Source organism: Toxotes jaculatrix, chromosome 6, assembly GCF_017976425.1.
Source record: "Toxotes jaculatrix isolate fToxJac2 chromosome 6, fToxJac2.pri, whole genome shotgun sequence".
Taxonomy (NCBI): Eukaryota; Metazoa; Chordata; class Actinopteri; family Toxotidae; genus Toxotes; species Toxotes jaculatrix.
Genome location: NC_054399.1, coordinates 21,033,468 through 21,177,646, shown reverse-complemented (window position 1 = coordinate 21,177,646; position 144,179 = coordinate 21,033,468). Strand labels below are relative to the sequence as shown.

Here is a 144,179-nt window from a genome sequence, read left to right as displayed (position 1 = left end):
GTAGTGTTGAATGTGCTTCGGCAGGCGATATTTGACTGGCAGGATTGTAGTTTTTTTTTTTTTAAACTACATGCTTTGTGTGGCTTTGTATGTGTGCACAGTGACTGGGGAGTGCCAAGGTGATTCCATGCCCTCGATCAGGTGTTATTTCATTTTCAGTTATTCATGCTTGTACCTGTAGCAGTGATTTAACAAGTAATGTTATGGCAACAGTTGTCAGTTTTCGCAAAAAACAAAGAAAGTCCACAATACATTTCTGAGTTATATTACTGAGTAAGAATGAACCCACACAACAGAGTTGCAGGCTGAACATGAAACAATGATCTGTAAACTCACTATGAAGGTCTGAAATGCCAAGGGTAACAATTCCCTGTGGGTTCATCACTATGACAGCTCCTTCCGTCATTGTCACATTATTTTCACATTGTCATCTGATATATTGTCATTAGAAAAATATTTTTCATACCCACTTTAAGCGTAGCATTAGCTTACTCTACAGTTTCAAAAGTAACTACAAGTTTTGATAGTAAATCTGCCTTATTGTATACAGCATCACACAATAATGGCCCTCTGAGAGAACACTAGAGAACACTAAGAGGATTGCTGGGTTTAGCAAACAGTCAATTTGATGCTGAACAATTCCCACTTGTTTGGAAAACCACCAGAGAGATGTGAAAAAAACAGGTTTAATTAAACATGAAGCTTATATGCACCAGTCATTTCCATCTCACGCTGCTTATTTCCTGCCATTAAACCCCTGAAACGCAGAGAACATTGTGGTACCATGTGACCAACTTGGCCGGCTCTGCTCTTAAGACAGAGTTTAATGAGAATGACCTTTGAGGCTAGCAAACAGAACCCGTCCACAGCATATAAATAGTTATGAACTCTGACCTAAAAATTCAGGATGCCATCAAAGCTTGTCAGCACTTTCCACCGGGTCTATGACTCACCCGTCTTCAGGAAACCCTCTATTCGTTTTGACGCAATGACAACACATGCTATGAGGCTGAGTACATAGAGTCGGTGAAGTCGGACTCCCAGGAGGTTTGTGGTGGCGTTTAGTGTTTGCTGCAGTGGCAGATCAATGCAGCACGACTCCCAACTACAGCACACTAGCAGAGATGTTGATGTCAGGAGCTGTTTTTTTCTGTCTTGTTTGAGGTTACAGTGAACTACTTACTAAAAGGGAATATCGCACACTTTGAAACTGAGTCAACATTAATACATCTCTTGCATAATCGAGTTGCAGAAGCGGGTCTCACAAGTTCCCGTGTGTGTCAGTTTGCACATTCAGTGATGAGGATCACAACCTCTGGACCACTCTGCCTGCAGGCCCCTCATTGCATGTTCAGACGTCAGTGTGTGTGTGTGTGTGTGTGTGTGTGTGTGTGTGTGTGTGTGTGCAGTGCTTTCTAAAACATTTTTTTTAAGTTGTTTATGGTCGTAGAAAACTCCTCCAGAAAGATTTCATACTGAAGTCAAAACAACAAACCATACACAAACACACTCTCCCAGGAATGTTGAGATTCATGATGCTGTTACATGTACCATTTCTTGCTTACCATTTCCAGGATATTTTAACAGTTGCTCTAAAAGAAAAAAAAACTGGCAAAATTATTGAAATTAATGGGAACCTATGCATGCTTATATACTCAATAGGAAGCAATTATGAGCCACCAATACTGCATCTACTGCATCCCTACAAAAGTAGGGACTGGGGCATTTTTTCCACAGTTTGGGCCTCTTCGTTCCAATTATGACTATTACTATTAGGACAATAGTGTTTCTCCAGCTTTGCCCTCTGTACAAAGATCAGTGCCTGACCTCTCTGTTGATAGAGATTATTTTGCAAACCTGCACTTTTTCCACACCTGCTAAGTTCAGTATAAGAACCAACCTGTTGACCAACCGGTAAATTGTCTCTAAATCAACTCTGGACCTGACCTGTCCCGTGCCCCATAACGTTTAAACACAGGCTCTACTGTCACTCACTTTAAAACCAATGTTGTGTTTAAGCAGAACGTGAATGATGGTTCATTTGAGGTTAATCTGCTGTTCTGCATGATGTACTGTCCCACTCAGATGGCACTGACATTCAGCATTGTCACTGTAGCTTTATGATTGTGTTAAAGCTTCCTTCCCACCTATCACTACAGCAAATGTCCAAGCTTTTGTAATGAGATGCTCAGTAATCACATTAGTGCAATATGTCCACATACTTATAGCTGAATCCATGTTGTTTGTTAGATGATGTAGGTAAAACAACAAAGTATGGTTGGGTTTTCAACATATAGAGAAAGTCATAAGTAAGTGTATATACTGCACAATAACAAAGCCATGCACAGTGCAAAACTGTGTAGGTGTAGACAGACTTGCTGACCCTAAGAATCCTCTGTCTTTATGACTCAGGGCACAACAACATGATTCCCTTACATTTCTTCACTGCACACAGTGTGTAATTGAACTGGACAGCTTAGTGAGGAACGGACCTCTAGAGACCTAGCAGCAGTAATCAGGAGGTGTCTGGTTCAGATCCCATGTGGAGTAGGGCAGAGTGGCCCAAAGTGAGAGCTATTATCTGACCTCTCTTCCACAGATGATTCTGAAAACGATGGCTGAAGGGTGAAGCTATCGTTGTGGGTAAATGCACCATCTTCCCCTAGTAAAATAATGGATTTTCTCTCGGTGGTAGTGCCAATGTTATTCACTGCTATTTGTCTTCGAGAGGTGTCAAACAAGACAACAAGCAGCCATGTGGTTTCATGTTCTCCAAGACAAGTGGAACACATGGAGCCGGTACTTAAAGAACACTGGAGAATGTTTGATAGAAGATGGCAAGCTGGAGTGTGATGTGATGACACATCTCTCATCTATCACTTTCTCTCGCTCCCTCTTTCTTTTGTGTTTTTGTCCTCAATGTTTTCCCTCCCTGTCTCTTTTTCTGTCCAAGTCCTTTCTTTCATTCTTGTCTCATGGACAACATGTTTCAAAGCCTGCCAATAGATGGTGGATGGGAAAGGGGGATGTTGGTCAGATTGCCCCTAACATGCTGCTAAAGGTGGGTGCAGAGACTCACTGGCAAATCAGTTTCACACCGGCTCTTACTTCCAGGAAATATAACATAACTAAGATTACATTATTTCAACAGAACTGCTTTTAATTTCAGCCTACATAATAGAAATAAATAAATTTTAAAAATTTTAAAAAAAGGTTTTGTGAGCCATTACCAGCCGGTATAGACATCTGAACTAGTGTTACATACAAGACAGAACAAAAGTTGTAGATACTAAAAGTAAAGTAAAGATGCTTTAAAAAAATTATGCCATGAGCTTTTATTTATCTGTTAACTTTGGGCTTGCTGTCCTGCTCCAGAATAAATTTGAGACCAGTCAAATGTGCCTCTGGCTGCATAAGAATTTCACCGTCTAAATCACCTAGAAGTTTTACACAATATTGCATGCAACTAAAATTTTATGAATTCTTTAATAATCTATCTTGTCTCGATGGTGTTTATCCATCCATCCAATTTAGCCCAACCCATACATGACCTGGAAAAATTATATACTAACCCAGACAAGTTTATGAGAGAGCAACCTTTAAGCCTAAACAGGATAAGGCCATGTATATATTTAAAGAACTGTTCACATAAAAATACATGGAATTTAAAGAGTCAATATGGCAACTCCTTTCCAGCCATGCTAATATTGCAGAGGCGATATTTACTTTATAGTGTGAAAATGTAATTTACCACAGTCACAGTGTCACAACAGGAGCAATATTTGACCGGAGACAGCTGCATTTTCTGTCTGCTTAGCATTCTCTTTGATAGATGAAGAGGAGGGGAAAGTATTAACTGCAGAGACCTCAAGTTGTGACTCGCATAATGACATAAGCACATCTGACAAATAGACGTATGCAGCTGGTTTATTGAGATTCATAAAGCATACATATCTTCTCAGTTTAAACTTTTGTAAAGTCTGGGTGGAGGTGAGTGAAGTGTTTTTGTGTATCAGTGTGTGTCTGTGAATAGAGTTCAGCTCCACTTACAAGGTCCTGGTGTCCTTATATCTTTATGGAAAGGCTGCTCGAACTTATTTCCAGGCCTCATAGAGGAAAGTGTAGTGGATTTTGTGCAATCTCATGGCAAATTTGCATCAGTGAAATATAATGTAGCAGCAAATTCCATGGTACTAAACTGTAGACGGTAAGCATGTTAACACACTCTGTTTGTTGAGTGTTGATGGTTGCCAAAGTTGGTGATACTGATGGTGGGGGAGATTTGATAATTAAACTATTTATACATTTAACTATATATACACAAGGTCTTCCACAAATCAGGATTCAATACAAAAACAAAAAAAACTCACAACATTCTTTCACAAAAAGTAAGACAAAGCTTGAGCAGGGTTCATACTAGATACTAATTCATTATACTGTTTTAGCAGTTAGTACACTGGATAGAATGAAGACATGTCAGTCAAATTGCAAATCTGCATATCTACTGCCAATTAAACTTTACAAAGAGACATCCAAATAAATGTTTTTCCTTACACTGAATCCTTCCTAGGTTCCTTTGGAGCGGTTTCACCACCACCACAGGCAATATTTTAATTTTTGCAGCTGTGAGCAGCCCTTCCATTTCCTTTGTGCATAGTATTATAAGGTAATTGGCAGCATACTCATAAATTAACGGTATTGAGAATGCATGATAGGCATGATGTCTCTTCCAAGTATTTTTTTTTCATGTTTCACATGAACCAATTGTTTCTGTATTTGTGTAGTGTAGATTATGCTAAAGAATCAAACCATTTGTGAGAAAGGTTTTAGTAGACAATGGTCTAACTTAAAAAGTTTGATTGCAGTCGTGGGGATGACTCTAGAGGTCATACTCCTGAAAACTGTGCCAAACGGTCGGCATATGTATTCTGTTTTTATCTCTAAGTTGTTACCATATCTCTATGGGGTTCCTTGTACTTGGAGAGGCTCCATCATTGTCCCTGTGCCAAAAAGCAATGCTCCAAAGTCACTCAGTGACTACAGGCCTGTAACACTTACCTCTCGTCATGAAATGATGCAAGATTATGAAGGATGCACTTCGGAGAACAGTGCAGGCAAATTTGGACCTGCTCCAATTTGCTTACAGGTCAGACAGGGGTGTTGACGATGCAACAGGCACCCTATAAAGACATGATTCTGGCACACCTAGAGGGTGCAAAGACTTTTGTGCAACTAGTCTTTATTGATTCCTCCTCAGCTTTTAATTTTGTCCAGTCCCACACTTTTAGCAGAAAGGTTAGAGAACTTCCACAACATTGATCCTGGCCTGATATGTTGGCTGATAGATTTCTTAACTGGAAGGTTGCAGTATGTGAAGGTTAATTGTATCTTATCAGATGTTTTTTTTTCCTCCACCAATTCGCTCCAGGGATGCGTCCTCTCTCCTCTTTTACTTGTGTTGTACACTAATGAATGCCAAAACCAATATGTGTGGCACCATATCTTAAGTGTGTGGATGATCACTGAGATCATGTCTCACCTGAGCAGTGATGACCCTGAACATGGCTGTAGCGGCAGGGATCACAGACTGGTGCAAGTTGTCCTTCCTGGAGATCAGTGTGTTTTAAACTAAAGAGATCATGGTCACCTCTCTGGCACTGATAAATCATCAGGCTGTTGAGTTTGTGCAGTAGTTTAAATATCTTGGTATTTGATAACAAACTGACCTTCAGGCTACAGGTGGATGCTGGATGCAGAAAAGACCATCAGAGCATGTACTCATATTGTGAGCTTCGAAGTTTTAATGTTGACATGTGCCTCATATTCTCCTCTGTCTGCTGGTACAGGTCACTTATAGAAACAGATTAGTTTCCTCAAAGTGTGCAACAAAATTGTAGGCACTACCTTGAACGACTTAACTGATCTGTACAAGGTATGGACTCTGAAGAAGGCCCCAGCCAGTCTTGGCTGATCCTAGCCACACCCTGTGCATCAAGTTCAAGTTGCTTCCATCTGGCCACAGATAGTATGTACAAATATCCAGGACAAATAGACTTAAGAACTCATCTGTCCAGCTGCCATTGGCCTTTTAAATAACTCAGTGTGAATGTTGCGTTTATTGTTGTGTTCCATTTTTTTATCGTTTGTCTGTTGGTTGTGTGGTTACTGCTGACTATACAGCATATTACTACTTGAGGATAATAAACATATCATTGATCCTCGATCTTTCAGATACCTGCTCACTACAGTGATGAGCCAGCCAGCAGTTCAGTGAAGTAAGCCTGCTGTACATCTCATCATTAGCCCGCATGGGTACGGGACCAGAGACAATTCATCAATGCCGACTCGTCTTTCTGGCAAAGTCAAACATCTTGACTGGGCCTTCTTTTGTCATCTCAGACTGCTTCATCTTCATATTATTGGTGCCAACATAGATAACAATGTTGATAACAAAAAACCAAACAAACATACTGGTGTGCACCTTGGTTCCCAGTTTCTCCCAAAGTGACACCATAAGATAAGCCTCTTTGCTGATGGACTCTGTTTAACCCTGTTGCTGGAGGCTATCAGAACTACCAACTGGGCTGGCGAGGGTTGCTTGCACTTGTAAGCCTTTCCTCTCTGGCAAACATGCACAAACTCTGCATTATCTTCAAAAGTAGAACAACTAGAAAGTATAAAATAAGTCTCAAATGATATGAATTTAACACACAAGAATAGAGGTCAAAAGGAAAAAAGAGATTAAACCAAAACAAGTAGGAGAAGACAATGTGCGTCACAGGATCCAGCTTCCGGTTATCTGGTAAATGGGTTATATGACTATTCCCCCTCATGACACGTAAACTGATCATTGTGTGTGAAATTGGTGGCATGCCCCTTTAACTGTGAAATTAAATTTCTGAGCTAAGGTGCCTCAGGTTGTGCATAAAGAATGGACTGTTCGCTATTCTGAGGTCTGTCAGTCTGAGCCAGGTGTTATTAAGTACAGTCATTCTGAAACAAGGACTGTGATTAGTGTCCAAGCTGCCAAGGAGTAATTCTGCTCCTGAGGGTTCATTTGCTCCTTAACACCCACTGTCATTAAACACCAGTGCCCAGTAAAGTGATTATTCAGCGATAAAGTTTTAATTGTGCCATTGTCTGTGAAGAAGTTGGTGGGTGGATAATTAGCAGTCCTGGGAAGAGCACAGAGGGACTGGGCGGCAAATGGCGAAGTGTCTCTAAGACAAGTGTCACAGAAGAAGAAGAAGAGAAACTTAAATTGAAGTTGGCAGCAGATTTTCTTAAATCGCCCTGGTGAAATAATAATGAAGGTTTATTTTGAACAGATATCTCTCTTGCTTGTACTCATGAACGCTGTTTTCTTTGCTTGTGTGTGTGTGTTCTCTACCTTTTGAACATTTAGGTTTTTTTGACCTTGAGGTTGAGAACATTTGTTTGTTTTTTTTGAAAATAGTTTAGCTGTTCCTCACTTCAGTTTTATATGTTAAATTTGGTCAGAAGAATGCATTAGTCAGGAAAGTGCTCACAATTCTAGAGGTACAAACATGATTGTTTGCATGTGTCATCACATTGTGGGGATGAATAGTGGCCCCCAAACGGGTTTTATTAGAAGGTTAAGACTAGAATGGGATGAGGAGCTGGACTGCAGCATGTTTTCTGTGATCTTTTAAAGACCTATGATCCTTTAGGTTTCAGTCCCTGTTGATTTGGCAATGCCTGTGGTTACTGTGGTAACAAAGTGTGGTACTGTACAAAACAGTATCTGTTTAACAAACTCACATTTTTTCAATACAGAGAATTCACACTTAATAATCACACTTTCCATGACACCACAAGCAATTGCACACAGCACAGTATTGTCCTAGTTATGTTTCAAAGAATATATTAACACTGTGTGCCAATACTGACAGAGGGTTTTGTAGGTAATCAGCAAAAGTTGGGCACCTGTAAGAATTGTTTGCATCAGCTTTAAAGGCTTCATTTACTTTCATTGCTGCAGAAAAGCTGTATATCAAGCAATTTATTAGCCCCCGAGAGAGACTTGTTGTTGTTTTTTCATTTTGTGTAACCTCGGGCAGTTTACTGCTTACCTTTGTACCATTCAAGGTTATTCGGTGGACTTTAACTGATTAAATTACAATTAAAACTGGAAAAGAGTGTGTGTGTGTGTGTGTGTGTGTGTGTGTGTGTGTGTGTGTGTGTGTGTGTGTGTGTGTGTGTGTGTGTTTTGAGCTCAGCCCACTGTATATTTCTTACACTGCTTTCAGTCACGCTTTGGATTACCATGATGCCTGTGTGTTATCTTATGACGGCACACTGTTAAACATGCTGTAGAAATAGTGCAGTAACATGGTGGGATAATCAATATTGTTCACTGCAGCAACCTGGATGCTGATGATCTTGAAATGAATGAATGAAATGAATGAAAATATTGGTTCATACCTGCATCTATTGACTACCTCAGAGAGAGAGAGAGAGGGGGAGAGATGGGTAATTTTAGAGACCAAAGACAGACTAGCACATGTGCTGAATATTCAAAGAGAAAAATGTATATATTTAGGTCAAGTGATCAGGTTAGGTACATTCTGTACATGTTTTTCAAACCCCATCTGCAGCTTCTGTGAACCCTTGTTGGCGTACAAACAGGAAGTTTGGCTAAAGAAGAGACTTGTACTGTGCAAAAATACACACAATGTTTTCTGTTCAGCTATGGATCTCAGGTCTCTGTAAATATTTATATCTTTATATTTTCCCTATATAATTTCTAAGTTAACCAGAACACAAAATAGCATTAGTTCAACAATAAAACATCACATATTCATAACTAAATACTATTATTCTTCCTGATTTTCAGTTTTGCACTTTCTGCAGCAAGGGAATTTAATGTACCATCACAGCATCCTAAAACATCTAGTAACAGTTGGCTCTACAGCCACTACAACCTTACATCAAAATATACCAAGGGAATAACTTTCCCACACCATCCCTGATTCTCTGCATTTACACTACACAGATGTACAATACGCACATTGTGCTTGATTATCTGCAAAAATACACACATAACAGCACACTCTTATCTATTTAACCTGAAGTGGCAAAAGTTGGCAACACTTTTGCAACTTTATAAGGTGAAGACACAAGTACTGAAATAAACAAAGTATGAATTCTCACGTTAGATCATTAGACTCTTTGTATCTGCACATACGGTACACCTTGGTGTTACAATGAAACTAAAATAAAAGTAAGAAATGAAAAGAAAATGTGTAGGTGAGTGCCTCCATTTTATGAGGTCACTGTCCTCACAAACTGAAACAATTAAGATAAAAGATTGTGTATCCTACTGTTCACAATACTATTAACTGTTTTAATTCAAGTTTATCATGATTTATATGTATACAAAAGCAGTCTAGATAAGTTGGTTTGTGCGATGGTTAAATTTGTTAAACGAGATCAGTGGTGCTGGTGATAAATGATGGATATAGAATATGACACATTATGTATTGTAAGATCCTGACCAGCACGTAAATACAGCTGGACAAACTGCATGCATCACCAGTTAAAGATTTCAGGTCAAGCTCCCTGGCCAGTTTCATCTGTTTTTAACCACTTTGACTCACTACCAGTGTATTCACATGTAAAAGAAAAGGCTATCACAACCCAGTTTCTATCTGAATTTTTCAGTGGCATCTATTTATATCTCTCTCACTCTATAAAATGATAAATGACAGCATGGTAATCTGTTCTGGTTCTGCACTTTTCTGAGTGTATCCCGTGTCTTGTTGGCTTTGGCTTGCTGTCCTCTTGGCTTTCCACACTTCTGGATTCTTGAATTATAGCCATTGTTAAACGGCTGTTGAGTTTTTGACAAATTTCAGCTGTTTAGTACATTTTTAAACTTTTCCAGAAATCTGACAGAGATTTTTTTTTTTTTTTTGTGCTAATGATGCAACAAATAATCAATGGTCTGGCTGTCTGTCACTTTTTCTGTCAACAGAAAGACAGTTAATTACCACTGTGCAGTGTTTTCCACATTGTTTTTTGTTCATAGGAACATGGCACATGGTTCCAATGACATTGCACAGACATTCAGAAGACATGGCTTTCTAATTGTATTTGTTCTAATTTTATGTTAGGTAGGCTATGTTCTTCAGACTTTGGCAATAAACTTGTCAGTGTGTGTCACAGTTCTGGTAACAGTGAAATGCACACACTGACTTTGCAGCTTTGGACAAAAACATGAACAAGATTAAAGTTTGCCACAGGCAGTGGAACTGGAGCAAACAAATCCAAAGGGGCTGAATCTGGAAGGAAGGTAATCAGAAACTAAAACGGACACTGGCAACCGTTAATCAGACAGGGTTATCGAAAAGGTGACCACCAAACACACACAAGCAAGACAGCAGCATGGTAAAGTATAGCAAAAAAAAAACGGCTCAACACTGGCCTCTATATGCAACCTGGGGCTAATTGTGAACGAGGAGCAGCTGGGGAGGCAGGTGATTAGCTCAGGTGAACTGAAGAGGGAAAAAAAAAAAAAAAACAGGTGAGAAGCACAGACAATTCCACAAAATAAACATATTCAGTAGGAAGGAAAAAGAGGCAAAGTAAAGAGGGAGCATATGTATGTGTCACTGTGATAATGTTAAATGGAAAATTTGGACTTTGGTCCAGTTCTAAGTCACCCCTAAACCCAAAGCACTGAACCTTAACAGACTTTAATTGACAACACCTGCGTGGTCACCACCTGGGTTCATGAAATCGTGTTACATGGATTTCCTCCAATATTTTCATCTTCCAAACATAAATGCCTTAAAATACATATTGCATGAGCCCAAACCTCAGTGTGGTCCTTTAGTAAATAAGGACAAACACAATTTGACTGTTGAGCATCTAAAAATGATTTAAAATGATCTAAAAAGCAAATGCTTAGTACTTGATTTCAGTTTATTTGAGCTGTGTTTCTAATCATCAGTGCATCTTTCGTCTTAGATTTTCAAATTGCTAAAACAGTCAGTTGAGGAAATTGACTTGAAATCTTGATAATCAGTTGTTTAAGTCATTTTTTCAAGCAAAACTAAAATTAACGATGTCAAGATGTTAGTTTGGGCTGTGAGACATTATGATGGGCCCAATTTTCTGTTTTTAGTGAACTAATTTATAGATGAACCCATAAATACTGTGGTCAAACTTTGTGTTTGCATTGCACCTTAATATGATATATTGAAAATATTATTAAATTCTAACTCACTCCAATGCCCAGCAGAAGGATAAACCACCACTACTCCTTTATCTGAATACTAATTCTGTTTATCTTTTCATGTGAAGAAAGAGTGGACTGTTCTTCTTAACCCCAGGACTCAGAGGATATAAATAAATTGTAACAGCTACTCTGATCAGATTCCCTTTGAACTCAGGTCTATTTGGTGAAACCGAGGATCATACTTCACTTAGACTGAAGACAAAAAGGGGGTGTTTTACTCATTTTAGTTGTTTTGGGTGAACTGTTGAGCACTCAGTCATGAAGGCTGCAATCACACATGCATCGGAATTAAAAAGCAGAAATATGGTTTATGTCAGTCCAATGTACTTGATTACTTAATATGTCCCTGGATTTACTTTTTACTTGCGCCATTTACCAGGATTTTTTCTCTGTTTGCATAATCCCAGGTCGACAAGTTATAGTGTGGTGAGATCTCACCTCCTGTGAGCCATCTTGACACCCTCATTATCTTGCACTGTGTGATTGCACTCCACACATACTTTACTCTCCTGCGTTCCTCTGCTCTCTTTTTCTGTGTCTCTTATTTTTAAAGGGCTGGAACTAGTTCCTGCTCTGGCACTGGGACAGACATGCGGCCTTGGCATCCCTCTCACTGAAAGATTAGGCTTATGTGAAATCAACTTAGAAATAATTCATTGAGCTCTCGGCTGGGGTTTGGCATATTGGCAGTGTAAACACAATTTTTCTTTTTGGATATAAGAGGTTTTTACGGTATGCTAAATAGCTGGAAAATGGTTTGATAAACTACTTTACTTTCATGACCCTTGCTAAGGTTAGATCGCTGATCCTTCGGGTTTTGGCTCAAACCCACGGGACTTTTTCACACATCAAAAGGTGGACCAGAAAAAAATGTTAAAATTAAGACCACAAGCCTTATTAAGATACAACAGATATTCCTCATAATACAAGGATTTATCTGTTTATTGTGTTTTTCTGTAAATTGGTCTATTGAAGCTGTCTTACAGGAACTCCTGACATTCAATGTTCCCTAGGAGCTCTCAAAATGACCGGAAACACAGCCAGAGGTAAAAGGATTGATCATTTTGTAGCCTGTCTGGCGTAATTTGATGTAATGACATCTCAGTCTTGTACCACTGAGTTGCTACTGTGCTCTACAATTAATGCTCATGTTTTTTTTTCAAATATCATTCATCTTAAAAGGAAATAACAAACACTTGTCTTTAAGATTTTGATGGACTTCCTGGTCTCCATGAATTAACAAGATCAAGACTGTGCAAGCCATGCTAGCAGCTCTGTGAGGCTGCAGTTACACACTGGTGATTTGAGTTAAGTGCATCAACATGCTCATATTAACATTCCAAATTCATTCATTTATTCATTTTCTACCGCTTAATCCTGTGTCAGGGTCGCGGGGGAGCTGGAGCCTATCCCAGCAGACTATGGGCGAGAGGCGGGGTACACCCTGGACTGGTCGCCAGTCAGTCGCAGGGCTAACATTCCAAATTTTAGAAGCTAATACTTTCCATGTTCACCATGGAAAACTCAGGCAAACACTACAATCATTGCGATTCACTGGGGACCATGAATGTCTGTGCCAAATTGTGTCCCATTCAGTGAAGTAGATATTAACATGTTTCACTGGATAAACGAAAATTTCTTTCTCCTGGTGGCACTGGAGGAAAAGTCAGGGGATCGCCAAAATTTCCCTGTCATTCTGTGGAGAACATGAATGTTGGGAACACACGTTATGGCAACCCATCTGATATTTGTCAGGAAATTTGACTCCAAAACTAAAATGTCAATCTCATCGGAAAATTGATTGTAAACTGATGATCTCATAGTGCCATTAGATGACCTGAGTTACTAACTGTTATTTCCAGAAGCCATGTTTCTAAAATTTCTGTTCTATATCCAGCAATTCATTCTCATGTTACTGAGATATTTTAGTCTAGACCAAAGTGGTGGCCTGACTGACACTGCCATCCATAGAGCCACATTGTTAGCATGGCGAAAAACGACAGAATGTGTAATACGTCCTACACCATTAAAGTTTGCTTGCACTCAATGCATAAAAAAACATACAGTGACATGCACAGAAAACCGGTATGTTCGGTATGTGGCACATGTTCACCACTGATACATTTTTTTCATTATTGCTGCGAATGAGAATGTTTCATCTCTGCCTTTATTCCCAAAAGTGATGAAGTAATCAGTTGTTTAAGAACAGAACCTGAGCCAATATATACACTGCAGTGTGCTCCATTTGAATATGCAATGGCATCAACACGAACATGTTCAGGCACACTGATGTATACTGCAGATATTATCCTGAAGGTTTCTGTTCTTAATCTCTCTGACTGCTAATTTCAGTTCTATCAACATGACTCCACACCTGCTATGTTCCCTAGAGAAATTAACAGTGATTGATCTCCTGTATCTTTTTTCTTTTTCTTGTTTTATTTATTTGTTTATTTGTTTATTTATTTATTTAGTTAGTTAGTTAGTTAGTTATTTAGTTAGTTATTTAGTTAGTTCTCAATTTTCCACAAACTAATGATCAAGATGCATTTTCCCTCCAGTTTCCTCTCCAGGGTGAAAGGAAACAACCTAATACAGTTTCATTTGGAAAATTAATTTTCAGACAGACAAGTCTGGCTTGCCTCTTGACATGGCGGGGCTTGGGGGGTTGATAACTCGTAATTGACCTTGTTGTAGCAGCACACTTCCTGGTAAGGGGTAAATGCAAGTGGGCTGTGGTGCCGCCATGTAGCGCATACAGTTCAATAGAGGCATTTTAATGAAAGAGCTCGCTGGCATTTGCAAAGGATTTGGTGCTTTTAAATTAGACGTTTGTTGCTGCCACAGGCCCTTTTGGTAGAAAATACACTCTAGTAAAACATGCACTTATCTTTGAAAATAACATCATTTACAAATCCATCTCTGACCTTTCAGAAATGTTATTTTATCAGTCTCTTGATAATCCTACAGTGTGGCCAAAAGGACCTCCAAAAGGATCTCCAGGAACTGGAGATAATACCCATTCCTGATTGATATGGCGATATGATTGATATGAAGTAGGCTAATCCTGGCTTGAAATTACCAGCAGTTCTGGGTTCTCATACATAATGCATTATGCAAATGATCGTGATATAAATATCTTAATCATGTATGTCCTAAATAATGTGTGACTGCTGGCTTCAAAGCAGCTACCTTTTGATTGCATACAAGATGTCCCTGTCCCTGCACCTGTTTGGATATTTTATGATTTTAGCACTTAGTCTTCATGTTTCTTTAATGAGTTGAGTAATTTTGATGACCTGGATACATGAGGTGAATTCTGAACTTAGTATTGATTCTTTTTCATAATTTCTGTTGTTTTTGTGTTTCTTACTGTACTTATGATATTTTGTGGTTTTATTTGTAACTTTTGTTTCAAAGTGCCAAAACCGAAATGAATCCACAAATTAAATAGCAAGTGGTAGAAGAAGTACTCATCATAATCATCATAATCATCATTTGCTTAAGTGAAATTACCAACATAACACTGTAAAAATACTCCATTACAAGTAAAAGGTTTTTAGTTTAAGTGAGAGTACTGAATACTGTCAGCAACTTGTGGAGATGTAGAGTGAAAGGTACAATATTTCCCTCTGAAGTAAAGTAACTCAAAAGTACAGCACTGGAGCAAATGTACTTACTGTCCTATGTTCCTAACTTTAAATGAGCTGCTGTAATGGTTATGTTTTACCCATCACATGGACCTCACTGTGTGGGCTTTTTGGATGAATCTGCATAACAAATGCTTTATCTTCAGCAGGAATGACCTTGTTGAGTTTCGGCATTGATCAGCACATTGACTCATCCACTCTGATAACTCTGAAACCCATTTATCATGGGCAAGATTTTAGCTTGCTGCGGCTACAATTACTGACAGAAAATCAATCTATTCTAATCAGTTAATATACCGACGGGTCACGGCAGGAATATGTGAACATGTACAGTACAAGCCAAAGCTCTGATTAGAAAAGATGGAAATGTTCAGTAATGGGAAAGGGGCAAAAAAATGAGTGGAGACAGGTCAAATCAGAAAGACGTGATTCGGTACAACCCAGCACTAATTCTCTATCATACATCATTCTTATTCTCAGTTGATGAGTTGAAGAAATGTTGAATAAATGTTGTAAAATTCATATGCACCGCTTGGGTCTCCCAGGAAACCTCTTGCTGCCTTTCCTCTGCCTGGAAAACAGGACAAAATTTGAATTTTTCCTTTTTGCCTTTTCAAATACTCAGGAGAGCAGAGTGGAAGTGCAGCAGTGGAGCACAGTTGCCCACAGTGCACACACACGGTACAAAGCAGGACTTGCATACAATGGCTACATCTGTATGTGAGGGATTTGTTTTGATTTGCATACAGTGATGCAGTCTCAGCCTGTGTCTGAGCCCAGGACACACACTCACAATCACACGGCAAATGTTGGCATAGGGCTTGACTTGTTGCAAACAGAGAATTTCCCACAAGGCTTGTACATTTATGTAGTATAATGAAGCAATCCCTTAATGGAGAAACCGGGTGTTTGCAGGTAGGATTATGTGTGTGTGTGGTGTGTTTAAGATAAACAGGAGAAGCAGGGGAGGTTTTTTTTTTTTTTTAATTTGTCCGTCTTGCGGATGTATCAGGTTTTAGCTGGATTAAGTAGTCTCTTAATTACATGGTCTGCTTGTTGCCAGTGTTTATCATATCCTCATTAGCCTTTTGTTGGGGGGGGAATAAATAGCAAGCGGCAGAGTTGCGCTTAGCATCTCAGAACAAAGCCTATGTAACAACGTGTCATTTGCAATCACAGCTTACAGCACTCAGGGAGACAAAGTCAATACCTCCTAATGGACACAGGAAATCTGTAACCCGTCCTGTTGTCTGGGCCGGAATGCTTATTCGGTCCATTTGTGACGGCGCTATTTATTTATTCACTCAAGCTCATCAACAGGAGTATGATTGAAGGTTTACAGTTTAACCAAGCTTCAGTTTTAAATTGATGCAGAGGTCTTGATGAGCAGTGTAGTTGTCTTTGCACAGTCAGTGCTCACTCACAGTGATGGTGTGTAATATTTGACTGTGTTTATTAGCACAGAGAATATCCTTTTTAAAGGATTAGTTCATCCCCATCACAAAAACCACATTTTTGTCACTCACTGCTGGGGATGTTGAGTCATGCAGACAGTTTTGGTTTTTGTGCTCCGTGGTTTTGAGATATCCACCTCTAACAATTGTGCTGCAACCCCAATGCAATGGAAGAGAATGGGGTTTTCTCTGTGGTGCTCAAAGCCTTTGAAAAACCGTTGCAGAGGGTGTTCACATATACAATGTCTCAGTTATTCTGGGTAAACCACAGAGCTCATTGTGAACAGCTCTTATTGGGGCTTTTTTTTCTGAAATGAAGTTGTTAGAATTTTAAAACATTACAGAGACTGACATCTCAAATACTCTAAGCTGCAAATAAAACCAAACCTCTCTGCACTGCTAGAGATCATAAGAAAATATGTACATCCAGTCATTTGAAACTTGGGTAAAGTATTGTGTTGTTCGAAAGATCTATCTGGTTGATCAAGAATTAATCTGAGAATTTGTTTTAAAAATTTTAAAACACCTGAAATGATCTGGTCGATTTCCCTCCTCAAATTGTACCTCATACATGAAAGTCTGAAAACAAGTTGAACAAAGTTGAAAACATTAACATCATACAGTGTAAGAGGCTGAGTTTCCAGAAGCAGAGGAGCTGAGCTGCAATTCTGACAGTGTTTTTGCAGAAGAAAGGTTTTGTAAAGAGCTGTGGAAACTTGCCCAGACTATATTCCAATGTGACAAGTAAAGATTAGATTAAAGGGTATGAAGGCATTGTTTGTCTACAAATACGTGTAACTTAATTTCCTATTTATACCAATAGATTTGGTTACTTCTCTACTGACATAATCAATGTGGTCTCTCCAGCTCCAGCATTGTTCTCAGGAGAGATCACTGATGAGCCTTTACAGTATGTCTCCTTTTCCACTGAGTGTCACAAGAGAAGTAGTAGCTTCACAATAAAAGCCATGCAAGCGTGGAAGTGTAATGTTTGCAAACAGTGAGTTTGCTTAATGCTGCCTGCTTGTTTTGTCACAATATTTATGACGTTAACTCAAATATGATGAAAATAAAGGTTTTTGAGTTCAGCACTTTTTTGTTTCTGGCTAAAATGACACACCAAGAATCCCATTTTACAATCTGTAAGAAAAGAAATATATATATGGGTTGTTTTTGAGCTATTTGAACAAATGATTAATGCTGTTGTTTTCCGGGTCAGGACAGTCTCTACTGTCATGTCATGTTTTTGCCCTCTATAATACACCCACACAACTTGAAAGGTGTATTTTGAAGTCAACAAAAACAGGAGGACTAGCAATACTTAGCAAAACCAATACAATTTGAATCATTATTTCTGTCCCTTGTGTGAAGTGACCTGCTGTTGCTCAAAAGGTCAAAAAGTGAAGGAGAATATTCCTTTAATTGGTTTATTCAGGGCTGCAGGGAAACTCAATCTCATGGTACCAAGGGTTCATGTAAACAGCTTAACCTCAGTGAGACCTCAATCAGAGTGTGACTAGCAGCCTGTGTGTCCCTCTGACATGTAAACACAATGGTGGTGATCAGCCTTCACCCTAAAGCCAACCTAAATTTCACCATTTATCTTGTGTTCTGTGATTTATGAATAACAGAGGTGGAAATTTACTGAAGCCAAGTGCGGTGGAGATGTGATCATCCACCCTGAACACATCACGCTGCTCTCCAGTAGTGTAATAATGGATGGTAGATGGCTGCCATTACGACCTTCCCTCTGCACGGCGGAGCACTGTGAGCCACATGAAATCAAATTACCGCTCAAGAGGAGGTTCACTTTCCTCACCCGACATGTGCCCCATCTCTCTCTCTCTCCCTCTCTCTCTCTCTCTCTCTCTCTCTCTTCTTCCTTTTGGCCTGATTTCTCTGGCTCTTCATCTACCACCAGGGGTGAGTTTTGAAACTTCTGAATGGGTCTTTACACATTTTTACTCATTTTACACTTGTAAAATGAGTAAAAATGTGTTAAGACTCAAGTTTAAAGCCCTGCTGCTATTTCTAGAATTGCTATTTCTAGCAACTTAACAACTTACCTCCAGACTGTGGTCATGTTACATATGTGGACATGTTGTGTTTCCCTGTAGTCATTTTATCTCCATCTGTGGTTGATTTGTATTCCTTGTAGATAGCATCTCTTTGTGGCTGTATGATTGACTTTCCAACACAGAATGTTGCCAGTCACTTCATGCAGCGGTTCAGTCGGGGGCCCTGGGCTTGTAGTCGCTAGGTCTGTTTGGTAATCCATCCATGATGCTAATAAGAACTACCTGTCCCTTTCTGGCTCTGATAGGAGGACACCCGCAGGGGTGGAGGTCAATCAAATTCCACAGGGGGCCTGTGTTACTTCAGGCCGCCCCTCTGGCCACGTCCCTGTCTCCTGTCTCCCCTTTCATCTTTTTTGTTCTTTCTTCATTGCTGTCTGTCTCAGTGTTCTATATAAGGGGACAAAATGGAGGAGCAAATAGAAAGTGCAGCGATCCTTTGAGATCTCATAAATTCAATATATTCATACTGCCTAGACTCCCTAAAAGTGCTTGGGAGTGCATTCAGTGAGTCCATAAGTCACAACATTGTCAGAGACACGATGGTGATGCATGAGGGCACCGGTGCTCAGTTCATTCCAGAGCAGGTACTCTCCGTCAAATAAGCGCAACCTTAATTCCTTCCGCAGGCCTAATGTGTTTTTAATGCAGCCTTGTGACTTATGTTGCTGTCAGTCGGTCGGCCTCATAGGGATGCCAGGATGCTAGTGGGCGGCGGACAGGGACCAGGAGAAGGTGGCAAAGATTAATCACAGCAGCAGAAGCATTACACATTTGATCAAATCCGTATTGACTGAGACCACTGAGAGGGCTGCACTGTGGAAGTCAAAAAAACAAAACAAAAAAAAAACAGGATACCCGGGTTGTCTCAGCTGCAGGATAGATGAGCTCGGTTTGTTCAAACGTGCAGTTGATGAAACAATATGTACTGACCTCAGAGACAATTTATGTCATCGATACCATGCAGAGGCAGGTAAATTTTTCATGACGGTGAGCTTCAGTACCAACATTATTAATTGTTTGTGTGTTTACAAGCTTTGGAGACTTATTGCAGAATCAGCACAAAGCAATACATCATGAGGAATGTGTCATATCATGATCAGCAGGCACTTTATTTAAAACCAGAGGGAATTTACAATGTGGGGTTCTGCCCTCTAAAATGTCCCCAGGGAAATGCACAGGACAACAATGTTACTGCCACAGTTCCACACAGTCTACATTTACATGTTGTGCCATTTTTTTTAAAAATTTGTTTATTTTCATTCAGATAACAGTGATAGTTATCACAGGAAAACACTAGTTTTTCTGATAGTTTGTCCCACTAGTGGACAAAAAGAGGAACAGCATGTAAAGAGGGACTTATGCTGTGCAGCAGGGTACCGTTTTTACCTTTTTATTTTTTGACACATTGTAGGTGTGCACAGGGGAAGTGGGCATTGTCTTTCTCTTTTTATTCTGATACTCTTTTTTAAGTTGACACACTGATATGTTTTCTAAAGGTGCACTGTGGAGGGTGATCACCTGAAGAGACTTAAGCAAAAATCTGTGTATAACCAGACTGAGGGCCGTTAATTAATATGACATTATTTCCACTGTTCGAAGGCTACATAAAACTGGTGAACCACTTACCTCTCCTCTTCAACATACATGGTCAACTATGCGAAATTTGCTATTCTTTTCTGTAGTTTTGTCCTCTGGCCCTGATAATCCCCCACATCCTTGGCTAATCAGCAGGAAGAGAACAGGATAGCGGTGTGCTCGGGGTTGAGTTTTAAAAATGCATGTTCCTCCCCTGCACACACACTCTGCAGCCCACAGGGGCACTGGACTTTCTCCCTCTTGTGGAGCGAGAGCACCACAGGCAGATAAAAACATGCATCACTACCGCTTGCATGAGCGTGCGGTAGATCGGTGCTGAAGGTGAGCAGAGATAAACAGAGAAGAGGCCGAGGCCATGGAGGTGTGAGGATGTGCATGTCTGTGTAGAAATGAGGGTTTGTTCAGGGTGGGAGGTCGTCTGCCAGCTAATTGTGTTTTTCTGGCCTAGTGCCTGCCAATAAATTAGCCCTGTGATGTCTCCCTGGTTGGCCAGGCTGCCACTGAAAGGTCACAGGTGCTCTGGGAGAACCGACTTACTGTACTGCATTCTGTATGAGATGTTAAAAAGTATGATTTCATGTCCTTTTTTTTTTTTGCCAGCAGGTTTCCATATATTGTGCTTACATCTAAGTACAGTCACAGCAGCATCATGGGATTCAACAACTCAGCATATTCAAGCAAATGTTGGTCAGTGCTGTTAGCACTCTAGCACCTTTGGATTTGTTTTTTTTTTTTTGTTGTTGATTAGTTCATAGATTTAAGTAAAGTTTTATAATAAAGAACTAAATTCCGTACTAAAACATATTACTGAAACGCTGTATTTCTTATAAACGTAGTGCTTCCAGTGTGTGGGAATTCAACTTTTATTTCATTTTCCTCTGCATCCATTTAATAACTGTTTTTGTTTGGAATTTTGCACAGACTAGCAAAGGCCCGGTGGAAGAAAACTGCTAGTGAGCAAACATGGAAGTAAATAATGCAGGATTAACATTTTTTAAATCTGCTTTAAAAAAAAAAAAAAAAAAAAAAAAAAAAAAAGTATATTAATAAGTATACATTTTCTGGGGCTTCAGTCAGTGTATTACTACATTATATTTTGCTTACAGAAATACTTCATGAAAGAGATGAATGCAGGTCATCAACAAGAGAGAAAGAGAGATGGGATCACAGAAGAAAAACAAAAGAATTTAATTAAGTGTATACTGCACATCATTTGGGGAGAAGGCACACACTGCTCTCACTGGTATCTTCTGTGTCTGAACTATGACAATAAAGTTCATCCCCACCCACAAATTCTTCTGACAGCTGTCACTATCTCTGTGTATCTGTTGAAATTTTCTGGAAATACTGCTCCCGAGGCAACACTGGAGGGAAGCGAGCGTTAACTGAAACTCTTGTTAAAGTCTCAGAGTCCTGGCTGATGGATGCCCCTCTATATTTATCTCTGTTTGTTATTGATTCGATCACATGCCACAGTCAGGATGAGTGACAGCTGCTGGGATGATTGAAGTTCATCTAGCTGAATTTAAAGGTCAGTGCTTTACATGCAGCATCCCAGCTTGATGAACAGCGGTTAACATGCTGAGCGGAAATTAAATATTAATCTTTAACTTAGTCTCCTGTGCTGTATGTTCACTATCTCACTGCTTTTCTTTTTCATATATTCTCCTTTTTATCCTTTTTATGATTTATTTTCATTTTATTTTTCGTAATGGTTTCTGTGTGCAAGTGTGCGTGTTCATGCTCATTTCCGAGCATTTACCTGTGTGACATTCATTTGTTTTTGCTCATGTGTGGCCTATTTTGCGACAACCCCACCACCACCCCTCCCAGTGTTGTTGTTTTGTTGTTACACCATTTCTCTGAGCTGATGTAGTACTCCAGGGCTAAGCTGTGGACAAATCGCTGCATTATTTATCTCATTAGTGATAAATATATCCCGTCGCACTGCTACGTTTGCAGGTAACAACACTGATAATGGCACCTCGGCATTGTTAAGTCTTTGCTTTTCAATCCTTTTCTTCTCCTGGCCTCATTGCTGTGGCTAGAGCCATTTCTGTGAACAACAGGCACACAGTTTTATCTCCAGGCCATTTGGATTTTCACTCATTTTTTCTAAACCTCATTTCATCTGAATGGTGCTATCTTTAGCTGCAGGCTACAGGCTGTGACTGCCTTCCAGAGTGGCTCCACGGCAGCTACATGTACGCTGAATAACAATCATGTGTTGCTTTGATTGGACTGTTCATTACTGCCTGACGTCACGCCTGCCGCTGACTGTCCATCAGTATGATGCAGGTGGACAAAATTATTATATTGGGATCTAAACAGCCTGTTCCATCTGCTGTATCGATTTTTTTCTTCTATTGATTTCTCTCTCTCTTATGTGCCCAGGGCGAGTAAGTAAGATGCTCTGACTGGCTACACGGTCTCGGTCTGTGTTTGAGTTAGATTAAGGCATCTGGGTCAAAGCTAAGCAGGCACATTGTTGTGTAGTCAAATGCAGGTAACTCTAATGTATGTATAACTCTAGTATTTGGGATCCTGGAGACTTTGGATTCTCTTCATCGGCTCTTCAACAACTGAACTTGAACTCATGACAGGTTTCAGAAGTCATGTTGAGATCTCAGAGACTGTAAAACATGAATCACGTTTCCTTCCAAATGTAGCACAAATTTTCACCAAATTTTGAGAAAGTGTATGCATGTTTCTATCCATGTGTGAATATTAAAATATAAAATACTGTGGATTTTATTATATATAATCTTATTTATCTGCTCTCCATCTGTGATTTGTGTTTGTAGGGCCTCCTGGGTTTTCCACAGATGAATTTGTTCATTGTGTGATTTAAACTGAACTCAGGTCTCACACCTATACCTGAACTCCATCTGCGGATCCAATAAGGAGCTGCCGCTGGTCACTGTGTGGCCTGTGACCCATGACATCGCCAGGTCAAGAAAACCATAGCACATCTTTGTCTCCCTCTCTTCTCTGCAGCCTGAGCTACCGCTCACTCACCTCAGAGGAGACTGCTGCATTGACCCCTTTCCTCAACAGCAGCAATGCTGAAAAAGTTTAACTTTGCACCTGCAGCTATGACACAAAGACTACCAGCTGATTTTACAACAACCTTAGCAACAGGAGCCACGGAACAGAGTTATCGTCTCACGGCTAACTGTAAGAACAACAAAGGAGGGACCGGTGACCTCCTCAGTGACACAGAAGCAGCACAGCAAGACCTGCCTGTAACCCACCAGGAAGCGGTGCAAGCCTGCAGCTTGCTGGACTTAACAGAGCAACACACCAGAACGCATCTCTCTCCCTCCATGGACTTGGTAAAATTAACCTTGCATAGCGTAAGATGGCACGGCTAAGCACAGGACTGTTTACTTTTGTCAGTGTATAAGTGTTGATTTGGTTTGATTTGGTTTTGGATGTAACCAAGTAATGAAGTGGCCTTGAACATAGACCACAGTAAAATATAGATGTGACAAACAGAGCATCACATTCATCCTCCACTGGTGTTTGCAGGCGAGAAAATTCTACAAGCTTATGTCCTTGAAGGCCATAATATCGTTATGGTCAGGCACTCTCCAGACTGGCCAAAGTATTTCATGCACACTAATGTAGTTTAGTTGGAAATGAAATATGTGTAGCTTCACTCTGTACTGCTTCACAGTCTCTCTCTCTCACTCACTCACTGCTTTTCTTCTTTCTTTCTTGTCTTCTTTCCAGCTCAATCTTACACATTGTGCTTGCTACTTTATCTCTGCCCCCCCCCCCCCCCCCCCTGCTCTAACTCCATGTCTCAGTTTCCAAAGGCTAATGCACTGAAGCAGATAATTATACACATCCCCACCCCACTTCAAACTGGCTCCTCAAACAACATCCCTCTCCTCCATGTGTGCACAGTGAACCTGCACTGATGCAGGAGTAGAAAAGACAAAATCACACATTCGCCGTACAGCGATAAATGAGGACACATATGTGGCAAACAAGCTGTCGTTGTGACATTGCTGCAGGCATTTCACCCCATTACCAAAATAGAGCCATGTTTTTTAGTGTTTTCGCTCAACCACCTTGTAGGATGCAAAGAGAGTTAAAAGCTTAAAACATTATTTGAACTCAGGGCACTGCAATGACAGGTTGTAGAGTTGCTGATATCTGAGGAAGTTATCAGAACGACATCATTTCCTCTGACAGAGGCAGACCTAATGGTCATATGTTAATGGGTAACAACACAGACGAGTGTGCTGAAGAGTGAAGGTCAGAGAGGTAAAACAAAGTTAAGAAAAAAGCTTTTTCCATATTCACAGCCATATTCAGAGAGTTTTCTTCCAATCCTGACAGAGTGCCCTTAAATAGAAAATCTAAATGCCATACTTCATCATGTCTCCTGCTTATGTTTACTGAAGTATAAAACGATGACACGGTCCGTCTTTTCTCATTTCCTCCTGGTTTACCCAATTTATTATTTGCCAAACTTAGACCTTAGTCCTGTGTCCAATTAATCTTTTGTGGAATATTTCAACTAAATCTATTATTTGAAAAGTTGACCTTTTTTCCAAGAGTGTTCATGAGTGTGTGCCCTTTGTGCGACCAGAGTGAATGCGTGTCCAAAATTAATGTGACATAGTGCTACAGGTACTATCATGCATGTGCATGCGTGTACATGTCAGATTAATTTTGTAAGCCTTATAGTCTGGTAAAAATGAGTCACAGGTGTGTGTAGAGCCAGAGGACAATTTTCTCATACAATGACAAATAAACAAGAGTTTTTTCTGATGTTTTAACTTGCACTATATAGCTAAGAGTATGTAGACATGTGTACTTTTCATCTGAGGCTGTTTGTTTGGTTTACTGCACTATACAATCATATTTTACTCTGCGATTCTACTCCAATGGGTACTTCAGTTGTTAATGAGTAATTTAAAAGATTGTGGAGAAGAAAACTGTATCTACAATATCCACACTTTGGGAGGAAAATAACCACACACATACCATTGGTGGTGTTCAGCTGTAACACCTGAACACCAACACCTGCTGCTACTGAGAGAGAAAACTAGTTGGAGAGTGAGCAGAGGTCAAAATAATTAGCTAAAAATGCTGCCGAGAAATGGCTGAAAACATCCAGTTTCCACCACTCACAGTGGCACAAATACAAACTTGTCCAAACTTACTGAAGACAAGAAAAAATAGGCAAACTTAACAGTGGTTCATTTTGCATTTCTCTATATAGGTGCACAGCTAAGGTGTCCACATACTTTTGGTCATGTAGAGCATGATATTAAATTTGTGCTTATTTGTATGTGCCTGTGAATTCGCACGCTTCCGCAAACGTGTCTTCGTGCTGCCTGGATCGCCACAGGTAAAGAGAGACATGGATCGGCACATCGTTCAGGAAAAGCAGCCCGGCCATCTGTGCAAGGTGACTTCTAAGAGGTGTGTGTGAGTAGTCATAGATATTATCACTAGATACCATCTCAGACTTTACTGCTCCACAGCAGCCGCTGAATAGCACCTTGCATGCATGCTCACAACCTAAGGAGTAAAGATTACTGGACTGGTTTAGAGGTGTGTGACTCACAGTGTTGTGATTCTTGCAATCCAGCTGGAGGAGGGCAGATGAAGAGCTGATTAAAGAGGACATATGCAGGATGGAGAAGAGGGGAGGGAGAGGTTTGAGTTTGGATCAATAATCCATGTTTGCAATTATCATAACCAATACTAAGAGTCTATGAGTCACTGAGGAGCCCCCTTTGTTTCCTCCTTCTATAGAAACAGCAAACAAAAACACCCCCTCTTGTTGTTTTAATGTGATCGTCGCAAACATTTTAACAAATAAACGTCTAGTTCTATGGCTGCTTTACATAACAAAAGAGTGATTCAACCCACAGTTCGTGACAGCTTTTACATTTGCCGTTGCAAAGCTCCTTTGTGCAGGAGTGGTGTTGCTTCAGCATCAAGAGCAAGTTTGTTGGAATAAACAGAAGAAAGACTCGGTAGTTAGCGTGCAATCAAAGACAAAATAGATAAATGAGAGAGCGCCACCCACGACTGTCAGTTGAGCTCCGGGAAATGCGGAGTGAAAACTATAAATGGCAAAGAGCCGAACAAAAACATTTTAAGGTTCTTTCAGACAGTGAGGGCTTATCACTGTGGCGTCACTGTTTTCAGTGTAAATCTTCCTGCTTTTTTAGCTGCCACTCTCTGGACTGGACTTTCTCACTAATCCCACAGTTGTTTACAAGCTGTTCAGATCAGCTAGTTATTTTAGCTTAGCGGTTAGCAATGACTTCACTCTTCCTCCCTTTGCCTGCTGTCTCTTGCTTAGTGTCATGTGTTTAGCTGTTCCTCTGCCTCCTTTAAAGCTAATGGTACATGTAATGAATATAGTTTATTTGCCATGATGGAGGCGAGGCTCAGTGAATTGGAAGCACAGCTCTGCACCATGGAAAGTTGTTTGCTGCTGTAGTTAATCAACCCCCAGTAGCAAGTGTGAGCCCACCCAGCGTAGCTCTTGCTCTCTCCCTGATGGAGCCCAAACAGCCTGGAAAGCCAGGGCAGCTTGTTGAGAGTGAAGGAAGCATAGCCCACCACCAACCAGTTCATGTTTCAGACAGGTTCTCCCCAGTCAGCAGCATGTCCTCTGAGAAACCGAATCTGATCATTGGCAGCTCTATTTTGAGAAACACGAAGTTAGCAACACTGCCAAAGTGGTCAGCATAGAATCCAATTTAAAACTTCTAACTGGCTAAGGATAAGGGTAAATATAGTAAAAATGTTGAGTCTGTATAGACGATGGTGGACTCCATAGATTTCTCTTCTTGGAGTTTTTACCAAGTTTATTCCTTAGTACAGATAAAGGAACTCCCACATAAAACAAACTTCAAGGACCGCCTTGCATAGCCTTGCATAGCCCAAAGCATAGCCCACCACCAACCAGTTCATGTTTCAGACAGGTTCTCCCCAGTCAGCAGCATGTCCTCTGAGAAACCGAATCTGATCATTGGCAGCTCTATTTTGAGAAACACGAAGTTAGCGACACTGCCAAAGTGGGCAGCATAGAATCCAATTTAAAACTTCTAACTGGCTAAGGATAAGGATAAGGGTAAATATAGTAAAAATGTTGAGTCTGTATAGACGATGGTGGACTCCATAGTTTTCTCTTCTTGGAGTTTTTACCAAGTTTATTCCTTAGTACAGATAAAGGAACTCCCACATAAAACAAACTTCAAGGACTGCCTTGTTTCACCAACATAACGTAGCTAAAATGACAGGCACATCCTGATGAGTGTGCAATTTCCCCATTGTGGGACTATTAAAGGTTTATCTTATCTTATCTAATCCATGCATGTGTTACTTATAGACAGAACTATTGCAATTCGTTATCATCACATGTGTTTCCTGTCAGGAACGTGGGAGAAGTGAAGAGGACACAGGCGCAGAGTCAGAGTATATGGAATCAAAAACGGTTTAATCAGCCCAGGTTCGTTACACGGTGAAACAGTCCAAGAGAGCAGAGGTACCACAGGGAAAAGGCTAGCTCGAAATCCAGAAATCCAGGCAGGGGTCATACACAAACACTCAGAACACACTTGAACTCGAAATGGTAAGGAACGCTGGAAAGCTTGGTCGAAACACACAAGACAATCTGGCGACGAGTGCAGGGGAGACGGGGACTAAATACATCAGGGGGAGGTGCGACAATTACAAACAGCTGAAACACATTAAGGGAGGAAGGGTAATCAGGAGGTGGGAGGAGCACACGGGGAGAGGGAAGTCGAGACACCTGAAACGAGAGGGAAAACAGTGAACAACCGGAAACTAAAGCATTGTCAAAATAAAACAGGAAACACTAAATAAGCAAAACAAAATAAGACCGCCCTGACTCCCAGGGCGAAACCTGACATTTCCCAACATGTTGAACTACTCTTTTAATTACTTTTACGTATCATAAACCAAAACGTGCTTCACTTAATTCTTAACTTTTAGCTTCTGTTAAATCCAAGTTGTAAAATGTAAAAACTTGTGTCTAGTAGTGTTTGTTTGTGTGTTGGTGTTCATAATGATGTGTTACTGTGTTAAAACTATTTGTGCCACCATTAAATAATGAAGTAAATAAGTTGGCAAGTAGGCAACTTGTCTCCAAATGCATAAATATGTAGGTAAGGAAAACAAATTAATGAGTAGGTTCCTTGCTCCCTTACCTGCCCAGACAAACTGTTGCTCCATTTTAGTACACTCAGTGTTACCCTGTACCTTGTTATTTCCGAAATACACTTTTTTTTGTTTCAGTACAGCATAGTCCACAATTACAACAAAAAGTCGATTTATGATATTAAGTCCCTCAGCTCAGTCAGCTACAGTAGCTAGACGTGTAGAAAATGAAAGTAATGTCAAGTAATCTTACTTGACATGAAGAGAGTTCATCAATTCAAGCCATCACACTTTGACAGAGGGAAAGATTGTCATGCAGTGGAGAATGCAAATGTTGTGTACTACCACACAAATCTTCCCATAATTAGCTCTTTAAATAATGGCACTCAGGGACATGGTGCATATTGGTATTCTGCCTGTATTTTCAGCTGTGGTGGGTCATATTGCAGCGATTACCAAACCGGGGCAGGGTGGCACTAAACACCACATGTGCTCCGGTGGGTGGGAGTCCATCTGTGTGTGTGTGTGTCTGTGTTGTGTGTTCAAGGTGAGAAGAAGGAAGTAGACATAATGTGTGTATTGAGTTACTAGGGTGATGGCTTTTATTTGAAATGGAAATTGCACTGCACACTGTGTACACTTTATTATTTTACATCCTATTGTATGTCTCTGAGAGCTGATGCAAATAATTCCACTCTTATTTTTTAGGATAGTTAGAATTCATTTTAGTCTGCAGGAGCCTGTTTTTGGTCGTGTTATTGATGGAGCTGCTTGGTATCGCCCCCCCTCCCGCTCTCAGTTATATAAGTGTATAGCTTATTTATTATTTAGTTTTAGTCAAAGTGAATAGTAATTAGCCATGACCCTGTTTGATGCTGCAACTGGGGCCTGTTAAATTGATGCTCTGGAATATCTCTGGGACCAAAACGCACTCGGTTCAAACCTGCTCATTTATTCATGTCAAGCTCATCAGCAGTGCACTTACATAAAACTTTGCCTCTCTTTTTCTTCAGTGTTTGTTTGCATGTTCGAACGTGAAAGTAAGATCTGATGCTGGTGATGGTGGGAAAGAAGAGATAAAGATTGTGAGATACTATCAGAATTATCCTCAGTAGAAGATTACAAGCTGTAATTTTTTCATTCACACAAGATCATTAACAATGCCTTGAGGTCTATCAGATACTGTTAAATAACCCAGAACTGAAAATTAGGCTGATATGATACTGTAGAACGCTATTTACAGAATGACACAAGCCTGTAAATAGCTTCAAATTATGTCTCTCATTATTCTTCCATAACACATTACTTTCATTAGCAACTACAAAAGTCTAATAGGATGTTGAAAGTGTTGTTAAAGGAGAAACAGAACAACATTAAATATAATCCTTCCTTTGATGTAAAATCTTCAAGAAGATTCTCAAGAGCCAGTCCTGATGGGGGGTGATCTCATGTATGGTTTTTGCATTGCTTGAGGTATATATTTGTCATAGTTTAATTATTTGCCGTAAAACACGCACATGAGGGTAGCGAAGGTTATGAAAAAGGCAATCAACTATGCCAAATGAATATACTCCAGCAACTGTGCTCCAGGGAATAATACATATTTATTCAAAATTATTCATGTTTATGAGCCACTAAGATTCTCATGACTTCCAGAGTGGAAGAAGACACACACTATGCATTTTAATGTTCCATTGTGGATACAAAATCTCAGAGTTCAAGTATTAGCTGCCTGTCAGTGTTTAAATATTGGCAAAACTATTCAGACCGCAGGGGACTTGCTTAGAGACAGAGCACTTTCTAAGGACTGGCATTAATGAGATACTTTTAACAAACTCTGCACAGCCCGAATACAACATACAATAATGACCTGGAGATTGTTATAAAAACTGCAAACCGACCAGGTCACAGGTGGGTTTATTTAAAATCACTAATTCCCCATGCATGCACAGGCATGTTCAAATGTGTGGCTATTCCAGTTGTGCCCACCACCTCACTTACAACCATATCACCAGAAAAGGATATTGACATTGGATGATTCTTCAGAATCCCACGTTACATTTGTCCAATATGAATGTGAATCCAAGGGACACTGGATTCCTCAGATTGGCCATTGTCCCTGTCTGTCCCCTCTTTTGACTCCCTGCTGCTGTCACATTTGATTTTGTAACATATATTTTTAAAAGCGTATGAACCTTAGCTATACTCCATGTGAAGTGCGAAGGCATTTTAGTCTTGACATTCTGTTGATCCTCACAACAAGAGAAAGAACAAGCACAAGAATCTCCACAGGGAGGTCAAAGGTCAGGCTCAGCTGCAGAACATGACCCTGGAGTGGGTAGAGATTCACTGCAGTAACTTGCTAAAGGGCACTACAGTAAGGAGGATGCTTGCCCTCCACAGAGGACTGGACCGGATCCTTCTGTCTGTTTCTGATGCTTCCCTCATTTCCATACCCTGCTGACAGATTCTGATATTGCGGCTGTGCTGCGAGCTCACGACTCCTAATGTCTGAAGTGAAGGTCACACATACAAAAACACATCCATTTTAACTGCACTGTATGAGCTGTTTAATTCAAGTAAATGATACAGTCCCATGCTCTTATACATCAACAGCAGTTCTGAGAAACACCAACTGTTACTTTTCTCTTATTTCTCTGATTTTTTAAGGTACTTTCACCATTTATCCTAATCCCAAAAATCAAAACATAAACTGCTCACGTGGAGAAAAGAAATGAAAATTAAAAGACAGAGCAGTCACCACATGGGTAAACAGCTCTACCTTCTGCCTCGCTGCCTGGCTGCATAAACCGCATCATATCATGATTTTCATACTAATGAGAGACAATTAGTCCTGAGAAACAGTGAGCCACTCCTCCATGTGTCAAACACAACAGTCTCTGTTTAATGTGGACTCATTTATTATGCACCCAGGGCTCGTTACGGGATGGATAGCTCCGGTCATGATTGTTGACTCAGCACCCTGGTATGAGAATTTAATTGCAAAACACTGTCTGCACCATGTGGCAGCCCTGCAGAGCAAGTTTCCCCCGTGTACTATCAATAATGTTACATCAGATCTATTAAAGTTTTTAAAAGTCTTTGTTGTGCTTTGTCCTGACAGGTATGTATAAGTTGTCAGGCTTCTCTGAAACATATATTATCAGGCTTTCACTTGAAATATAAAGCGGAGGTATGAAGTGCTTCATTTGCTGCCCAGTTCTAATGATTTTGTATTCATCTGAATCATCAAACATGTCACAGTACCATTTAGAGTCATTACTGAAGTGAGACTCTTTGAGGGTTTCTTATGAACCAATAACCAGTTTTCTGTAGAAAATAAACAAAAAGCCTTTGTTCAACTTAGAAAAAATGTTTCTTTTTACTTCACTCACTATTCAGTGGAAAACCGCTGTCTGCAGCTGGTGGAAATAACACCAGTGGAAGCAAGGAGATGGAACAACAACAGTTATGGGCCATGAAACCAAAACAATTAGCTGAAAGGTGTTAAAACTGTCTGTACAGGTGAAGGGGACTGCAGAGTTGGGTGATAATCCTGCAACCTCTTTCACATTAGATAGCCATTTGATCTAAAGTCAATATAAATTACTGGTTAATGTATCTTAAAGAAAACAGGGACTAAATTCAACTCACTTTTGGTTGTAGATGCAAGGCTTGTATTGATGCTGTAAAAACTTGTTGAAAAGTCCATGCAATGGAAGGTTTAGGTAAAGCAAGAAAAATCTGTAACATCTGTAAAGAAAATCACCAACATCTGCCCAGGCTTCACACAGGCTGGTTTGATACTGTCCCTTTTGGAAGCTTCAATGTAACGCCAACTGACTGTACCATGATCACTGACCACCGTATTTGAAATTGCAGTTGTTGCTGATGAGCACAGACCAAGGGTATTAAATTTATCACATGGGGTCCCTATTTCCATCCCCACGCACACATACACACCCCTCCACCCCACACGTATTGCATTCGGCATATTTGCCTCTGTTGAGTTGCTATATGTTGCGATCACAAGAAAAGTGCCAAATGTGATCAGCGAGAGATAAGCTTCTGTGGTACAGTATGTGTCACCACGACACAGTCACAGCACCAAACGGCAAGCTCGCTGGTGACTAACCCGATTCCATCTGACAGCTTTCACATAATCTCTGCATCATCCCCAAACAGAAAAGAATGGATGTTGTGAAAATGGAGGCTGTGAATGAATAAAAAAAAACAGTCTTCGCTGCTGCTGTGGCACTGTGGAAATCACAGTATGAATGAAACTGTAACATTAAACTGCCTTTGTCTTCTGACGGTAACAGATATGATTAATGACATGCAGTTTGCTGTTGTTTTTGTATTGGAATGATTAATGTTTCAGTTTCAAAGGAAATGTAATAGTTATACTTTTTCCTTATGTGGCATACCTATGCATCCTTCACATTGGTTGAAGCTTAGGGGCCTTGTTTAGGACCTCAGATGCATAGTTTCAACATAATTGGTTTTCTTTCTTCAATAACTTTCTCTAAATGAAAGAGCGTCTCTCTTCTGACAACCGAACAGGTCTTTTGGTGCATTGTCTCAGCCTAGAGGTGTGTTTCCAATGGCCAGAGCTTTGAAAATAAAACCCAAGTTGTGATAAAACACAATTTTTTATTTAGCCATATTTAAATATTTGCCCACCCTCGTTACCATTTTATCCTTTGGTAATAATTGTTTAAACCTATGTCTGTTTTTTCATTATGTAATTACCTCCGTTAATGTTGGGTTTTTATCAACATAATATACCAGAATAATTATATTGTAATGTGAAATTTCCTTATACTCAGGATGCTGTTTATGATTGGAAGAGCTCAACAACATTCATTTGTATGGATGCTACAAGACATGTCTGGCATCCTCTAAGCAGTGAACCCCGTTGACCGTACATGCAGTCAACAGCAGGGCTGACGGGTGCTGCTGACACCATAGCCTTACCTGTCATCTAACGACATAATTAAATAATGTCAGGCCATGTGATCGACAGTGTGTGTGTGTCTCTTTGCTTTGTCTTTGCTTTTTGAATGCTGATCCTGACCCAAACATGCTACTGATGCCATACATGTTACAGGTGAAACTACTGTATGCAGCCCTTCTTTGATAATTATGTTTCCTCTTCTTTTAAAGGAATACTCCACAGAAAATCTATCTTGAATCAAATACTGTTCAACAGCATGTTGCTCCCAGCATGACTAAAAATTTTGCTCAGTTTCTCTTTCTAACTGAAAACATGGTCTCTTAATAAGATTAACTTTAACTTTTTTTTACCTTTTTCATGTTAAAGCGACATTTTTTTTTTTTTGATCACGTTGTATGATTGTTCTAAGCCTGGATCTTTTTCTTGTTCTAACAACAAACCAACTCATCGTTTTATGATGGGAAAAGGTATTTTGTTATAAATGCATAAAATCTGTATGTCATCATAGCAAAAAACTGTTGTTGTTTTACCAAGGTGTGTTTATTTTCTTTGATAACAAGAAAGGTTTGTAACATGACAAGATGAAATGTTGTTTTGATGAGAAACCTGTCTTGTTAAAATGGAAAGATTTTCTATGTAGTAATAGCAAGCAGAATCTCTTAATGATGGGGCAAATATCTGTCCTTCAAATCTATGTTCTCATTTTAACAAGGAAATAAACAGAACTTTTTTTTGTCATAGTGGTTTTGTCATAGCAGAAGCAATATGATGCTGTACCCCTGTGTGACTGCAACGTGACTGCGAAAAAAAAGAAGAACAAAAACAGACATCAAACTATGCCTAGAAATGTCTTAAAGCACTCCTGCAGCATTTCGCTTTTTTTTTCTTTCCTGTGGCTCAGGGTCACCTTTGGCATCCATTGTAACTGCTGTAAATCCAAGCTGACATGCTTTCATGCTGTCCTCCATGAAGGAGGAAGCCAAAAACTTACAGTTGGTAAGGATTTGATACTCAAAAGATTAGATTAGAATGGAACACATTCATTTTCTTCAAACTGGATGTATACGCTTTGATTTTCTTGAAGACCATTAAACATGTTACCTTAATGGTCCAAAGGTTTTCTGACTCAGCTTGAGTGAGCAGTGCTGCCTCTGATTCATCTATTATGCACAGATGGAGACTTCAAATGAAGAGGGAAAAAAAAAAAGAAGAAAATTGAGTTTAATGGTCAGATTCTTGTATGTGGATGATGCAAACCCCGGCCACATCATGCCTGTCCTGTTGGTTAGTCATTACATTGACAGCCATTACTGAAGTGAAGTGAGCCAACGTGCAGCAGGAGAGTTCCTGCACAGGGCAGAAATAATACAGCAAACATCTATGAAAGATGTCGTCTGAACAGGGAGATTACAGGTCATCATCTTCATCATCATCATCATCACCTTGTGATGTGAACGACTGTCGCAGAATAATAAGAGCAAATCAAACAGAGGGCAGATAACACCCCTTAGATTGTGTTTTTCATCGTCTCTCATTAGCACTTAGACCTTACACCATTTCAACGCAGACTCATAACTTTACCAAGTTGGTGTACAAATTGGGCAGCTTTATTAATGCTTTATGACCACTCAGTCTGTCTTTCTTGCCAATGTGACAGCACTGTGTTGCTATTTAAGACAGGGCATTGTGATCTGTTTCCTGGGAGTGCAGCTGTTTTTCCCATGTTATTTTTAGGTAATTAAATTTCTTTCTGCAAGTCCTTTATCAGCTGCTCTGGTATTTGCGGTTTATCTGTCACTCTAATGAGGCTGTTTTTTCCCCTTCCTTGGGGTGTATGAAAGAATTTAAATCTATCAAATTATGCAATCCTACTGCACATAGAAAACTAATGAAAACTAATGAAAAGGCACTGGGAAATTAATTTGAAGTTATTTGAAAGCAATGTCTGCAGCAGGAAACTCAGGGGCGAAATGGGAGTAGCCTCATTCAGTCGGAAGAAACATGACTGAGCCCCTCAGAAAATCCTTGAAACAGTTGTCTCTCTGTACAAGAAGTAAGTTTCCCCCAGCAGTGCTATAAAAGGTTCACTTTGAATACTAATCTCACATGTGCCTCGGTGGATCGGCGGTCATGTGAAGACTGCAGGGATGTGCGTGGACTTTATAGCCCACTGTTCTCTCATTTACATTCCCCCTTCAGTCTTCTTAAAATCATTATCATTTTGATTAATAATTCTTGTGCTGCATGCCTTCTGCACAGGTTGTCAAGGAAGTGTTTAATATTATGTACAGATCAGATATTAGCCCTCTACAGGCAAGGCAGTAAGAGATCAGATAGGTATCAGAGGTGTCTTTTTCTCAGTAATTCTCAACTTTGTTATAAAGTCTCTCTGATCTCCTCGAGCACCATTGCTTGGAAAGGCACTGTAAAGAATATGCTGTATTCAGTAAAGAAGATAAAAGACATTACACCCTTCTTGATGATGGTTTAGGAACCTGGAGAATCAATGAGAAGGTCAGATATCTGAATAAATCACTATCATCATTATTATTCCCACTGCTGCCATCCACCACATAACCTCATCTCACATATCCAACCACTACTTTTAGTGACGTCAGCACTTTTTTCTCTGTGTCCGTTTTGAATCCCAAACAGAAATTAGTATGTGATCACAAACGCTGAAACATGTCTAATGGCAGGGGAAGAAAATGAGAGATAATTCAAAACACAGAAGTTCTAGGAGGTATAAATTCTTTCCACTGCCAGTTTAAAGCTTTACCCACAATCTGCGTCCATATTCTTGTAAACACTCCAGCATGGGCGACCTATGTTCTTAATTACTGGGCAGGGGAATAATTCATCTTTTTTGGAATTACATGAAAAGGGTAGTTTTCTATATTCACCATACATGTGTGCATAACTATGGCATTCCTTCCTAAAAACTTTTTCTTTTGTTAGCAGTCTCCTGGCCTGCGCTGAATAAGCAAAGGAGCTTTTATAGATGCTGTTCCTGGCACCTAAAATGTTCTGTAAAAACTAAAAGCTAAAAACTGCACACAGTGGTTTTAAGGTGTGACCTTATCATGTCTTTTTCTCACAATATCATTGTTATGTCAGAAAGTTGTGTGGGTTTTCTGCCCGGTAGCACATAATAACCCTATTGTGTTCCTGTGATGTGAAAACAGTAAGTACACTTCATAAAAGACTGGAGAACCAGTGATGGACCAAGTATTCAGGTTATTTATTTAAGGAAATTAGGAATAACTTAAAAGAAAATACTGTCACAACTGAACAAGGATTGAACCCAAAAGCACAACTCCAGAACAGAGTTCCAAAAGATCAGTATTTATTTCAAAAATGAAAATCACTCATGGAGAGGCAAAAAAGGCGACTAAAAATAAAAAACTACAAAAACCCCAAAATCATTCTTAGCAAGGAAAAGGTAACTAGAAAATAAGAGACTAAGACAAAACAGGACAAAGGGAGACGCAGACAATATATACACACTACCATCCATGCAGTGCTTTAAAAACAAATGAAAGATCTTCAAATCAATTCTGTACTTCCCTGGTAACCAGTGACGAGAGGCCAGTACAGGCCAGTACAGGAGAGATATGGTCTCCCTTCTTGGTACCAGTGAGGAATCTCGCTGCTGCATTTTCAACCAGCTGCAGCTGAGATAAGGTTGATGCCTACACACAGAGAACTACAATAGTCAAGATGAGAAGAAATAAAAACATGAACTATGGTCTCTACATCCCTGACAGACAGGAATGATTTTAAAAGAAATGTAAGCCACAATGACTGCAACCAAAAGTCTCACTTTTCTCAGAAAACTAAGAATCCTCAGAATCACTATCCATAATGATTGGCGCTAGTGTTGTATGGATAATTGTTTGTGTTATTGCTTGCGGTGTTTGCACTGCTCAGATCGCTTATTTGTGATCTTGTTTAAGCGGTCATATTCGTGAGTAAGTTCACAGACAATTTAATATACAATAAGTAATTACATCAAGATATTGTGCATAATGAAAGGGTGCAGTAAATAGTTTATGTTAAGTTGTATGATATTTGAGCATTAAGCACCTACTTTCTGCCGATCAATATTATATTTAGTCATAATATTTTTTGTTGTAATCTTTTCCTTGCATTAAAATGTATTTTCAGTCAGCTAAGGGATTCAGTTTTAGTCTGAGCAAGGGCAGCAAATGTTATTTTCCTAAATCATGTCCTTACAGAGAACTCTACTCTTCATAGGCCATCTCTAATTTAACTTTATCTTAATTAAATCAACAATATTACCTTCATTATGTCTGGTTTAATTGCATGCTAATATATCCAGTGGGATTTTTTTTTGGTCCTGTTTGTATTTCTTTCTCTCATTTAGTCGACCTTGTGTCTGAAATCCCTGTGTGTCCTTCATTAGTAATTAACAGCTGTGTGTTCTTCTCCAGAGATGTATAGATGTCTGTTGCCTTTGTCGGTATCCTTGGTCTACAATTCTCTGAAAAGCAGGGGGAAATTACCAGAACCTCTTGAACTTCAGAAACCCCCCGTGTGAGATGAAGGCATTGAATTTATTTCCTGAAATTATCGCCTCCAGAATATGGTTGAGCTCATGAGCTATGGTTGAGCAGCAGATACTGCTCAAAATGAGGTGTACCGGAGCGACTCCTGGCTTTCCCTCCACTGGGGTTTGCCTTAAAATATTTTAAATTTGCTCATAATACCGGAAGAATATTCTACAGGCGACTGACATTGTCATGAATATTAGCTTTTGGCTCTGGCCTGTGTTTGAATACAGTTATTAAATTACAGTCATCTGTTATTTGATTAAAAGCATCAGCCCTCATTATAGATGTGCTCTGTGATTTTTTTTTTTTTTTTTTTTTTTTTTAGTAAACAAAAGCTGTTGTTAGTCTGGCACATGTACACAGCAAATGGAAGAGAAAAAAAACTATTAAAGGTGAACACCTAATAGCAATGATCCGGAAAAATCTTGATTGATTTTTGTTTGAAGTGTGACAGTGTCAGGATACAGGTCCCCACAATGCAATACGCCAGTGTAGGTTCAGCACCCTGGACAGTGACCACCACACATGGCTTCCCAGGAGAAGAGGGCAGGCATGTAGACCTGCGGACCTGGACACTGCTAGTGAACCACAAACAGAACAGAGGAGCAGCTCCAGGGTGAGATCCTGCACAGTCTGCATGAATGATTCTCACACGCCACTGTCATATGTCCCCCACTCTCAGACCCTGACGATATACAGGTTCTCAGATCAGCTATGCTCCCTGTCCATCATCCACTACACACTGGACTCTCCTGGCTTCCTCCACGCTCCACCAGTCTGGTGCAAAGACTTTTTTTTAAGTTCTCCTGGTTCTCTGTGATCTCTTTTGCTTACAAAGCATAAACTATCCATATGGGTGGGGTTTTTATTTTTTTGTCTATGTTGACTAAATGCTGTTCCAAGAAAGAAAATCTAGACAATTAATTCCCACTGTTTCATCTGTATAACATGACACCAGCCTGCTGGCAACAAGTCAAACAGCTGTTTGTTTGTTTTTGTTCTTTTATTCTTCTATATCTGGTTCACTTCACACCCATAACAAGCGCAGAAAACTCACTAATTGCTTTGATGAATCATCAAACTGCACCAACACTTTAAATGCTTTAAAAATTTTAAATAAAATGAAATAAATTGCAGTAAAATGTTTTTTGGAAGTGGAAATCCATAATATTATACTAAAATAGGCACATTTATTAAATGCCAACCAAAAGAGAACCTGATCTGAAGCACGAAAGAAATTCTACTGTTGGTAGGTGAAACAAATCAGAATAATCCTATAATGAGAATTTAGTCCCAAGTACAGAGAATGAAGATTCACAAAAAGTGATTGCAAACAAAATCAATGTCCCCTTTATTCTTACTGTTTTTACCCACGAAAATAGCAAATAAATAAATAAATAAATGGTGTAATATCCTATCAAATGTTCATATTAAGTAGCAGACTAAAACTTCCCTATTTTGAGTTAAACATATTGCTTCAGTTTCTTCAGTATCTCTCTTCATCTTTCTACTTATCTATTTCTCTTCTGTTGAACCCTCAGCCCGCACATTCTGCAGCCCTCCTCTTTGTCCCACCACGCAATTTGTCCTCCCTCTTGTCTGTAGATGTATTATTCCTTTGATCACCAGCTCTCTGGTTCATTCCTCTCTCCACAGTCAAAGTTGATGCCTCATGTCCAAGTCAAATATTCCCTTACTCCCACTAACCTGGACTGACCTTCCCAGGCACAATGTGGTCACTGTACGGAACTGGATGAAAAGCAAAAAAACTTGACTTGACTGGTCAAGGGAGTTCCTGCCTCTTCAACGCCTGCAACACCAGGAATATCTGAGGAATTGTTCAAATCAAGAGCGATCTGACCTGTGGCTCGGTTTTATGTGTTAGGTCTCAGGAGTTGATTCTCAGCAATTTCAAAAGGGATTTAATCATTAAGTGATTTTTGGCCTCTGAGAGTCAGGGCAACAAGTTATGAACACAACAATGACTATCACCGTGTATCTCAGGGCATCAGGAGAGGAAAAGACCGTTCACTGCAGGTTTCGTTTATTTTTCTTTATTTATTTTTTGGAAGGCTTATGTATTCTAATTTATTAACATATATGCCTGTCCTGTTTTAAAATTCAGTTTGCCTTGACAGTTACTTTCACAAGTATTGTGTTTCATTTTCTTGTTTTTCCTCAATGAACAGTATGGTGTGGAACGAGACTGGCACCAAAGCAAGAGTGGACTAGAGCAGATTTGAGGTGGCATGTGATTGTGAAAGACTGTAAAAGCTGCCCCCATATTGTGTGTGAGAGGAAAACAATGGTATCAGTGAGACACAAATCCACTTGTTTGCTGGTGAAACTTCAGCCTGGAGAACATCCAGTAAATGTGTCGATTGTGTGAAAATCTCCCTGCTCTCTTTCTTCCACCACACGGCCGTATTCACAGTCACACACACACACACACACACACACACACACACATCAGCTCAAACCTTCCCATGGCTCTCAGTTAGGAGATTGTCTGGATCTTGCTCATTTCATGGGTTAGTTACAGGAGGGGCTTTTAAAATGGTATCTGAGTGAACATTTTCGGAGGAAACCTCTGTATAACCTTGACGCTTCCACACTGTCTGCCAGACTTAGGCTCATCTTCTCTGTAATAAAGGCAGACACAAAAGAAAATCCTTGCTCCTGTCCTGAAAGCTGTGAATGCTACGCTTCTTTTCTTTGTCCAACACAGAGTCTTTTGGCTGTGCTGTTCAAAAAAGCATATTTCAGTAAAATATCTAATTTAGTATTGTGAAAAGCACAGAAAATGCAGTGCACAGAACTTAAAGAGGAATAAATTATTAGCTGGGATTCTTAAATGGAATCATGAATCAAACATGATGAAAAGGAAATGCAGCAAATGTCAGGTCTTGCAGAAGAAGTGCATGATAACGTACACAATGTGAATAACGACAACTTTTCTTTGAGTTGTGACCAGATACAAAGGTTAGAATCCAGAGCTTAGAAATCTAAAGTGGAAAACAAAGAGATGAGATTCATTCTTAATTGGCCCGACTGGAGCAATTTCCTAATTAGAATTTTCTCTCACTTACATCTTATACAACTCTCTGCCATGACAGGTTGATCATTTTCTCATTTTTGGGTCCCCTAATAAAACTACTAACTCTGGTAAATATGTCATGTTTTCGTCTGCTCACTTCTGACAGCAGGATTCAAGATTCACAATGTGAACTTGCCCACAAATAGAGCAGAACAGGTTCAGTTGTTCAGATATTTAGCAAAGGTGGACAGGAGTCAGTCATCGAGTTGACATTTATGACAAATTTGGAGCACTTGTATGAGCAAACCTGACAGAAACAAGACTAAAAGTGCTTTCTGGCATTGAGCCACCCAGCAATATCCTGTGTTTTGCGTTGGCAGCAGAACTACTGGCTGCTGCCATCCACCTTGTCAAATCTCAACCTGCAGCTTAATAAGCCAGGCAGAATGGAAACACAGATGATTATTATAGACATGAACTCTCTCAGGAGTTAAAATCGTTTATGTTTGACTGCTAGGATCCCCATGAGTGTTGAGTAGTGTTGCACACGACCAGTTACTTGTGTTCAACTTTCAGTGTCTCTCTGGTCAGGCATCTAAACCAGGCCAGGCCAGGGTCTTGTGTCCTGGTAAGCCAAAGCAACCAGTACTCAATCATCTGCATTTTGAGGCTGCTTGCATCCTAGCACCCTGCCATCTGTCATCATAAACTGTTTATTTGTTCATAAACCAAAGTATTGGACAAATCAAAATTCTGCTGGAATATACAGAGAGCAGCAAAATTTACTACTGCTTCACTTAAGGAAACCATGAATGTCTGGATCAAGTTTCATTGCAATCTGTCAAATAGTTGTGAAGATATTTCACTGAAAACCACAAATTTCAGCCTCAAGGTGGGTAAAGGGATCTTCAAAGTTACTATGAATCGTCCTCTGGGAACCATAAATGTCTGTACCAACATTCATTAGCAGGATGGGAGGAATAAAATGTTCTTTTATGAATCCCAGAGTCTGTTTATTCAGATATTACAGGTTTTTTTTTATTCCCACCTGTTGTAGTGAAGCTACTCTATAGCAACTAGTGTTCACATTATCGCCTTCATACAAAAGCAGTGAAAACTGACTGGAGGTGAATCTCTTAAATTGACCTTATGGCTAAATAAAACAGCTTTTTCATGTGCAATGATGTAATTTACCAAAGGCATCCCTTTCTCAACCCGTTTTTATTCTGGGAGTCAAAATCTGGTTCTTCTTTGTACATCAAAAGGATTCTTTGTTGTTGAGGTCTGGTAACATTAAAAATAGATGTCCCTTACCTTTAATGAACAAGTACAAGCCTCGGGGCATTCTGATAAAAGTCTCGCTTCAAAGTTTGCTGGCCCTGTAATGAAAGAGAGCCTCCAAAACTCCTCCCGGCCGTCAGGAGTTCTCATCAATTCTCTTTGCATGACCCCATCGTACATGCCAAAATGGAAAACTTCGAGAGGAATTATGGTGCTTGATGGTGTTTGTTAATGAGCTATCACTTCACGAGAGATCAACTTGAAGCTTTATTTTATTGTTAACTCTTCATCCTGGAGTGCCAGTTAAACGGCTTCTGGGACCTTTTGAATGCCAGTAATTAGCAGCCATGATGAGGTGGGTTTTGTCTAAAGTTTAGAGGAACAAACACATAAACTGATATATTCCCACTAAGGTTGACAACCTTAGTGGGAATATTTTCATGTAAAATTCTTAATCATTCCCACTTACACAGTACAATTAAAAAAAAAAAAAACATCACAAACTGGGCATGATTTTTATTTATCATTATAAAAAAAAAAACTAATGGATTCACATATCGGCTGAGTTATTGAATGAGTGCGGGCTTTAATATATTTATGTAACAAGCTCTCATACATTATGGTGTATAACTTATAAACTGTACATGTTATTATAATGAGCTTAGAAATCACTAAGTTGTTGTGTGGTATGTTGTTGGAGAGCTACAGATTGGCCAGTGTCATTAATCCGTGTGTATTTGAACTCTTTCTAACATTGTCACTGTTTACATGTATTTGTTTTTGTAAACTCTCTCAAAATTACAGTAGTCTCTGATGTAGGCTTCAGTCTCTCAATCTTCTAACACTGCATACGTTTCTTGTTATGACAAGCTAAAGTGATATGTGGTTATAACAGGAAAAGTTTCTTGTAAAAAGAATAATTTGATAATAAGTGTTAATGAGAACATATGTAACACAGCATTTTTTTAATTTAATAATTTATTCAACTGTCAAATCACTGATTACTCAAATTTGTGTCAAGACACCGTAACAACAGGAAGTCTCAGCAGCTTTAGCCTAATGCCTATGACAACTAAATTCATCTGTTTATAATATAATCATTAGGTTAGAAATTCATGACATTAAATTTTTACATAATAATAAAGTAATAATAAGTAAAGTGTGTTCAGTAATTTGGGAATTCGGCTTTGTCAAATCACAGCAGGAAATTGAGCAGGTGATTACTATCCTCAATTCCTGATTGCTATGCTACCCTCAGAACATTAGTGTGCCGAACATGTTTTTATTAATAAGATGTTTTTACTAATAAACACAAAACATTGTTTGATGACTGATATTATAAAATCCATTTTCAAATGGGGAATGTTTCATTAAAAGGAAATTTTAGACCAGCATTACCTTTCCTCCACATTAACTGAACACATTTGGTTTTACTGTCTTTAAGCTTTGTCCACATCCTGCAACAAATGATTACGAGAGGTTGTGAAAATCTGTTTAGATTCGCGGCTCTGCAGGACTAGCAGGATGAAATGCTTAAAAGCCAGACAGGGCTTTTTTTATTATTATTATTTAAATCTGCCTCAGCTTTTAGAAATGACAGAGAATAGCACCAGTGAATAGCCACACATTCAAAATAAATCCTCTATTCAGAACTGTTGTAGCTCACCACAATATGGTTTTGAGCGTGTGAGTGTACTGCACCAGTGAAAGGCGCTGACCCTCCCCACTCTCCACTTTTTCGTGCTACAGTCTCAGGCTGCTGTATCCATGGCACTGTTTTATCACTTAGACTTTCTCCAGGGCCCTTTCTTTTTTCCCTGGCAGCCCTCTGATAGAGCATCAGCACACTCTTCAATTCACTGTGAGAAGAGAATGCAGTCTCTCTCTCTCTCTCTCTTTTTTTTTTTTTTTTTTTTTTTTTAATGGACTCCTTCTTACCTGAGATGACACCACCTGATGATTTAGCTGCCTGCCTGTCTTAGCTGCTTGTTCTCCAGCAGTCAGACTGCCTGTTGAGCTGAACTCAGACTAGGTCTTTTGCAGACGGACTCAGCCACTCAGTGGTTTTTGCCATGCATAAGTACTTTTGGACGTAATAGTCTCAGAAGGTAAGGAGCCCTACGCAGGAACTAAATCAGGAGCCAAAACAGCAAAATTGCCTTTATGTGCAATGATGTTGGTGTTTTCTTTTTCAAATTAGATTAAATTGTTGCACACAACAAAATAAAAACTCTTTGTCATTTGCAGCTGCATGACTGATATTTGAAATGATGCTGGACAGGAGCAGTGGAGCAGTAGAAAAGGAGAAAGGCAAGATGCCCATCTCCCATCAAACAGATGTGCCATATGCACACTTTCTGCACATTTTACACATTTTCCTGGATCACTGGAAAGTACTACCCCTGAAGCAGGGAGCTTTTAGGGCCAAGTACTAAATTTAGGACCAGTGGTTGAAATTCAAGTAAAGTTCCTAAGGTCCTGAAAACGTTTATAGATTTGCAGAGAGGTTCCTGCAGTAGGGCCTTGTCTTTGGAAGTTCTGTTGGGTGACAGCCTGAACGACTGTCTTCCCTCCTGGCTAGCAGTGAAGGATACACAGCAGCTCTGACTGATCAGAATTCACGGCACACGTCTCAGGGATGCGTAATCGTTCAGCTGTGGACCCAACAGGTCAGGGTCTGACTCGAGGGTCCTTTCATGGTCGCTAACCTCAGCAAGGACATTGCATTTCAGCAGAATGAGGATCAGTTGAAGAAACATTACAGAGGTGGCTGCAGCACTGGGCTGGTGATGATGATCTTTGGCTGTTCTGCCTCAGCAGCCACTTGTGTGAAATTTATATCAGTCAGGAGCAGTGACTTTTCATTGCTCAACTTGCTGGGCATTAGAGTGTGTTTATTTTTCCACAGCTGAGTGAATTTTCAGTGAATCCATCAAATGCTAATGTCATTATTCCCCCTGATTGCTGCTTTTGTTGTATCATTTCTGACTGAAAGCTGTTCAAAGGTCTGTGGACAAACAAGTATAAAGCTCTGCAATTTAGCTACTAGCTCCAACAAAAAGGTCACTCTGACACTGACATATGCACACACTGTCACACTGCAGCAGACAACTATTTTCCCTCATTCTGAATTTGCCCCAAACGTACAGTCATTTTGATCAGAGGTCATGAGCAAACTGCTTCAGCATCAACCTCAGTGTCCTTCTCTGGAAGATCTAACAGCTCAAACCTTCTCCCAATGATAGCTCCTTCTTCAGAGTCTGTTGAAGATTAATGTCCATAAAGTCTCCTTATAACCTCACATCTTGCCACATATCATCATCGAGTGCCCAGGTGCAGAAAATGTAAATTAGGGTTTACACAAAAGCCCCACTTCCACCTGTCATTTCAGTTGTCTAAAGTTCAGATGTCATTTAATACACTTCTATTTACACTGTTCCACATATACATTGGGGTCCAAATGTCCGTCAGTGTGTGTGTGTATATGTCTCTGTTGGTCAGATCACCATCGCCTGGCTAGAGTCTCTCAAACAACCCTCTGAGGTGGTCTGAACATTCAGCTTTTGATGAAAAGCTAAAATATATACGTTTTAAGTCAAGTGTAAATGCTTTCAAGAAGAATTTGAAACATATATCAAATACATATCTTTTTTATTATTATTATTTCCTTATTATTATTATTGTTTTCTTAAATATTTGTTCCTGATTGGCTCAGATGGGAGTGTAACACTGATGAGAGGACATTGTGTTTACTGTTGATGTGTTGTCACAGAATTTTCAGTGCAAATGAGGCTCTGGTAACCATTGTTTGTGTGTATTTTAACGAACACTGCTGAATGAGTGTGGGCGTTTGTGTCTGTGCACCTTTGTATATGTGAATGCTTTGATAAGCTCTGAGACACACTGGGGAGCCCCTCTTCCCTCTGTCCCTCAGTCTGGCAGTAATCGCTGATTAGAGGCTCAGCTCGTCTCGCCACGTTGGAAGGGTTTTCTCCTGATACAGAAAACGTGCCTCATCTGAGCTGTCAGAAAGACACTGACTGACACACAGTCACTTTCTGGGGGGAGATGTGAGTGCACAGCAGCACACAATGTGCCTGCTGAGCCTGTATGTGGCTGTGAATATGTTCTTGTTTCCCTCACAAGCATAGAAAAATGAGGAAGAATCTGCAGTCTGAGGCGGTGCAGGTCCGTGGTTCTTTGTTGCGACAGTAAAGCTTTAAGGTGGATTCATGCTTCTGCATGTTAAGGCGGTCCTGCTGTAGATGTCTCCAGCAGAAGAAGTGATTTGAGTTCAGTATATATAAAGGCAAATACATAAAGGCAATACATAGGCTATTGTCATAGCTCTAAATTGTCATAGCATCACTCAGACACCACATGGATATGCTGTGCATCATCAAGCCATACTTCCATTAAAGCAAACATGTTGCTGTTCCTTCATTTGAGATCAATACATATAGATCAGTGACAGGAATGCTATCATCTTTTACTCCCATTATTACTCTCATACTATAGTGTAAAATGCACATCTCCCTCCTCTTTCCCACATGTGCAGGAATGTTTGTAAAAGCAAATAGCAGGTGATTAACCTTTATAGAAGCTTATCTCAGCCGCTACATTAAAAGGAAAGGAGAAGATGGTGATGTTTGCAGAAGCTTCCTGGAACCAACCAGGAAAACAAGACACTCTCCCAGTCATGTTTTGAACCTCAGTCTTATTTATAGTCACACCAACTTGTGCATGTGCGAGTTAGAATCTGTTCTTCCATGTGTGACAGTTTGACTTCCCACCTGGGATGTCATGCATCACATCATCGAAAAACTTTCAGATGTAAAATGAAAACGTGTTAAAGTCCTGTGGGGTTTGTTCTGTTTCATCAAACATTTGAAGGGTTTAAGATTTTGTCTTCCCGTCTGTGCCAGAGTTTTTCTTAACAACACAACTTCTTGCAGCATCTTACAGAGAAATGCAAGTGTGGGAAATGTATTTACTGAGGTGTTCCTCCTAATTACAGATCATTATCTCATTGGTGATTATTAAATTTATCAGTTATGCGTACAGAACAGAATATGATGCACAGTCCCCCACTTGGAGTGGCCAAAATATATTAGACAAACTAAATCTTTATTTTTAGATCTTCAGTTTGTCTTTTAGCAGGTGAATTATTGGTTAAGGTGGATTTGTGTAAGCTGACAGACTTGGTTGAAACCAAATCCAAAAACCAAATTGCACTGCCCAGTCTGTGTCGGTTCACCCCACACATCCAGTGTACCAACTACACAGATATTTGCTGTAAGCTAGCAACAAATGTCTGTGGGAGTGTGCCTGTGTATGTTTTGTTACATTCAGGCAATGTGAGTGTCTCTACTGAAAAAGGTTTGAACCCAAATGCACGACTCCAGAACAGATTTCCAAAAAGAACAGTCTTTATTTCAAAGATGCGAAATAAAAATCACCTGGGGTGAGGCAAAAGACAACAAGAAATAAAAGACTACAAAAACACAAAATCACTCTGAGCGAGGCAAAATACTGATCTATCTATAACAAACCAAACAAAGTAGAAACACATCTAGGAAAAATGATACAATGAGCTTTGAGCGTGCAAAACCTGACAGGACGAGAATGACACCAGTTCTACTGACATGAGACCAGACAAACTGGCAAGGAACAAAGGGAGACGCAGACAATATATACACTCTAGGTAATGGGGAACAGGTGCAAACAATCAGGGTGGGGAAGACAATCAGACTGGTGGGAACACAAAAGTAAGGGCAAGCCACCTGAAACACAAAGGGAGAACAGATTACAAAATTAAAATCATGAGACAAAATAAACACAGGACTAAACATAACAGGACATTATTTCCTCACGGTGACAGTGAGAAGAATGGGAAGAACAGGAAACACATGCTTTACCCCAACATGGGAGTTTTCATGCATTGCTCCAAGGTATTTTGCCTTAGTGTTAAACTTGCAGTCACACAAAATAAATAGCTTAAATTAGCTCTTTTGTTGTGTCACTTATTTGCAGCAATTTGTTACCAAGGGAATGCAAACAGATCTTATAAAATTAGCTGACTCGATTGTGTTGGGGTCATATCGGATTTTATTTTGATGTAACTGTCTGTAGGTCGTGAGATCTGCAGGACGCTTGACAATGAGGTCAAATCACATTCAGGTTACAGTTACATTTCAAGTCTCTCTGAGCCAAAAAGGATTGGTCCTTCATCCTCCATCTCTTATTTTCATCATTTCTACAGGCCACTGAATTTGGACTCAGGAGAGTCTTTGTCAGGGCAACTGAAAGTCATTGGTCCCTCATGCTTTAATAAAGGACTCATATCAGAGTGGCTCACACCCCTTGGGATTGCTGTCCACAGGGTTGTGACCTTAACGTAGGCTGAGCAATCACTGTTTTTATGTCTTACTTGCTGCATCTTGAGCAGCACCTGACTGTGTAGCGATCGTCCTCCACTTATTAAAACCCTGTGTAGCGTCCTTGCTTTTAGCCATGCTCACAGCATGGCTCTAGGGATGGCAATGTCGGACTGCCTTCCACTATAAGATGCATTACCATGACATTTGTTTCATGTCCCCCTCAGAATGAATTGTGATAACTTTGCTGATCCTTTACAGGAATAATTTGACATTTTGGGAAATACACTTGTTTACTTCTTGCAGAGTTAGATAAGAAGATTGATACCACTCTTATTTTTGTACGGTAAAAGCCACTGCAAGCAGCTGGTTAGCTTAGCTTAGATTAAAGACTGGGAAAAGAGAGAAACAGCATGTCTGGCTCTGTCTAAAAATAACAAAATCCAGGTACTATTACCTCTAAAGCTAAGTAGCACATTATATCTTGTCTGTTTAATTCTATAAAACCAAAGCTTAGAAACTGCATATTTTAGTTTTACAAGGCCCTTACTACGGCTCTGCCAGCTGGCCACAGCAGCCAAGTTCAACATGTTTGTATTGTTATTGTGGGCATGTTAAGATTCTGAGGTTATCATTTATCTCAAAGCACTGATTTGTCTAAACACAGCTTCTCAGCCACTATTGTGGATATAAAGTTTTAGTCTTGTTTTCTTTTTAAAGGCAGGATTGATCATCCTCTTTTCATGGCCTCATTAAAGCATGATTCACACTTGTTTTTATCCTTTATTCAATTTTTTAATAGGCAAATCTAAAATTAAACTGTAGATCTTTCAGCATTAGGCCACATAAGACACACTTGCTATACACTCAGCATCCACTGCAGTCCCCACATTAATTAATGTACTTTAATTTTCTAAGCATTTAGAAACAACACCTGCTCTAAAACACCGGCGATACGTTTAGACCCAACTCCCCTCAGTCAGTGAGCTGTGTAGCCTGAACAGCTCATTGGCTTCATGATGATGATTACATTTTCTGAGATAACCTTTCCTTGCTTTTCACAGATGTCAGTAATTTAGGGGGCAGTTTTGTCACAACTGCTCATTTCTGGTATTAGTCAGGTCCCTTTGGCATCCAGCATCATCAGGAATCAGTGACGGGTGTTGATGTTGTTCCGTGTTTGAAGGTTAGATGACAGCAACATGTAATGCATATTAGCACATGTAAATCCTCTGTAGTTCCTCTACACAGTGTCTGTGAGTGCGCATAATTACATATACTGCGTGTTGAATTTGAATTTGATTTATCTCCTCTTTATGTTCAACACTATTTGTTTCATCTAATATCTTGTTTGCTCTGTTTCTCCCTTCCACTATATATTCCCAGTATGTTAAAAATGATGTAAGTTTAGGTCTAATGACCTATCATCTCATGCATATTTTATGCAATGTTCTCATTCACATTTGAAAAGAGGCTAATTCAAAGCATAAATATTTGATATGGACCTTTTACATTCCCACCTCCCACATTTCAATTAACTGCAAAATGTATCTTTGGGCTCACAATTTACAGCTTTGCTAGCCACCATGGAAACTATTCCCCTCATTACTTTTATGTTTGTTATGCTTCCATAAATATAGGCAACACAAAGCATCAGTAAGATTGCGTTTCCCGTTGATTAACCTTTGAAAGCCTCCTCAAGCCATCCCTGTCGACCACGTTAAGTACACTTTAGAGGCCGTGAGAAGGCTTTGAATTTCTGATGATGCTGAGGCAAGTGGTCACAGTTTCACATGTTGTGAGGCACCTTCACATCTTAACAGTACCACCTGAGTCGGTTTAACTGTAAGATGAAAGGCGCAGGAGGCCACAGCACCTCATCAATCAAACTGGGAGTAATCAGACACAGATTGCTGCAAATCACCCAGGAGGATGGGAATCAATGTAAAGCAAAATTAACCCAGGGGCACAACTGACAAAGATAAAACAACTGGTACAAAATTAGATATGAATTCCAATTAAGATAAATACCATAGCTCAAGGCATAAGGGCTTGTTTGTTGGCACTAGATTCTTTGAAGGACGCCAAGTGGAACTGTTCTACCTGGGTGGATATGGAATACAGAGAGGTCGAATGGCCAGTAAGAAATAAAAACATTTCATGATCACCTTGTGAACTAGCTGTGTTTCCCAGAACACCGCATAAGACCCAGAAGGTAGTATGATACTACAGACCATACAGCAGGCTGTGATATGAAGAAAGTACACAGAGGAAAAAACAAAGCACAGTCAAACCATGTCCTCCTGTTGACATCAGGGTCATTTTCGACAGCACGAACAGATGACCCGTTTTGTTATTTTCTGTGAAGGACATGTTGGCAAACACGTTTAAAATTAGTATTTCGGACATGACATTTCATATGTCAAATCATTCACGCAACATGTTTTATGAGTTTTATCATTTTCTGTGTAAAGTGCTCCAGTTTTGCAAACAGCATTTACATGGGAAACCTCTTGCCATTTTCCCAGAATGTTATTCCTTTGTGATGATGAAAAATTATTCTTTTTTCACAAGACCTGATCATAATTTCTGACATTTTTTTTCAAAAAGCCAATATCAGTATATCACTGACATACAGTGTGTCAGAATTTCCACAGAGCGAACAGGAAGCCTTGACAGGTTTCTAAAGCCTGAATAGAACCGAGCCATCTTCTCTATCTGTGACAAGCCACTGAACCCCGACCAGTTTAACTGATCCTTTCTAGAGCCGAGTTCTGCTGTGCTCTTATCTGAAGGAGTGTGTTGATGTGACTGTGTCATGATAATGAAGTTAGGGCCACAGAAGCCTGTCTCAGTGACTGAGTGATCGCCTGAGGGCTTCTGCCACCACCCTCATTCATCACAGTGATGATAGTTTTCTCTGCCTCTCTGTTTCCCCTTCCCTCTCTCTCTCTCTCTCTCTCTCTCTCTCTCTCTCTCTCTCTCTCCATCTGTTTCTCTCTTTCCCCATTCCCAGTCCCCGCATTTGCATTTGTACCCTTTCAGCTGTTCATTAACACTTGATGAATGCTGCCGTGTAAAAAGGTTTCCTTAAAGTCATTTAGTGTGTGAGTCATGAATATTTCCTGCTCCCCCCACCTCACCCCCCATCACACCCATCACCACCCTCTTTTTCTGCTGTAACATGGTTTCTAATGCAGGTCATTCTTCAGACACCCATTCCTTATTATCTGTTACCTCTGTAGATGTGATGCAATCCTGGCCAGCAGCACCTCCTTTCACCCCTGAGTGACCTGAAGCCTTTGAATGTGAGCAAACCTGAGAGATTGCTGTAGACTGATATCCCATCACTGCAGTGTTATACACATACACACACTAAAGGCAGAAGGCAGTAGTTTCTTAGCATGTTGGTATCCAGGATTGATTAGTGAACAGACCGACAGGGGACAGGCCCAGGGTCCACGGGCCCCTAGCAACATTTGATTTCATTGGTTTCGTTGGAAAATAAACAAACAACTACAAAGAAATTCAAAATGACAACAAAGACATGCAAAAAGACTCACAAGGGATTCAAAAACAACTACAAAGACATGAGAAATTACTACAAAACCCGCAAAATGACTAAAAAGAGAAGCAAAGCAACCACAAAGAAGCGCAGAATGACTACAAAGAGACACAAAACAACTACAAAGAGACCCAAAGCGACCACAAAGCAATGCAAAATGACTACAAAGCAGTAAAAATGACCACTAAGAGACACAAAATGACTATAATAAGACACAAAACAACTATAAAATGACTACAAAGGGTCTTGCAACTATGTAAAATCATTGTCTCATAATCTGTCCATGGCTGTAGGCTATTGGGAGTATTACAAATAGCAGCAATGTATTGATATTATTTCATATTGGAATATTCAAAGTTGTTTGTTTGGAATTCACTGAACAAAAAAAGTGAATATTAATACTGTTCAGTTTATTATTTCCAAGAACTAGGGCTTTAGATGCAAGTCTAAATACATTTTTACTCATTTTACAAATGTGCTCCCCATCTTTAAAAGTGTGCCCCCAGTCTGCACCTCCTGCCCACACATCATCTCTGCTAAGTTTTTTTTTCTGCTGCTCTTTTTCAGTCACGTTCCCTGTCATTTCTTTCCCTTTTCCTACCCTTTTTGCCTCTTTCTGCTCTTTCTCCTCATCTGGCCTGATTTTGCACTTTGCAGCCGCTATTAGTCTAAAGTACCGTCTCTCATGCATTAACCATTGCCCCATATTGGCTCCCATTAGATCTGCCATTTCTCATAGAGGAAGTGTTGGAAGACAGACTGAGTGCTGGGGCCTGATGCTTTTACAATAGCCCCAAGAAGGCAAACCATCTTGTGCTTATTAACATCCGGCTCAGTCATTCCTTCAGCAAAAGTTAACGCTCAACAACGGGAGGTTTCATATTAGCAGAGACAGAGGAACAAGATGAAACGCACACTTTCATAAGCCTAACGACTCGTACACTAATTGTGATTGGCTGATTTGCTCCTCCACTGCCAGATGGAATACTGATTGAGGGACCGAGGCTTTTTGATGATGGGAACATGAATGGCAAACATGATCACATCAAAAATGACCTTTACCGCCCTTTTGCACCTGTTGGCTGCCTCATTAGCAAAGTGTTTTGATGTTTCACTTTATGTAAATAATTTAAATCTTTAGTCCAACCATTTCTACCTGCACTGCCAGTGTAATATTAGCAGACAGAAGCAAATGTCATGCTTCTGCGGTCTTATCTGTAGTATAGGGGTTTATCGCATGACTTTGCTGTCTTTGAGAAAGATTCAACCGATAATTTCAAAGGTAAGGCCAGCTCCTTGACCACAAAATTTAACCTAACTTTGTGCATTGGAAAATAAACATATATCTTGAATTTGGACAGGAATTTGCCTCGATTAAACTGTAGGTCATGAAGGGCAGAATAAGGTACAATATGTGAAATGAGGATTCAGGTCTGTGCTCTCTTTGTGCTTTTTTGTTTTTTCTCTGTACTTTTTGTGGCATCTGACATCTGACAATTAGAGCTGCATTCTGCTCCCGCTGATTACATTTACAGCAGGTATCAATTAACCCCCAATAAAGGATAAATGTAGCAAAGTTGTTTTGAAATTAAGTCCAAGTGAGTGCCAATGTTTTACCAAAGTGGTACATTGTAAATACTCATTTAAATCATTTGCTAAAACACCGGCTCTGACAAATGCTGTGTTTGTGTTTTCTCACATTTGCCGGTTATAAACCCAGCCCCACAAGAATGACTACCCAGTCTTAGCTTAGCAACTCTAAGTAGGTACAGCGGGTCTGTCAAGCCCACAGCTTTTCTGTATTGGGTCACTCTGCTCTAATACCATCATTTTAAGTCACAGCAGACAGCTGTTTTCAGAGAAAAGGCCACTGCACTACCTGCTCAGCACAAAACAGTTGACAGACGCAGTCAGGGAGTAGATGGTGAACATAATGGAGCATTTAGCAGCTAAGGAGATATTTCCCTCAGGAGTTGGTAGAGACCAAAAACAGAGCTAAACTAGAATGGCACTCAGTAGAACACATATCTCCACCAAGGCTGTGTCTGTTCCGCAACTGCTGGATGTGTAAATGAGCAACTGTTTGCTAACAAGTTGATATGTCAGTGTTGTGTTCACAGCTTGTTTCTGCAGGCCCAGAAGTGGTCATAATTTTTTGCAAGTTTAAACGACCTAGATGTAATCAAAGGCAAAGTGCTCCATCTGAATTTTTGTTTTAAGTATTATGCAGGTTCTGTGGCATTAATTTCTTTACACCTAAGAAGCATAAAAAGCTTAAAGTGGTACGAACTAAAGGTTTCACAAACTGTATTTTTGTGAGTTTGCCAACCACTTTGAAAACTTTTTTAAAACTCCTTTTTCTCAGTGTAACTGCCTCTGTAGTTGCTGCCTTTGTAGGGCAACATAGTCTGTTTATGAATCTATCATACAAATGTCTAAGGTACAAGCATGTCTCATCATTTGAAGCTTTGTATAACATTCTGGTGAACTGCAGGCACATGGAAAATATTGAAATAATAGTGGCATATTGTTACATGTGTTACCATATAAACATACTTTCTCTTGACATCTCAGTCTGTGTATTCAATCCAGATTTTCTATTATAAGACACTTGCCAGCTGGATGTGGCTGTGACAACACACCACACCAACGGTGATAGTACAAAACCTTTCATGAGTAATTCTGTGACTCATTTTACCAACCCATTTATAAAACTGGAAACAAAGTAAAAACTGTGCTGGGTAAGTAACAGCTTGCTTTACCAGTTTACCCCCTCAAAACAAGAGATTTGTAACTTGTATTGTGTCATTTCTATGTAGTTCTGCAGTTCTACTTTCTTTGTGATTCTCTGTACAAGCATCTATATATGTGGTAAACAAGGTTAGACATTCAACTTTGTAATTCATGTTCAAGTCCATTTCCAAATGCCTCAGATGCCTTGATACGCTCTCTCACATGAAATTTAAAGGCTTTGTTACATTCACATAATGTCTGACAAACTATTTATGAAAAAGCATAAAACAACAACAATAAATATGTCCTAAAGGATAAATTACACAAATACACAAAATAGAGTCGTCAAGTGGAAAATATAAAAGGTTTGACTGGAATAAGGCTGCAGCGTAGGCATTATGGTTACAGGATTTTCTGGTGTGACTGCCTCAGTTAGCATGTTGGATTAAGCACAGTGAGGGCTGTAAGACCTCAAACCCTGCAGCCAGCAAACACAAACACACAGGGATAAGCTATTGTTGTTACTGAGAAAAACAGCTTTGACACTTTTTGGTCAACTTTGAATTCCTGCTTCATCTCAACATTTTCAATTTAAATCGCTTTTGCAGAAACATTGCATACCCATAACTGCTTCTTTTTTGTGTGGAATGGGGGGGGGGGGGGGGGGGGGGTATGAAATGATGTCTCTATTTTGGGCTCTTGGTGCACTGCCTTCCTTGCAAGGAGAATGTTTGTTTTCCTTTGCTACTAAAACAGTCTCTTTGAATCCCCTTAGGACTCAGAAGCCTCCACTCAGCCTTGATACTGATGCAATTTGATGTTCACATCTGTGTATCTGTAAGGCATTTTTTTTCCCCGGCTGGTTTCTTCAAGCACAGTATATACTTCAGTTTCCCTGCTGGAAAGATGATATAATTGGCCCAAATACTGTTATGGTTGCATCTTTTTCTACAGCCAATCAGACCTCATTAGTGCAGGCTAACAGGGAGCTTTCCGTGCGTTGGTGTCTCTCAGCTGCACTTGGTTTCTGTCCCTCTATGCTTAAACAGACGACCGGATTTCTACCTCATCATGAAGTGCAACATAAAATTGCAGAAGCTTAACCACACACATGCACATATTCAGAGTGTATGTTGGGTACCTGGGTTGTAATGTAAACCTAATACTAGGATCTGTATCTATACAGATATTTATGTTGCCTCATACATGTATGTATAAGTTTAGCTGCTCACAGAATATACCGTCATGTAACATCATATTTTAACCACATACTGTACATAAATTAATCAAGCTATAAATCTTGATCTCTGTTTGAACCACAAGTGAAAGAGAAGTCTAAACTGAGTCATGATAAAAGTTGCTGAACACTTAATGGAAATTAACAGTGGAAATGGCACAGTAGGTTTCAACAGTGAGAAAATACAAGGCAGACTTACATTTGGTGACATTGCATTTTCTGTAAAAAAAAGGTTGTGTGTTTAATAAGCAGGGGGGCAAAGATAAATGGCTATACTGAGGAGAATGAGGAGGCCCAGATAAATATAAAATTGGTTTAAATGAGGGAAAAAAAAAACGAGAGGGCTATTAACAAAAATCTGAAGAGCCCTCTTGGCCATTTTAACTGCACTTCTGTGACAGCCCCTTACTTCAGCTCATCTTTCTTTTTCTCTCTACAGTGAAGTTGTGTTTCAATATCTGATCGTGATGTAAAAGAAACACCTGTGGAACGTCATGCTTCATTCTGCACTGCACAACTCATCTGGCGAAGACTGATGAAAAGATACTGAGGATTAATCATTTTAACTTTATACCATCTATGCTTCCCTGTTTTAAACCTATAACCTGTTTGTTTACACAAATCTGCCTCACTGAAAGTCATGCTGCTTTGACCACCAGCAGTTTCTTTTCACACAGTACAGATTACCTCTGATACAGAAGCCTGAATCAAATTATTATAATGAGACAAGATGGAAAGTTAAAAGAAGCAGTGTCAGCATGATTTCTAAACTGATTTATGAACATTTATTCTAAATTGGCACACTGAGAGTTACTACTCTGAGAAGAAATTAAGTGACGTTTGTGGCAAATTGTGTCAATCGTGAGACCAGTGGGAAAAATTATCACTGCAGAAAATTTCATTTGTATCTGTTCATACATCTTATCTTAATATCTTAAATATTGGATACCTGTATTTGATGAAGAACATATTTATTCTCTATAATTTACCGTATTTAATCTTTTAAGTATCACAGCTGGCTGGAGTCTATCTAGAGTGTCGAAGCCAAGCTAACATCCTGGACATGTTTCCAGTCCAGTGGAGGGGCTAAAAACATCAGTCACGCAAACAGCCGACAGCTGAGGTAATTTAACTGTTAGTTGCCTGAACATCAAAGAAGAAGACAAAGAACTGGGAAGATACAAGAGAAATATCATTTCATTCACAGAGCAGGTTTCATGACATGATCATGTGGTCAGTAAGCAAGCTTAAAATTTTTGTTTTTAGAAATTATGGTTAGGCCATATGCTGGTGATTTGTTGTCACGCAAAGTTTTTTGGGAGTGAAGGTGGTACAGCACGTCTTGTGCTGTGCTTCATTTTCAGACACTAAATAGCCCCCCCCCCAAATAAAAAAAAAACCTCCACAGAAGAGTTTCAAACAAGTTATGTAGGGAGAGAGAAGAAAAACAAATTAAATATGTTGAGAGGGAACATACTGCAGATATGTTCAGTATCAACATTTTGCAGCACCACCTCCTGCTGTGCTGAGAAAGAACATAATTTAGGCAGTGGCGTTAACTTTCTGTGCTGTTGCAAATAAGTTCCATTCATTTTCTATACCGCTTAATCCGTCAGGGTCGTGGGGGAGCTGGAGCCTATGCCAGCTGACTACGGTGGCCAGTCAATCGCAGTGCTGATACATGAAGAGAGACAACCACACATACACACACTCACACCTAGGGCCAATGTACAGTAGCATGTGCATGTTTTTGGGATTGTGGGAGGAAGCCGGAGTGCCTGGAGAAAACCTACACAGGCTCAGGGAGAACATGCAAGAAGAGCAGAAGAGTCCAGACCGGTGTGCGAACATGGAACCCTATTGCTGTGAGGCAACTGTGCTAACCACTGCACCACCGTGGTGCCCTGTAAATAAGTTGTAATAAGTAATATAAGAGGCAAAGTTACAGGATGTTCAAGACTCTTTATACTACCTTATTAAAATGTTTCATATGTTTGATCTTTGAGTCATGTTTAGTTGTGTATTTCTCAAAGCTTTTTATAAATCTGCATTTTCTTATTTCAACAGATTATTTTGCAATCCACAGATTTTTTTGGCTTCTCTTGAACATGGGCTAATTCAGTTCAAAACGGGTGAATTGAACCTTGTTCCATCCCTATTAGAGTTGCCAGTGTGAGGCACTGAGTCCCTGTGATGCTCTACAAACATATTGAATTTGTTGATGAGCATCAGGTCCTCTAATGAAAATTAAATAGCCCCTCAAGTGTTTATAGTCCTGGAATAGAATTAAATCTTATCCCAACAATTCTCTCTTGTTCTGTCTCTGTGTTTTGAGAAAGAGGGGGAGAAGCTGATTAAAGAGACAAAGAAATTTCTGGCTTGATGACAATGAAGCTCATCTAATCTAAAACTAATCCCTTTTATTCTCTTCCTCAGAGACCCAACCCCGCTTTATTGACCCATCACTCCCTTCCTGCCATCCCTCACCCTCCCTTCCGTTTCACTCTCCCACTTACCTCTTCAGTTTTAATGCCAAATCTCAGAGGCCTGACTGCGCATATAACCCTCCATGGCTTGATAAGCCCCTGATAAGCAGTCTGTCTCCTCTCCCCAAGGACCCAGGGTTTGAGTTTCTCTTTCTGACCTCTCTTTGAGGTCCAGGTTTCTTCCCTGTGGAGGAGCTGGGCCCAAAGCTCTCATCCGGTGACCCCTCCGAGAGAGCCGCTCAGAGCTGACAAGATCAAAAGCGGAGGCATTGAGCTCAGGGAATATAAAGCTCTGTACATGTTCAGGAGAGAAGAGGAGGGATGAGACTCACCAGCTTTTCATTTCTCTCTCTCTCTCTCTCTCTCTCTCTCTCTCCCTCTCTCAGCACGTGAGTGTCACTGTAAACGTGCAGTCAGATGTGTTGCTGCACACAAATGTACTGAAGCTCTCTGCTTTGTATTTTCCTTTGCTGGTATTCCCAGGCAGAGGTGCGATGTGCTGACCACAAGATGTTAGAAGGTATATGTAAACATAGGCACTGAACCAGAGAGAGAGGTGTGGACATATTTTCCAACAAGGCAACACAACTAATCACATGATCCACTGGATCCCACAGTGGAGGCTGCTGTAAGAAGAATTTCCTTAGTTTGAAAAAAGCAGTGTGAACTTGGGAGGTTGAAGTCAACGTAACACGTTATATTTCATTATTTTAATAGACTTTACCTGTGTTAAAGAGTAAATTCACCCAAATGATGAAAAGATATGATATTCATGAGCTGAGGTTTTGAGCTGCCACCCCTATACAAAAGGAATAAGGGGTAAAAACCCATTAAAAATGACAAGACTACTAGTCTCATACAAGGAGACAAATGTAAAGGAGGTAATTGGTAACATCACCATGCCAGAGATGTTGCTGTGGGGTTTTACATCTTTTTTTATCTCCATTATACTGGGGTAGTGGAAGAAGTTTCAGAGGCAGGTACCTCAACATCGCCGCACATAATAAGCCTGCAAGCTTGTTAAGACAGTTAACTCAAGCTTGTTACTCCACAGTCTCTGATGTGCTGAGCCTTGTGCTTCCTTATCAGGAGTGATGAGGTCAAAGCCTAGACACCAAATATCAGTGCTGTACATATTCTTAATTTACATAATAATTCATTCAACCTGGGATGGCTGACTGAACTATCTGCATATACATACATCTTGGTTAAACTTATGGAACAGTTATTATTTGGTTAGGTTAGGTTTAGGCACAAAAATAACCTGGTTAGGTTGTGGAAAAGATTGTGGTTTGGATGACAACAAAATAAGTAATCCCTTAATAAGTACTCCCTTGAGGTTAGAGGAGATTTGTTGTCATGGTCACCATAATAAACATGCACAAATTGTAGAATGGACCATTGGTCTCCTGTGTGAAAGTCCTCTGTTTTGTTGACCCATCTGCACACCCCCCAACCTCCTGCAAACACAAATTAATGGCTTTACACCATGTCACCTGACTTCCTTCTTTGCTCCCATCACAATTATAATGGTCGCTAGAGGTCATCTAACAATAAAATATATCAATGGGCCCTGATAAGCTGCTTGCACAGACAACCTATGGGCTTGTTTTGTAGAGGAGGATAGTCTTGCGCAGCAGCAGGTCATGTATTTCATTCTTTAAAAAGGATAAATAAATTTCAAAAAAGATAAAATATACTGCTTCGGGGGAAACCAACAGCTTCACCTTGTGTGTTATTCCTGGCTATGAGATTTCTTTTCACTCCTGATATTTGAAAAAAAAAATTAAATTTGGATTTAGAGGAGATAATTTCTACTCCCACTGGCAACCCATAATTTTCTTTTCTTAGAGGCCTGTCACCTCTTGAGATCTAACTGTGAAAAACAAGTTATTTTAAATCATAAATTATACAGTCTTAATGAAACCTGCAAGCGTTTTTTTTCTTTCCTTTTCCGTCCTTCTTCTTCCGTACTGACATTTGTGTGTTTACCTTTTATTTTGTATTAATTAATGCTAAATTAGTCATTCATGTTGGACAAATCCCAACAGCCTACTATATACTACACCCTTGCAATACAACAAATTGTGCATTGTTGACCAGGACTGAGCAGAAGAGTTGACAGAGGGATTAGAGAAGGGGAAGTAAGGAATATTAAAATGCAACAAGACACAAGAAATTACAGTCATGTTGTGAGACCATACACGTGCCAGCAGTGCTTTGAACAAAATCGTAACTTCAGCTTGCTAACATGCTCACAGTGAACAGGAGTGATGTTTACCATGAACAGCATTTGAGTTTAGAGTGTTAACGGGCCAATCTGCTGATTGGCATGAAATACATAAGCTGAGGATAATGGGAATGTCATAAGTTTGGCTGGTATTTGGTCATAAAAATCAAAGTGTTGGACAAATTAAAATGTTTGACCTGATAATGATGCTAGCTGAAAAGTCAGGCAATCACCAACGTTATAATAATTGGTCCTCTGAGGAACATGAATGAGTGTATGAAGTTTCATGGAAACTTAGTTGTTATCTCTCAAAACTACAAATGTCAACTTCAGGGCAGCACAAAAGTGAGAGTCAGTAGGAGTTATCTTATGGCCACCACAATATCTCATGGCAAACTGCCAGGTGTTGAGATTTAACACGAGGTACTTGTGTTTAACCTGCTGTAGGCGGTATAAGGAAAATGGTCATCCTTTTGAAACAGCCTCCTGCTGCGCTGTTCATCCCTTTGAAACAAAAACTTAAAAAAAAAGAGAGAGAGAAATGCTATTTAACCTGAATCCCTGTTTTGATCATGTGCAGCACCTGCAGCTCTGATTCTAAACAGAAAAACTGAACCTTCACAGCAGGGCTCTTATGCTGTTTATATCACATGGTGCAGTTTTCAGCTGCTGATGCACACTTTCACAAGGTCTTTCATGCCCCTGCAGACAATACGGTCGTGGCATTCGGGAGATACGGTCTGGCAGAGACTTGCTCGATCCAACTCTGTTGATCAACAGCAGCACATTGGCAGATAAGAAGTGACACAGTCTCCAAGATAACACAGGTTGGATTTAGGAGACAGTAACAAAGACTTGTCTGAAGTTTGAAGAGAAAGAATGTTAAAAAACAACATCAAAGGTCAGAAAATAAAATGCCAGTGTGAGCTGTGGGGTGGCTTTGTCAAACTAGGGTACCCAATACAAATGTAACAGATAGTATCTCTGAAAAAACATCAGATCAGCTATTCACAGACAGAAGGAAATACAACTGGACATATGTAGAGGAAACATACAATATAGTTTCAAACTATTTGAGCTACATTCAGAAACGAGGATCAAACTGAACGTGCATCAAGACAAAGAGGCACAATTTAAAATGCACAGTGTTTGCAAACAATGCGTCAAGGTCTAAAACAAGGTACAGTGTGTGTGACTTCTTTTTAGGTTGAAGCTGTTTTATAAAATGCGATCATAGAAAGAAGCTTGTTATTGTACTTAGTCACAAAAAAAGCTTCAAGTCTACTGTTATTTTACTGCCACTTTTCTAGGTGCCTGCTCTTACACCAGCTTGAGGAAAAATTCAGCTGAGTTAACAGTCTATCTGCTTGAGTAGAACATTTCATAAATCTTTTCACCTCTGCCTTTCCGGGGAACATATCCCTTCTCAAAAATTCTCCACAGGAAAGGCAGAGTTCCCGGTCTGATTTTCAACATCAATGGGACAATATAAACTAGCTCTGAGTTCGGCTACCGGGTCCTTGGTAGTGCATACACCATAACTGCTGATGTGAGTGCGAGCAATATTCTGGACACTTAACTGCTTAAAGGCCACTATTCTGTATCACATTACAGGAAGAAATAACAGAGATTTATGCCTCTTCACATCATCTCACAAGCACTTCTACACAGCTAGCAACACTCAGCCCTCCTGGTTGATCCAGAGAAACAGAGAAGGGGAATCTTTTGATGATCGTAGGACAGCACCAAGAACTGTTCAGTAATGATTTTGTCACAGTGCGAGAAAATATTTCCCTGCATACCTTGCCATTATGTAAAAAAAAAATGGCATAAAATCTGCTTTGGTAGAGACCAAAACAGAGCTAAAAGGAGAGTGAAATTATATTTACAAACTGTAACAGCAAGTACATTTTGTAGGAAGCAAAATCACCAGGTTCAGTATCAGTGTATTTGTGACCAAATACATAAATTAACAAAATATCCTCATTACATCAGTAGAAAACATTATCTGGTCCCACGTCGTCCTGCAGCCCCCAAGTGATGAAAAGAAATCCATTAAATACAGCGTTCAAGTTTAGACAGTTCCCTCACTTACAGTATGATCTACCTGTCAATTAAATATTATAGAAGAAATCTATAACATCAACAGTGCCAGATATGAGTGTTATATATGCTAGAAGTTATTTGCTGCTGAGAAAGGAGTACGATTATACATATGTTTATGTATGTTTATATTTTGTTCATAACTGTGTTCCTAAATCGTTATTCATGTCTACAGTCAGTCGCTGTACAATCACTTAAAACACAGTTGCACAGTTGCTCAGTTGTCATGGAGTTGGCTCAGATGGCTATGAGATGTGGTTAAAAGCCCCAGAAAAGGCAACTAACTGAACCTTTAATTAAGATCATTTTGAACAGTATAATATATTCTGCAAAAAAAAATTTAATATGAACAAAACACCAAAAAAATTAATCTTATAACCCTTTCTTACCCACAAAGGTCCAATATATGCAGTATATCATTTATAAAGAAAATAAATTTAGTCAGCTGATAAACAAAATAATTCAAGTTGAAATCACATTCAAACAGATCCATCAGGTCTGTATGTCTTCATCTTAAATGCACCTACGTTCCATTCACATGTGTTTATTTGTTCTTGTCATATTCCAGAGCATCAAACAGCAGCACCGGTGATGACTTGAGAGAATGTCTCCCTGCCTGAGCTCATTAACAACAATATCAGTAAGGTTGCATGAACATATACATATGCAGTGACCCGGTTTTGTGTAATGCAAGCAGCTGAGCACAAGCACAGGGCCCTCTATAAATAATAGTGCAGCAGAGAGTTGGCTCTACTTTGTTCTGACCCCACAGAGTGACTGATTTTAGATCGTCTCCGGGGGAGACACTGAAACCAATATCAGGGAGAGTCTGTTCAAGAGGTTTGAGGTTGACAGCTACAGTAGGATTCTCATGGGTGTACTATGATTTGCAACATTAAAGGTATTGCTGTCTAATACCTTTTTGTGTATGGGCAGCGAGTGCAAAGGCTACAGGGTGTAATCAGGTTTGTAAGATTAAAGAGAACAGAAACATACATCTGCACTGTCACTCCCTTTGACCTGTCTCTACCTGGACGCCTGCCTGAGTCCATATATACAAAGCAAAGAATGAATACCAGCACACAAACACACATTTTGGAAGCACTGAGATCCACTCTCGCATTGTTTCAGTGAATGCTGTATATTCACTATGAGGTTCAAACAAATTCTTCTTCTTTTGCAGCAGCTGGCAGGTTAAGTGCCTTGCTTAAGGGTATTAAGAAATGACATAACTGCTGACGGGAGAGAGAGCAATACTTCTGAATCATGCAAAGGCAAAAATAGGCGCACATACATACACACAAACCATTTTCCAGCCAGTGAAGGGATTTCAACAGCACACAGTACAATTGGATCAGCAACACTGGGCTAATACAGATCCCAGGCAGATACAACTATGATGTTAAAACTGCTGTGTTGCCTTAGCAAAAGCAAAGTGCTGCATTGCAACCCTGCCTCCAACAAATTGCATTTATACATTTATGTTTTCCCAGTAGTGTCAAATGTAATCGCTGTTCAAATGAGTGACTGTGTTTATGAACTACACCAGAGCTACTGGGAGTCGCAGGGTGGATGGCAGGTATACAAAGTGTTAAACAGAGACCAGAGTTCACATTGTGACTCCCGTTTGCGGTTTGGTTTTTTTTTGATTGGTTTTGTGATACCATTGTGCTAAACAAATTGAGACAGGAAGCAGGTTCCCTTGTATTTGTGTCTGTTTAATTGTCAACTTGTGATTAGATTTTTAAACCTGCTGATTTTTTTGGTGGACATTTTATATACAACACTGACATATCACCTTTTAAGTTGACATGGAAAATGATGATGATGAAAGCAAACAGTTGCCTATTCACACATCCAGCATTTACGGGGCAACGTTAGCTTTTATTTGGGGTCATGTTTGTGTCCACCTGTAGAATATGAGTCCTATATTACGTCTCTTTTTGTTTGTTTTTGGTCTTCACCACCTCCTGAGGGAAATATCTGGCTCTTTAGCTGCCAAATGCTCCACTATGTTCACCAGCTATTCGCTGACTGTGTGTCTGTCTGTGGTTTGGTGCTGAGCAGTTAGTGTGTGGTGGCTTTTAGAGCTTTTCCACAGAAAACAGCTCCCTGCTGTGGCTGAAAACAACGTTATGAGAGCAGTGAGGCTGAACTAAAACAGTAAATTTACAGACCAGACAGCTAAACAATGAAACTGACTGAAACTCATCATTAAGCTCTGTAAAACCGAAGGGAGCCACAGATGACAACTCTCTGTAGGTTCATTACTACTAGTTTTACGCATATAAATGTTTCCTAATCAGAGGAGGAGGAAATGATTGGTGACTTAGTTTATACCCAATGTCCATTTTTTTGGCAAATATTATACAGCAAGACAACAGGCATGGAAAAAACTAAAAAGCATGAGGTGTGAAGATCACACTGTGGCAAAAGCAGCATTCATTTTCTCTCTCAGAAACATAAACATAAAAAATGCAACAGTACTTCTGGTTTATGTCCCTGTCCACAAGAAGCACATCATCCTTTTTTTTCATCATCACTGTCCTTATTCCAGGTTACCACAAACTAAATTATTGTGCCCCCTAGAAAATATTAGCTCACATAATTATTTCTTCTTTCAGAGCAGCTCTACCTCTGAGAAATATTTTCATTCATAAGTCTGATCAGCAATTGGTCCATCAAGGTGCTAATACAATGATTTCATTAATTTTTGCTCTGTTTTTCTCACCAGCTAACTTGTTGGAAAACATATTGTTCACTTGCTACTCCACAGTCATTTCACGCAGGGGATTTCCTGTGCACATAAATCCACTGAGTGCAATTTAACAACTCAGTGACGAAGCTGCAATCCAAAAGTAAGTGACAAGTATTTCTAACGAACATATATGAGGCATTCATCACACGAATCAGAAACAACGTTATTAAGCTCAGTGGGAGAATCACACACAGCAATCCTTTCATTCCCTTTCAGCGCCTTCTGAACTAATGAAGAGTTATTGCTGAGGTTAGTCGACCACAGGAAAACCCTGTCTCTGTCTCTCTCGCTGAGGAATTAAAGTTAATTGACTGTACCGGGGATTAGGTGTAGGCCAGAACCAAATCAGTCTGCTGTTTGAGTTGCAAAGTCATCCCACATCCTCAAATTGAAGTATTACTTTCGAGCTGTGTAACATCACTGTCCTCTAAATTTTAGTCACTTTTAACAAGTCCTAATGGCAGTGATGCAGCTACAGCATGTTTTTTTTTTCAGCACCATTCATCTCAATGGGAGCTTAGATCACAAAATCCCTGACTTTCTTATTCCAAACCTTTCCCAAAGGACGATAATTTTACAGCTACACTCAGACTGTAATAATCAATAACTCATTCCTGCTTGGTGTTTTATGCCCCAGTGTCATGTTGCCAACTGCTCTGCGACCAGTAAAAGACCGAATTAAAATATATTTATAGTCCGCTGAAAGAGAGAAGAACAATACGTGTATTTTACTGATTATCCCGGGAAACTGAATAACTTCAAATTGCAAATTTATATTTTGATTTAAGGCCCCAACCTCATTTCACATCAGTCTAAGTCCCCTGTGTAAATTAACCCAAACCAAAAACAATCGTCTTGCAATAGTCTTTGATTTCTAGGTTCCAAGAGTCATTTCTGTAACTGTTTATGCCAAAAAATTGTCCAACCTTTGACTTGTAGAATTTAAATATAGCACAGTAGGCCATGGTCACTTTGGGTTTGGGATTTTTTGTTTTGTTTTGTTTTGTAAGTATGACCCCATGGAATGCATTTCCTTTCAAGCTGCAAAATGACATGGAGTTCCTGTCTGTCAAAGCATTTGCCTTTGACCAAAAAAAAAGGGTCATTTGTTCACATCAGCTTGCTGTGCTGAATTGTTGAATTATTTCTGTAGACAGAGAACTGTGAAAGCTGTGAGCTTTGCAAACATTTAGGTTCTTCCACTGCTGACAGAGCAGAAAGAAAGACACAGACTCAGTTTGGACTGATATGGGATTTTGAAGACGCGTTTCCAGTATTTTTAGACAACATTCAATATCTTAACATTTTGACCCTTAAAAATATTCACCTTTTCTTGCAGTTTTATTCTTGTCTGGGTAGAAAACCCACTGAGATACCCAGCAGACCAAACTGAAGATTCTACCAACGCAATGTAAGTGTAGTTTACTCTTTTACAGCTTTCACAGGAAAGTAAATAAGTAAATTAAATCAAGGTACTTAAGTATAATTTTGATGTACTTGTATGTTACTTGAGTATTTCTATTGTCTGATACTCCCTCCACTGCATTTTAGTGGAAAATATTCTGCTTTTTACACCACTCCATGTACCTCAGTTTCAGTCAGTTTTATTTATATAGCTCCAAATCATAAAAGAACTTATCTTAGGGCACTTTCATGTAGAGGGGGTCTCGACCATACATTTCAAGCAAGCACTTGGCGACATTGGTGAGGAAAAACTCCCTTTTAACAGGAAAAAGCCTCGAGCAGAACCTGCCATTTGGTGGGGGGCTCTACAGACTCTACTGCCAATAGCAGCACAATTAGGGAATGGGTCAAGGCAAGCCTGAAGCAGCCCTAACTATAAGCTTCATTAAAAAGGAAAGTTTAGCCTAATCTTAAGGCCAGGGTAATGCTGTGGCCAAGAACCTAAAGATGCCCTGATGATGTGTCTCAGAATAACTGCAGTTTTGGTCATCCAGGTCTTTATGTCATTTAGACATGCTTGAAGTTTAGCTAAGTGATTGTATGTATGTGTAAGTATGTGTCTGATTGCTGCAGGTTTTTTTTTATAACATATACTGCTCACACTCCAAAAATCTTAATTTTACTGAGTACTTTTTATCTGTTATTGAGAACTAAAAGTTATCTTTTCTGGGGCAAGTGGGAAAAAAAAAAAAAAAAACTTACCACTGTTGTGACAGTTTCAACCCGATTTTATAGAGGTTCATCGATTTGATGAATTTTCTAGAAGAAAATGAGGTTTTCCTTGATTCTAAAGCAGCAATCATTTTAGCTGAGTAATGTTTTGAATACAGGGCTTTTCCTTATAATGAAACTTTTTTCCACTGCTGCATTGATACCTTTCCTTAAGAAAGATTGGCAGCTGTTGTCAATGAGGATCTTCTATAACATCAGCAACGAACAACACTGACTGGCCGGTAAATGAGTAAATGAGTCATCAATACCCTCACTTGTTAATGAGCAATATAAGTATAAGCATAACACAGATATATTGCCAGTTTGGCTGTGTGGCTGCGTGATCCCACTTATTTTATACCTTTATTGTCGCCTGTCTCATCGCACACCCTGAAGTTAGTTCATACTCGCCACTGTGGTGGTGAATGCACTGCTTTGTCTGTCTACATGTTTTCAATAAGTAATGTTCCCAGTGCATTGGTGGGCCACATTTGGGCTTTTTGAAACAAGAACCTGAACCCTAGCACGACCTCCCGTTTCATCACTCTGAATCATTCATTATTCCTCTGTGAGCGAAGAGCTGCAGGAGCCTCAGCTGCAGAGAAGAGATAGATCGGATTTGAGTTGGTCAGCCATGTGTTTTAACAGGGCCTCTCCTGACAGTCTGCTGTAAGAAACATAAGGGCCAAAGCAGGAGAAGCACTGGAACATATATGAGTATCAACTCTGCTGAAAGCCAAAGACAGCTAAGACTAAGCTTATCATGACAATCTGTCATTTTCACACATCAGCCTTTTCAGTGTTGAAAAGAAAATCTCTCACTCGGCTGAAAAGCACCCAGTTCATTAACCTGTGAAAAAAAAATGTTACTGCTTACTGTGTATCATTAGCATTAAGCTGAAATCCTTAGGGAGGGCTTGGCTGTTTGTTTGCTGTGGGCTTAAACATTCATGCTCATCCTGTTGAATAAACAGGCTCAGATTATCCTAGCAGCCAAAGACAACATGCTAACTGCTTCAGCAGCAAGCTCAAACAGAAGAAGAAGCCCTGCTCAATAGGAGCACTACAGTATTTGCTTGAGATGGCAAATACATACAGACATCTGACCAGCGCTGAAAATGTGTTCATTCATCAAACAAAAGTTACAATTTCCACATATTAAAAAGCAGAATTATTCATGAGACAAATTTTAGGTTAATCGTGTCAGTTAGATAAATTATTTATATTCTTAATGCTTGAACATCATGTATATTTTACATATACTAAATTATGAATTTGGTAGTAGATGTTTGTCCAAATTAGAGATATTAGAAATTCTTCCTTGTTTGTTGATGAGAATGTTGCACAGTCTATAATTTTAGAAAAAATATACAACTGTGAATCTCAATTCAAGAATGAAAAAAAAAATATTACTGTCATGTTTTCCTTCAGTCAGATTTTATTTTTGTTAAAGTCTTCAAATACAGAAGATAATTGAACAGGAGGAGACCTTTTTCCTTTTTGCCACAGTCAGGAATTGCCCAAGTCACCAGAATTCAGCTCTCTGTACTCTACCTATTGCTTTGTTGATGTATGGAACCAAATGAGTGTTAAGCACAGAGTTGCTGAAACACAGCAGAGAAAATGTGCTTTATCAAATACATAAACAGTGTAAAGGTCATACAGCAGACATTGCTCTGCCTTTATGTCCTCTGCATAATTTTTCTTAATGTGCACCCAAAACCAACAGGCTGGGCAGGAACATTCAGGTCAATAATGGGGTTTCTGGAAGTAATAAAACCAGCTGGTGTCCATTTTTATTCCTGTCTAACCATGCCTTAATAATAGAAAATCTGTAATTTAAAATATTCCAATTGATTCTTGTGTTTTATTTATTTATTTATTGCCTTTTTTTTTTTCAATATAATACCTTTAGTTTGCTGCTCCAGCCTCCTCATGGATCACTTCTGCCCTCTAGTGGAGAAACATGGAGAAGATGCAGACAAACCCACACTTGTTCTCTAACAAAAATGTTGCTTGTTAAGAGCCAATATGTGAAAATAATGACTTGGATGACCTCTGTCATTAAACAGTGGCACTGTGGAATTCTTACCAATTCATTTCAATTTTTTTTCACCCACTTTATTTGCATTTGCATTGTAGATATTGCTTCATTTTTTACGCATTCTGTGGTCTGTAGCCATGGCATATACACCCTCTATAACCCTTTAGTAATCCATAGTAATCCATATATACTGTAGATATTTTTAGCCAGTGCAACATAGTCCTACAGTAAGTGCATCCATCCAACGTGGTGAGCCCCTATGGGAATGGGATAGAGTGTGTGTAGCCCAGTGGGATTTAAATCTGCTTCTGTTTTCACAGTTGCATCTCAGCTGTGCCCTGAACAGGACTGACCCACAAAACACAATAAATATTAATAGATTTATTCTTTCTATCAGCCTATTATAAATGTGAAAACATGTATCCCTTAAGATTATGCATTTGTTTCTGATGTTAGAGCTGATCCCAAAGGTGATGTCTTCCTATGGCTTGCCGTGTCCAGTGAACAGTCCACTGTCAAGTGAAAAGCACCACGTTTCGTTATTTATTTTCATCTGTCTAACCATGGCAGTGAGAGATAGTCAAAGTATATCGCTATAAAGTAATTTTATCTGTTTCAACAAAGACATATTTTGTCATTTAATCTAAAGGACTTGTTGACAACAAGTTATGCTTTTCTTTTTCTGGAAACTGCAAAAACATGACAAGTGCGTTAAATGCAAACTTATTATTTACTCATATTTCTAACTGCATTCAAATGAACACCCAGCAGATGGACTGTTTCTGGTAGAGAACCAAACATATCCTAGTTTATGTTTGTTGCATTCTGCTTGTCTGTAATTGCACATAATTTGAATATTCAGTGCCATCTGTTTTTAATCTCCACTCTGTCTCTCTGCCCCAATGACTGACTTTATAAACCAGATTCAAGAGACATTTGCTTAATCTAAACAGGAATTATTTATGCATTAGTGCTGATGTTCATATTTAATTACATATGGCAAAAAGAGTGAACTACAAAGTTTAGTGTTTTGTGGGACAAACAGCAGAAATCCCTAACAAACGTAGAAAGGTCTAACCTGCTTAATTTAAAAAAAAAAAAAAAGGTTTATTACATGATTGAAAACAGTTGCTGTGACCATGCTTTGGTCCTCCAGCTTACAATATTCTCCTATTTTCAATCAATGCTGTCTCTGAGGAGCAAACATCCATCCAGTACCTCAGGAGGTCACTGCTGAGCAACTCCTGAACAGCTGTGTCCTTCAGTGAGTGCATCTGCATGGGGTAAGGATAAAATAAAGACTTGATATTGACCAGCCAGTGTTGTTTTTGACCCACAGTTGGACAGGATAGAATGAGAAACAAACATATATAGTCTAGTATAGATGTATGTACACATGTACACATTTACAACAAATAAGATATATAAAATGTTGTTCCTTTACATAATAAATTAGAAACTATGACAACAAAAATTAAAGTAAATCTTCCTCTCCTCCTTTGCACAGTCTCCCTAGGATTACCCCTGGGTACAAATAAGTAAACAATTGTTTTTTTTAGTCACAATTTTAATCAAATAACTTTCAGTTGCACTAATTACACAAAGAAAGATCAAGTTTTAGCCTTCTATTCTTATTTTAGTTATTTGTAATTAGTTATATTACAGCTTGTTAGGCAGCAGTACAGATGTTTTCCAGGAACCAATTTACACATTAAAGGCTTTACTGTGGTACAGCCTGATTCAGTGAATCATTAGCTTGGAACCAGCTAATTTACTAAGAACTTTAGAAAGAGAGCAAATACATAGCAGTCAGTAATAATGTGTTCAGAGTTTTCACTCGTTGCCAGATGAACTGCTCTCCTAAGTCGGATTTAAGGAGAGTGTTGTAGGGTGGTGGTCAAGAACACAGGAAGCAAACCCAAATGCAGACTGGTGAATGATGATATTTCTTTGATCTCAAACAAAAACTCAAAGGAAAATCTTATGTAGGTGAAAAACAACAAAGGAGCTAAAACCATAGGACATGTGGAACAAACACTGTGGAGCAACAGGCAGGACAAAACCCAGAGAACAGCCACAGCAGCTGACAAACAAAGAAAAAGAAGACAGGGCCACACAGACACTTAAATACAGGAGAGGTAATTGGGAACAGGTGACACATATTAGGGCGAGGCAGGCAATCAACAGGGAGGGATAAAGACAAAGACAGGAAGTAACCTGGGAACAGAGACACAAAGGATGTAACTACCAAAATAAAACAGGCTGTATTAAAATACAAAACAGATCTTCAGTAACAATAGTCCATAAGAGTCCCCTGAAGTCACCAAGGGGGTGATCATGACAAGGGCCAATTCTAGATGACCCACAAGTCTCATACGGATCACTGAGCTGGGTGGGTGGAGGGGATCTGGAGGAGGGATCCAGGGGCCAGTAACAGACAGCTGAACCAGGGCAGAGCAGGAGATCCCGGGCAGGCGGCCTGCCCAAAGGCCGAATCAGGGCAGAGGCTGACTCGGGGGTCAAAACAAAACTACTTATCATCATAACATCATACTTTTTTACTTATTATTTGGGTTTTTCTTGCTTTTTCTCAAATAGGTGACAAATGTTCCAAGGAATGAGTGTTTTCAATGATACAGTCAGACCCTTGGCTCCTGTTCAAAACACATACTATGAATAAAATGAAGCCATGTTGAGAAATGAAGGCAAACCTTCCATTGCTTAATGGCCTCATTTTGTTCCAGCTGTTTCCAAACTGAGGTCAGAATCTGCATTATTTGTTTCCCAGCCCTGTTGGCAGCTGTTTCCAGCCTTACAGGGCCCTCACCTCTGTGTCCAAGTGCAACCTAAACAGTGACATTTATGCACACTAAAACACAGTTTGGTTTCTTGTTTTTTTAAAAGAATGATTCAATTTTTGATATATTTTTCAACTGGCAAACTGCTTAGCTTTTTTTGTTTGTTTGTTTTGTATTTACTTTAGATGATAAGAGCCTGAGCTGATTTTCTGAAATGCTGCTCTTTTGTTTGCTCAATTGATTGCTGCAAATGATTACCAGGAGAGAAAAAAAAAACAAATAAACTTTTACAGGAATACTTTTTTTTTGTCACTGAATGATAAACAAAGCAAAGCCTGACTGCACAGGGGCGAGAAACTGCTGAAACACAAATAGCATTGGCTTACAGAATTAACCTTTGTCTGATTAATCTATCTGATTGCGTTATTTTGCTTAATTGTTTCTATGATTCATTGACCTCATTCTGCAAAATAAAACTTAGTCATGTGATTAGGGATATAACATAAGGAGTGCATCCTGGAGTTTTCAGTGTTTTGCTGAGGATCCAGTGTGTCATATAAGGTGTGTGTGTGGTCACTTCCTCTTTTTTTCTGTTCCCCGTGAGCCTGCGATTATGTTTGGAGGCTGGAACAGACTTGCGTAAATCATTGAGCAATCTCTGTTCTCCTGCGAAATCTCTTTCTGTGTATAATAGTGTTTCAGTCCCCAGTTTCTACCTCTGTTTGGCGGTTCAGGCTAATGAAGATAAAATGCATATACTAACCCGTGTCCTATTTTTGTGGGTGCATATGCTGACCTTCGTGAAAAGTCAAGGTAAGGCCAAGTAGTTCATGTAACTCGTATTACCTAATTTATTCTTCAATGTTTGGTTGTTTGGGGGAAAGACAAGGGAAAGAATTACTTTTTTTTTTTTTTTTTTTTTTTTTTTTTTTTTTTTGTTAATTACTATCTCACAGATTGCACACTTCAACAATTTTTAAGCGGGCCCCTGTACGATTCAAATTTTGACACAACTGGTCTGGAGGCCAGCTACCCCGGTGGAAAGCAAGTGAGAGTGAGCTGCAGTATCGGTTACAGTGGCTTTTTCAGGCTCGTCTGTGTGGAGGGTAAATGGCAGTCCAGGGGCACTAGATGTCAGCGTAAGTTATCGATTTTTACCGTTTGGAAATATATATTCTGTCATTATTTGCAGCGAGTTGTGCTGTACCTGTGTATGTCCTTAAATTGTGTTAAATTTACACAGTGTTGTGGTTTGAATGAGTGAATGCACAATACCAAAGCTGGCAAAATGTTCTTGTATTATTACTGTTGGATTTGCATTATTTGATCTACTCTACTGCAGTATTTTTACTCGTATTCTTTCTCACTCATATTTTAAGCAAGACCATGTGGTCATCCCGGCGATGCGCAGTTTGCAGATTTTCATCTGGAGAAAGGAGACGATTTTGTCTTTGGGTCACAAGTTGTATACACCTGCCACAAAGGGTATGGAAACATTTACCGTCAGAAACGGATACTAATGTATTTTTGTGCTTTTTAGTATTATACTGTTTCCTGTTGTACTTTGTCCCCACTTCTTTATAAGACATTTATATTATCCATTTTCCACGTTATACACGTTTCAGTTATCAAATGATCAGTCGGACAAGCTCCCGGCGCTGCATGGCGGAAGGATGGGATGGTGTTGTTCCTGTCTGTGAAGGTAAGAGCTGAAATAAAGTTTGTTGATTTTATTCACACACAGTGAGAAATGTGACATCCATCCATCTATCCATCTATCTATCCATCCATCTATCCATCTATCTATCTATCTATCTATCAAGTACATTTGAAATTTTTTTTGTTTTATTTTCCTTCCAGCCCTTCAGTGCCCAGTGATTCATGTGAATAATAACGTTCAGGTGATTGGGGACCCAGAGGAAGCAACCTACGGCAACGTACTTCGATTTCGCTGCAAGTCCAACGCTGAAATCCTGTTTGGGGCATCAGAGATTTATTGTAATGAACATGGAGAGTGGAGTGAGGATGCTCCAACCTGCAAAGGTACAGCAGGCTGCAAGGAAGAAAAGAGAGGGAGAAGGAGGCATTTCCCAAAGGAGAAGACATGTTAGATGAGGAGATTGTTAACACACAGCGAGCAGACAGACTTAGCACAGAGAGTGAAAACCAATGGGAAATGGCAAGCCTGGCTTTGTCTAAGGATAACAAAGTTTTATTTATTTATTTATTTTTCATTTAAAGAAGAGATAAATACATAAATGGCAATTCCTTTAAAAAAACATAAATGTTGCACATATTTACACCTAACCTTAGTAAAATCCCTGTCTTGATTTTAACGTCATGTTCCCAGATATGAATTAACAAATATAAAACATATTGTTTTAAAATCCAGTTTTAAAAATTAAATTCAAGCAGAAAAGGTGGAATTAAAATAAAACTGGCCCTAAGCAACAGTTACACCCCCCGCCCATAAAAAGAGATTTTGCTGCTGTTTGCTGAGGCTGTCTGCTCTTCCTCTGTTTCACTTTAAAGTATTTCTAGTCCTATTTTTTAAGGGATTTTTGCTTTTTTATCGTTTACATTATAAACATGACAACAAGGGTTTATTTATTACATTATTACATGGGACACTCCTGTGGGTCGCCTCAGAGGGCAGGAACAAACTACCTCTGCGGTTGCTCTGGTTAGATGACTTGCCGGTTGATTTGGCTTTTCATGAGCAGTGCTTATATTCGTGTTTGTGTGTCGTTCTTCATCAGAGATAAAATGTGCAGTAGTCGCGATTGAACATGGGTTTGTGGTTGGAGATGTCCAAGAGTACAAAGAACATGAAATCCTGCATTTTACATGCAACCGTGGATATAAGCGCACTGAGGACAGACCCTCAAAATGCACCAAACTAGGACTGAGAGCAGAGTGGAGCCCCACACCTGCGTGTGAACGTAAGTATAGACTCAGTAATCCAAATTTATAGCTCACACCATGCATACAGGTGAAATTTTGTGGTGTGAGGATGGATGTCCATGGTTGTTTGTGACAACAAACTAACGGAAAATATGCTTCATTTCCCAACAACGCAGCAATAACATGTAAACTGTCACTGCCGCCACTCGAAGGAACCACGTATGAACCTGCTTACAGAAATGTATTTTCACCTGGTGACACAGTAAGAGTAACATGTGGAGATAAGCACTTCATTTCTCAGCCTCAGAAGACATCAGCAGAATCTACATGCACAGAGGAGGGACAGTGGACTATCAGACCCGTATGCCAAGGTATAAAGTCCCATATGTTTTAGACAGATTGTCTCCAGAGACAGATAATGATAGTGTTGTTCTGTACTATGAGGTTCATCATCAATCTTGAATTGATTACTTGAGCTAAACAAGTCTCTCTTATTCTAGTGGTTACCTGCAGCAATCAACGAGACCGAAATGTGTATTACTGGAGTGTGACTTGGGGAGAAATAATAACATTGGGTGAGACGGCAAGTTATAGGTGTAGCAGAGGCTACAGGAAGCCAGTTGGCATCAACTTGGCCGAATGCACAAGAAATGGGTGGAGCCCAGATCCGCTGTGTGAAGGTAATATGAAGTTAAAATTGTGTTAATGGCATTACTGTTAATTACTGGCCATATTTATGAAAGTGGGGAAGGAGCTTTTGATCCGGTCAGAATCTATGCTTTTTTACTGATGTGCAGAAAAGCATTTAGGTTAAAAAGGCCGCTGTAAATCCACATCAGAAGATGACCAACAGTCATGTGTTTGTACAGTGTGTTCAGTATTTATTCATGTAACAATAAGTGAGTGTGTGGGGGTTTTTTTTTTTTTTTTTTTTACAGAAATCACTTGTGACAGACTTGATGTCCAGAATGCAATTCTTGGCGGCAGTAAGCAGAAATACCGTTCCAATGAATGGGCCACTTATTACTGCAAAGAAGGTTATAGAGGACAATTTTCTCTAACCTGTACAGAAAGTGGATGGAGAGGAAATCCGGACTGTACACGTAAGGAAACACAGAACAACAAATTCTGTTTGCTTGTTTATCTTTTTTTCCTGTCTGTCTATTTCTGGTTTTACATGTATGCTTTTAAAATAGATTTTAAGAAAGTAGCACCTTGCTCAAGACTCCCACCACTCACTACATTTTTTTCCAGCAATAACATGCAACAGACAACATTACCAGCATGCAGACATTGTGGGAATCCCTCAGTCAGTATACCAGTACAAGGACAAGGTTGAGTATGTCTGCAAGAATGGCTATGTGGGAAGTTTTTCTCTAACCTGTGAGGAAGGAGGTTGGACCGGGTCTAGACAATGTTCAGGTAAGACAGTGACATACATAAAGACAAATACTGTTTATCCATCCCTTCGTGAACTATTATTGTTTTTGCTTACACCACAATTAAAGATGTTTTTAACTGGCATTCCCAAACCTGTCAGGCTTGATAGCTCCCAGTCAATTCCAAACCGTTTCAGTCACTTCAGATTAATAGAAAATGAATTATTATGAGTAGTTTCTAAAGAACAGCAGTGATACAGTAAAAGGTGTGGAGGTCTGTTACCTTTTCTTTGTCAAACCAATTTTCTCGAGGATGTGTTTTATTATTATTATAATATTTATTATTCTAATCTTCCAGCATTTCAGATTGAGTTATTTATAAACTGATCAACAGGTCAATGCCTCATTTCCATCTTGTCTGGTGAAAGTAGCTTTGAATTTTACATATTTCAAGATTGTTCAAGTTTCATTTGTTAAATGGTCCATTTTAGCGTGCTCATTGTAGAGGACCGCACAACATGAGATAAGGGAAATTACTTTGCTTCCTTGAAGACAAACCCTCCGATATGAAAAAGTTTCAAAATATTTACATCTATAAATACCTGACAGAAAACTCTCCTCCATTGAAAACAAATTCCAGGTTTGTTGAACTGTGGAAATTATTTTTCCCAGTATAGTACATATATACATGAAAATACACAGTACACTGCACAGTCAAATTTTACTTTTGAATTACTTTTCACAATTTCTATGAATTTCTTTCAGAGAGACAGTGTAAAAGACCTGAGATCAGCAATGCATACGTTATCCGCAACGACAAAGAAAGTTACAACAGCGAGGAACGAGTCCAATATGCATGCAGGAACGACATGGAAAAGCGTTTTACTGTTACCTGTGAACAAGGTCGTTGGATTGGGATTCAGAACTGTTTTGGTAAGACCGTACAACAAATACAATTATGACAAATGCCCATGACAAATACAGCTTAAGGAAGATTGTACTGTGATTGGTGCTGATGTAAAAATGAAATTGTATTATTAGATTGTGTAATAACATCAAGGATATTTTCTACTTTCTACTTTATGCTCTGTCTTTCCCATAAAGACAGAAATTCCTGCCTTAAAATTAAGTCTACAGCTCATAAAGCATCCATGAGGAAATACATCAGTTTACTCTTTTGTTTTAACAAGCGTGATCTAAATGCCACTGCCAGCAAAAGAAACCAGGGGATCCCCAATGTCATTAGGATTCATCTTCTGGGCACCACAAATGTCAAATGACATCTATCCCTTAGGTTTTGCTTTTTTATATCTCCATCTGCGACAAAGCAGTGGATCAACAGACCAACACTCATGCCTTGAGCCACGCCACCAGCACAGCTAAGACTGTGTTGTTCTGTCTTGTGATTGATGTTCTGTGGATGTAACCTTTTGTTTTTATTTATACAGGATGTCCAGAAGCTGATGTTCCAAATGGATTTACTGTTGGCCCATACAATGAGACACTGTACTACTCCTGTAACGATGGTTATAAGTTTAGCACCAAAGGCTGGTGGCGTAAAGCCACGTGTGATGGCCGCAGTTGGTCTGGATTTGATCAGTGCATCGGTAAGGAATATTAAATGCCGTGCAATTCTAGTTGCAAGTTGGCAACAGTGAATTGTCTTGTCGACACAGACTACTATTTTGTTTAGAAGATGGAATGAAGTTCTGAAATCAGTAAAGATTTTCTTGTAATAAAATAACAATAGAAACACGGCAAGAAAAAATTTACAGTAAAATTTTTAACTTTAACTTGTTTACTGCGTAATGTCCTTGCATTTACTGTATCCAAGCTGTGTCCCTCTTTCTCTGCTGTTTGTACTGGCCTGAATGTGGCACAACCCTGACAACTTATGCTTTTGTGCTCATCTTGCGTGACAGCTGCAAGTTTTGGCTACAAAACAACCCAAATATCTAATGTTGTGAAAACACAATTGTCTGGTCCCCAGGCATAAGATGACCCCCACTTTTTCAAACCTAATTTCCCAGAGAAAATATCACCTTATATTCAGACCCTTACGGTATTTTACAATACCGTTATATGAATATAAACCATCAGTATTTCTTGAAAATAAGCTCAGTTCCCACCCACTATCACAAACTGGCTGTAAGTTGGCAAATTCCTTAGGCAACATGGATTATGAATTATTATTTTATTATTAGTTTGATTTAATTCAAACTTAATTTAAACTTTAATTCAATAATTGATTTTTTATTTATTTATTTATTAAAAGTGGCATCTTTGGATGGATAATTTTTGTTTCTTTATTGCTAATCTGAGTTGTTGCAATACACGCACCTAATTGTTTGTTATCATATCAATTCTAGAGAAAAGCCAGTGTGGAGAAATTCCTGTGATTCCAAATGGGAAAGTGGAGTCTCAAAACAAAGTTTATGATCATGGCGAAAACCTTAAGATTACTTGTAAGACAGGATACACACCTGAGCCTGATGACTTAATTTGTCAGGAGGGAAAATGGCGTTCAGATGGACCACTCAAAGCAATCTGTACACGTGAGTCATCTTCAGTCTTATTTTATCAGATGTAAGAATTTATAAAGGGATTTCAGGGTCTAACCTAATACTGTATATGTTTTCATCTCTTTCAGCTATTGAAAAACACTGCGGTCCCCCTTCTAAGGTTGAAAATGCTGTTATTTTGACCTCATACCAGAGGGAATACTTGTCTGGCTCTGAAGTAACTTATCAGTGCCGCGATAATTATACACTGGAGGGAGAAGCCACAATTAGATGCAACAATGGGAAATGGGAGAAGAGGAGCATCAATTGTACACGTACGTACAGAAGCTTCCACAAAGTCACTCACAGATAGCTTGAGGAAGGCTCCAGTTTTAAAGCTGAATAAGGTAGCCAGCTGATTTTTTTTTCAAGGGTCCGAAAGCCATTATGGACATATAGAAGAAAAATGGAATTTAAGTTTTGTGTTCACTGGTTCGGTGCCCTTTAACTAAATAATAATATGTAGCTACAGGTATGGACTTCTCTTCAGCTCTCTGCCATATTATACTGTGTGTCAGCGAGGGTAAAAGCAACTTACTGGCTTTAAGAATTTTGTTCAAATGCATTAATTCATTATGCTATAGAAAACACAGCATTGATTCCCAGCTGAGCGCAAAAACACCATCCAGAGCATTTGGTCTGAATTGAATTACTTCACATAGTGCTTTGGCAAATGCCAAATAATACCCTGAGAAAAGCTAAAACTCTGTAAACCACCACGTCTGTGCTAACATTATTATTTTTATCGGCCAGTTAGTGAAACAAACTAACACATGGATACGCTGAATACGCAGAACATGCACTTTTTTTCTTAGCTTCTAGATTACAGTTTAAAAGCCAGTCAAAAGATCTATTGAAAAGGAATAAATTAAAACATAACTCTGCTGAAACCTTTAATTCAGCTAATTTTATATTTTCAAGTCTATCTTAATATCATACTCACAGATCATTTGTCGGCTGAGAGAGTTATTGGTGAATGTAATCATTCATTCTCTCCACACTAGTTGTGAAAATGGGGAACAAAATCCACATTTCTTGCTCTGCGTTATAAAGTTCAACCAAAGCTAATTCGGCTTGAACTTTGGGTTGATTTCAAAACAACTCGCTTCATGACTATCATTGGCATACTGCATCTTGTAATGGGCACTTTCCTTAAACAAAAAATACTTTATGTAATGTAATATATATTAATATAAAAATGTCCTGAATCAGTCTGAAAGAGAAAATAGGACAGTTTGACTTTGCCTTAAGGTGCATCATAAGGACCATACAACACCATGAGTAACAAAACTTAAAATATAAAAAAAAGCATGTCTTTCTAATGTTACCCTCTGAAGAGTCATAAAAGACAAAGGTCCATGTCCTTTATATATGTCAGCTCCGAGTTAAAAAGAAAAAAGAGCTTTGCTTAATTTGCAAAAACTGTACAGGTTATGCAGAACCAGGTGCATGATTTACACACACTGTATGTTGAGATGTGATACTGAACACAGAAATCTTCTCCCACAGCTCCCACTCTGGAACAGTGATACTGATTTTCTTCAAGGTCCCAAGGTCCCTTTTCTGTGGTCTTTTAGCCTTGGGTGTTTGGCCAGAACTCATAGAAAGAAACTGCATTTGCCATGTGTCCTCTTGATACATAACACATGATCCTGAGACATATAATATGTTGGAAAGGGCAACACTGAATGACTGAATCTACCAATCATTTGTATGATATGGTGATCTGATATTATGAAGCTTTGGCATATTGAATAAAAAGAGGAGAACATTACAGAGGCTTTATTTGCTGGTTTTATTCTATATATATATATATATGTATGTATCACTGAGCTGTGTAAAACGCTTTGACAGAGCAAAGTACATTTTTATTAGCCTTCTGGGAAAAATTTTACACTACACAGACCTTTTTGTTTTAAGTTGCAAGTTTTTTGTGCAGAGCCTTCTTACTTCTGCAAAACCAACATAATAATAATAATAATAATAATAATAATAATATAATATAATATAATATAATATAATATAATATAATATAATATAATAAAAATCAAAGCTGGCTTCAGCCTTTCAGAACTCGGCAGAAAATCTTGGCAGAAAACATTCTGTCAGTGGTCTCTCTCAGTGGCACGGTGCTGGTTATGTTGAGCCAAATTTCCATAACCCAGCACTGTTTTCCAGGGAGAGGACAGTGCAATGATGGAAAAATAGAAAGAAAATATCCCTTAACCAAATTATTGCATGCGCTCAACACAGATTGAAGTCTCCACAGGATATTTCTTCTGAAATATAAAGATCAGTTTTCGTCTGCCCCCTGTAAGCTGTCAACCCACTGACACTCCAGGTTTTTAAAGTCAACTCCAGCCTCTTGGTTAAAATTAATTAGAGTTAAGCTGAGGGTAAATAAGGTCAAGGTTTGATTGGGGGTTTGTCATGTAGCAGGTTTGGCATGAATGTAGGTCAATACAGCACATGTTGTCAAATTAAGAAAAACAAGTGACAGTGACACGTTTTTCAGAAATTCACATCTGAAATTTCCTCTGCAGCACTGCCCATTTGATGTATTTCAAAGTATGAATCATTCAAGCGTAAATCAACAGTAAAGTCAAAAGGTCAAATCAGTCACTGACTGATTGTTCCCCTGAATGATTTTTGTAATGGACTTTAGACTGGAGTATCAGCACTATTGCCACATGCCACATCGATTGTTGTCTTGAAACTGGTTTAATCATCAGTAGATACTCACAATTGTATCAGACACTGATCTTTTAACTCTATATATTGCAAAGTTGGCTCGAGGTAGTCACAAGTCAGTCTGGTGCTACATTCAAGCAAAACAATGTATGTTTACCTCAATGCTGCTGTGTTTTTATTGAAGCTTCCCTGGACCAACTTCGATTCAAATTTAAATTGATTTATCAATCAATGTTTCCTTTGATTGATTCCTCCCAAATTAAGTTTCCTCAGGTCAGTAAAGATGTATGCTGTCTTCTCTAGCGGTTAGTGAAGTGGACAAAATCAGCCTGCATTTGCTTTTATAGATTAGTACGATAGGATACTGATTAATCAGGGTTTGTAACTCGATTATTGTTGCACAAATGATAGTGTCTTGAAACTGTTCTGGAGCTTTCAGTAAAACTGTGTGTACAGTGTGTGCCTGTGTGTTTTGCCATGCGTCATGTTGTGTTCATACGGCCTTGTGCAGTCCCACTGGGCAGTCCCTGGTGTGACCCTCAGTGCTCCCTGAGGACTGTGACAGGGGGACAAACACAGGAATTTTTGCTCAGAAAGCAGAGTTTGCCATAGGAGTTAGCCTCAGTCCGAGACTGGTTTGTTGCTGCACAGCTGCTCGCTGAAATGCAACTGTCCCTAATACTTCTGGTTCTCCAGCTGTGGGGGAATGTAGGAGTTTCTTTATCACAGAATGGTAAGACAGACTTTTTTAAATACTGAATTGTCATGGTTTAGTTTTGTGAAAGAGCATATGGTTCTTAGTTTAAAGACTTTCATGTAAGTTGTATGTTTTGAGTAGTGGTATAGCTATTTTAGAGATACTAGTGCATGTGTTTCTCAAAATTGTATTCTTACTCAGTCACGTGGTTAAAGCTGTTGCTAGAAATATGTTTATATGTGACTTTGAAAACTGGCATCTGTGACACAACTGTTGAGAGGATGTCTATTTTCCTCTTCTTTACCCATGTTGTCATGTTGTTGTTATTTGTTAGCTTGCTCAGATCTCCCAACTGTTCATCATGCCCATGTGTCTGAAGAGTCCAAAAAAGCGGAGTACCATGAAGGACATGTGATATATTTCACTTGTGAAACTGGTTATATATCATTCCCGGCCTCCAAATATGTATGCACATCAACAGGCTGGTTGGAAGTCCATAAGGGACAGTGCAATTGTAAGTTTAATGGCCTTCTCTCCTGTTCTGTATTTTGTTGCAACTTGGGTGTAATAGAGAAGTTACAGCGAACGTGAATCCTTTAGAGGCTGGAATTTCTTTCATGAAGGGAAAACCAGTGAATGAGAGTTAGTTTCAGAGTTCCAGAGTAGTTTGAAAGATGATTGGCACAATTGTAATTGCATACAATTAACTGTTGATACTTAGCAGATGATAATTCCAATGCACATGCTGACATTTAGAAATGTCTAAAATAATTTTTCAAAGAAATTTTCTCAAAAGCTTTTGTAATTAACCAGATTATGGCACAAAGAGAGCTGGAGAAAGTTGGCATTATGCTGCTGACAACAATTTCAAGTAACTAAACATAAAGCTGCCTCTTCAAAGCCATGAACCAATAATATGGCTCTTTCACACAATTGTTTTATTGTCAAAAGAACAAAGAGGGAACAAAATCATGTCACTGTCACTTGTGCTTTCAACTACAATCCAACAAAAAAAATCAACTTACAAATGGTTTAGTTAACAAATTATCTTTTTTGTTGTTGTTGTTGTTTTTTTTTAGTAAAGCCATGTCAACTTCCTGATGATACTCCCAATGGCTATTATCAAATTATCCAGGGGGAAGACTTTGTTTTTGGAACAACTATCAAATACTATTGCAATGAAGGGTGAGTGAGAATACCAAAGGATAGATCGACCTGATACTGTTTTGTTTTGTTTTTGTTTTTTGTTTTTTTGTAATCAGGTGTTGTCATCTGAAAACGGAAAGTTTCATTGTAGTGTTCATTGCAGGTATCAAATGGTGAGCAAGACCGACACCCGGATTTGTTTGCTGGACAAATGGACTAATCATGTGCCAGTATGTGAACGTAAGTCAGAGAAACAGCAGAGCAGCAGTTTTGTCAAAGGATCAATTCAGCAACTATTGCCATTACTGTTAGCACATTTTGTTCCCAAAGTAACGTTAAGTAACGTTGAGGATCTCATTAAAAATGAATGTGGAACCAGGGACCCTTCCCACTTTGCAGCTCTGTGGGGAGGCTCTGCTTCTCCGTTTAAACAACACTGGGATTTTGGCTTTTTTTTTTTTTTTTTTTTTTTTCCCCCTGTTGTTCCCCAGGGACCTGACTGATTGTCTGTGTTTACTCAGCTTTGAGCTGTGACCACCCACCTATAGATGAAGGCATTACAGTAAGGGGCTTACCAGAAAATGATGATCCCATACTTCCTGACCGATTCCTCACATTCAGCTGTGAGGGCCGTGGGAAATATCTGAATGGCAGTTCAGTGCTCATATGTGGGAAAGACGGACAGTGGGATAATCCATTCCCCACTTGTGAAGGTAAACCCTTTATGATAAAAAAGTAATACTGTCCACAATATTTATAACACTTTTATTTAGCATGTTGCAATATTCTGTAATGATTACATTATAATGGTGACCTAATCTCACAGAATTTCTAATTTGATAATATCTGGTTTATTCTTTTCAGAGATCACTTGTAAAGCTGGCGTGATGCACCCTCATCTCAGAGTAGTCGATTCACTACCAGCAAATAAAACTGTGAAGATTGGAGAGATGTTGAGGTTTTATTGCGACAATGATTACAACCTGGAGGGGTCTGCAGTAATTCAGTGTTTACAAACTGGGCAGTGGAATGTCCCCTTTCCAACTTGCAGGGGTATGTTCACTTTCATTGGAGGCTAATACCATCATTTTTACCATGCTTTTATTAGCACACGTGTTTTTTTTTTTTAATAACAAGATTCACAGTGCAACTGATAGAAGATCGTAGAAACTAGTTGCAGTTAGATGAGGGCAATATATAAATATATTATGATGTGATGACAACTGAGGGGAACTGCAGAGCCCATTAATAAGTCTCTATGGGTTCATGACCATGACCCTTCATGATTGTTGAAATAAAATATTGAGCCTAGCCTAATTAATAAAAAGAAACATCTTGATTGAAATTGCAATAAATAGTGTCACCGTTCTGCTCTACCTAGGGAGTAAATGTACATGCATTTGCATACAGAGGTAAAATTGCAGAGATTTTGGACACAGATTTGTGTTCATGAATCCAAAAACTCTGTTTCAGTTTCCCAATGTTTACACTGTGTAAAACTATTGATAAAATAGATTTTCTTCTTTAAAACAGAGAAATGCAGAGTCACGGGAATACCAGACAACGTAAACGTCTCACCATCTGTACGACAGCTAACAATGGGACAAAAGTTGACGTTTTCTTGCCGCCTGCGTAGTCACGTTATTCGTGGGGCAGCAGAAGTTAAATGTTTAGCAAATGGACAGTGGAGTGATACCTTTCCAACCTGTGGAGGTAAGTCCATGTGTTCTCTTGCTGCTTATTTAGTGAAATCTGCTGAAATTGCAAACAGCTGTGGAGCAATTTGTTTCTGTTGTGAGACAATTCATGCTGAAAGTGTTATCTCAGGATTCAGTGGTCTGTGAAGTCACATCAAACTTAAACCAGCTGTTTATTTGTGAGAAAGATGATGTTCTGATACATATTATCTTTGTACTTTATGTTTGTTCCGATATTATATTATTTCTGAGCGCATGAGGTTTCATAAAAATGACTGCAACTTAGACTCCATCTAAAACCACATCTAAGGATGGTTTGGTTTGGTTTGGTTTGGATAGTTTATGGTTTGTATTTCATTAGTTTTCTTCATCTATCTTGCAATACAAGATCTACGCTTTCTTTATGGTTATGTTTTAGGTACTGGCAGCATTAACGTCAAGTAAAGATCACTGTTTTTAAAACTTGGTTTAAAAACAGAAAGAGTCTACAACACCAATATTTGTTCTCTCTGTCATTGCACGCGTTATTTTAGCTCCTTTAGGTTGTGGGAGACCACCAGCTCTTGCAGATGGAGACACCAAGGAAACCATTCAGTTCAGGTACAGACATAATGACAGGGTTGAGTTCATCTGCCAGAATTTCTACGTTATGCAGGGTGGGCCCTTCAAAACATGCCTCAATGGTGAATGGACTGGAGAGATAACATGCCTCAGTAAGTTACAATCCACTTTATGTTTTTGATTTTGCATTCTTTGAGGATTGGATTTTGCATAGGTAACACTATTTTTTTGTTTCCAGTTTGTTTGATACATGCAAAAATTAGAAGTTTAATGTTGACATTATTAATTATACCATACTATTACAAATTGCAGTCATCAAACATTATAAACACCATTAGTGAAATCTGTGTGATTTAAAGTCACCTTTGAATCACATATTTAAATTACATTTAAACCGTGGACTGATGACGGTTTTTGTTGTTTTTTTTTCTGATTTTAAATGATTTAAAGTTTATTTTCTGAAAAAAAAAAACCCTGTTCAAATGGAGAAGTGAAAGAACACACTTTGTTTGTGGAGACAGTGTTATCAGTGTCTCAATCAAAGTAAAGAAAATACATAAAATGAAGGCAGTATAACCCTAAATATCTGTTTCACAGTATTCAGTCAGTAGCAAATTATAATAGAATTTATTACTGGTTACATTCATATAGATGTATTTAGTTTTCAAGTGGAATTTATATGTTCTCTAACTGAGTCTAGCAAATGTTATGTATAGACTGCGCTGTACAGTCATTCCTGACATCAAGATTGTTCTAATCTGTTCAACACTGGCAACATGAACCAAAGTGTGCAGCCATTCCTGACTCTGAAGAAATAATGTGTTTTCCATTTTCTTTCGCAGAACCCTGCACTGTGGACAGAGAACTCATGAGCAGATATAATATTGCATTCAGATATACCTATCAGGATAAGCTGTATTCAGCCCATAATGATGTAATCGAGTTTGCCTGTAGGAGAGGAAGACATACCGGCTCACTGGGAATGCGTCAGAAGTGTATTGATGGTGTGATTCACCTGCCTTCTTGCCAGTGAGGGTTTTTAGTCATCTGGATATGATTGACATGAGCTGTCTGGACAAACAATGTATTTGATCAAATAGAGCAAAGACTCATGTACTTTTCCAGGGTCCACATTTTAGTGCTAAGTGTGGTCATTTTAATAAAGCATGTATGCTCACTCAACACGTATTATGACAATAAAGTGTATGTGTCCCATCTTGACCTTTAATTGTGCTAAGACAAAGAAGTGTGTCTGCTTTTCTGGAGAAAACGTCTTCTCAGGCAGACAAAAATACAACAACTGCATGTGTAACTGTCTGTATAGGCTGTGCTAAATATGAAAATACATGCATCACAAAGAGTTGTAAATGACACAAAGTTGTTTTATACATGGATTTGTACTGTATGAAAATAAAGCATAATGCTGAGTAAACAGTCTACAGCTTTCAACAAGTGACCCTTTACAATTCATGTTCCTGGGTGGAAGTAATTAAAGAAAGTAAACTTTGATTTAGCTGCTTTTGGAGGCAGGTGGTATTTATATTAAACCTAAAATAAAGCTGTGGCAATTTCTGTATGTTTTTTATTAAATATGCAGCTTGCTGTATTATGGGCCCATGAGCGTGAGGCAAACAACATAGGCACCATAAATAACACTCACAAAAAACACCGGTGCTCATGATAAAATTATAGACTCAAAATGAACAAAAACATGACAAAATGTAAATAAAACATTGTTTTTGGTTCCTTCAGCAGGTTCCCAGAGTTCTTAAGATGTTCTCATTTGTATTCATTTACCTGCCGTCACTAAATAAGTGATTGCATAAATATTCCCCTGCTTCGAGTCCGTGTTTTGCACTGAGTCTGTGTGGACAGGTCTCAATCAGGCTTGCACATCTGGACACTGAAATTTCACTCCATTCCTCTCTGCTAAACTGTTCAGTCTCTATCAGGTTGCATGGGGATCAGGTGCAAGTCCAGCCATAAATTCTCTGTTGGACTGAGGTCTGGGCTTTGACTCATCCACTCCACAACATTCACCTTGTTGTCTTCAAACTATGTCTGTGTAAGTTTTGCCATATGCTTGGGGTCATTGTTTTGCTGGAAAATAAATATGAGCTTTCTTCAATAGTGGCAGAGTTTCTCCCATCTCAGCTGCTGAAGCTTTGAACTCCTTCAGAGTAGTCACAGCTATCTTGTTGGCCTCCCTCACTAGTCTCCTGCTTGCACAGTCAGTTTGTGAGGACAACCTGCTCTAGGCAGATTTCTGAATGATGAATTTACACTAAATGAAGTTCAGTGATTTGGAATATTTTTTTGCATCCATCCCCTGACTTATACTTTTCAATAACATTCTCTTTGGGGTTGCTTGGCATTTTCTTTTTCCTTCATGGTGTAATTGTAGCCAGGAATACTGATTAACCAGAGACTGAACCTTCTAGACACAGGTGTCTTTGTACTACAATCACTTGAGGCACCTTCACTGCATTCAGGTGATCTCCATTTCACTAATTGTGAGACTACCAGCATCAACTGGCTGGACCTCTGTTGAATTAGGTGAATATTTATCTAATCACTTATTTTACATTGTATATTTTTATTTTTTATTTTTTAAATCAATTAATTGACATTACTTAAAAAAATCTGTTTTCACTTTTTGGTCAATGATATTGACCATGATTTGAGGGGGTGAATACTGTTTATAAGCACTGTATGTGGAATTGACTCAAAATAAACTACAGTGGCCAAGCAGACCATAATGAAGGAACATGTGAGCCAGTACAGTTTGAATTCTTTTTCGGACAAGAATGGAGCGCTGTGGCACATTGTTGGTTTTGGAAAAAGAGTGGAATATTACCAGACTTATCTTTTAAAAAACTGAAAAAGTCAATACTGACTTGAAGCACAATGTAACAATTGACTTTTTTCAAAATTAAAACCAAAACCACAACCAATATTAACAAAGTGTTTAAGTGGCCTGAAACTAAAAAACACTATAAAAGTCCTGTGCTTTGTACCCCCAGCAATCCACTTCCATCTCATGGGATGTTTCACTTCTTGAATTGGAAAAACACTGGTAGTGAGGCAGTAATCAGTGACAGAACGTTTTCAAATACAAACTGAAAAGTAATTTAAAAACCAAAAGTTCTAAAATGATATGGCTGAGAATATATTCCTTTACAGTCTATCATGAATGAGAGGGACACTGAACAAATATTGCAATGCAACGTGTTGTACATTCACATGGGGTAGTCCATGTTTTGAATCTCAGGGATGCCTGGTGACTCGAGCTGGGGACAAACACACAGCAATTCTGCTCAACACTTGTCAAAGGAACATGCACCTGTCTTTTATCCTTTTGTTCCTCCACCTGTGGGGGAATGTAGAAGTGTCTTTGTCACAAAATGGTAAGAAGGATTTTTGATAAATACTGAAGTCGTGCAATTTAGCTTTGTGGAGACATAGACGGGGTTTAAGCTAATGTTTGCAAAGAGATGAGAAAGACTCTAAGTAGCATGTTTTGTTTTGTAATATTTTGTAATATTGCATAGATAAAATTATTTCTCTGCATAACTCCAAAAACTGGTATTTGTGTACTTTGAAAAGGGTTTTTGCCACTGAATGGCTAGTAATATAAACAGGTTCAATCTTTTTTGTCAAGGTGACTCATAGACTTTAGCAGAATTATCTGGTTGTTATATTACATGAGTATCAGTGATGGATTTTAAAACGTCCATTTTTGTGTACAAGATGTTTTATTAACTAAAGTAACAGCATTGCAGTTCGGACACAGGCAAGTTCATGCGGTCAGTGACAACATCCTGCCTTTTTCTCTTGATAAATTCTTTGTCAGTTTTATGACATTTTTTTCTTGATTTTTCTATTACTTCTATTATTTGTCATTTTTATCAGTTATTTCCATTTCAGTAGTAGATGTACAAGACCTGCGTGGAGAAGGTGCAGTGTATTAAAAAATTGCGCTCCTGATGAAGATCATACAATTAAAAAATTGTCTGTACAGTGTGGGAGACATTCTCTAACTTTTACAGATGTGTTCTGTGTCCAGCTCCTGCCCACCCTCTTTTTCCTTCTGTATGTGAGGCAGACAGCTGATAAAAAAAAATGGAAGAGCCTGAAACTTTTCTCACCCTGTCATGCTTCTGTCTCGTAGCGTGTTCAAAGCTTCCAGACGTTCCTCACGCCTATGCTTCTCCAGAGTACAAGGAAGGAGATGTGATACAGTTCACTTGTGAATCTGGTTATAGATCAGATCAAACCTCCAAATATATATGCACGAGTAATGGCTGGCTGACAGTCCGTCAGGGAATATGCTACTGTGAGTTTCTTTTCTACTCTTTAATCATTGCCTAAATGACTACTGGTGTAATCGATCATGTAGAGCAGGGGTGTCCAAACTGTTCCACAAAGGGCCGGTGTGACTGCTGGTTTTTGTTCCAACCAAGCAGCAGCACACCAGACTTGACTCATTTAATCAACTGATCTCAGTCTTCAGACAGTTGATTGGTCAAACTGTGGGCTCTTCATTGGTTGGAACGAAAACCTGCAACCACACAGCCCTTTGTGGAACAGTTTGGACACCCCTGATGTAGAGGGGCTGTTATGTGATCTAATCTTGGTGGATCCATACACTGAAATAAGCTCATTAACATGAGCCCCATTCAGTGAGGGTATTTATTAACCACTGTATCCACAGAAGCACTAAACTGCTGGCATGTAGTCATACCTACCTTTTATTGGGCAATCTGATATTGTACAATCACGCTAAAGCTGAACGTTGAACATCACATTCATTACTTTACATTCAGGAATAATTTGGGGTTCTGAGTAAAGATGCAGATAATTGAGGATCATGTGACTCGTAGCCCTTCAGTGGTTGTGGTCATTGTTAATGTCGTATGGTCAACAACTACACGTGCCACACAACTGATGAGACAATGTGTCGTTGTTTGTTAGCATGTTCGACGCTCCCCAGTGTACTTCATGCCCACATTTCTGAAGAGACCAGAAAATCTGAGTACCAAGTAGGAGATGTAATACATTTCACATGTGAATCTGGATATACATCAGATCCATCCATCACATATGTATGCTCCACCGCGGGCTGGGTGGCTGTCCGTCAGGGAACCTGCAACTGTAAGTTGATCAGTTTTCTGTTCTGGGAATTCAGCAAACGACTGAATTACTGTTGTTGGTGCCTCTTGTATGTATTAAATCACATAGGATTGGAGTAATTGGGTTACAAAAAAATGGAAACTCTTATAGTCTACAATTGATAATCTTTTTAAAAGATCCATTTCCATTTTAGACTCTCTTTAGGGGAAAAATACTAGTTTCTTTCAGACACATGCAACAGCAGAATGGAATTTTTTTAAAATGTGGTAATCTAAAGGACCGCAGTGGTATTGAGCTCATTTCTGTGTTGCAACTCTTCTCTGTCATGCTGGCTGATAAATGGTTGGCACTTATGCATCAGTGTTTGACTTGTTCAGCTTCTTTCTTTTCATTTAGGAATTTAATGAATAACGTTTGTGTTTAGTTTCAGGTTTGAGCTGTGACCCCCCGCCTGTCAGTGCAGGGATCATAATAAATGGTCTGCCAGAAAATAACAATCCCATACATCCTGATCACGTCCTCACATTCAGCTGTGATGGCCCTGAAAAATATCTGCATGGCAGTTCAGTGCTGACATGTGGCAGAGACGGACAGTGGGATAATCCATTCCCCTCTTGCACAGGTAAAATCAATGTGACAGAGTGCAAATTTTTCTATTTAAGAGGCTTTTTTGAAGCAATTTTTAGTGAGTAGAAACATTGATTTTTGGCCCTTTGAGGACAGCGGAAACAAGCTGTGAACACAACACTGACACTATCACCTTACAAGTTGATATGGCAGATTTGTTAGCAATGAGCTGCAGATCCAGCAAACACAAAAACATTCAGTTCTTTAGCTGCTAAATGTTCCAATATGTTCAGTTTTCAGTTTTGTCTGTCTGCGGTATGGTGCTGTCAGGTAGTTTGCAAACACCTGTCACCAAAAACATCACTTTTGAGACTAGTGAGAGAGAACTAAAACAGTGAGGCTGCAGGCCAAAAAGATCTAAATGGTGAACTAAACAAAGCTACAAAACTCTGTAAAAGTTTCTGGGTTTCATGACCGCGACCCCACTCATATCAAAGTAGTTATGTAATCCACTGTTAAAAAAAAAGATACAGATTATAGCCGACTTAATAAGTAGTTATTTTAATTGATAAAATATATTTTCTTCTTCAAAACAGAGAAATGCAGAGTCACAGGAATACCAGACAACGTAAACGTCTCACCATCTGTACGACAGCTAACAACGGGACAAAAGTTGACCTTTTCTTGTCGCCAGCGTGGTAACTTTATTCGTGGGGCAGCAGAAGTTAAATGTTTAGCAAATGGACAGTGGAGTGATCCCTTTCCAACCTGTGGAGGTAGGTCAGGTTTTTTTTTTTTTTTTGTCCTATTGTCACTTGTTTAGGGAAAGGATGGGAGAAGATGCACTGCATGGTAGTCTGAGAGGGCTTGATTGGCCCCATTTACTGAGCTGAAACTGCAAAGGGCAGTGAAACCGGAAATCGATCAGATCAAATGTGATTGTCTCTCGGCCAGGTGTAAATGCAATCTGACAATGTATTTTATTTTATCTTTATTTATTTATTTATTTTTTGCAATACAACATCTGCTCTTTGCAACTAAAGCATTAATTCACTTTTTTATGGTTATCTGGCAGTGTCAAAGAACGTTCATCGTTTTTAAAACTTGGTTTTGAAACAGAAAAGGTCTGTGTGGGCTTGAAGCACAAAACATGGGACTCCATAATACTGTGTGACAGCAGATCAGAGTCACAGATCTGTTACTGCAGGTGAAAATGTCATAATCGCAACACAACAACACCCAAACTTGTTCTCTCTGTCATTGCACACGTTATTTTAGCTCCTTTAGGTTGTGGGAGACCACCAACTCTTGCAGATGGAGACACCAAGGAAACCATTCAGCTCAGGTACGGACATAATGACAGGGTTGAGTTCATCTGCCAGAATTTCTACGTTATGCAGGGTGGGCCCTTCAAAACATGCCTCAATGGTGAATGGACTGGAGAGATAACATGCCTCAGTAAGTTACAATCCACTTTATGTTTTTCATATTGCACACAAATATTTCAGTTTTTGCATATAGCAGTTTAATACTACCACATTATATTTACGATATATATTAACGATTCAGAGCATACGAATACTAACATAAAGATGGATGACAAAGCAGTAAGGAGTAATTAATAAGAAACAACTAGAGATGTATAGGAGGCCTTTTGAGGATGTATTCTGTGTATAATATGGTTTCTAGTATTCTAACAGAAAATGTTAGTGGCTATAATTAACTGTTTAAATTTTACAATCAGAAAGTCAGAATGAGTTTAAGAAAGAAACCAGGAGACAGACAATGTTTAATTTGTCAAAGTTGTGTGAACACTGAGTTTGGTACAAACCAACACACACCTAAAATAGTATCACCAAGGGAAAAGCATATAAGGTGAGGTGTTGTTATCTGTTCAGCACTGGCAACACGAACCAAACGTGGAGCCATTCCTGACTCCAGAAATCCAAGAAATAATGTTTTCCATTTTCTTTCGCAGAACCCTGCACTGTGGACAGAGAACTCATGAGCAGATATAATATTGCATTCAGATATACTTATCAGGATAAGCTGTATGTAGTCCATGATGATGTAACTGAGTTTGCCTGTACCAGAGGAAGACATACCGGCTCACTGGGAATGCGTCAGAGGTGTATTGATGGTGTGCTGCACCTGCCCTCTTGCCAGTGAGGGTTTTCGACTGGAAATGATGAGAAGGCTGAACAAACATGTAAATGATTAACAACAGTAAACAGTCAGACCTGTAATGAAATAGTTATAAACTGATCTTCTACTTCAGTGTTGTCAACTGTTGCAGATTTAATTAAAAACAATAAATATTTACTCAGTCTGTTTTCTTCTTCCACAATCAGACATGTATAATTAGAGAAAACATCCTCATAGATCCTCTGAAAGCATATGGTTAAGTAGATCACACAATACTTTCTATGCAGTTCAATCAAAGTTCAGGTTCTGATACAATAAAATCCAACATTTGATGATGTGTGAACAATATGAAGAACAATATGGGAAATGTATTTATGATATATTAATTACAGTCAGGCAGTAAAAATGGTAAGTTTCCTAAACTGGGAAATACTAAACTAGCTTACTGTGTATGAAGTAGTTAAAACTATCTCCACCACAACCAGCTACAACAGTAAAATACTGTTTTACACATTGATGCATCAGCATTAACTAATAATCTAATAATTTCACATACAGTATTGCAGTAAATCAGTTGTGCGGGACCATGTTCTGTAGTACAGTTACTTTTACTTTTGATTCTGTTGGATCTTTTGTGTATATTTTGCTGATAATACTTGTGCACTTTTACTCAAGTGGGATTTCTAATGCAGGACTTTTACTAATAGTGGCATATTTTTACAATCTGGTACTAATACGTTTCCTCAAAGAAAGGATTTGAATACCTTTTCCACCAGAAGCCAGCGCTGTGAAGGGAGATATTATGGGTTAACACAGTAATCCATGACAAATAGCCCATATTTAGCCCATGGTAATGAGCACACGGTCAAGTGGTGTACTAAAGAGCCATAGGTACAGTAAGACTGTGTGGGTGTTCTGATGGCATGATGACCCTGCTCTCTTGCCAGTGAAAACTTCAGTTAACTGGAAGTGATGGACATGAACTGGTAGGACAAATATGTAAATGATTAACCACAACAATGAGGAAGTACTATTAGTAATTACTAATACACTGATTATCTGTCTCAAATTCAGCACCATCATCTGTAACAGTTTTACTGGTAATAAAAATTAGTTTTACTGTTTCATCTCATGGATCACACAGCACGAGCAAATGTACCTCTGTATTTTATTGTGCATTTAATTATAGGATTATTAATCTATTAATTAACATAATTTTTTAAAACCTTATTATATTTTTTAACTATTATCTTTTTATCTTATTCACTCTTTTGCCATTTTCTCTTTTTTGCCTTTGGATAGTTCAGTGCTTCATAGATGTACAAACATAAAATAATACGTAAAATAAATGACGTATGAATAAATTATTTTAATGAATCTTAACTTTTGGTAGGATCTTTATTTTCACTAACTAATCTGGGTGGCTGTGTCTGTGTGATTGCTGGGGGTGTTTTGTTGACCAGTTTAATTAATTTCTGTGGTCACTTGTCCCAACCTTTGGATACGATCCATAGGAGCATACCATCGGCAGGTGCACTGGACCTTTGTTGTCATTACATGTCACCACGGTTTAACTCTGCCTGTGTAAATCAAGCCACGGAAAAGGAGGCAAATATATTAGAAGGATACATTAAACTGCTGTGAAACAAATCCATTTTAATATATACATGGAACACATGGAAATGTACTGTTAAAAAAAACATAAAACAATATTTTCTCAAAGGGGGGAAATAAAATGATGATCAATCAAGATTTAAAAGCTTGTCTATTTACAACACAATGGACAGTGTGTCTGCGACCATTTGAATGGCCCTGAGAGGGTCCACAATGTCTTTGAGCTTGTCCTTTCTGAGAACCCAATCTGGTGCAAACCTGCAAAACAAAAGCAGGATGTAAATTACCATTGCAAACACGTGCATCTATCTCAGACACATTCAGCATATATACAAATGTACATACTTTGGCGCAGGTCGGGATTTACGAGGTGTTGCTTGAACAAAGAAGCTCCCGTTGATTGACGCGTTCATCTTCTGTTTGATAACAGTTCTTTCAGCGTCCATCTTGTGTTTACGAGCAGTGAGGCGGTAAATACTGCGTATCCTTTCCAAAACCTTGGGCAGCTTCATAACCTCCTAAATAAAATAAAAGAAGTTTGCAATACATTTACAAAAACTACAATTCACAATTATTCATTGTATTATTTTGGCCTTTTAACACATGATATAACACTGGTGTTTCCAATTATTATTATTATCAGCTACGGACCACAGCACGGTGCTTGTCCTGCAGCAGGAGGGCGAGAAGAAAGCAGGCCTTGGTGAAGATGCTGCCGCCCTTTTCTGCCACCTTGTCCCCTGCCTTCTCCCGGTATCTCTGCAGCAGGTCCAGCAGCGTCTCCACAGAGTTTTCCACCGAATACACCGCCTGGATGGTCTTATGGTACTGAGGAAGGAAACCAAGAGTGCGCAAGGAGGAGAGGAAAAGGAAGACAGCAAAGAGGGAAGAAAAGGACAAACATGGAATTAAAATCAATTAATGACTTGTTCAAAGGAGACAGAAAAAGTATGCAGGTATCAAAAAAAAAAAGAAAGAAAAAAGTCTGGTGCGGTGGCAGTACATTTAGTAAATTTTAGCTATGTTACAACTTTTACTCCATGGATGGCAATATCAGTCTGTGAGCTGGTGAATCCGCCACTTTGGTCCAGGCTGAAATATTTCAACGCTTGGATGATATTTAGAACAGATATACATGGTGCCCATGGGATAAAATCCAGTGACACTGGTGACCCCCTGAATTCTAGCATCGTCACTGTGAGCAAATTAACGTCAGCATTTTAACTCAAATCGACGTTGTGCTTTAGTCTTCTACACAGGATAATAGTAAGGTGCCTGTACATGTGTAATGTATTTACTCAATCAAAAACTTATCTTTGATTGTCTGTGACTAAAAACGAACAAAAAAAACCCCACATGGTGCTGCTGCCAAGTCTGAATAGAGTAAAAATGCAACACGGCAATAAAATGTGGGAAGCAGAGTTTCATGTGATCAATCTGCATTGTCATCAATCTTTACTGTTCAAAATAAATTAAGAACAGCCAAACAGCCGAGAGAGAGAGAGAGAGAGAGAGAGAGAGAGAGAGAGAGAGAGAGAGAGAGAGAGAGAGAGAGAGAGAGATACAAAAGCTAAGGCTACCCTGCCAAAATGTTCTTGTCACAGCCTAGTTGATTATTTTGCAAGTCCAGCAATCAAAGTCCACAAAGCAAAGTGAAAAATCAATACAAACAAACACACTGTGACAAAAGGATGGAGAGCCCAAAATTATGCAAAGGCAATGGGAAATTCCAGCTTTGGAGAAAACAGGGACATAGTAACAGGAAATCTTTCTTCAGTTTAGCTGTTATCAGGAAACAAGACTAATTTTAAATCTCATTTCATCTTGGCCCAGCTGCAGAATCTTCATAGTGGAAACTGTCATTAATGCTTGTATTACATTATGCCTGGATGACTGCAAGGCTCTGTTTAAACCAATGTAAACTGTTAACATTATGTTATTGTTTACTTTGCTGCTTTTTATTTTCTCCTCCTCTCTTTCTTTCTTCTTACAAAAAGCACCTCACTGAATAAAGTCCAGTGTCCAAACCAAAACAGAATACTATTCACTCACATACAGTATGAGAACAAACACCTGATGCTGAATCAGTGCCAACTGTCTTAACTTCATTAAGTTATTTTACATTATTGAGTTATTCATTAAGTTATTAAAAAAATGGGGGGTGATTCTTTGTGAAATTAACTTGGTAGAGGACATGTGATAGATGCAGTAAAAATTCCGCATTTGTTGTCATTTTACAATCAAAATTACAGAATCCTTTTGTGTTTGCATTAAATGTGAACAGTTCCATTTCTTATTATTAAAAATATATTTGGTCTTCCCATGAATAAAATTGCAAACTTTGCAGAATGTCCCAGCATTATATACAATGACGTGTGCCAAGTTTTGGGAACAGGAACCACCAAAAAAAAATGGACCAAAAAGTTGCCCGTTTTACGGAAGAGAAACTGATACTGAACATCAACTATTTGATATAAAGGAACAGAAAGTCTGAGGGGAAGTGAGAGATCACAGCTGTTGAGGAAACTATCTCATCACCTCTGTCATTCTCAGCTAAACTCACTGATATTAAACGTGTGAACTTTGCTCTCATGTCAAAAAAAGTTAGCTGCTAGTAACAAGAAGTTGGCTAGGCTGGCTCTGTCCGGGAGACAGAGACTTTTTGTCAGCTTGCGTCTGCTCGGATTTCAAAGTTCAGTTAAGCTGAATTCTCGGTGTTGAAAACATATACAATATGGCAGATGTCAGGTCAGTCTACATCTCTGGCTCTTCCTTCTCTGAGCATACCTGTGATCAGTTTGGCATTGAGAAGTACTTTTTTAGCTCTCTAAGTTGGTGCTTTAGAAACTTCTGAAGCGTAGTTGTTGGAAGTTTGATAAACATGGGGCCAGGATTAACAATATATCTGTTCCATCAGAGAAGAACTGTAACTTTAATGTCAAAGGAAAATGATTGCTGTGTTTTACACTATCTCCAAGTTTCACAGCCTGAGCATGACAAAATTATTACAAGGCAACATTACACAAAAAAGGGCAGCTCTGGGTCTGAGGTACCTTCGAGAGGTTGAGGAGGATCTGGATGGAGAAGGTGATGACGTCCATGCAGGGGACGCTCCTGTTGCAGCAGCGGATGAGTGTGAAGATGGTGTTGGTGGCTCCGCTCTCTACCAGCCGCTCACAGCACTCTGGGGAGAGCCTGGTGGCGGTCTCTGTACAAGCAAACAAACGCATAAAGGGTCTTCTGTTATTGTACGGCAAGCAAGTACACTCTACATTGTTTTCCTATGGGGCACATACACTTGATTGGTTTTTAGATTTACACACATTAGGTTTTGGGAAAACATGTTAACCACCCTGGTATGTAATGAACTCAGCTTCACCTTAGCAAGATTGGCACTTTCGTTCTCACAACACAAAATGAAAAATAACAGAAGAGGAAGTCTCTCTTCCACACTTGCCAAAAGTCTTCCCTTTTCTCACCGCCCAGCTGTATTGCAGAGATCGGAATTACAGCAGGTATATTTGGAGGTTGTTTTATTTTGACATCTGTACATCACTTTACAAAAACTGTTTCACTTCCACAGTGTTTCAATGTCAATAACAAAATATGAAAGTCAACATAAGACAGCATGACGTTATACTTTGAAAATCAAAGGTCATTTTTAAGCAAAACTTCACTGGTTCTCAAATGTGAATATATTCTTGTTTTCTTGATCCTCTATGATAGGTAATGAATAAAGAAATTATTATAAGGGAGCAATTATTAATAAATGTTAGTTTTCTGCATACCCAAACACTGACTGCAGCGCTGTTTTGGGAAAACTTAACAAGTATCAGACAGTGGTCTTCCATTAAAAAAGGATACTTATATAATAAAAATAATTTATTTGACATTATATTTAAAAAGGTTTGTTGTCTATGTGAAGACTGTGGACTTGACAGATGAAGAAGAGGAGGAATGATTGCTCATTGGTGTAAACCCTACAAAATGTTTTGTATTAGCTGTCCATACAGTAAACTTTTACATTTATTTTCAGTTTAGATATGTTTTTATTATTGAGTATCAGTGTAGGAAAAGGAGAAGTAACCTGCTGTATTTGTTTTATGCTGATGTGCCTTTGTTGTTTGGCACTTTGATTTGGGTTGTTTTCTGTATCTTTGTCTGTGTATAGGGCAAAAGAATAAAAAATAAAGTGGTTTCACTAAAGCGACTTTGTGGCCCAAAAACTATGGTAGTGTTGGGAGGCTTTAGAGTTGGTTCATATTTGTAAATTGCCAGAGGCGGCAAGGCCTTACCCAGATTTTTCAGGGCCTCTAGAATGTAGGAGAAGTGCTTGTATCGAAGGAGGTAGTCCAGTGCAGACGACGTCTTGTTGCACAGTTTGTCCTCCTCTCGGACGCTGGCAGAGACTTGGCGTAAGCGATGCCTCAACTTCACCAACTTGGGATTGTCATTCAGTCGGCGGGAGCGGTGTCCTCTCCACAGAGCCTGGAGGGGAAAAGACAGAACAATGAAAAAGAAAACAAAAAATGACTATTAGAGCCTAATCACTGGTGCATCGGATCAGAGGACGTTTACCATTTTATGCCAAAAGGGGAAACCACTAGATGTGGGGACTGTACAGGTAGATCAATTCAGTTCAAAGCAAACATTACGTGTTGTGTAGACATAAAAACTTCACTGGTGTTTCAGCTGACATACAGCCAGCCATAGCAGATAATTACAGTAACCCCTAACTAGTGGATTGCAGTCTCCATCAAAGTCCATTCTCCATGACTGTCAAGAGCTAGTGGGCCTTCAGTTATGATGCACTCGAGTTGTGATGCCAAAGCCAAAGTCACCCCTGACTGTAGTACCTGAGCTTTGACAATGCCCTGTTGAACTCTCCTCTGGCGCCTGAGAAGGAGGAATTTTCTGACGGCCTGCTGGATGACCGATGCAGCTTTATGGCGACGTGCTAACCAGCACCTGATTGCTCGCTGGGCTATAACCACCTTCCTCCTGTCGTCCAGATACTGTCTCCTCTGCTGCCTCGCTCTCACCCAGCGCTAAGAAAAGACAAAGGAAGCATTTCAAGAAATACTGTGATCCTTCTCAGTGACGAATTTTGAGTTTTGAAAAATGGCATTCAGAGCCTTTATCTGTACCTGTATGGTGATGACAGAATGGATCTGTCTTTTAGCCGACTCCAAAGCCCAGTGGGCTCTCAGAGCCCGTTGGATCTTTATGGCGCTGAGATGATGGAAGACTGTCGACGTAAAACGGAGCCTCCTCTCTGCCTTGGCTGCCTCTAGTACCTGAAAAATATTAGCGTGCAAAGGATTTTTCGATTTTTGTTCAGCCTTTCTTTTTCGTCCATTTATTACAAATCTCATTTTGGTATGCTTACTTCCTTCCAGACTGGCAGTGGTTTTCTCTCTTTTCGATATATTCATTTAAGTTTTGTCTATTCACCATTTCAACTTACCTCTTGTTAACAAAGCATGAACTAAAACAGAAAACAGACATGTCTGCTGTGATCGATTGGCAGTTCAAGATATTTTCAGTGAACGTATGTAAACTAAAGGCTGTTGGGGAGGTAGGAAAAACTAAATTCTAGCTAATAAATAAAGTCCATTACCTGTCGTCTTGCAATCCAGGCTCGGCAGTGTCTCTGAAGTGTGATGGCAGCTTGCCTCATTCGTTTGTAGTTGTTCCTCTCCACTCTGCCAAGCTGCACTGCCCGAATTCTCAGCTGAAGTGTCACAGCTGCCTCTCTCTTCATCTGGAAGATACGCCTCTGCACAGAGCATCTCCACCACGACTGGATCACTATGGCCATTTGATTTTGTCGGCTAATTTCCCTCCTGACGTGCCGCCCTCTAAATGCTGCCTGAAGGAGGATGGTGGATTGTTTCATTTTCAGAAACTTTTCTCTTTCTTGTCTTTGGAGAACACAGGCCCGATAATATCTCTGGATGATAATGGCGGACAGACGCATGGCCTGGAATTTGACTTCCTCTCTGTGCTTTCTGAATACAGACTGAATCACAGTAGCAGCCTGATGCCAACGAGCAACCTCCTTTCTCACCTCCTTGCCTCTTTGTGCTGCCTGAAGGATGACAGCTGCTCTGCGCATTTCCAGGTACTGTGTTCTTTGGGCTTTGGCTGCTACAGTTGCACGATACTTTCGTTGAATGGCAAGGACGGACAATTTTAATTTCATATACTGCCTTCGTTCACAGTGGGCTCTGTAAGCTCTCTGGATAACACTGACAGCCCGATGCCTTTGTTTGATGATTCTCCTGGATATCATTCCACGGAAGGCTGCTTGTAGATTAATGACAGCTTTTCTAACTTCTTGATAACGTTTCATCTCAAGGTTTCTCTGTCTCCGAGCTCTAAACCTCTGCTGTAAGACACAGGCAGCCCAGCGCTGTCTCCTGAAAGCTGACTGCTGTTTATGCCTCCTGAAGTTTGCTTGAATGACAGCAGCTGCCCTCTGCATCCTGGCAATGTTGTTTCGCACACGATGACCTCTGAAAGCCGCCTGAAGAACAACAGCAGAACATCTCATCTTCAGGAAGCTTTCCCTCTCTTTTCTTTGAAGAACACAGGCCTGATAGTGTCTCTGGATGATAATGGCGGACAGCCGCAGGGCTTGGAATTTGACTTCCTCTCTGTGCTTTCTGAACACAGACTGAATCACAGTGGCGGCCCGATGCCAGTGAGTTATCTCTTTCCTGACCTGTCGGCCTCTGTATGCTGCCTGAAGGACAACAGCAGCTCTGCGCACTTTCTGGTATTTTTGCATTTGTTCCTTTGCTGCTACAGTGGCCCGATACCTCCGCTGAATAGCGAGGACGGAGGATTTTAGGATAAGATACTGCCTTCTTTCACAGTGTGCTTTGTAAGCTCTCTGGATAACACTGGCAGCATGGTGACTCCTTCTGATGATCTGCCTGGATTTCATTCCACGATATGCAGCCTGTAACACAATGGCTGCTTTTCGGCAGTTTTGATAATGTTTTATCTCAAGGTTTCTCTGTCTCCGAGCTCTAAACCTCTGCTGTAAGACACAGGCAGCCCAGCGCTGTCTCCTGAAAGCTGACTGCTGTTTATGTCTCCTGAAGTTTGCTTGAATGACAGCAGCTGCCCTCTGCATTCTGGCAATGTTGTTTCGCACACGATGACCTCTGAAAGCCGCCTGAAGAACAACAGCAGAACATCTCATCTTCAGGAAGCTGTCCCTCTCTTTTCTTTGAAGAACACAGGCCCGATAGTGTCTCTGGATGATAATGGCGGACAGCCGCAGGGCTTGGAATTTGACTTCCTCTCTGTGCTTTCTGAACACAGACTGAATCACAGTGGCGGCCCGATGCCAATGAGCAATCTCTTTCCTGAACTGCCATCCTCTGTATGCTGCCTGAAGGACAACAGCAGCTTTGAGCATTTTCTGGTATCGCTGCCTTTGCACCTTTGCTGCTACAGTGGCCCGATACCTCCGCTGAATAGTGAGGACAGAGGATTTTAAGCTCAGATACTGCTTGTGCTCACAATGTGTTCTGTAAGCTCTCTGGATAACACTGGCAGCATAGTGACATTGTTTGATGTTCCTCCTTGATTTCATTCCACGATATGCAGCCTGCAAAACAATGGCTGCTTTTCTACAGTGCTGATAATCTTTCATCTGAAGGTTTCTCTGTCTCCGAGCTCTAAACCTCTGCTGTAAGACACAGGCAGCCCAGCGTTGTCTCCTGAAAGCTGACTGCTGTTTATGTCTCCTGAAGTTTGCTTGAATGACAGCAGCTGCCCTCTGCATCTTGGCAATGTTGTTTCGCACACGATGACCTCTGAAAGCTGCCTGAAGAACAACAGCAGAACGTCTCGTTTTCAGGAAGTCTTCTCTGTCTCGCCTCTGAAGAACACAGGCCCGATAGTGTCTCTGGATGATAATGGCGGACAGTCGCATGGCCTGAAATTTGACTTCCTCTCTGTGCTTTCTGAACACAGACTGAATCACAGTGGCGGCCCGATGCCAATGAGCAATCTCTTTCCTGACCTGCCGTCCTCTGTATGCTGCCTGAAGGACAACAGCAGCTTTGAGCATTTTCTGGTATCGCTGCCTTTGCTCCTTTGCTGCTACAGTGGCCCGATACCTCCGCTGAACGGTGAGGATGGAGGATTTCAAAGTAAGATACTGCCGGCGCTCACAGTGGGCTCTGTAAGCTCTCTGGATAACACTGGCAGCCTGATGCATTTGTTTGATAATTTGTCTGCATTTCATCCCACGGAAGGCAGCTTGTAAGACAACAGCAGCATTTCTCTTGGCACTCAGGGCATGCATCTCCTTTCTCATTTCTTTAATTGCTCTGTAATGTGTTTGCAATACACTGGCAGCCCAGCACAGCCTCTTGTAGTAGATTCTTTGCTGGTGCTTACGGAAGTGAGACTGAATTGTTACAGCTGCTGTGTGCTGGATGCGCAGCTGCTTTCTGACCTCATATCCTCTGTAGGCTGCCTGCAGACAAATGACCGCTCCGCGCTTTGACAGATAGTCCAGACGGTGTTTTCTTGCCAGGGCCGCTGCTCTGTATCTCTGCTGACAAACCAAAGCTGCCGCCTTGATAGCTAGAAACCGGTTCCTATCTCGGAGAGTGAGGAACTTTCTCTGAATGACTGTAGCAGCTCGATGCATTTCTGCAACTTTCCTCCTGGCCATGTGGCCACGATATGCTGCCTGGATGACTACAGCCGCTGATTTCATTGTTTTGTACTTTTGTACCTGTTGATCCCTGAGCATTTTGGCTCTGTAGCGATCCTGAATAATGATGGCCGCGCACTTGGTGGCAAGGTAAGCCATACGCATTCTGTGCATCCTGAACTGAGCTTGGATTGCTCTGGCAGCATTGTGCCTCTTCCTCAGTTCTTCTCTTGCTCTAAATCCACGGTAGACAACTTGTATCTTCAGGGCGGCCTGCCTTAGCTCTCTGTACTCATGTTGCTGTGTTCTGCAGAGAAGAAGAGCTCTGTATCGACTCTGGATGATAATTGCTGCACTCTGAAGGAGAAGATATCGTTTCCTACATAAAAACATCCTGACTGAAGACTGAATGACAGTCGCTGCCTGGTGCTTTTTCTTGAGATCTGTCCTAACTCTCATGCCTCTGAACGCAGCTTGAAGAGTAACACAAGCTGTTCTCTTGTACAGGTATGTGGCTCTCATCTCCTTTCCAGCCACATAAGCTCTGTAGTGACGCTGTATGACTACAGCTGCTGCCTTCTTTGATCTGTAGTCTGCCTGCGCTTTGTGCCGACGGTAGTAAGCCTGTATCATAGTTGCACACCGATGCCTCTTTTCTATCCTCTTCCTGTCAGCTCTGCCTCTCCAGTTAGCTTGTATAATGAGTGCAGCATTTTTAAGGGCCTCAAAATCCTTCGCTGTCTTGCGTGCCAACATTGTGGCTCTGTATTTTTGCTGTATAACAGCTACAGCATTTCTCAAGACCAGGTAGCGCCTTTGGGCAGCATACTTCCTAAAAGCCGCTTGGATCACCGTTGCTGCTCCGTGCTGTTTCTTCAGCAACTCCCGAGCCACTTTTCCACGATAAGCTGCCTGTATGGTAACAGCAGCATATCTCAGCCTCACAAACATTTTCCTCTCCATGTCTCTTTTCACAGTGGCTCTGAACCAGCGCTGAATTATGACTGTAGCATGTCTCATTTTTGCCAACTGTTTTCTGACAGCATACCCTCTGAAGGCACTCTGGATGGCAACAGCCGAGTGGTGCTGTAGCTTCAGCATCTTAAACCAGCGCCTCTGTGCATGACCTCTGTACCGAGTCTGAATGAGCACAGTGCTTCTTCTGACCTTTCTGTATTGACGGAGGCACCTCTGCATCCTGTACCAAGACTGAATCCTTACAGCAGCAGCGGTTCTTTTGGCCATTTTTTCCTTGTACCATTTCTTAAACATGGTTTGTATCACTTTGGCAGCACAGTTTTCCTTTTCAGTTTTCTGGGCTTTCCATCTTCTGTACGCTCTCTGTAATTTCACCACTGCCGTTCTAAGAGCCAGATAACATTCCCGATCTCTTCTTGCAAGAGCCCATGCTCGTGAGTGTCTCTGAAGGACGGTGGCCGCACAGTAAATTCTTTTGTAAGCAGAGGCTGCCCTCCTCATTCGCCATTGTGCTTGGACAACAATGGTGTAGTATCGGAGGCGTTGGTAAGCCCTCATAGCTGAAAACATCCTCCACTGAGCCTGTGTGGACAAGATAAGAACCATCTATTCAAAGAACAATTACACAAGCAGGCTTCATTATGCAGCAAGTGTCCTTGCTGGAACAAAATGGACAGACATTGATTTTGTCCAAAAAAATCAAAATCACAAATGTTGTCTAGACAACATAAAAATTAAGGAACAACATCAATGTGTCCTTGGGCAAATTCTTTTCGTTCTGCAGCATCAATTATTTTTGTATTCAAATCAAGATTCAACACCTTGTCAAAAAGTGTAAACAGATTACCATGCAATTGGTCATTTACATTTTGCCAACAGGTTTGTTCATATGTAAGAAACACCTACCTGGATGACAGTAGCTGCTTCATGCTGCAGAGCCCGAAGTTGAGCCTCTTTCTTCAGCCTCAACCTGTTGCGGGCAGCATAGCCCCTCCAGACTGACTGGATGATAACAGCGGCTTGATTCTGCCTCTTTGCTCGGCGCTTCTGGAGAAAACTCCTCACAACTAACTGGATTTTCACAGCAGCAAGGTTTCTTTCCTGTGCCCAAACAAAATAAAGAAATAAGATAAACTTATTATTGTTCATCAGTTTTAGTTTTTATATTTCTTTCTATGCCAAGTATCTAACACAGCATGGCACAAGTTCAGCTTGAGAAACAATGCAACTTATCAGAAATACTGGAGCAGAGTAAACTTTAACTGAACTTAAACATAAATCTTCAGAAAGTGCAAAGTGAGAGACAGAAATGAAAATTCTGAACTTACTGAAGAGAAAAAAAAAAAAGGAAAAAGCCATTTACATTGGAAACAGCACTAGAGCAATCGTGACCAACCAACTAATAACTGGCACCTTTTAGTTTTTACTGTAACAAGTGGTCAATAATATAAAAATCTAACTAAAACAGCAGTTGCTTGACTGAGTTAAATTTGCGTCATGGCATCCAGCAAAAATAACTGGAATCAAATAAACCAGATAAATAAAACTAAATCACTTTGCAGCTGTGTCAAACACCGAACCAACCTTGAAGAGCTGCAGATCTTTCTTTAGTCTGTATTTCCTCCAGGCGCCCTGTATGACCCGAGCTGCTCTGGTTTCGTTCCGCAGGTCCAGCAGACGAGCACATAAGAAGGTCAGGTAAGACATCACAACCTGGAAATAAACGTGTATGAAGGCAGAGCTGCAGTATTTTACTCTGGTCTTAACGTCGCTTTTTAGACATTTTGGGTTTTTTTTTTCAGTATATATTTCTTACGCACTGTGGATACAGAGGGATTAAATCTTGTGGCAGTAACAGAGAGAGAAAGAGTGAAGACCTTTCATCCCTCACAGAGTAGCCTGAATTTGCTCCTTATAAAACAGATTGTAAACAGCCAAAAATAAAAAAAAAATAAAAAAAAAACAGAGATACTGTTTGTTTGTTGAATGCTGTTAGATGCAGACTTGGTCTTTTAGTTGTGCCTTTAAGCAAAACATAACTCCAAGACTGCATTTATGATTCTGGACAGTTCAATCAATACTTACGAACATGAAAAACATTCTCTAGTTTGTGCTCATATAGGGAAAAAATACTCCAATTAAAATTAAACATTGTGAAAGACACTATAAGAGTGTTTAAATGCACTCAGGGACCAGAACACAGTCTGTTTTCTCCAATAAGCTGAATTCTTAAAAGTCATAAAACCCAGCCTCTGTAGCTTCTGTGTGTGTGTGTGGTTCGGCAGAGGGTGGAGAAAACCAGCTGTCTGGTCTCACCTTTTCATTGGGGATGGTGTTGGACATGTCAGCTGGGTTGATCATGGCAGGAACTCCACCCAGGAAAGCCACAGCAGCGTTGACCAGCCTGAAGTTGTTTTTCTCGTTTTCCAGTAGCTCTTTAAATTCTACTGATGGAGAATTAGGACCTGGTCACAACATAACACATAACACAGACACTGTCATCACAAATCATTCTCTCTACTTCCTTTTGAAGTCATACATTCAAGCTTTCAAACTTACAATTAACTCTTTAGCCTTAAACGTAAACGTCTCAAAAGTCTTACCAAAGTCCTTATTTCCATACCCTAATGTAAAACAAATGTTGTGATGTACAAGTGATGTATAAAAATCCTTTTTTTAAGCGCATCCAATCAGACAATTGCACTGAAGACACAGCACACAGCTGACATGTACAGTACCGTGCAGGCCTGTCGGCAAGGAGTCAAAGGAGCTGTCAGAGTCGCTTGCTGAGCCGCTGAGCTCCAGGCGGCCCCTCGGTGAGCACTCGACAGTCTGTGTGGTGCTGTGACTGATAGCCTCCTCTGGCAGGAGACAGGGGTGGTAGTGGTGGATAAGGTGGCAGAGGATGCGGCCATCTGAGAACGTCACAGTGAAGTTCTCCACCTACACACACACACACAGACAACAGACTTCATTTATTTAAGCTTAAGAGAATGTGACAGTGATTTAGGGCCACAAAAATAAGCTCAACAGTAGTGAAGATGTTATTTATTGTGCCATGTTTAGATCAAGGTCAGTGCTGTGTTGGTGTCATGTCAGAAATATAGTGAATACAAGGTCCTCGCAGAGAAACAACAACGACTTAAAATTCAGACTCAACTCCAAACATGTCATGATTTTCTCTGAGCTGGAAACAAAAATGTCAAACCCGCCTTCAGATTGTAGAAGTCACACACAGTGCGAATCCAGTCCATCAGCAGGGTAATCTTAGTGCTGCAGTGCTCGTACGGCACCCTGGTCTTTGCAGGACTGGGCTGAAGGCCCCGATCAGCCCTCAGAGACACCAGCCTTCGTTTGGTGCTCAAGGTTCTCTTCAGGAAGCCAATCTCCTCTCTCAGCTGATCCTCATCCAAAATCACCTCCACCTTAACAGATTATTTACAGATTGATCAACTCTTTTCACAGGTAACAAAACAAACAAACATGAATTTTGTGAACTATCGGCCAAGTCGGATACACACATGAAAAGCGAAGATGATTTTCCACAAGAGGCTCAATGTCTTCTCTCTGTGTCCATCCACAATATCTCTGGAATCAATGGTGGAGCCTGAACATAAAAAAAACAGTGTTTAAATAACATTGAACCAGAATCAACTAAGCAAAAACATTCTCTGGTTCCTCATTCACAAATATGAGAAACTTCTCTGTTTCACATCAGTGTAAATTTAATAGCCTTGAGTGTGACCCTGTGATGGAGAAAAAGTCATTTGAAGACATCACACAGTGGTTAAAAATATTGAATCTCATTTTGTTGAGGGCAAACATTCTTTCAGGCTGAGCGTCTGCCCCGTTTTGCAGTTTTCTCAGGAGGAAAGTTATAATTACCGTGTTCATCCTTGAGGTCGATCCCTTTGCTTTTGAGTACTTGCAGAGCGATGTCGACGTTGTGAACCTTCTGCAGGCGGCTGATGGCTGGCAGACGGAGCTTCGCCGACAAACTCCAATCCTGGATGAGAAGCTCCATCACACGCCTGGAAGGAAGCCCGACATGAAAAAAGCCTACTTTATAATGATGATCCACAAGGATCTTTGTTCGTCTCTATACTTGACTTCTTGTTACTGTGGCACTTTTTCACTACAAGGTGAACCTGGCATCTTCCTTGTACTGTTGAGTCTATGAATGCTGATGGTTTGAGATACTAAATTCACCAATGAACATGATCTACATGGTTATTGACCAGGTACACAGGCTACCCCTAATCAGCTGCTTTACAAGCTGTTATCCTATGAAATAATCGTATTTTACCATCTGGAAAATCAGCAGTGGTGAACTATATTTTCCAGGAACAAGTTTAGTAAAAAATATACTTAACACCAAATTTAAGTTTTATACGGAATAGCCTGATGTCAGTTTAAACGTATGAGATTTTTGTTGAGAAACTGGTTGAAGGTGAAATAACAGCCTGAACTATTATCAGAGAGTAATACTGGTTTATCAACAGGAGAGAGACCATCCTTCAGGAAGAATCCCAGGGAGGAAATCCCTGGTCTGAAACAGCTCTGCTGAAGCACTGAGATACTGCCGTGGAGCTCAGCCTGACCTCTGAGAAAATCAAATATCCAACAGGGATCAGAGCATCACATTAAATTCACGACATCTTACTCACACTAGACGAATGCCGCATTTCAAGTCAACTGCCAAATTCTTCACAGCGAAGTTGAACTCATCCAGGGGCGTCTGAACGTGGGAGACGGGTAACCCGAGGTAGCTGAGGTGCCGGGGGAGGATTCCCTCCCCGCTCAGGAAGTCTCTGGAGAAGGCCAGGAGCAGGTCTTTACTTGTCTATACAAAATAAAAAGAGAAGAAAAGAAACCAAAAAGAACACAGCATGGCAAAGGTTAATGATGCAATGATGTAAACTGTAGTTAAAAAAAATGTGAGTTTAAGAAAGAAAAATAAGTGTCATGCATAAAATATTGCTATGGGCGATTTCACACCTTAACCTGTTTAGATCGGTTAAAACAAACCCTGGTGTTTGCCCGGTTAGTACGGTCTGCTTCCAAACTGACTCTGGTGCCGTTTGTTTGGGTAGTTAAAGCAAATGGACCCACCACAGTATTTTCTATGAATGATTTCAAATCTTATACTACTAATGAAAAAGGCAAAGATGTGTTTGCATTTCACTCTACCAGACTGAATAATCAGATCGAGTGTTTCTGTGCCCCACTATTGGCTTCAGTGATCAGTATAACGGACATTTGTCACACACATTTAAGCCCTGAGGGAACAAGACTTGGTGCAGTGGTTAGTACTGTGGCCTGACAGCAACAAAAAGGCTCTGTGTTTGAACCAGCCAGCCTGTTGGCCTCTCTGCGTGGAGTATGCATATCCTCCCTTTTCAGACGGATCTCAGACAGTTAAATAAATAAATAAATAAACAATGGCTTCCTGACAGAGACAAAATACAAATACTAAAATGATGTAAGAGATCAACTTACGATTTGACTCATGTGATATGGCTCTATCTTTGCTCTTTAATGAGACAGTGATTTCATTTTTTTAAATGTATTTACTGTTTGTTGACATGGGGAAGGCATTGGCCTACCTTGAACTCTGCGTCGATGCAGAACAGACAAGGGTCGTGCTCAATCAGCCGGGACTCTTTGGCCTTATCCAGGAAACACACCAGCAGGAGCAGTTTCTTCAGCGTAAAGCGAGACAGCGCCTCCTCGTGGCCTAACCCAGAAAATGTAAACAGATGTTTACGCAAGTTCAAAAATGTACATAGTAGAGACAACTTTCTGAAATGTCAAGATTTAATAGGTACTTTAACTCTTAATTTAAATTTTTAATTTGCCAGTGACACACCACAATATCTAATTAACTTTAAAGTGTGTGCTTTTAAGTAACGTGGGATTCCATAAATTTCAAATTAACAGAAAGCACTGAAGTTTGACCATTATCTTAAGAAATATAGCAAATCTGAATTTTTTAGGAGGTCTGAAACTTCGAAGTATATTCCTAGTTGAATTTGGGAATAAAAGCTAAGTCTGGGAATTTGGGATATCTCACTAAAACAGTGACTTTTAATCCCTTTCAGAAAATATTAAATTAAGGGCTGCAACCATTACTTGATTAATTGATTAGTCTATGAAGAGAAAATTAATTGACATAACTTACATTATTTTCATTTTAAATTTATTACAGCATTGCCAATTCAATGGGAAATCAGCTGCAACCTATAGCATGCACTGTGCCTTTAGTTAGAGAGACTTTCATCTCATGTGCAGATTATTTTTAGCACCATGCGCACTAATCACATGGCTGATTACATGCTGTCATTTAGGAGATATCTGCTGAAAATGTCATAGTTGTCAGCAGGAAATTAAAAAGTTTGGAATTTGTTTTGTTTGGTGAAGTCATTTAATTAAGGTTCAACTCATACCTACATTTTCAATTTGCATCATTAGAGTTTGTATTTCTGTTTGTTTATGATAAGGGAAAAGAGGCTTATGTTGGCTATGGGAAGCGGGAACCTGGGCTGATAACCCATGCAATGTCCCCTTAATTACTTACTGGATTTAAATATACTATGAGTAGTTCCCAAAGAAAGTCTCCACCTCAGAATATTCCTACAACAGTAAAACACTGCAGCCTTTGGTTCATAACATAATAAGTAATGCTCTTAAATTACCATCTTTGTAAAGGTGAGGAACTTTGGGGTGTCTGAATACAGCAGCTATGTCTGGGTTCCACAGCAGCCGCTGGAGGATGAACATAGCCAGACCCAAGGCATCGCTGTTGCTCTCAAGGGAGATCAACTCCCCGTAGATTGTCTGAGGATAAGCAGAACACTGTTTTTAGCATGGATGGTGACAAGGCTAACTACACTGTTTGAAATGATTAATGTTAAAAAGTATTAGAAAGAACGGTCATTTCAGAATACCTCAAGCCCTATCCGTAACCACAGTGGATTGTACGAAAGAAGCCAGTTGAGAACTTTTCTGCGTTCACCTGAGAATTTTGAAAAAAAAAAATAATAATAAAAAATAAAATCATGTTACTTCCAGGCTTATTCAGAGCATATAAACACACAACATCAGTGGGTTTCATAATCACCTATGTCCTTCCAAAGATGGCGGTCTTTTCGGACGAGCAACCGCCTGGCCTCCACCTCCAGTTCGAGCCTCTGAATAGCCTTGACCATGGCCTCAGATGTGAATAGCTGGCAGGCTGAACGACGGAGGCGGTTCAGCTTCCGTCTGGCTGTGTAGGTGCTGAACGACATCTCCTCTTTGGTGGGAGCTTTAGGCACACTGAAGTTGTCATCGTTGACCATCGCAAGAGACGCAGCACTCACTACATAAGAAAAAACATGAAAAATGTTTGAGACTTATAAAGGCCCTTGTACAAAGTTGAGATGCTTATTTAAATAAAGAGTCCACAACAATAATTACTGCAATTAAGTTGTAAAATGTTGTGACTCAATAAATGTTGAGCAAGCTACTCTACATGCATGATCATTTCTATATTCCTTAAACTGAAGTTGTTATTTCTGCTTCTTTTAATTAAGAAATATGTTTCCCCAGAGCGGTGGTAGCCTTCTGAGTGGATGGGTGTTACCTTTAGCAACTTCAGTATTGACTTTAAAGTCATCTGGGGTGAGGACGTAGTTGATCCACCATGTGAATCCCCTCTCCTGCTTCTCAATCCACCTCTCGTCATAGAACATGTTCTTGGCGGCAAACGGCATCGGGTGCCTAGGTATGGCTGGAAGAAGAGGGTGGATGCAGAAGAAGAAATTTTACAGTTAAACAAATGCAAAAACATCACAAAAGCTCATTTCACAATTTCCCAGCATCAAATACCTGTTTGCGTCGGCTTTATAAAGGTCAGCTTTGACTGAGCTACTGCAACAACTTTTGCCATCTTCACAGATGAAGCACCGTATGACTTCAGAGATGGAGCGCCTGTGAAAAACAGAAAAATGTCTTTTTTAATTTAATTACAATTTATGCTGGAAAATACGCAAAAAGACTATAATTCATATGGACCTCACTGGTTTGAATCTTAGCTTTATGTCTTTTGCTAAGATATGAATATCTCTCTCCAATGAATACAAATTAACCCTCACTCACTGAAAGACCTACAAGCTACAAGAACAGATATCAGCTCTTATTTATAAGATCTTCCCCTTCAGAAGGTTACTGCACATCACTTCATACCTCGTGAGGTGAGTTTGGAGCTTCGTTGCTTTGCCTGGTCAGGAACAGCAGACCTTGTGCTCTTCAGAGATGATGTAGTCATTGAGCGCACTGAGCCTGGGAAAAAAAAGCATTACAGTAAATACAGAAGGCTCAGAAGCAAGCAAGATTTATTTTAAACAGAAGTACCAGAACATTTTTGTCATTTGACATTTTTGAACAGACATTCAAGAAATTTTGATTTAATTTATATTGTTTTACACTAAGTTTACAAACATTCAAGATACATTTACTTCACATTTGCTCACCTGACGTTCTCTGCTGTTGCCTCTGTGATGCACTTCTCCTCTCCTGCACTGATTTTGCAGACTCAGTTTTTGTAGCCACCACCTTGCTCCTTTTGAGCCGGTCAGTTTTCCCAGCATCCTCTAGCTTTGCATCACTTTTCAAATACTCTTCACTCTTCCTCTTCTTGCTCTTCACTGCCATGTGAATGGGAAATGACTCTTCCTGAACGGCGGGAGCTGCAGAAACAGTAGGAGACTGCTCATACGCTCTAGGGTTTGATGAGAGGTTGCAGTGAAGAGGAGAGGAAGAGCCTGAGGGTGATGGAGAGGTGACAGTAAAAGAAATAGAAGCAGGGACTGCAGGAGGCGGTGAGGTAACTGAGAAAGAGAAGCGAGTAGGAGCCATAGATGGAACAGAGGTGACAGGGAAGATGACGGGTGCAGCTGAGCTGCAAGGCCGTGGAGTAGGGCTGGAAAAGGTAAACTCCAGGACTTGATGTGTGTCATCACACGGACGGCTGGTCACCTCAGAGTTTTGCCATCCCTTAGTTCCTGTGTCTGGGTGTATAACAGGAAGTTTTGGAGTGTTTGGTCCCGACTCACTCTGACTGCTGCTGTCAGACAGTTCGAGTGTTTTCTCCAAGAGCCTTCGCCTGGACTTTCTTATTTTCCTTCCACTCAGATTGTTTTCCTCCACTGGTGCTTTGCACTTGGTCACTGTGGCAGAGGTAAAAGAAGCCTTTTTTACCCCTTCTGTTGCCTTATCGGCCTGTGGCTCGAAATCAACAACCTTTTTGCTGACAAAGAACGTCAATCTTGGCTCATTTGACTCTGACAGTTCTGGGCTCTCAGGCAATGCTTTGAGGACGTCTCTGTCAGCTCCGCAGTCATGACTCCCACTTTTGGATTCCAGTGAATCTGAAAAGTCACAGCTAGAACTAGTGTCTCGAGGACTGGTGTTGATGTGGCTCAGGTCAGAGTCAATGAGGGCCAGTGCATCTTTCAAAGATAGAACTGGGCTTCCAGTTAACTCTCTGTTAGCATCATCATGATCAGCCACAGACTTAACAGTGGCAGGAACTGGGCTGTCTGACTGAATACAAGGCATGAGCTTCTTAAGCCTCTCTGGTGTTCCGATAGGTGAAAGTGTCCTGTTAAGTATTTTGGTGAGATCTTTGTTTACAGGTTTACTCTCCAAGGCATTCGGGCTAGCAGACGTGCTGCCAGAGTCCATCAGCTTTAGGGCCGGGACAAGTAGGACGACGGGAGAGTTCCTCTGAACATGATGCACATTCTCCTGGTCTGACAAGGCCAGAGACTGTTGCCTCTGTTTGGGATTTAAAGCCTTGTGCTCCTCTGATTTCCGAGGGTGGTCTTCAATGGGACTCTGCTTCGTGAGGGACCTCTCTCTGACAGATTTGCCCTCATTGAGTGAAGCAAATGGACTGCGTGGTTTGTCACGTTTGTACTGCGGCTTTCGTGACACTTGGAAGGTTTTATTGGCCGCCATCTTCAGGGGGGGCTCCATTTTCTTTCCCCTTGGACCAGCAATTTTTTCACTCTCCCTTTTGTTTTTGATTGTGTCCCATAAGCTTTTCTGGTAATTTAAAAAAAAAGGAGAAAAAATTTAAAGAACATAAAGAATGAAAAACTTAACATCAATATTCTATCAATCTTTGTTTTCCCCTTAGATTATTCTATTGTTCTATGAAGCCCCAAAGAGACCTGCAATGAAACACACATGATTTAGAGCTGGAGCTACAAATTATCTAATAATAATAATAATAATAATAATATGTAAATGTTAAAGCCCTCATGTCTGGCTTACCTTTTTCTTCTTTGGTGCTTCTGCTCTCCCCAGCAGAACAGCCTGGTGTTTGAGGACCCCATTGGCATTGAAGATGAGGAGCTCTCTGATTCCAGCTTCTTCTGTTGGAGTCCAGGTTACTGTCAAACTGAAAGAGCCCTCAGGCTGCAAACACAAAGCACAAAGTAGGATATGGACGAACTGCAAGTCTTACAATGGAATCAGAGAGTTTTGTTAACTTGATTTCTGACATTTGGCAAAACAATGCTCCTGAGCATCAGCTTTGTTTTCAGGCTCTGTGGGACGTGGTAATGCCTGCCTCATCTTGCTGCGGCCAGGGACAAACTATAGCATGGTAGCTGCAGTTCAGTAGTGTAAGATTAAAAATAATTTATTATAAATACTACTGATTTGGGTCACCCTTTCTATGATGACTGTCTCCCTTCGTGTAGAGAAATGCTGTGATGTAGCTAAAAACATACCTGAATCGTGAACGTGTTGTGGTCCACAGAAAAGCCTTTACTTGAGGGGATCTTTTCCACGGTAACCTCCGCTTCTGCATCCTCCGTTGGGTTCTCAATTCGCAAAACAGCCGACTTGGAGGTTCCCAACTTTACGGTTCCAAATGTGACAAAAGGAGCCTTTGAGAACTGGATCAAACTCAAAACCGGAACATCATTCTCCTTGTTAGCGTCGTCTCTCTTCACTGGACTGAAGTCCAGAAATCCTCTCCGTGTTGAAGTCGCCGTTTCAGTCATTTTAAGTGAAAAACAGCTAGCTACATGTTACGTAGTTTGTTTGTTTTTTAAAACGCCAAGCAATTCATGTGTGCTATTGCTAGTACTGATAGCCTACTAACACTCCGACGTTAGCCGACTGGCAAACGTTAAACACGCTTCCTTCAACAACACACTGAAAGACGACCTAGTTTGAAATTCGGTCGTGTGCCTATTCAGCCAATCACAAGGGATGCATGGCTACGACCTGTCCAATGGGTAAAGAGAATACATCAAAACCATATGAATACATGAGCCTTAACCAATCAGCTGACGACTACATTTTTAAACTGTCATAAGCCACGCCTATATCCTGAGAGTTAAAAAAAAAATAGAATGTGTCACTCCAATCTTATTTTTTCGACACCACTGAAGCCAATGGACTCCTTTATCTTCTCACTTATTTTGGCCAAATTCCACCAAGGCTGAAAGTAACGCTAAGAACCAGAAATAAGACTTTACCGTTCAAAGAATTCGTAGAGTGGGCCGCATGAACGGTTTGCGTCTCTCCTGTATGTAGAATGTGGTGCACAATTTCAGTTTGAGTGATGAAACTTTACACATATACGATCTTTGCTTCAGCGTGAACGTTCTTGCTCACCGTGGTATCACTGAAAGTGTTTGAGGCGTCCTAACTCTATTTTAAGCCTGATTTTATCCCCTTTGTGAACGTTAGATCATTTTTCGAACAACGATATTATACAAGACAAAATACGTTCGCTGTTACATCAGTGAAGTAACCTAGAAAAAACGCACGACACACTGTCCGAAGGATAGCTCGCCGTGATCGTATAGTGGTTAGTACTCTGCGTTGTGGCCGCAGCAACCCCGGTTCGAATCCGGGTCACGGCAGTTTTTTCTCTTTTGGAGAAACACATTTCTCTTCACACTAAGTCATGACAAACAGATATTACCGTACTTTCATAGATCGTTGTCTTGTAGCAGTGCCACATGAGAGTAATGTTGTGCTCGTAAATATGGAGTTAAGTTGGCTTACTTTATGTTCTGCTGAGTAGCTTGTAAACTGTATCCTGGAACCAGTGAGGTGATTTCTAAGTTATCTAAGTGCAGTATTTTCCTCTGAATTGTAGTGGAGTAAAAGTACTTGTATGACGTATCAGAATATTAACCTCAAACTTGTATGCAAATACTTGAGCTTATGTATTTAATTACTTTTCACCCATACACAAAACTCCATAAAGAAGATACTCGTGATGACCAGCTGGGGGCGGCCTTGCTCATGGTTTCAGTACAAGTTTCTGCGGTGAATTTGTCCAAAATACATTCTAAAACTACTAAATTGTACGTTTTTCAGTATTGTATTTGTGCAAAATCCCCACAGGCCAGGACATGAATATGTCTGTGACAGCAGCTTCATTGGTCTGATCTGTCCCGAATTCTGACATATTATCTCTGTTCTCATTCAAATGACTTTACTTGACTTGTAAAAGCCATACAGGATTCTCAGTGGATGTTAAATAGAATCAACTGTACATTGAATAAATGCATAACATGTGAACAGTTTGTTGTCTTTATTTACTTTATTATTTTTAATTTTGTTATTATACTCCCCAACTTGTTTCTGTGTAACCCCTGCTGTGGATACTCTGCTTTGAAGTAAACTGCCACAGCAAGTAAAATTGAATTTAACCTCAGATGTTTTGGCCACACCAGATTTACAGCAGAGAGCTGGATTTACAGATGTTAGTGACATTAGCATGTCTGTAGCACTGGCAAGAGTCAACCCCACCTCCCAGGGTCCATCCCTTTGTAAATGTCTCTAACCTCCACAGTCTTTTGTTTGACCCTCACCACATTCTTTTTGCCTGCTAAGATATGCTAATATAAATTAAATGTGGATGTATCAGTGAATACAATAGAGCTGACTCCCCAGCTGCATTGCTGACACTGCTGCTCCAGCTCCCTAATACACAAAGAAAAGGAAAGTGCCATGATGAAGGAAGGTTTTCCTCAACCTGGTAACCGAAACTGTGCTCTGATTAATGGCTTATGACTTATCTATAAAACACAGTACGGAATTATTCCTTGACCATTAATAAAGCCGTTAATTAGAGCTAATAAACGCTTTACACATGCTGCCTTGGTGCTCCACGCATTTGTTTTGATCCGCGACCCCCTTGAGCTCCAGGCGGATCACGTGACCCGAGCGACATCCAATCCCGTGCGAGATGACGACGGCTCGTAATTTTGAACAGACGGAGATAAACCAGACGGAGCTGAGTGTCGCCGTGGCAGAGCGCAGGACTCCAATTAATTCCTTCTCCAAGTAATGGATATCTTTTACTTTTTCTCATATCGGATGAAGTGAAAACGTTAGCGCTGTCTCTTGTGATAAACATGAGTTCTCATGTTATCACCCCTGGACCGTACCGAGCCACAAAACTGGTAAGTTGTAACGTTGACCGTTAACAAGTTGGGAGCTGGCTAGCAGCGAGTGGAAAATTATAGTTAACGCTAATGCTTTTAAATATTGCTTATGCTTTGTCCCGGGGTTTCTTTGTGAATGAAATAATCTAATCTTGTTATTATTTTACCCACCACTTAACCCAGCTACTTATCGAGTAGTTCAGTTGCCCACTAAGTGACTTTCCATCAACGCTTAATTTGAATGTGTTTCTAGAAAAATAATCCTTAACGATTTTGAAAGTTGATTATTTTGTTATTGTTCTTCTCAGTATTTGGTGGCTTTTGAGCTTTTAGTGAAAGCAATGAGACATTTGAAGACATCACCTTCAGCTGAGCAAAACTTGGCCAAAGAATAAAAAAAAGAAGAAGAATAAGACAGCAGATTAATCAATTGGGAAAATAATCTTTAGGTGCAGCACTAGATTCATCATTAAAATATTAATCACTTATCAAAATTGTTATTGATCAAGATTCAGTCAAAGTACTAATCCATCAGTGTTTGTATTTCTTGCACATCTTTAGCTACTTCTATGCTTCATGAAGAAGGGAATTTGTCTTAAATGGTCAAAATTACTCCACTGTAAAGAACAACTTTATTATGAAAGAAACAAGTTTGACTTGTTGGAAATGGAAGACGCTGATGGAGGACACAAGCCAAAACTGTTGGTGTCACAATAAAGTAGTTCTTTACACTGTACGTGTTGCTGTATTTTTGACCCCTTAGTACCAGTAATCCATGACTTGACTAATAATCTCAGCACTACTTGGTTCCCTCTGTTGTTTGTCTTGATTGCGTTAACTTCATACTTTTAACATTATCTTGTTTCTGTGCTATGTGTCCCCTAAGATATATAGTCTGAACTGTTAAACTGAATTGTGAGGCAGGTCAGCTTGATGTGGACATGTTAGTCTGTACTAAACTCTGTCCTCTCTCAGTGGAATGAAGTCACTCGTCTGTTTCGGGCTGGCATGCCCCTCAGGAAACACCGCCAAAACTTCCGGCATTACGCGTCGTGCTTCACCGCCGCTGCCGCTGTGGATTGGCTACACCAGCTGCTCCGTAGCAACAGCAATTTTGGCCCAGATGTCACCAGGCAACAGACAGTACAACTCCTGAAGAAGTTTTTGAAGAACCATGTGATTGAAGATGTGAAGGGTCGCTGGGGTACTGAGGATCTGGAGGACAACAACTCGCTGTACAGGTAGGCAGAGTTGCTGCCAAATCATTGAAACAATATTAAATCTGGTTTGTTTACAAAAAACAAGGATGTTGATTGTTTTCTCCCAAACTAAATGACCTCCCATGTTCTCCTTTTTCCCCAGATTCCCCTCCACTTCTCCTCTAAAACCGATTCCCTGTCCAGGTCCAGTCTCAGCCTCCAGTTCCATAAAGAAAAGACCTTCATTCAGGGACAAGGAGGGTTTCTTCAGGTTTAGGACTATCAAGAAGCAGAAGGAGGAGACACAAGTGAGCTGGAGTGGATGTGAATCATTGTATCTGTGTCCTCATTTGTATATACAGTTATTAATGCATGGTCAGTCTATCATTAAGTCAGGTTTAGACAAAATGCCAGCTTTCATTGGCAGTTGGATAACATGGTTTAAATGTAAAAAAAAAAAAAGAAAAAAAGAAAAATATAATGTATTGATGGCTTATTTTTTTTGTTTGTCACTATCAGGAAAATGAAGACCCTGCCCTCCAAATAGGGGAAGAGAATCAGCCACCAGGAGAGCAGAAGGTGCAGAGACGAGAGCTGACAGTGGAGGACGAACAGGACATCTGGAGAGACATCACCCTGACCCAGTATGGACACAGAAACTATTTTTGTTTCGTACACCTCTATTGTATGAGTTTATGTTATTTTATTATCAAATTGAAATGACAAGTCTGTCACAAAGTACACAATTTCTTTTCCTTCGAAGCTGTACAACGAGAACAAATCTGTCCAGGAGGCAGATGATGAGGAGGAGAGGGTTTTCTAGTGTAACTAATGCTTGTGTTTTATGTTTCAGCCTGCAGAGGATTCTGGGTGTTGCCTCTCTTGATGAGGTTTTAAACCAGCGTTATGTGAATCCCCAGAACATCATCCATAATATGACCAAAGTCAACAAGCATGGAGTGGTCACACTGGACGACAAGACCAGTAGGTTTATATCAGCAGAAAAAATTAACATCACAAACAAGCATATATATCAACGTACACTTTTGTCTCTATTCAGCCTCCCTAACCAAGCCTTTATTTCACTGGAAATTCTCTTTACCCTGTACTGTATGAGGTTCACTTAAAAAGAACTGTAATCCATCTCTCTAGATGACCTTCCACACTGGGTTTTGTCTGCCATGAAGAGCCTGGCCAACTGTGAGTAGCAGCAAACCACTTAGAAACCTATGTCTGGCAAGAATACTGCTAAGAACTGAACAAATGGGGGGAAAACTTACTAATTTCTAAAGGTTTTATGTTTTTTTCCTTAATAAATAGCACCTACATTTTGACTTTCCAAAGCTTGACATAGATGCCTTTACAGAACTTTACTTTATGTACTGCATATTCATAGGAATCCCATCAGTTTTCAAAATAACTAGATCATATGCAACATTCAGTAAAATGCACACTTGGCCTGTTTTTAGTAGATATTTTGAATTCTCTGTGAAGTTAGTTTAAATTGGATTTATAAGTTGAATTTGAGAAGTTGAAGCTTTCAGATATCACCCACACTCGCGATAGCAGCATCACCCTGCCGTTTATTTCCAGGGCCAAAGTACGACAGTGCACAGCCATCCTATCCAGGCTTCGAGAGAGATGTCTTCAGAACGGTGTCTGATTACTTCTACAGCCTTCCACAGCCATTACTCACATACGAACTGTATGAACTATTTATCAACGTCCTGGGTAGGTGAACTACTTCCTTCCTGTTACTTCCTGACCCCCCAAAAAAAGCAGCTGCCTGGATGTCCTTTTGAGAAGCCACTTGTCGGTGCTGTGGTACAGGGAAATGATGCTCAGACATCATGACAGAAAATTTTCAGGATCTTGTTAGTCAGTCACGTTGACATTCCTGTGTCCACTATGTGGTTGTCTGTTTTGACCTCTAACAGTGCTTTTTGACCCTTAACAGAGGTTTTGGTTGTTGCCACTTCTGTTTGTGGAGTCCAAACAGCGAAATGAGCAGCTGTACTCCCTCTCTCTGTGTTTTGGTGTATGCTTGTTGTACGTTGTGTCTGACCTGCTGATGGTTCTGTATGTGCCGTAAAGATTTAAACTGACTAAACCCTCTCCCTTCCCTTTACTATCTGCTTGCATTGACACTCTGCCTGCTCTGCTTGGCCCTCTCTGCCTCTGGCCTGTCTTTCTGCATCCGCTCTCAGTGTTTTGTGGGTACGTTGCAGCACCCACTACGCACCAGCGTGGGAAACGCAAGAAGCCTGATCTTCCCTCAGTCCCCCCTCCAGCCAAGACATCATTTCGCTCCACTGAGTGTCTCCTCCTGTCACTGCTCAGACAGGGGACATGTGATGAGACAGAATCTCCCATGAGAGAGGTGCTAGGCGGGAAACTTCAGTCACGGTTGGAGGCATTAAAAGGAGGTGGCGCAGGTGACGGTCAGTTAGGTGGAAGCTGCATGAACCTGAGAACGGTTGTTTCTGCAAGACCTCAAACCAGGAGCTGCTCACTGGAAACCATCCTCGATGACTCTGCCCCTCTCACCCGGCAACAGCTGTTTCTGTCCAATGACAGCCTGGCATCCTGCGCCAATAGCAGCAGGAACCAGGATGACAGTCCTGCTATCACAACACCCCACGGTCATTCAGACTTTACATTTGGATCCAAAACAACCCCTGTTACTTGTGAAAAGGCTCCCGGGGTTACCACCAGAAATAGACTATCTGTAGTTTCGATGGCTGGACTGTCAGTTGCACAGAGGTCACGCCCTTTGCGGCCACGCAGCGTAGGCAGCTGTCTGGATATTGTCATAGAAACCAGGGAAGAAGACGTCAAAGAGAGCAAGTGGCAGGGCCGAGCAGCCAGCTGCCTCAACGTAAACACTCCAGCAGACCAGCCTTGCTCCTCAGCTTCACGTCCGCCCTTGTTGTCCTCCTGTCTTCCCTCTTCTTCTTCCCATCATCCTTTTCCCTCCTTCTCTTCAACTGCTATGGCCAAAGTACAAGGGTCTCATGCTACTACAGGACCCAGTGGGCCCAGACCCGCCTCCAGTACCTCTAATCTTTGGACACTTCCTGCCCCTGCTGTTGTCCGGCGCTGCCTCAGCTCTCTGGATGTGTCCAAGCCGCCTCGACCTGTTTCACTGTTCAAACCTCCTGTCTGTGTGCCACCCGCCAGCAGCTCCCAGCCCCCTCAACCCAAACCTGAGCACAGTAAGACCCATTGCCCTCTACCTGTCTGTCTGCCTGTCTGTTGATGTCTAATCAGACTAACTCCATCTAACATCTAACCACGACCAGTACGCAAGGTTCTTACTGAGTTTAAACTTAGAAATACAATCCTGTTGAAATCAAAGAGTGAAGCTGAGATGTGGATTGAAGAATTGCAGAGAATTATTTCACTGCTTGGTGGTCTGTGTTTTCAAAGGTTTCTGTAAACATATTGACAGAATAAATGAAAAAAAGAAAGTACGGGTTAAAGGAGCACAGAGATAATTTGCATTTTGTTAAATATTCCAGATTAAGGAATGCAACACATTACAAGTTGCTTGTTTTTGGTTTGTTTTGTTAAATCTCGTCTCTCCTGCTCTTGGTTTTTGCAGTGTACATTTCCACCTGCTAAAATAAGAAATTTGTCAGAGAAAAATAAATCCTGCAGATTCCAGTGAAGTGGAGTAAAAGGGAATTGAAAAGAATTTTCTGCACCATAAACCTTTATGTGGTTTCAACATTCTTCCCACAGCATATTTTATGAGTGAATCTGTGACTGAAATGTCCAAGTATAAGATGATATCCATGCAGGACCATCATGGGTATGATACAGTCCTGGAGCAGAGCTATGAACTGGGATGCACGTCTTTTTAAATTGCATATTACAATACATAAAATGTTACCTTTACAAATCCTACCTGACTCCTCTTACACCATAGCTGTAGTTTATTAATCCTGTCATTCACCCATCCATCCATCCATCCATCCATCCATCATTTGTCTGATATAGTAAATGTGCTGTGGCAGTGATGGATGAATGTGGTCATGAAGAGTGGGTCTGCTGCTTTTGTTTAGTAACTGACTGTACTGCAGAATTCACCTGCCTCTGTGATCACTGCTGTATAACTATGTGTGCGTGCATGTTCTGTATATAGGCCTCCTCCAGCCTCAGTGTGAGCGCGTAGCCATTGAGGCCCTGCAGCTTTGCACCCTCCTACTCCCCCCCGCCTCCCGCAGGAAGTTGCAGCTCCTCATGAGGATGATGTCGCGCATTAGCCAGAATGTGGACATGCCTCGCCTCCACCCTGCCATCGGTACCCGAACGCTGGTGAGGAACAAAACTGTTGTGATGTAAAACTAACAGGCAACTTACATATGTGGTCTCCTGTTATACTAATTTCCCTCCTGTGTATCATTGACATGTTACTGTACTCAGTGTCTGTGTGGTTGTTTTAACTGTTTGTTTTAATTTACCTCTCTCTCTCTCTCTGTTTTTCTGTGTTTCTTGTTTCAGATGGTTCACACCTTTTCAGGCTGTGTGTTGGGCAGCGCTGAGGAGTGTGATCTGGACGAGCTGTTAGCCACCAGGCTGGTGTCATTTCTAATGGACCATCAGCAAAGCATCCTCTCAGTTCCTGAGTATCTGCTCAGCGCGATCCAGGACTATATACAGTACCTGCGCACAGCACAGGTACACTTAGAACCTTTCACTCCATTCAGTTTCCTCCAGGTACATCAAGTACATTTGTAGTTCAAATAAAAATAATATGAAATGTACTGGTTGACCAATCCTTCAATTGAAGTCAAAACATGAGTTCCAGTGTTTTGAATTTGTGGTAATGGAATGCTTTCTATGTGAAAACTGGAGTCACAAAAGTAGAATTTGACATAGAATTGTTTGGTTTGGTTTTGTTTGTTTTTTACTGTCCTGACCCCAGGTCCCCATCGACACTGTCTCTAATATGGATGGCAGTGATCCAGCTTGTGCTCCAGTGCCTGTGTTCGCATTCTGTCGTCAGCTCAGTGATGCTGAGTTTGAACAGCAAAAGCTGACATCTTCCCAAAAGGCCATGGAAGAGTTACTGGATATCCTGTTGACAGACCAAAACATAAGTGAGAAGGACAGACGCAAGAAACTGAAGCAGGTAATAAAACACCCCCTTAATGCTAAGTCATTAGTATTTTCATACAGTGCTCAATTTAACTGTACATAACTGAAGCAGTATGTTATAGAAACAGGATCTAGATTTCTTTGTAAGCACACGTCAATAAATAAAAGTCCCACAATAAGCTAGAATCGGCTAGTTCATCAGCCGGGCTGATTCATCGCTCAGGCTCTTGTTCATTATTACATTTAGCTGGACAGATCGAGCAACTTCTTTCCCACAGGGTGTTGATGCTGGATGAGTATATTCCAGTTCAGCATGTATTTGAGAGTTTTACACCATCACTGTGTTTTCAGTTGTTAAACTATAATCCAGGTCCTAGTCCATCATGACAAAGCAGACACGGAAAGTGTAATTTCACATAATTGTGAGTTTTATTGTCTCTGTTGCCTTTAGTTTCAGAAGCAGTACCCAGACATCTACAGTCGTCGGTTCCCCACCTCAGACAGGGAGAGCAAGACCAACAGCAAGCCAAAGATTAAACCACCCCTCCTCAGCATCAAGAAGACCAAAGCTTTCAGCATCAGGAACTAAGCTAAGTGTGATCAGTGTGGAAGCCACAGTGGACACGTCATTTTTGCTGCACTATAACTGCACTGACGCTGCGCTCCTGAGAGAAGATTTGAAAAACTGTCTCTTCTCTTTGCAGCCATTAACTTTGTGTTGTTACATTGGAAACACTGTTATTCCTTTTGTGTCTCATGCATGTGGTTATGTGAAAGTTAATGCAGGCTGGGAGACTTCTACAGTGGTTAGTGTGTGTATTCATGTTATGTGTATGTTTGCTGAGGGCAGGTTGACACACAGTAGCTCCTTAGAGCAGTTCACACATTATGCTCCATTATAACATGTTTTCATGAAGGAGGGTTTAGTAAAATGTTTTGGTTTTTGTTTTTTTTAACGTCTGTTCATTTGGATTTTTTACCCATTTCTTTCTCACCCCAACTTCTGTCTCTATTGCAAGTTAATACTGATGTGTGTGTGTGTGTGTGTGTGTGTGTGTGTGTGTGTGTGTGTGTGTGTGTGTGTGTGTGTAGCTTCAGAGTGCATTTTGGGAGAAAAATATGCAATTCTGGGATCACTGGTCCATGGGAAAAACTCGACTATAGATTAATTTATATGAATGATGGCATTGGGAGCAGTGCTAGAGATGTCTTTGCTTGAGGTGTTTGTTGTCATGTTAACATTTTTATAGATTTAACTAAATGTTTTATACTATTTAGATTCTCAAGTTTTATCTGAAACACTCGTTAGTCTTGAACCTTTTTCTCACATTTTATGCTTGGTTGTTCTTGTCTTTCGCTTCTGGCTTTTCTTTCGCTTCTGTTGCTTTCATTTGTGTGGTTTGGTGTGTGTTTTTCTTTTTTAAAGATTTTTTTTTCAGATTTATTGTAGTAGAAATCTTTTTGTTTTCAGAATCTCCTGTTTCTCATATACAACTCAGTTATTTTGTCTGTGATGTGATTTGGGAGATCCTCTCTTTGTGTTCTTTTTTCTTTTATGTCTCTTGTTGAATACATTCCTGCTTAGTTTATTGGATAGAGAAGTGTTTTGCACTGGGTTTAGGCACTGTGAATGGCCAGCAAGCTAATGTCAATCATCAGAATAGTTAATTTATACATATTTAATGTATATTGGACTCCCTAAAGAAGGTTTCACATGGCGTCTGTCATATTTTGGGGAAATGATTGCTACTGCTTTTTCTTTAAAGTCTCATGACGTGTTCTCAGCATCTGAGGCAGCAGTCGTTTAAAGGCTTTGCTGTTTGCTGTTGGCTGATGTCTAGTGGCATCCATTAATTTCACTGATGGATTTTAAGATGAAGTTAGATTCAGAACCCAGATTATGTCAAGTGTCTGAGGAAATTTAAAGTAAAAGTAAAGTGACTCATGTCAAGCTTTCCATTTTTGTTTGTCTTAGGCTACATGAAGTATTAGTTCTACCCTGGTACATGTTTATACCTCAGATCAAACGGTGTGTGTGTGTATGTGAAACCATACATACACTCATCAGCAGTGTTTTTGACAAAGACCTTTACAGAGGAATGTACATTATACTTTTCCTCTACATTGTTTACTATGCAAAGTCCTGGGAAATAAACCTGTTCATCTGTTGTATTTTTATGGTTTTGTCCCGTTTGGTCCTGTTTGTGATTGTGTGTGTGAAATGATGTTTATTTCCAGTACAGGCACTGAGAGACAGATATTTTCCAATAATGAAAACCATAACTTTAGCAGGCGATGGCTGGGTCATTGCAATTAATTAGTCAGATTCAGATTTTTGTGTTTATGTTTCAATTTTTTGTTTAGCAGCTTTATTGTGAGACTAAAACATCTTTACAGCCACATACAGATAGCCAGGCTGGTTTTAAATGAGTCATTTTGTCTAAACTCTTTAGGTGGAAGTAATTGTGAAGGTTAATAGAATCAAAATGTCTCATTGCAAATGGCCATTACACTGTAAAACTGGGTATATTATGAGTCTAGCAGGTAAAAAATCTGAGAGAAGGTCTGTTGAATTTAAAATGAAAGTTTCATGTGCAGCTTGAGTTCACTGACTTGGTCTACAGTTATGATCCCTACAGGATGAACCCTCTCCTGTTCATTTTTCTTTCCACTTGTGTCGTCCTCAGGTCACATAGTCGTTTTGTAGAGATGTCCAGTGGTTAGATTGCTTTAATTTGTTCTGGATGTTTTTCGTTCCCAGAGGACGAGCTCTACTGAACACGATCATTATGTTGTTCACGCTGTTCAACACAAATCAATTTGTGGACAGTCAAGGCCGTTAATGGGACCTCAGACGTTTTTGTTTTGTTTACTTATTTACAGGCAGGATCCAGCATCAGTTGTCTTTAACCTGCTCTCAGCGAAAGTAGATGACAGATTGCTGCACTGTTATTAATGAAGCTACTTAAATTCACCCTTTCATCCTCCTATTCAGCACTGAGCTTTCCATTTATCAAAATGACAGAGGACAAAAAGACAGACACTCTTAATCATTCACTTTCTCTCCCCCTTTTCCTGCTGCTCTCTCTCCCTCCAGACTTAGCCAATTAAAATAGTTTGAGTGTTTCTTGAAGCTGCCTGGAACTAATTAGATGGGATTCTGCCTACCCTTATATCCACATACAAACAGCACCAGCGCACTGCCTTTAAAAGCTGACTTTATTAGTTTGACCCACATCATTGGTAGGTGTGTGAGTGTTTGTGTTCCCAGGTTGACAAAGAACTTGTTTTGGGGCCTGGAGAACATTCTGCATGAGGCCGAGGGCCAGACGGCTGAAAGGAGAGGAGACAAAGCTGGCCTGTTCAGCTCGGGGAGGAGGAGGAGGAGGAGGGGAAAAGAAAAGTGGGAGCAATGGTGCAAAAGGCATGGAAGGAGTAAACGGGGGAGGAGAGGGATCGAGGAAGGATGGAAAGGGGAGGAGAACATGAGAAAAGGGGGTGGATGGGAGGATAAACAGAGGAGGGAGGAGGGGGCCCAGTTTCCATCTCTCACCACAGGAAATCTGTGTGGTTTAAATGCAAACTGGAAGCTCTTTTGCAAGCAAATTGTGAGCAGAGAGTGTGTTTAGAGCACTGAGCAGCATGGTCAGCCGGTGAGTAAAACTTTCCCTGTCTTTTCTCAAACAGTTTTGCATGTCTGAGGATCGAAGCTTGTTTTTAAAACAACCGTTAAAGGTTGAAGTTTATTGGGTAACAGGAATGAAATTAGAGGAAGCAGCCTGCAGACGCCATTGACTGGTGTATGTTTTTCTACTGAAAGACAAAGATTGAATGAGTCATCTGAGTTACTTTTGAGCATGTTTTGCACAATGGTTTTTCTGAGCAAAACTCAACTTAATATTCCAGATGCAATTTGAGAAACTCAAAACTAAAGCTTAGAAAAGATGATGTCTGCACCCTGGAGAAAGACCTCGGTTAAATGCCTAAGGAGGAATTTCGGTTACATTCTCTAAACTCCTCAAATCTTAGTTTTGTGTTTTCAGCTGAGGGAGATGCAAACAAGTTGCGGTGTTTTCATCAGTTTTTCAAGGCCAATGTCAAGATAATCTTTTGGCTGGATGCAGAACTGGTTTCTAGTAATTATTTTACATCAACATTTTATCAGCTGTCCTAACACAGTGCTCAGCATAGATAGATCACCTACATTGTGGATCACCTACCTGTACACCTGTACATGTGGACTATACTGTATAACCGTCTTTGGTTCAACAATGAACAAACCACACAGTCACATGATTTTTTAAAGGTTTTCTTACAGTGGAAGCCAAGTCCTTAAAACCAGTTCTGTGACTCGGTTATGTTGTTGAATTGTTCCATGAATTCAGTTTTTTTTTATTTTCTTCTCCAGTGTGGAGCATCCTGCTGCAGGCTACAGGAAGATCTTTGAGACAGTGGAGGAGCTGAATGAGCCGATACCTGCAAAGATCACTGGTAGGACGGAGTGACGCACACAGACACACAGCAGGACTAATCTTTATGTATATATTTCTTGTTTATTATTACCTTTTTGTATTTATACTTTCTTTGTTCACATTCCTTAATTCTCCTTTTGTGTGAACACATCATGTCACCCTGTGTTTTGTTCAGCTTTAACCTCCTGCACCAATAATTGAGGAACACTTGATCCTGACCATTTGCTGTTTGGATGAGGAAACTTCCTGTTTTTTTCTGAACCATAAATATGTCACCCTGTGTGTGTGTGTGGCGTGTGTGCGTGTGTGTGCGTGCGTGCAGGTGTTATACCGTCATGGCTGGGCGGCAGTCTTCTCAGGATGGGTCCAGGTCTTTTCGAGGTGGGGGACGAGCCTTTCTACCACCTGTTTGATGGACAGGCTCTAATGCACAAGTTTGACCTGAAGAACGGGCAGGTGACTTATTACAGGAGGTAAGACTCATTACCTTACACAATCAGAGCACATTTTAAACGCACTTGTTTTATTTGTTCTGAGGTGATAGCTTTACAGTTTCCCCTCTCATCCGATCTTTATCTGTCCTTTTTTTTCTTGTTCTGTGAAGAACTTTAACTACTGGAAACGTTCTCCTCAAATTAACTTTACTGGTGAAGTAGTTGTAAGTATGGATCTGGAGCTGTTAACATTGCAGTGTCACTCTTTCGTCTTCTGTCACACATTTCCCATTGTCTTTCACTTTTATTATTTTGACTCAGATCCAACCCCAGATGCAGATTTTTTTATTTGGTATGCTGTTCTGTACAGCTGAGGAAAAGTGCTGATAATAAATTCATGCAAACTGGAAACTGGCTGCTTCGTCAGACTAGTGCGGACTAGATAGACCGATGCGTATGAACTGATGAAGCCCCTTGGATAAGAGGCGAAACGTCTTCCCAGACAAACATATGTCCAGTTGCCTTCGATTCAATTTTCAAAGAGTGGCTGCTAGAGAAGAGGCAGAAACAATAATCAGACACGCAGCTGCTTCAAACCCCAAAAATCCTTCAATAAGAAGTCTTTTTTTTCACTGAACAGAATCAGTGTTATGTTTCACAGATGTGTTTCATGTGGCTCAATGTGCTCAGGTTTATCAGGACGGACGCATATGTTCGAGCTATGACTGAAAACAGGGTGGTCATCTCTGAGTTTGGCACAGCAGCCTACCCAGACCCCTGCAAAAACATCTTCTCCAGGTAACTCCCTGAGCCCTGACTCTGAATGACCAAACAGGAAGTTTCCTATTCACTGGTTGATTTATCAGATATTGTAGGTGCTGCACTTAATGTTTAATTAGCAGCTATTTCATTAACTCATGAGTTGTTCAGTCCATTATTAAGCACAAGTACCAGAAAGTTACTGGTCCCAAACCACTCAAATGTTAATATTTATTTTCTGTGATATTAAACTGAATCTGTTTGGTTGGTCGGACAAAACAAATGAGTGTTAACGTGTGAAACTCTGAGAAAGTGTGCTTTTGATTATTTCCTGACATTTTATGGACCCAACTATTAATACGTTCAGTGAGAAAGTCATTTCCAGTTCAAACGGTAATGAAAGAAATTAACTTCATTATGCTTCAACACCAAAATCGAAATGTGAGTTTGCCACAGCTTGTGCTTGTATTCAGACATTCATCAGAGTCTGTGAATAGTACAAACTGTGATGTTCATAGTTTGCCCGTGTTCATCACATCCATTGTCCCATAGTATCATTATACTGTTATTATCATTACTGCTCACGGGAAATCATTTATCAACTAACCCCCTGTTTTCTGTTTTCCTTATATTCATGTCTGTTCAGATTCTTTACGTACTTCAGAGGCATTGAAGTGACTGATAACTGTTTAGTGAACGTTTATCCAATCGGTGAAGACTTCTACGCTGTCACAGAGACCAATTACATCACCAAGGTTGATCCTGATTCGCTGGAGACGTTAAAGAAGGTGAGAGCTGACTGGTTTACTTTTGAATTTTTCCACATTTGTTTGTATGTTTGTTTTCTTCCTTAATGTTCATGTTGAGATCTTGTTTCCGTGGGGTTGTACTTGATGGGTGGGTGTGTGGAGCTATAACTTGTTTTTTTAATTTTCTAAATGTTAAAAATTAAAAATAAAATTTGTAATAAATAAATAAATTCTTGCCATTTCAGTTCAAAATGAGAACAACAAAATATTCCAAGTGCCTTAGAGGCTACAAATAACATCCACCTTGGTTTTATTTATATTTATTTATTTACAGTGATTATGTATTTATGTTTTTTATGTAGTTATGTAAACAATTGCACATCATGATTCACTTTAAAAATGGTTTATACACCTTTACACTGTTTTTTGGAAAACCCATGACAATGACTCTTCTCCGGTCTGATTCTCTGTCCTGTGTTTGTGTCTTCACATCAGGTGGACCTGTGTAAGTACCTCTCAGTGAATGGGGTGACGGCCCACCCCCACACTGACACAGATGGTACAGTCTACAACATCGGCAACTGTTTTGGCAAGAACATGAGTCTGGCTTATAACATCGTCAAGATCCCACCTGCTCAGAAAGGTGAGTTCATGAGTCACTCTGTCAGTCACTGAATGTCACTGAGGGATTTTTAATTGATTTTCCATTCTTTTTTTTTCTCATTACGAACAGATCTTAAATCTGAAATAAAGAAAACATGTTTGGTGGTGGTTTTCCACACACACAGTCCAAAGTGTTTCCATATTCAAAAGCTTATCTCATTTTATGTGCCGCCTTCCGCCTCTGCGAGCGCACCAACTGCGTATCTGTGATATACAGACAACTGTCCTAAATATAAGCACCAGAGGAGATGGATAGATGGATAGATGACTGATAGATAGTACAAAGTAAAAGAGGGACAAAGAACCACAGAAAACAGGAAACAAAGAAAGTTAAAACTGACTAAAAATAAGGTAAAGAAGAGAAGGAGACTTACAGAGATTAGAACAGTCAAAGAAAGAGGAGAAAAAACAGAGTGATGTACAGAAAAAGAGAAGTTCAAAAAAAAGATGCACGGGAAAAAAGAAGGGCGGAAACAAATATTAACAGACGTGAGGGAAAACCAAACACTGATGTCGAGCTTTCTGTGATGCTGTTGATGTTGTTTCCTTCGGTATCACACTTGATCCTCTGTATCTCTCTGTGTTTCCAGACAAAGCAGATCCCATAGAGAAATCACAGGTGGTGGTTCAGCTTCCCAGCAGTGAGAGGTTAAAGCCTTCCTACATGCACAGGTACTGAGCTATTTCGTGAACACACCAAAGCAGCCATCTCTGTGATGCTTCACACTGTTCATGTTTATGCATCTGTCTCCACGTCTGCTTGTCTGTCTGCAGTTTTGGTATGACAGACAACTACTTTGTGTTTGTGGAGCAGCCGGTGAAGATCAACCTGCTCAAGTTCCTGTCGGCTTGGAGCATCAGAGGAGCCACGTACATGGACTGCTTTGAATCCAATGACAGCATGGGGGTAGGCAGGGATGGGGGGTCAGAGGGTGGTGAATGAATCTGTGTCTGCTCGCCCATTTAAAAAGGGAAGTGTATGTTTGGCTGATTACATGTGACAGCCTTTACATTCCTGTTCTCATACAGTATATGTGCATGTGTTTGCAGACGTGGTTCCATCTGGCCACTAAAGACCCAGCAGGTTATCTGAGCAGCCACAAGTTCAGAACATCAGCTTTCAACCTCTTCCACCACATCAACACCTACGAAGACGAGGGATTCATTGTCGTCGACCTCTGCACATGGAAAGGGTCAGTATGACTGTGTGTGTGTGTGTCTGTGTTTTATGTTCTTCTAACCTCTCTCTCTCTCTCTCTGTGTGTGCAGTCATGACTTTGTGTATAACTACCTGTACCTGGCCAACATGAAGGAGGAGTGGGAGGAGGTGAAGAAAGCAGCGATGAGAGCTCCTCAGCCTGAGGTCAGACGATACGTACTGCCACTGGATATACACAGGGTGAGGACGCACACAAGCGTGCATGCACACACACACATCAATTTTTTGTGGCTATGTTGCTTTTGTGTGTGTTCATTTTGTGTCCCTTTGTGGTCATTTTCTGTCTCTTTGTGGTCATTTTGTAACTGTTAGGACTCATTTTTTCCTGTCTTTGTTGTCTTTCTACTGAGCTCTCTGACTTTCAAACAAGTAATTAAGCCACAAGCAGCAGTTTGCAGGTTCTAACTCTTTTGAGCTTATTACTGGAAATAAAACAGTCTTTAAGAAACAAACGTAGCTGTTTCACCCTTCAAAGCAAGACCACAGGCATGCGGCTTTTGCTGAGCAGCTGGAACAGTTGTAATTATGGGATAAAGGTAAATGCTAAACATTGTGTAATCGTAGCTGAATTAAAGAAGAGTCATAAAGTCATGGACTTGGCTCATTCAACATAATTACAGTGCAGTTTTTGTCCAAAGTTTGCTCACATTGGCCACTATAAGCTACTGGTCCCACCAATCCAAGTAAGTCTGGAACAGCAAAACCCCTGAGTGTATCAAACTGAGTGTGTGTTTTATTAGTCAGGGTATTAATCAAGGTATAAAAATAATGTCATTTTTTTCCCAGCAAACAAACAAACAAAAAAATACATCAACATGCAGATAAAAGATGCCTGTTGACATTTTTCTGGTCTCAGATATGACAAAATGGTGGATGTAAACATGTTAGGCTGCAGTAGTGGTCGTTACTAACATCAAACTGTTCCCAGTCAAACAATTCAACATCCTAACAAATGAGTCCCATCTGTGACCACAGCACTCTGTGTGACTGTATTTTCACATAGCGTTCCCTTTGCAAACCTTAGGGGAAAATTACTCAGTAAGATCCAGCTGATTGTAACAGCTCTGTGTTACAAGCCACAGGCATCTCTTTGGTTGGCTTTAGAGGTCAACTTATCCTGGATAATTTTTAAGTTAAGTCATTCTTTTCAAATAACCCACACTCCTCTTAGACTCCTGTATGACATACAGGAGTGTGTATTCATGTCCTTGTGTGTGTGTTCAGGAGGAGCAGGGGAAGAATCTGGTGTCTCTGTCCTACACCACAGCTACTGCTGTACTTCACAGTGATGGCACCGTCTGGCTTGAACCTGAAGTCCTCTTTTCTGGACCACGACAGGGTGAGACACACGCAGACACACAATGAGCGACAAAACATACAAGAAGTCACACAAGTCACAGATTTCATTGACATGATTTTATCTCTTAATAACACCAGTCCTCTCATAAAAAAAAAACCCTTAGTCATTTCTATGCAGATGTCACACATTATTCTTTATACTGTAGGCTGTGTACGTAGTATTTTTTGAGCTTCAGAAAGTGTTCAACCCCCCCTCCTCACTACCTGAAGATGACACTTCCTTTCCAATCTGACGGCGATTGAGAGGATTTTCCGGGAAGAATAGGATAAACTGCTCACATCCAGGTGTGCAAAGCTTATAGAGGCTTAGGCAAGAAGGCTCAGAGCTGTAACTGCTGCCGAAGGGGCTTCTACAAAGTACTGGAATTAAGGGTTTCACTTTGTCATTATGTGCTATTGAGTGTATACTGTTGGACCACATGTCAATTTTATCCATGTACAATTAAATCTAAAACACAATGAGGTGTGCAAAAAGGGAGGGGGTCTGAATCCTAAAGCGTGCACAGTGCACTGTATCACAGGTATACGATTCTTTAATACTTATAGCTGTCTCTCTCTCTCTCTCTCTCTCTCTCTCTCTCTCTCTCTCTCTCTCTCTCTCTCTCTCTCTCTCTCAGCCTTTGAGTTTCCTCAGATTAACTACTCTCGGTGTCGTGGGAAGAAGTATTCCTTCGCCTACGGTCTGGGACTCAACCACTTCATCCCTGACAGGGTAGGAGCACTTTTATCATTCAGAGAAGAAGACAAAGACAGTGTCAAGTTAACTGGCTCCCCAGCACACAGACACGTGCCAGTGCTAATGTTGTTATTAATTAAAGTGGTTGGCTGTTTATTGGTGAATTGCAATAGATAGTCAAGCTGAACGTGCAGACCAAAGAGACCTGGGTGTGGCAGGAGGAGGAGTGTTACCCGTCAGAGCCGCTGTTTGTACCAACACCTGGAGCTACAGAGGAGGATGATGGTAGGACACACACACACACAATCACACACTCACACACATTAGTAAATAAATTCACACAATTTCACAATGAAATTTTTTTTTTGTTACTTGAGCCCTGAAGGTACTATTTATGACATCCTATTTAGAAAGGCCATGTCACTTGGGAACAGAACATAAAGGTTGAAATAATGCACTGCAAAATCGCAAAATCAGAATTTGCACTTTCTCCCCTCGTGTGGATCAAACATATGTTATCGAACAAAATGAATTGCCAGCAAAAACGGAAACCTCAATAGTTTGACTTAACTCTCAGTCTAATCTGTGCCTGATCAAATTTGAGTCATCAGTCTAAATCAAACTCATAATTTTAAATTATCTTAACCTAACCATTAGCACCTCTGTCATGGAAACACATATCTGTTCACGTCCTCTGTCTCTGCGTTGCAGGTGTGCTGCTGAGTATCGTGGTGAAGCCTGGTGCAGAGAGACCAGGCTTCCTGCTGGTGCTGGATGCCATGAAACTGACTGAGCTGGCCAGGGCAGAGGTCAACACCATCATCCCCGTGACCTTGCACGGCACGTACAAACCATGACCCCGACTCTAGAGAGTCCGAGTCCTGCTCACCCTGCATGACATCTGAGGAGACTTTAATAACTGGTATGAAAATGGTTTACAAATGAGTATTACTCTTCATTTTTGGGACAACTGACCACTGTGTCTTATAGCTGGTGCAGAAAAACAGTGCTTGTGCATTGACGAAGTGACGCCAGCATGAAGTCACAGAGTTTACTTTGCTTTTGCTAAGACCTTTTGACAAATACAACCACATTTACTGCATTGAAAATGTTGTACATTATGACTAAAACAGCATCTGCAGATTTATGAAATCATTCTTGTTAAGCAAAGACTACAATTAAATACATACAAAATCTTTTTGCAACATATTTTACAAGGCATTCAGTTTTATTCTTTTATACAAATAAAACCAATTACAATAACCATTTTACTTTTGTAATTACATTACTTATTACAGTGTTGTGTTACAGTGTTTAGACAACAGTCACCTTAAAATAAACCTGTGCTACACATACATCTTCCTGTGAGCTGCAGCTGGAGAGCAGAGTTCCTATCTTTCGTGTCCTGACCATTTTTAGCACATCAAACCTAGAAGAGAAGCAGTTTTCACAAAAATACATTTCCATCCAGTATTTGCTGGTGGCTTTCCTCTGACCAGATGAAAACATATCAGTGTAAAGAAAAAAGAAAAACAATCATCTGAAGAGCTAATCTTTGTCTCAGGAGTTGTACATCAACCCAGACCTAAAAGGCGAGTCATTTTTGGACTCAAATTCATCAGATGGGCACAAACATGACTCCGAATTAATGCTAATGATGCTGGATGTGTAAATATGCAACTGTTTGCCAGGACAACCTTATAAGGTCATGAAGTCTGGGCTGTGAGTTTGTCAGTTTGCTGTGGAGTTTTTCTGTCACCTAGTGGTAAATAAAGCCAATCAATGCAGCTTTAAGTTTAAATTTAAGCACTATTTTTCTCACCGGGATTTGGGGAAATATTAAAACATGCACTGCACTGTAACTTCTATTAAATCGCAGGTTATTGGCTTTTCCATTTCTTCTTGTGATTTATGTAACACCTAAGTAATAGATTATCCCCATAGAATATCCAGATTTATAGCAGTGAAAATTATTCTAAAGCATCAATATAAAAGAAGAGCTAGAATTAAAACAAACACGCTATTTTTGCAATTTAAAAATGTATTTACATTTTTTAATTTTCTTTAATACAAATTAAAAAGAAACTACACAACAGTGATTAATTTACATTTGTAATTACAGAGCACAATTTCTTACAACGTAGTATTTTTGACAAACATTGCCACAGGTATGATCTGTACATAAAGCTCCTGTAAGGTGCTTTTGGACGTCAGATTTTAGTTTTTTGTCGCCTGATAATCTGTTAAAAAAAATACACGTATATCAAACAAAATTTCTCCTGAACTGAGTTAAGGCAAAAACGGACCTGTGGGCTCCTAAAAGTAAAACCCAGATGACAACTGTGGACTTTCATCTTTCAGTCAAACAGTGTTGACTGATCTGTGAATGTCCTGATGTTCCTGAAAACTAGAAGAGTGTTGCCTTTTATGGAAACAACACGTCTGCGTGCACAGAGGTAGGCATTTGTTTCTGGAGATAACAGGAACAGAAACATTCAATTATCAGATAAAAGATTCATTATGTTCACTGTCTTGTATAAACTCTTCCCAGTCCAAGAGACTAGATCATTATTATTGTGGTTCAAACTGAATATCTGAGAACTAAAACCAGGATGTTTGATCCATTAGTCACCTTCCCAAATATGACATTAGAGGATTGGTAATGAGGTCATCTCTGTATCAGCTGTTGGTACACATCAGTATTCAACACGTCGAACCACTGTACTAAATTTGTGCTACTTAAAGTGTGAAGATTGTCTTCAAGAACAACTATAATTCCTCTTTCTTCACTTTGATTGTAATAATCAAAGTAATAAAATAATAATAATCCCACCATTGCCTACAATTCCCAGTCATACTGTATACAGGCCAGAGCTCAGTGTGAAACCTCTTTCCCACACAGGGAAAGGAGACCAATGGGCAACAGCAGCCAGACAGAATGAAAAACACCAGTTAAACCTAATTGATGGACAGATGTTTGTAGTGTCCATAGAAAGTGAGGAGCGAGGACAGATGCCTCTACATACGAAGAAGTGCTGAGCGTAGTTTTTCTGTGGAAAGCTGATACTGCTGCTGTTTGATGATGTCCAGGCAGTCTCTCAGAACCTGCAGACAGAAACAGATTAATAAAAAAAAAAAGCATAAAAGGAAAGGAAAAGGTTAAGTTAAAATACCAACCATATTGCTATTTACACTAAAAACAGTGTGTTTTACCCTCCTGGTGTCCTGGGGCAAAATGACTCCATCGTCCCAGAGCCTGCCAGAGGAGAAGAAAGCTGGGCTCTCTTCTTTTAATCTCCTGTTAAAGTTGTCCTCCTGTTTCTTCTTCTGCTCTTCCTCCTGCTCACTGTCAGGAGGAAGCAGAGAGCCAGCGTGACCCGGAGCCGTCATCGACACTCTGGCGTTGGGCCACAGGAACAGGAAGTTAGGGTCAAACGCCCGTCCACACTACATAAAGAAATGAGATTCAAACCTATCAATCAATCAAGAACTTTATTTGTCCCCTGGGGGGCAATTCAATTCTATGCACATTTTGTTTGCACTGTAGTAAGAGCACAGAGAGCTACTGAAGTAAAAAAAAAAAACAACACTTTAAATTCCTACAGTGAATCACACCACCACCAATACCACCTTTAAAGTGCAGCGAAGTAAAACACTAGTTTTTGTTCATCAGATAACTACAGCAGTGTTGACTGACACCCTCACCATGGTGTAGCTGTCGGCACCATGGCAGCCACCAATCACCACCGTGATTTTGGGGACTGAGGCGCACGCCACTGCTGACAGCATTGAACCCTGAGCCTTCAGACGATTACTGTTCATCTCTGCCTGGAAAAAAGAGACAGATACACACACACAGATATAAAACAAAAACTGTTCTATAAAAAGTTCTTTTGAACAAAATAGTTTTTTTGTTAGACTGTATACTGTGGATTTACACAGACCTTAACAGCCTTGATGTGTTTTACTGGCAGTGAATACCTGAGTTATGGAGAGTGTTAGTGCTGCTGTGGGTGCTGTGTTCTGGAGGAAGAGGAGTGGGACGTCTCTCTGGTCACATAACTGGATGAAATGACTTCCTTTCAGCGCGGCCTGGTATGACAGCTCTCCATTGTTGGCTACTATTCCCACTAGGTGACTAATGCAGTACATACACACAGAAAAAAACACAATATATACTTGATCAAGACCATGTATATAAACTATACTCTTACTCTGACTAGTTACACACTTAGATCACAGGCCATGCTAGTCTATGGCCTATTTTGACAGCTGGAGTCATGATGCTGTGGCCTCTGGGTTAGTGTCAGAAGACAGAAAACTTTTCAAGGTCAGTTTTACTAGTAAAGTTTAATGTATTATTATTTAAAATATCTATTATTAGTCACAAATGCATGTGTAATCATATATCGTGCCCTGAAAAAAGCCAATATATAAAGTGATAATATGCATCATGGAGGTGAGAAATGGGTCACAATATATACAACATCAAATCTGTTACAGTCAGCAAAGGTACGAGTTTTAGTTTGAAACAATAAACAGCAGAGGATATAATTCAAAGTGAATCATGAACAGTGTGAACAGTCAGAGGTCCCGACTGCTGCCTGAAGCTTGAGCATGAACTTTGCTCAGAAATGTGCTCATAATATGTGTTTTCACAACAATAAATAAATAATGATTTGTTTTTAAATGAATGATTATTATAAACATGTTGTTGGCTGACAAGTGTATTTTTCTGCCCTCATGCCTAAAGCACCTGTGTGTGTGTGTGTGTTGTAATCTTTTACCCATGTATCTTTGCAAAACCAGTGATCAGTGTGGTTCCATAACGAGCTTTAAACTCCTGGAAGCGGCTCCCGTCTGTCAGGCGACTGATGACCTGGACAGACAATAACAACTGTGTGTGATTAATACTGAATCATAATTCAGTGAAATCAACTTTTCTACTAATCAACCATGTATAAATTGTCATTAATACCCAAGAATTTCAAAGTGATAATCTAAAAATTCTTAAATAAATTCTTAGATTTCCATTTTTGCACTGCACTTCATAGAGAAAATGTCATTAAACCACTGTGTCCAAAACTATGTTTTCTTCTTTGTATAAAATTTTGTGAATAATCAAGTCTGACAGTCTGTACAGGACACTCTTCTCCCTGACTCTTCAGCCAGAAGGGCTGCATTTACTCCTCAAGCTAACTAGTCAGTTTACAGAGCAAATATCTTTGTGTATTTGTGTTTGTGAAATGTGTACCATCTTAACATCCAGACTGTAGTTATAACTCTGTGGAGCGAGACCCAGGAGCTCCTCTGGACTATACAATGGATCCTCCTCTCCTTTCCTTTTCCTCATCTTCTCCTCATCCTCCTCCTCCTCCTCTGGCAGTTGAAAGTTGAGGGTTGAAATGATGTTTCTAGTGTAATCGTAGGCCTCCTTTTCTTCCCAGGCAAAATGATCCACACAGCCACTCACCCTGAAACCAGACGATTAACTGACTTGATGATGTAACTCTATTCAACTTCTACTTATTTATTTCTCATATAACTGTACAAGTTATTAATTCTATTTTCACAAACGCAGACCTCCAAAGACAATAATCTCATTCCCACATGCTATACTAAGACTGATCTGCCATCCATGGGGGTTGGTTTGATTTATGGACCTACTCAGCATGAAGCCTGGCTCCTCCCAGGTCCTCTGGTGTCACTTCCTCCCCTGTGGCGGCCTTGACAAGTGGCGGTCCCCCCAGGAATATCGTCCCTATCCGGTGCACCATCACTGCCTCTTCTGCCATCGTTGGGATGTAAGCTCCACCCGCCGTGCATGACCCACACACCACTGACACCTTATATAGACATTGCAATTTGAAAGACTGTGACTTTTAAACCTGATAGCATTGCAGTTCCTCTGAATATACTGTGTATGTATATGCTGAATTGCTGAATCCACTGTGTATATGGTAGTTCATATAACTGTTCTTTATCTATGACTTAAATGGCTCAAGGAATAGAATTGTAGCAATGTTAAATGTGACATATCTTTTTTTATTACAACAAATTAATTCATTCACAGCCTATTTTACATTCATCCTGTTGTGTTACAGTATTCCTGGGCTGCTTTACCTGTGGGATCTTCATAGCAGACATGATGGCTTCATTATAGAACGTCCTTCCTCCCTGGTTCTTATCCGGAAAGATCTCTGACTGGATGTTTATACACAAACAGGGAATTAGTATTATTCACTAACATTCATCTCCAGAAAAGAGCCCTGCCCCCCTCGGCTCCAAACATTTATTAAACCTGAGGGGTGTGTGTGTGTGTGTGTGTTTAACCTGCAGTGGTAGGAAAGCTCCTCCAGAATCGACCAGGTAGACACACGGCAGGCGGTTCTGAATCGCCACTTCTTGCGCTCTTAGTTGCTTCTTCACTGTGATTGGATACGCTGTGCCGCCTTTCACTGTAGCATCATTAGCAATGAACACACACCACAGACCACTGATCCTGCCAATACCTGGATGGATACACACACAAACGCATATAGTGCTAAGGGTCACAAGATATGTGTGTTACACTTAGCTCATCAGTAGGTGGGAAATAAATTACTGTCTGAAATAAAAGAAGAAAAGTGAAGCAATTGGAGGCAATTAACTGGAGTCAGATTATACAGTCTGTAGTTAGTACCAAAGATACAGGGTTGTAGTTAGCGGTTTCTGACCAGTCAGGCAGCCAGCTGAAGGGATGTCCCCATAGGGAAGACCCAGACCCGCGAATGGCGACAGCTCCAGAAAGTCCTCATCATCCAGCAGGAGGCGCAGACGGTCCCTAACCAGCAACTTCCTGTTCCTCTTTGTGTGTCTGGCGATGCCACTCTCACCTCCACCTTTCCTCACCTTCTCACTCAACTCTATGAACCTTACAGAGAGACAGACGTAATAAATGGTGTGAATTTACATAATAAATAATGCAGCAGGGGGGAATCTGCTGACAGAACCTACTTCTTATGGCAGGCACTGCTGTTTCGGAGGTTGGCTTCATATACATGTTGGTGGATGGGCTGGAGAGGCTGCTCCAGCACCGGGAAGGCACTGTGCAGAGACCTCCTCTTCTTGGCTGCAGAGCTCATACAGCGGACTGAACACTTCCATCGCTGCTCAGCCAACCTGTGATACAAGATTCATACAAGAAATGCATGTTTACGACTTGTTCACAACATGATAAGAAAATAAGAGATGTGACTATTGCAGAGGAGTATCTGAAATGTGAATATCAAATAAGTAGGATATCATTTAGTTTATTGTCCAGGAGTCCTTGTGATGTAGTCACCTGTGCTGTCTCTCCTCTGTTGTGTTTCTCAATATCCAAGATGGTGACTGGGTGTAAGGAGGCACCAGGGCAGTACACACTCTTCCTCCACTACACACACTCCTTTTAGGGACAGAGAGAGAGGTATGAACACACACGAACAGGTGGGTCCTCTATCAGTCTATCTTCTATTTAAAGAAAGACATACCAGTCTTAAAAAAGTCATCTATATGTTAGATAATCCATTGGTATTAACTCGAATATCAGCTGATGATATCCCTAATTTCTGGCCAGCAAATATAACAATACTGAGCAAACTTCTTTAATGAGAGCCTCAAATATAAAGACAGGGTAAACCGAGAGGCAAAACCTGAGGTTCAGTGTTAAGCTGAACGTTAAAAATTAATTAAGTCTCCCCACTATTTTACCTCAGTTTTTTCTCAGTGCCACATTTCCACATTCAGTGCCTGTAACTTTCCATCTCCACTTGCTGGTGTTTAATTTTAAAACCTCTGAGTCTGTTAATGTTTGTCTCAACAGTGTGGAAAACATGGAATATTTTTTCATTTCTTTATTCTGCTACCAGCAGATAGTTTCAGCCAAACATTATGTTTCTACAGTAACTGCAATAGCTTGTCAAATCAGTGAGCAAAAAATCTTGCATGTGCATACTCACTATTATCAGCAAGTTCTCTTCTTTTTTTTACTGTGCACATTCATTTTATTTTATCTATTCAAAGACACAAACCTAAACGTACTTGTGCATATACAGTGATATGTTTTTTTGCAGTAAAGTTAGACAAATCGTTAGCTTACTGTTGTCAATAAGAAATGTATGCCAAAGGTCAAGATATCGTCGGATAATATTTTGTGGATTCATGGATGGAAAAGATATAACGCCTTTTACCTTGTCATGCAGCGGTACATATCTGTTTGTGTCTGTGCAGCTAATAAAATGCAGCTAATTACACAACTTTAGAAGCTTAAATGCCCAGAAAAGAACAACTCCATCGCTCCTCGGTCAGAATCGCCAGAGGAAATTCTTCTTTCTCCTTGTTCTGTGTCAGTTTACCACCTGTACTGCGCATTACCGCCATCTACAGGAGTGGAAGGTGGAATGTGGCTCGGCAATGAGATAAACAAAAATAAGATATAATAACATAAATAAATAAATAAATAAATAAAGGTACATGAATTTTACTTGAGCATTGGGACACTTTTATACTCCTAAACTCCTCTACAGCGGGAAATATTAGGCTTTTTACTAGCTGGTATTTTTTTTAATGGCTGTCATCATTACTTTACTAATTCAGATGTTAGCTGTGAAATATATGAGCTTTTAAAATATGATGCATTGTTGTATATTAAACTAACCAAAACATATGAAACAATTAATTGATTAGTAGATCGATGCTAAGGCTGAAGAGTCACCAGCGGGTTATAATTATTCAGTACATGTTTTGCTGGT

General features: G+C 40.0%; 6 protein-coding genes, 1 long non-coding RNA gene and 1 other non-coding gene across 9 annotated transcripts; 5 read left to right on the top strand and 3 right to left on the bottom strand.

Annotated features, from left to right (window-relative positions):
- Positions 1-73,080: 73,080 nt before the first annotated feature.
- Positions 73,081-81,382, bottom strand: LOC121183571. The gene is made up of 3 exons (XR_005894207.1): positions 81,230-81,382; positions 79,176-79,179; positions 73,081-73,092 (listed from the first exon to the last, which is right to left on the bottom strand). It is a non-coding gene; the product is annotated as an uncharacterized LOC121183571 (long non-coding RNA).
- On the top strand, positions 73,158-87,760 carry LOC121183568 (complement factor H-like). The gene is made up of 21 exons (XM_041040710.1): positions 73,158-73,369; positions 73,513-73,695; positions 73,936-74,041; positions 74,182-74,258; positions 74,417-74,599; positions 75,316-75,498; positions 75,637-75,831; positions 75,961-76,140; positions 76,399-76,563; positions 76,715-76,882; positions 77,605-77,772; positions 78,288-78,446; positions 79,209-79,394; positions 79,490-79,675; positions 83,868-83,973; positions 84,098-84,174; positions 84,456-84,647; positions 84,799-84,987; positions 85,468-85,647; positions 86,165-86,344; positions 87,035-87,760. The coding sequence occupies exons 1-21, from the start codon at positions 73,306-73,308 to the stop codon at positions 87,223-87,225; spliced, it is 3,318 nt and encodes a 1,105-aa protein (XP_040896644.1). The 5' UTR covers positions 73,158-73,305; the 3' UTR covers positions 87,226-87,760.
- A 1,625-nt stretch (positions 87,761-89,385) lies between these two features.
- cfhl5 (complement factor H like 5) lies at positions 89,386-94,061 on the top strand. The gene is made up of 7 exons (XM_041040711.1): positions 89,386-89,599; positions 90,364-90,528; positions 91,167-91,346; positions 91,750-91,947; positions 92,489-92,668; positions 93,171-93,350; positions 93,871-94,061. Exons 1-7 carry the CDS (start codon positions 89,386-89,388, stop codon positions 94,059-94,061), a joined length of 1,308 nt encoding a protein of 435 aa, XP_040896645.1.
- Positions 94,062-95,673: 1,612 nt separating this feature from the next.
- On the bottom strand, positions 95,674-116,494 carry aspm (assembly factor for spindle microtubules). Of its 2 annotated transcripts, none has more exons than XM_041040708.1 (26): positions 116,094-116,494; positions 115,633-115,776; positions 113,826-115,401; positions 113,539-113,634; positions 113,182-113,283; positions 112,937-113,083; positions 112,433-112,672; positions 112,260-112,327; positions 112,008-112,149; positions 110,919-111,049; positions 109,980-110,155; positions 109,198-109,343; positions 108,834-108,919; positions 108,525-108,737; positions 108,051-108,255; positions 107,629-107,777; positions 106,897-107,025; positions 106,219-106,413; positions 101,272-105,894; positions 100,799-100,948; positions 100,508-100,699; positions 99,947-100,139; positions 98,705-98,859; positions 96,303-96,479; positions 95,997-96,169; positions 95,674-95,909 (listed from the first exon to the last, which is right to left on the bottom strand). In XM_041040708.1, the coding sequence occupies exons 1-26, from the start codon at positions 116,367-116,369 to the stop codon at positions 95,807-95,809; spliced, it is 9,987 nt and encodes a 3,328-aa protein (XP_040896642.1). In that variant the 5' UTR covers positions 116,370-116,494; the 3' UTR covers positions 95,674-95,806. The 2 variants fall into 2 exon arrangements, with proteins under 2 accessions (XP_040896642.1, XP_040896643.1); XM_041040709.1 differs by having other exon boundaries at positions 107,629-107,756.
- Positions 116,495-117,167: 673 nt separating this feature from the next.
- Positions 117,168-117,239, top strand: trnah-gug. The gene has a single exon. It is a non-coding gene; the product is annotated as a tRNA-His (tRNA).
- Positions 117,240-118,622: 1,383 nt separating this feature from the next.
- On the top strand, positions 118,623-127,243 carry depdc1a (DEP domain containing 1a). Its single transcript, XM_041039522.1, is given in 13 exon segments — positions 118,623-118,793; positions 119,751-120,016; positions 120,138-120,251; positions 120,253-120,282; positions 120,355-120,370; positions 120,494-120,618; positions 120,828-120,958; positions 121,127-121,174; positions 121,568-121,705; positions 124,122-124,294; positions 124,481-124,657; positions 124,905-125,111; positions 125,529-127,243. Coding segments are annotated over 13 exon segments (1,611 nt in total). The 5' UTR covers positions 118,623-118,745; the 3' UTR covers positions 125,667-127,243.
- A 1,389-nt stretch (positions 127,244-128,632) lies between these two features.
- Positions 128,633-136,926, top strand: LOC121183609 (retinal Mueller cells isomerohydrolase-like). The gene is made up of 14 exons (XM_041040757.1): positions 128,633-128,730; positions 129,486-129,568; positions 129,872-130,022; positions 130,674-130,781; positions 131,389-131,530; positions 131,987-132,134; positions 132,745-132,826; positions 132,929-133,061; positions 133,205-133,347; positions 133,424-133,553; positions 134,598-134,712; positions 135,350-135,444; positions 135,582-135,693; positions 136,120-136,926. Exons 1-14 carry the CDS (start codon positions 128,720-128,722, stop codon positions 136,263-136,265), a joined length of 1,599 nt encoding a protein of 532 aa, XP_040896691.1. The 5' UTR covers positions 128,633-128,719; the 3' UTR covers positions 136,266-136,926.
- Positions 136,927-137,381: 455 nt separating this feature from the next.
- si:ch211-198n5.11 (methylcrotonoyl-coenzyme A carboxylase 2) lies at positions 137,382-143,755 on the bottom strand. The gene is made up of 13 exons (XM_041040756.1): positions 143,619-143,755; positions 142,733-142,834; positions 142,405-142,569; positions 142,125-142,321; positions 141,742-141,920; positions 141,532-141,612; positions 141,076-141,254; positions 140,663-140,882; positions 140,196-140,287; positions 139,390-139,546; positions 139,114-139,236; positions 138,622-138,855; positions 137,382-138,513 (listed from the first exon to the last, which is right to left on the bottom strand). The coding sequence occupies exons 1-13, from the start codon at positions 143,636-143,638 to the stop codon at positions 138,427-138,429; spliced, it is 1,836 nt and encodes a 611-aa protein (XP_040896690.1). The 5' UTR covers positions 143,639-143,755; the 3' UTR covers positions 137,382-138,426.
- Between the last annotated feature and the right edge of the window lie 424 nt (positions 143,756-144,179).

What these genes read in the sequence shown, in the direction of transcription:
- LOC121183568 (XM_041040710.1), top strand. Translation starts at nt 73,306, where the DNA reads ATGCATATACTAACCCGTGTCCTATTTTTGTGGGTGCATATGCTGACC. An exon ending in CAGGGGCACTAGATGTCAGC is followed by an intron (nt 73,696 to 73,935) that starts GTAAGTTATCGA and finishes TCATATTTTAAG; the next exon opens with CAAGACCATGTGGTCATCCC. An exon ending in CCCCACACCTGCGTGTGAAC is followed by an intron (nt 75,499 to 75,636) that starts GTAAGTATAGAC and finishes CCAACAACGCAG; the next exon opens with CAATAACATGTAAACTGTCA.
- cfhl5 (XM_041040711.1), top strand. Translation starts at nt 89,386, where the DNA reads ATGAGAGGGACACTGAACAAATATTGCAATGCAACGTGTTGTACATTC. An exon ending in AGTGTCTTTGTCACAAAATG is followed by an intron (nt 89,600 to 90,363) that starts GTAAGAAGGATT and finishes TCTGTCTCGTAG; the next exon opens with CGTGTTCAAAGCTTCCAGAC. An exon ending in CCGTCAGGGAATATGCTACT is followed by an intron (nt 90,529 to 91,166) that starts GTGAGTTTCTTT and finishes GTTGTTTGTTAG; the next exon opens with CATGTTCGACGCTCCCCAGT.
- aspm (XM_041040708.1), bottom strand. Translation starts at nt 116,369, where the DNA reads ATGACTGAAACGGCGACTTCAACACGGAGAGGATTTCTGGACTTCAGT. An exon ending in AAATCATCTTCGCTTTTCAT is followed by an intron (nt 108,738 to 108,833) that starts GTGTGTATCCGA and finishes TAATCTGTTAAG; the next exon opens with GTGGAGGTGATTTTGGATGA. An exon ending in ACACCATCCCCAATGAAAAG is followed by an intron (nt 107,026 to 107,628) that starts GTGAGACCAGAC and finishes GTTTATTTCCAG; the next exon opens with GTTGTGATGTCTTACCTGAC.
- LOC121183609 (XM_041040757.1), top strand. An exon ending in GATACCTGCAAAGATCACTG is followed by an intron (nt 129,569 to 129,871) that starts GTAGGACGGAGT and finishes GCGTGCGTGCAG; the next exon opens with GTGTTATACCGTCATGGCTG. An exon ending in AATCCAATGACAGCATGGGG is followed by an intron (nt 133,062 to 133,204) that starts GTAGGCAGGGAT and finishes ATGTGTTTGCAG; the next exon opens with ACGTGGTTCCATCTGGCCAC.
- si:ch211-198n5.11 (XM_041040756.1), bottom strand. Translation starts at nt 143,638, where the DNA reads ATGTACCGCTGCATGACAAG. An exon ending in GTGCCGACAGCTACACCATG is followed by an intron (nt 138,856 to 139,113) that starts GTGAGGGTGTCA and finishes TTCTTTATGTAG; the next exon opens with TGTGGACGGGCGTTTGACCC. An exon ending in TGCCCCAGGACACCAGGAGG is followed by an intron (nt 138,514 to 138,621) that starts GTAAAACACACT and finishes TTCTGTCTGCAG; the next exon opens with GTTCTGAGAGACTGCCTGGA.